At 52.7% G+C, this 121896-nt stretch overlaps 1 protein-coding gene across 2 annotated transcripts; it reads left to right on the top strand.

The window, feature by feature from the left end:
- Positions 1-5742: 5742 nt before the first annotated feature.
- Positions 5743-92473, top strand: PHF2 (PHD finger protein 2). 2 transcript variants are annotated; one of them, XM_064291050.1, is made up of 22 exons: positions 5743-5886; positions 49697-49782; positions 54214-54328; positions 60174-60334; positions 64789-64930; positions 66227-66413; positions 67334-67496; positions 68577-68664; positions 69125-69231; positions 71182-71273; positions 72399-72488; positions 72705-73070; positions 73772-73891; positions 74603-74721; positions 77481-77659; positions 77797-77867; positions 79220-79380; positions 85068-85339; positions 87990-88085; positions 88638-88747; positions 89543-89954; positions 90845-92473. In XM_064291050.1, exons 1-22 carry the CDS (start codon positions 5789-5791, stop codon positions 90931-90933), a joined length of 3324 nt encoding a protein of 1107 aa, XP_064147120.1. In that variant the 5' UTR covers positions 5743-5788; the 3' UTR covers positions 90934-92473. The 2 variants fall into 2 exon arrangements, with proteins under 2 accessions (XP_064147120.1, XP_064147119.1); XM_064291049.1 differs by having other exon boundaries at positions 5744-5886; positions 79217-79380.
- The last annotated feature ends 29423 nt before the right edge of the window (positions 92474-121896 follow it).

The raw sequence follows: 121896 nt of genomic DNA, 5'->3' as shown, positions 1-121896 counted from the left end.
ATTGACAGAGAATTTCTGAGGTCCCTCATGGCTCTTTTATGATTTCAAAAAGTAATCAGACCAAAAGCGAGATGCTGAGGAGCTGTCTTCACTATCTGTCTTCATAGGCATCATCACCTGCAGGGCAGAGGAGTGCAGGCTCAGGTGCCCCCCGCCCCTCCCCCCACACACCTTCAGGCTCTTCCTCAGAGCTGCCCTCCCTCAGGGACCTGACTGGGGCAGCTGTGTGCACTTGGCCTTCCAGGACACACCCCCCACCCCCCACCAGGAGCTTCCTCCCACTTCAAAGCAGGCCTGCCCTTGCCCTTCATGGTGCAGAGATTAGAGCGCACATTCTTTCAGTATGGAGGACACCCTTAGGAAGAGTTCTCCCTCAATTTTATTCTGCCCTCAATTCTCCTGAAGGACATCATGGTTGGTAAAGTACACATATACAGTGAAAACAAGGGAAACCCTCCATGAGATGAATTGACACAACAGCCACAGCAATGGGCTCAAACATGTCAAAGATCATGGAGATGGTATAGGACCGGGCAAGGTTTTGTTCTATTACACGTAAGGTTTCCATGAGTCAGAGCCAGCTCAGTAACTAACAACAATCCTTCTGAGTCCTGCGCTGCATGAATTTATCGCTGGTCCCCATCACACCTGGGAGGGACATTTCTTTGCTACTTAGCTCACCATTTTGTGGTGTGACTCTTGTAGAGGCCTCTCCTGCTGCGGCCTGCCCACCAGGTCCCTCAGCACTGCCCTTGGTGACCTCCTCATGTGTCCATTTGCTCCTCCACGAACACCAGGTAAAGCCACGCTCCATGCGCTATTCCCTCCCTGACAGGGCAGGCTGTAGGTGAGCCTGGGGCAGCTCCCCTTGAGGGCTCACCTTCGTGCCTTCTTCCTCACAAGTGAAGACACTATGCTGTGCAGGCATCTCTGAACTCACAGCAGGGCCACCGCCAGCAGACTCCAGAGCCCTGGGAGGGTGACTTAGCTCTGGGCTGCACACATTTCTTTTTCCTCAAAGCCCAGAACAGTGATGGAAGGGGGCTTGGCTGACCAGAATGTGGAGGATTCCTTCTGGAATGAATCACCTGGGGATAAAAGCTCTGGTCCTGCCTCTCCGTGGAGTGGACGGTGGGTTTCAGGCTGTGGAGCTTGTCTTCACTTGATATTTGACCAAGAGGCTACGGTGGACCCTACGCAAGTGTTTCCAAAACCGTGCATCTGGAAACAAGGACTCCAGATCTCCCCTGACACAGGGACTCACAGGTATCTATCTGTTGTTCACTCTGCAGAGGGTCTACCGTGGGCAGGCACTGTGCTTGGTAATGCCGAGGGCACAGTCATGAACAAAATTGAGCCCCCTGCACTGAGGAGCTTCACCCTAGGAGGGAAGGGCACACAAGTACACACGTACACAAGAAAAAATCCAGGTAAAAGCTCAACAACATTTGTATTACATTCTGTGAAGGAAAAGTGCAGAGGGAAGAGGAAACTTATACAGGCAGGGGGTGGGAGAAAGGTGTCAAGGGAAGTCTCTAAGCCCTGAAAGATGGGTTGGGGCAGCCCTGTGAGGTGTGCCCAGTGCAGTGTCTGGCACCCAGCCCTGTCAGCTCATGAAGCAAATGGCAGAGTGGCGCCCACAGCAGAGCCACCCACTCCTCACCCATGTGCCCTTCCTGGCATTTGAGCATGTCTACCCTCAGCGTGGGGGCATTGGGTCACCCTCACCCTGTTTGCCCCTGTCTGGTATGTTACTAACAGCACCCTTTTTACTCCCCAAACGGTCCCAGTCTGGACAGCAATATATCTGGTCACCAGCAATGGCACTGCCTGGGAGATGGGGGCCGTCAGAACCCTGCTCCTGTCCCCACTCCCATCTGCAGGGCCCATTCGGTTCAGCTCATAGAATTAGACTAGTTCATTGTCTTTTAACTTCATCAACTCATTCACATAATCAGGCTTCCTTTGGCTCTCCTATCTCCCTTCCCACCTGCCATTGCTTGCTTCATGCCCGCATCACCTTATTTCCTTGTAGCATTTATCATGGCTTTAAATGTTGTTATTCAGGTAGCTGTGTCCCACCTACTCTGGCATATGAGCTCCTGGGAGCTGGAGTGTCTGCCTTATTTCCCTGCACCTGGCCTTCAGCCCAGTCTGTTGAATGGATAAGCGGATGGGTGTATGTGTGAATAGCATGTGTCGGAACATGTGTTTCCCAAATCGGTATAAAGTGAAGAGACACGTCTGTGTCCTCAAGGCTTGAAGCAGTGTGTGTGGAGCTCCCATTGGGGCCCGAGGGTGGGGGAAGCTGTGAGCCCACCTGCTTTACACCTGCAGCACGTCAGGCCACCGGGGGCCTGCGGTAGGCTCCTGGTGCTTGTAGACCAGTGGGTACGGAATTTAAGCTTACCCGGAGAAATGGGAAAGCCTTGGCGGGCAGATTCGGAGGCAAAGGCAGTCCGTCAGAGAAAGTTCCTGAGCAAGAGATCAGGGCTGGGAGAGTCCAGGCACGGTGGGCCAGAGATGAGGCCATGGCCAGCCTGGTGTCTGAACCTCCCGGGCTACCGCCATGCTTTCTGGGCCTTCCCCTGTCTGAGGGCCAGGCATGAGAATGTTCACTTACTCTCCCTGCACTGCCTCAGCCCTCCAGGCTGCTCCCAGCTCCCCTTCTGGGTTCTGAACTCCCTGTCCCCCTCCTCTGTGCCAGCCTTCCCCTTATCACTGTGCCCTCCTCCTCTCCTTGGTCCACGAGAGCAGGGACTCTGCTGAGCCCTCGGTTCTAGGACACTGCTTGGCATACAGTAGGCAGGTGCTCAACAAATATTTGTTACATGAGTGAACGAGGGACCGAGCTAGAGATGACGGGGAGGAGGTGGAGAAAACTAAGACTTTTCTGTTGGGAGATAACATTAGGATGGTGTGGAGAAGTCAGCTAGAGGGAGAGCGTGGCGTCCCCAAAGAGCCCTGCTCTACTTTATCTAATTTATTTGATCTATAGGGAGCTGCTGGAGGTGTTTGAATAACATGGAAGACCCTCAACATCATGCCCAAGAGTAGCTGCAGGCAGCCATGGCTGGAGGCAGGCGGCCCATCTGAGGGCAGGGGTGGGATGAGGTGGGCAGGGTGGACAGAGGGGCACCGCAGAGGTTGGCCCGTACCTGACTTGGGTGAGAGAGTGGATGGGCTTTCCCAGGCGTGTCCATGGTGCCTGGGAGATGACCAAGGCGGGCAGCACAGGCCCAGGTGTAGGAGAAGAGTGGTTCCTCCCTCGCTCCTCCCTCTTACCAGCCAGCTGTGATTTAACTGCTTTAGCCTCAGTTTTTACTCTGTAAAATGGCACAGAAATGCTGCCCTAACAGCATCAATGTGAGTGTTGACTGTAACTATAGCTATCATGACCCGGGTAATATGCTAAGTACTTACAAACAGCTGGTTTAGTACTTGTAAATCCTTACAGAAAGCTGGTTAGCATGGGCAACTATTATCATCACTTATGAACAAGGACATGGAAGTGTTAGCAGACTGAGGATCGCCTGAGGTGACCTGGGTGTTAACAGCAGAGCCTGGACTGCCACTCAGGGTGTCTCCTGCCTCAGAGCCGCCTCTGGGACTTTCTAGTTTAGTGACTGACTGATACATCTGAGAATCAGGCCCTGCTCACTTAATTGCTTCAGTGTTGCTGTGAGGGGGGAGGTGAGGTGCCTACCTCAGCACTGGCCCTCTGCACCTCATCTCAGGCTCTGATAACCCATCGGCTCTCTCGGCAGAGCACTATTTATCTGCACTAATCCCCACGAATGTGTTAATGGTGGATGGTGGCTTAATCTGCAATTCCTTTCCCAGCACCAGGAGGGTGACAGCTGGAATGAAGGCAGGAAGTCCTTACTCCTGGATGGACAGCTCCCAGAGGAGTGAGAGGTATTGGGTAGGGATCTCATCCTCCCCTCCTCCATTTCCTGCTCCCCCCCCTCATCCTGCCACCTTCATCTTCTTCATGCAGAGCCCTCCCAGCTAAGGCCCTGAGCCTGCTGGGGGCCTGTTGAGGAGGGGTGGCAAATACAGGAGGCAGATTCAGACTCAAGATGACTGACTGTCATTGAGCTACCTGCCCCTTAGGACAGGGCCACTGCAGGCCAAAGCAGGGTGATCACCAAGGGGCTGTGGTCAAGGGTGCTGGGAGGTGTTGCTGGACCAGGTGGCCTCCAAGGTCCTCAGAGTCTGGTATGTCTGTGGTTACTGGCACCCCCCTGCATTATGCAGATGTTGCTGATGGAGGACAGGGAAAGCTGGGGTAATGAAGAGCACTGATCAGTGGTCAGAGGGGAAGGTTCCTACCGAGTCTTAGCACCTCTGGATCCCCTGCAGCTGTGGCCGTCCAGCACGGAGGCCCTAAGGATACAGCAGCTGGGGAAGGGTCCTGCAAGAGACCCTCAAAGCTGGGGGTACCCCCCCCCACTAAAAGCCCGACCACCTGCGATGAGTCGTTTCCAGGACAAAGGCTGCAGGTGCCAGCAGCATCGCAGAACCTCCTCATCGGTCGGTCCCTCCTTCTCGCTCTCCCACCCTAATTGCCACCAGCCACCAGCCGGAACGCCGTTCTCTGGGAGACAAGAATGCAGATACCGGGCCTGCTTTCCTCCCCATCTCTTAGGTCACCTGGGGGCTCTAACCAGGGCTTCTGGTCGGGTCCAGGGAGCTCTGGAGAGACTCAAATTCCAAGGACTCGCTCTCTCTTTATGGAACGAAACCGGGACAAGCGCGCTCCCCCGGGGGCCTGTCTGGGCCGAGCATCTGGGAGTCCGCCGGGAGCCCGGGCTGCCACCCCCAGGAGGTGCCCACCTTGGGCGGGGGGTCATGTGAAGAAGGGCGGGCCGTCTGGAGCCAGGAAGGAGCGCAGAGGGGGAAGTTGTATTTGAACCAGAAACTCGGTCGGGAAGGCGGGAGGGAAGGAGGCGGCGGGACGAGCGGCCAGGGAATCCCCCTGGTTCCCCCTGCCCGCCGCGGGTCGCAAGCCCAACCCCAACAAAGTTAGGGCTCAGGAGTTGCTTCTGTGCCGGGCGGCCGAACGAGAGCGTTCCGCCGCTCTTCCCGCGCCCGGACTCCCGGCCCACCTTTTCCGCGGCTCCGCAGGCTCCGGCGCCCGCCGCTACCGCTTCCCGCCTGCGCGCCCCGCCCGATCAGCGGCCGGGCCTGGGATCCCCGCGGGCCTGGGCCGGAGCGGAACCGGGGAGCTCCGGGCGGGGCGCGGAGGCGGCGCCACCCGGGCCGCTGACGTAGAGGCCGCGCGGCGGCCGGGGGTCCCTTCGGTGGGGCCGCGGTTCCCCGCCGCCGACTCGGCCGCCCCGCCGCCCCCGCGCGTCCATTTCCCTTTTGTGTCCCCGCGCGCAGCCCGATCCCCCCGCGCACACTCGCGTCCTTGCGCCCCCCGCCCGGCCTGCGCGCGGCTCCCGCCGCTGCGATCCCGAGCGACCCCGCCGGCCAGGCCGGAGCCGCGCGGGCTCGGCGCGGCGGCATTGTGTGGCCGCGGGCGCCCCGCGCCGGGCGGGAGCCTGTTTGTCGGCGGCGTCCGCCCGCCCTCCCTCCCAGCGCGGCGGCGGCGGCGGCGGCGGCACCCGCCTGAGCGGCCGCGGCGGCGGCTGAGGCGGTGCTCCCGGCCCTCGCCCCCCGCCCCGCGCCCGTCTGCCCGCCCGCCCGCCCGCCGCGGCCGACCCGAGGCCGCCGCCAGCGGGGCCGAGCGCAGCGGCGGCGGAGCGAGCCGGAGGCGGCGGCGCGGCGCGGCGCAGCTAACATGGCGACGGTGCCTGTGTACTGCATCTGCCGGCTCCCCTACGACGTTACCCGCTTCATGATCGAGTGCGACGCCTGCAAGGACTGGTTCCACGGCAGGTGAGCGCGCGGCCCGGCGTCCCCGCCCCGGCGGCCCGCCGCATTGTCCGCCGCCGGGCCCGGCTCGGCCCGCTGCGACCCGCGCGGACCAGCCCTGCGTCCCCGGGCCGTTGCGCCCGCCCCACAGGCCCTGCCCGCGGACGCGAGCGATGGCAGCGCCTGCCGGCAGCTGGTAGGCTCGGACACATTTTGGGGGGCGCCCGGGGCCGATGGGACTGTTGCCGCGGGCCACGCACCCTTTTGTGCCGAGAGCGGGGGCGCTGGGCCCAGGGGCTGGGCTTCCCACGCAGACGTTCCCGGGGCCGGGGACCCTTGCGGACCGCGCACAAAAGCCGAGGCCCGGTGGACAGGGGTGGTGGGCTGCGAGCCCGGGCGCCGCTCCGCGCCTAGAGGCCGGCCCGGGCCGCGCTGCTAGGGCCGCAGCGCGGGGACGGCGCCCGGGTCTAAGTTGGGGGCGCCGCGGGGACAAGTCGGGCCGGCCCGGGAGCCGCCGGACATATCAGGACGCCGCGGCCGGGCGCGCGGCGCCGACCCGAGGCCCAGGCCCAGCGCCCCGTCCTCCCCCCCCGCCCGTCTCCTCCCCTTGCGAAGTTGCAGGAACTTTCCCTGCGCGGGCTTCGGGCCGGCCAGGGCCGGGAGAAGCGGGCGCGCAGCCCAGCGCGGGTCCCTGGAGGGGCGCGACTGGCGGGCTCCGACACGGGCGGGCTGGGGCGCCGGAGGTCTGAGCGAGGGCGCGCCCACTCTCAGGCAGGCCCGTGAGCTCCCGGGACCTCGTCCCGGCGGGCAGGACCCTCCCCTTGTCAGTGAGGCTACTGGACTGGCCTGCCGTCACTGTTAGGGGTGTTGGTGACAGATAGTGTGTGCGTGTGTGTGTGTGTGTGTGGGCGGGGGGGGGTGATGTGGCTTTGCCGCCTCCTCCCCGGCCTTCGTTTTAATCCGTTTCTCTTCGCTGTTCCAGAGAGGGACATTCCGGTTTTGACTTGGTCCTTTGGGGAGGGGGGTGGGCAAGTAAAGCTTGGAGAGACTGAACGCCCAGCCCTCTTGGCCCTTGCCGGTGGCAATGACCTGGCCCTGTGCCTAGTTTTCAAAAGCCTAGGCCCCTTCCCACCCAGAAGTAAATGGAGGAGGAGGAAGAGGAGGTGACACTGTGAGCCCAAACTGCTCCAACAGGTTCTCTCGCATCCGACTTTGCCTGTGGGATGTTTGTGCCCAAAGAGGACCCAGCAGGGCTGGCCGGGGCTGAACGCACTCTGGGGCTGTAGTCTCAGACCCCAGGGGCAGGGTGAGGGGAAAGGGGCTGTGTAGTGCTGAGGCCCTGGTCCTACTGGGAGGACATGCTTCTGCTGGCTTTAATCCTGGGTCTCTGCGATTGGCCCCTAAAATAGGCTGCACCTTTAATCTAGTCCTCCCGGCTCACCGCTCACCGTGGGGAAACAGGTGGCTAGGGTGTGGCAGTACCTGCCTGTGTTTGTCAGCACTGCCCCAGTTCTGGTCGAGTGCTGAAACGGGGACACAGTGTGGTGGGCACTGTCAGTGGGGACACCCCTGCCACCTCCCTGGGGATGTGCAGGATGGTGGTCACCTGAACGGTGGAGACTGAGCCATGAGTACCGACCCTTCCCAGAACAGTGCCCCCGTGCACAGCCACACCTGGCCCTTTGGAAGCCGGAGCCGGACTAAGGGTGAGCCTGCCTCGAGCCTTTGAGGACACCTCAGATCCAGAGTAGTTCTGAGAGAGGAGGGGCCCCCTCTTTTCACCCCACCCAGGGCCTCGCCCACAAGCAGGCACCCCTTGCTGAGTTCCCAGAGCCCAGGCCGAGGAAGGTGGGAGGGGCTTGGGGGGCCTTTTATGTTGCTGCCCAAGGGGACCCTCTCCTCTGGGTTGGGAAGGGGAGGCCCATTCTGGGCAGAAGCACTCAAGGCTAGCCTTCAGCACCAGGGAAGGGGAGAGGGGCCATGAGCAGGCCTAGGGGTTTGATTTTAGTTGCTGTGTTGGGCCAGGCAGAGACAGGGAGGTGCGGCAAGTCCTGACACCTTAAAGATTGTGTTTTGGGAGAGGCCTTATCTCCTCGTTTTTTAAATTTATTATCCGAGGGCTTTGATTTGATCAGATGCAGGAATTTGATCTGCTGCAGACTCAGTCCCAGCTGTTTGGGGTGACCCTGGTGTCAGAGGGGGCCGTGCTTCCCTCTCTGCTGCGGGAGATGTCTTCTCACGTGTCTGACTGTCACTTTCCAAAGTGGAGCTTCCTGGAGTCCCCAGCCCCTTGGGTGGCTCAGGGCAGGGCCAGCAGTAGGGAGAAGGGTCAGGGGTTAGGACCCTCACGACCTTTGGCCAGTCCCCTGATCTCTTGGGACCTCATCTGTAAAATGAAGGCGAAGGATGTGCTCCCGTGCCTCTCAAACTGAAGAGAGTCTCGCAGGGTCCTGTGATTATCGCCAGATTAGCACGACACCTGTGCTGTTATTTACTTCATATGTTTTAATGTGTCAACTCATCTTTTTAAACTTTGAATATTTTTTAACTTTATTTTGAGATAATTTTAGACTTAACAGAAGAGTTACAGAAATAGTACAGTTTCATTATGCCCTGCACCCGGCTTCCCCTAATGCTAACGTTTTACGTAACCACGGCACCATTATCAAAACCATGAAATCAACATTGGGATACTATGGTGATCTAATCTACAGAAACTTGAGTTTAGATCAATAAAGATTTTATTCAGATTTATGTGACCAGTTTTTCCACGTAATGCCCTATCTCTGTTTCAGAATTCCACATTACATTTCATTGCCATGTCTCCTTAGTCTTGTGAATTTTCTCTTTATTAAAGGAAACTTCCTATCATTCCCTGAAATAGAAAATTAGTATGACTTGCCTTGGTGGCGTAGTGGTTAAATGCTACACTTGCTAACCAAAAGGTCTGCAGTTTGAATCCACCAGGTGCTCCTTGGAAACCTTATGGAGCAGTTCTACTCTGTCCTGTAGGGTCACTATGACTCAAAATTGAACGGGTTTTTGGTTTTTGGCCATAGACAGTGACTGTGAAAACAAGCACATAGTTGTTACAATAACGCGCCCTAGTCTGTGCCCTCCTGCAGCCCCATCACATTCCTCCTGCTGGTCGTTTTGGGGAGAGCAGCAAGGGATAGTCTCTAAGGCCACCCATTCTCACACTGGCTACACTTTGCTAGAGACGACTCCTGGCTCTTTGCCAGCTGAGAACATGGTTGGAACAGCAGCTTTCTAGGGCAGAATTTGCTTCTAGGGTTCTTGGCCTCAGCAGGAAGCCCTCAGAGCACCTCCTCCCAGCCTTCTCCCAGGCACCCCTCTGGCGTACTGGGCCGGGGACAGTCGATCATTCGTAGTAGCTTGACCCCTGAACCAGTCCGTGGGGGTGTGCAGCCCTGTGTAGGATGAGTGACTCCCGGCATGTGTGTGCCATGCCTCACTTGCCTTATCGCCAAGGCCACACAAGATTCCTCTGAAGCCCCGCCTGGCCCCGGAGTGGCCAGGCACACTGCCAGACCAGCCTGCCTTTGCAGTGTCGCTTTGGAAATGCACGCTTTGATTCAGAAGGGATGACTTTTGTGGCAGACAGAAGCCGGGGGGGATCTGTCCTCTCCCAAGGTGTCTGGCCTTTCTGTTGGGTAGGGAAGTGTGGCACCGCATAGGGGTTGGCACCTGCCATCCTTGTACGAGGCCCCTTGGGCCAAGCACTGTGGTCACATCTTGCGCCTTGCTTTTCCTCTGCAGAAGGAGCCCAGCCCCAGTGCCCTGCTCCCACCTGCAGTGCTAGGACTGCAGCAGTTGCTCTTGGTTAATGACCCAGGCTTATCACCTGTCACCAGCCTAATTTGAAGAATTTCTATCTTTGGGAAACAGGAATGATTTCATCAAAGTATCAAAACTTCTTAAACCATAGCTGCCTGGCCTTCTTGTTCTATTAGACTTCAAAGGTTTTCGTAAAATTGATTTTAAAGTGTTTGCAACCAGAGGTGATGTGCAAGTAATGTCAGGGGCAAAAGTTTCCTCTGTTCCTCAGTAAGTATTCATTTCTCATCTATTCTGTGTGAGGCCCAGTGCTGGCTGCCGGGTCCTACGGTAATAGGGTGGGCCCTTTGCCCTTTTCTGGACCTCTCCTATGGGGAGTCAGACTTGTAAATAGAGAATTTCATAGCAGTGTAATGAGATGTGAATAAGGTACTGTAATGTGAGGTAAGAAATTGCCTAAATTCCTGAGGGATGAGAACCAGGATCAGCACAAAGCTGGTTCCTACGAGGTGGAGGTCAGATATACTGCCACTCTCCAACTTCACCATCTCTGACACCAGCTGTTCCCCCCACGGCACTCTTTACCTCTCTGCTGGGTTGAATAATTCTTTGCAATGGCTACACAGAACTCACAGACCATGCTCACAATTATGTGGTTTACTAGGGTAGTATTAGGCTACAATTCAGTATCAGAATCAACTTGGAAGTAACAGGAACAGCTGGGAAATCAGGGTTAGGAAGCGCATGTGCAAGGTCTAGAAGGCTCCCCTGAAGTAGAGAGCACACCCCTCCCTTCTTCACTGCAGGACAGCTTTCAACAAGGACAGCTCTCAGCTGCTGTCTCCCGTCTCCCTCTCCACTGCTAACTGGCCCAGCTCATGGCCAGTGTAGCAGCCGGCTCAGCTCTGTTAGCTGTTTTCTGCTGTCAGGCTTTGCCGGCAGGCCTCTCTGCCTTTGGCCTCCCTGCCATTGGCCTCTCTGCTGCTAACTGGCCCACCTCATAGCCGGTGTAGCAACCTACTTAGCCGTGCAGGCCCTCTCAGCCCTCCGCCCTGCTGCCAGGCCCATTCTGGCCCTCTCACTGCCAGCTCTCTGCCACTGGGGACTTCTGGGCCTCTCAGCTGAAGGCTCTGCCATTGGGCCCCTTCTGGGCCTCTTGCTGTCTGAGGTATTACAGCTGTTTTAGAAGGTTCTCCATGCAGGAACCCTGGGGTCATACCACTCTGCTCCAGGCTCTTCTTGGTCTTGAGGTCCCCTCCTTCCCTCTCACAACCTCTGTGGAGTTGGCTGCTTATATAATTTCAGGCATGGCCCTCTCAGCAGGACCACAAACTGAGTAATCCCTTCAAGTTACTCAATCCTATTGGGTGGTTTTACACACCAGCTTTCTGACTAGTAAACCAGCCAGTCCTTGCAAGGTGAGTGAAATACACCAATCACCGGATGGACTGTGGCTCAACCAGTATTTTTGGCGGAATTACAAACCCAGGACCAGAAGGGCCATATGTAAGTAGACCCTAGTGCACTGCAGGTGCTGTGGGAGTCGGACGTGAGAGAAGGCAGGGAGGCCAGATTGGGGGCCTATTAGGTGTGATCAGTACTTCGACTTCTCTGAGAGCTGTGGGGCTACGGGGGGCTCTGAGCAGAGGGATGTGAGCTGACTTGGGTTTTGACAGACCTCTCTGGCTGCTGTGGGGACAGTTGGGGGCCAGGGCGGAGGCAGGGAGGCTAGCGAGGAGGCATGTCAGGGGAGTGGGGAAGGGGCTCAGATTCTGGCAATGATCTGAAGATAGAGCTGACAAGATATTCCTGGAATGGAGCCCTCCGATTACTGCACGTCCACCTGGGCTCGGCCTGCCCTCCATCTAGGGCCCTGTCCATGTCCACGGAGGGCAGCACCTCAGGACTGTGTTGACCTTTGTGTACTTTTGTCATGTCCCCCACCTCACCTAACCATAAGCTCCTTGGGGCAGGAGCCAATTCTTGGAGTCCTCAACCCTTAGAGATGCCTGGAAACACTGAGTGGGGCTCCAGGCCCGTGTTCAGTGTGTCTGGTCTGTCATTGATCAGCCTGAGTGTGTTTGTACTTGCATGTGTACGTTTGCGTCTGCATGTGTACACAGGTATGTGTGACAGTGTGCATGTGTGTGTGCGTATGTGTATATATGTGTGTGCATGTGTGTATCCTGGGAAAGGAAGTAGGACCTGCCAGAGGCAGAACTTTCAATTTTGAACTCTAGGTGATTAAAGCTGACAATTAAATCCTAGAACCTCTAATCCCTAAAAAGAGATGGAAAAGAGACCGATAAACATGGATATAGAGCTGTGGAGTGTTTAGGAATAACAATTAATCATTTTAAAATGAAGACTTTTCACCATGTGCCCAAGTGAGACTGAGTTTAAGAAGTTCGGGAAGAGGTGGGGGAAGTGACCCGCCACCTTCTCCTGGAGGATAAAGTAGAAGTCCCTACCTATCAGTTCTTCCAAAGGAGGTGTGTTTTGAAGTAAGGAATTTGGTGGGAGACTCATTTTAATAGCCAGGCTGTTTTTATTGAAAGTATTTGGCTAGAAACATGCTCAGTGTAAAGCCTCTGGACTGGGCTCCCATTGTTTGGGGCCATTCAGGCCTTGAATGTAGTTCCAGATGTTTCCTAGTTCACAGCCTTGCCTAAATCTGGGCAAAGGTTTGGGGTGTGGTATGCACACTGGCACCTCCGGACACCTCTTCTCTTGGCTATCCTCTTGCCTCTGTCCTCCTGGTGTCTTGCCATGTCCTTATTCCAAAAGAATGAGGAAATGTACAGTTGGGAGTGACATCAGCCAGAAAATGATGTCACATTATGGAGTGTGCTGAAAGAACCTAACTCCCAAAACTCAAGGTGTAGCTATCAGGCTAGGAAAGGAAATGGAGGGGCCTTAAATGCATATTGCTAAATGAAAGAAGCCAGGCTGAGAAGGCTCATACTGTATGAGACTAACTATGTGACAGCCTGGAAAGGGCAAAGTTACAGACTCAGTGAAAAGACCAGGGATTGCCAGGGGCTCGGGGGTTGGGGAGTGAACAGGTAGAGCACAGGACGTTTTTAGGGCAGCGAAACTGTTCTGTCTGACGCTGTAATGGTAGACACATGACATCATAATGCATTTGTCAAAGCCCATAGGAGTGGACAACACTAAGAGTGAACCCTGACGTAAACTGTGGATTTTAGTTAATAATAATGTATCCGTGTTGGTTCATCAGCTATAACAAGTGCACCACAGGAAGTCAAGATGTTAACAGGAGAAACAGTGTGTAGCGGGGAGGAGGTATATGGGAGCTCTCTGTACTTTCTGCACTATTTTTCTGTTAGCCCAGCTCCAAAAAAAATAAAGTCTATTAAAAAAAAGTCAGGGCGTAGTAGGTAAAACTAACCCCACGTTCACCATGATGAGCAGTGCTGCAGGAGCCGATGTTTGTGTGGTGCTTTAAGGTGTTAGCCTGTGCTCCCTGTCTTAGTTGGTCCTCACTTGGAGCATGGATGGTAGACAGGACGGGCCATGTGATCACCCCTATGTCACAGGCATGCACCCAGAACAGAGGGAGGAGGAACAATGGAGCATGGCATATGACACATGTCACATGTGAGAAATGTCAACCCGTTGCAGTCTCCTGATCCAACCACCCTCTAACCAGCAGCAGGTGAATACACTCCCCTCTGCAAGGGTGCAGGTGCTGATATCTTCATTTGTGTCCACTGTTGCAAAAATGCAACATGGTCTGAGAAACTTTGTTACAGCAGTGAGGCCATTGGAAGGTGGTCCCCTCATGACTGCGTGGCTCTCACCACGCAGCCTGGTGCTGCTGCCCCTGCGTCTCTCTGTGTGTGGTGGTCATCCTCTCCCTTGGAAACACTGCTGCCTCTTGCTTACAGGAGCATCTCTGTCTTGGCCCCTCTCACACTTTCTCTCCAACTTCATTCCCAGTCTCTTCCCACCTTGGTTCTTGGCCTTGCTGGCTTCCTAGTGAGTGGGGCTCCCTAGCTGTGGGCCCTCCAGAATGGGGCTTGGCATCTGTGCTGTAGAGGAAGGATCTCTTTACTTCCCTCCTGAAGACCCCAAAGAGCTGGATCACCCACAGAACATTTATACGCACATTAATCGTAGCCAGTGACAGGCCTTGATCTCAAAGCATCAGAACTGAAGGTCTTTGTGGAATTTGTTCTGGCAATGGAGAAAACAGTTTTTTATCTTTTTTTTTTTAATTGAGGTGATTTTCCTATCACATAAAATTAACCATCCTAAAGTGTACAGTTCATTGACAATTAACAATTCTAAAGTGTACAACCACCACTTCCATCTAGTTCCAGAATATTTTCATCACCCAAAAGAAAACCCCGTACCCATTAAACATTCCCCATTCCCCCTTCCCTCTACCCTTGACAAACACTAACCTGCTTTCTATCTCTATGGATTTACTTATTCTGGATATTTCATATAAATGGAGTCATATAATACGTGATCTTTTGTGTCTGGCTTCTTTCACTTAACATAATGTTTTCAAGGTTCATCCACATTGTAGCATATATCAGAACTTCATTCTTTTTTATGGCTGAATAATTAGTCACTGTATACCACATTTTGTTTATCCATTTATATGTTGATAGACATTTGGATTATTTTCACCTTGGCTGTTATGAATAGTGCTGCTATGAACATTTGTGTACCAGCATTTGTTCGCGCTCCTGTTTTCAGTTCTTTCGCGTTTATACCTAGGAATGGAGTTAGTGGGTCATTTGATAATTATATGTTTAACTTTTTGAGGAACCACCAGACTTTTCCACAGTGGCTGCACCATTTTACATTTCCACCAGCGGTGTATGAGGGTTCTCATTTCTCCACGTCCTCACCAATACTTGTTATTTTCCTTTTTTTAAAATTATAGCCATCCTAGTGGGTGTGAGGTGGTACCTCATTGTGAGTTTGGTTTGCATTTTCTTAAGTGATTAATGGTGTTGAGCATCTCTTCATGGGCTTTAATGGCCATTTGAATATATTCTTTGGAGAATTGTCTATTCAAGTCTGTTGCCATTTATTAATTGGGTTGTTTGACTTTTTGTTGTTTAATTGTAAGAGTTCTTTATATATTCTGGATATTAAACTTTTATCAGATATATGGTTCCCCAAAAATTTTTCCCGTTTTATGGATTGTCTTTTCATTTTCTATATAATGTCTTTGATGCACAAAAGTTCTTAATTATAATGAAGTCTAATTTATCTATTCTTTTGTTAATCATACTTTTGGTGTCATATCTAAGAATCCATTGCCAAATCAAAAGCATTACCCCTGTGTTTTTTCTTCTAAGAGTTTTATGATTTTAGTTCTTACATATAGGTCCTTGATCTATTCTGAGTTAGTTTCCATATATGATGTGAGGTATGAGTCCAGCTTCATTCTTCTGCGTGTGACAATCCAGTTGTCCCAGGACCACTTATTGAAGACACTGTTCTTTCTCCATTGAATGAATTTAGCATTGTTGACAAAAATCAACTAACCATAGGTATACGAGTTTATTTCTGGACTCTCAGTTCTATTATATTGGTCTGTATGTCTCTCTGTATACCAGTGGCAAGGAACCCTGGTGGCACAGTGTTTAAGCACTCGGCTGCTAACCCAGAGGTCAGCAGTTCTAACTCACCCACCACTCCTCTGGAGAAAGATATGGCAATCTGTTTCCATAAAGATTACAGCCTTGGAAACCCTATGGGGAAGTTCTTCTTTGTCTTATAGGGTCACTATGAGCTGGAATCAGCTCCATGGCACAGAACAACATACCAGTACCACACTGTTTTGATTAGTGTAGCTTTACATTATGTTTTGAGATCAGGAAGTGTGAGTCTTCCTACTTTGTTCTTCTTTTTCAAAATTGCTTTGACTGTTTGAGGCCCCTTGCAGTTCCATATAAATTTGAGGATTGGTTTTTCCGTTTCTGCAAAAACCAAACCAAAACCCAGTGCCATCGAGTCGATTCTGACTCATAGTGACCCTATAGGACAGAGTAGAACTGCCGCATAGAGTTTCCAAGGAGCGCCCGGTGGATTCGAACTGCCAGCCCTTTGGTTAGCAGCCGTAGGATTTAACCACTATGCCACCAGGGTTTCCTTCTGCAAAAAAGGCTTTTGAAATTTTGATGGAAATTGTGTTGCACCTATAGATTGCTGTGGGTAATACTGTCTTCTTAACAGTTATTAAGTTTTACAATCCATGAACGTGGAATGTCTTGCCATTTGCTTAGGTCTTCTTTAGTTCCTTTCAGCATTGCTTTGTAGTTTTCAGTGCACAGGACTTTCACTTCCTTGGTTAAATTTATCCCTAGGTATTTTATTATTTTGGGTGCTATTGTAAATGGAACTATTTTCTGAATTTCCTTTTTGGATAGCTCATTGCTGGTGCCTTTACTTCCTTACCTTCTACTTTGTGGTGACCCTGAACTTCAGATGCGCGTATACCCAGAGATCAGTCCCCATCCATCCCACACACACCCCCTGTGCTTGTTGTGCACCTGAGCGGGGGTTTACTATTTTCCTTTTTCCACCATAAGTGTTTGTGGGTCTTGCCTCTGTGTCAGAACCTGGGCTGGGCATTTCCTGTACCCGTGCGTGTGGGAACCATGCGTGTACTGTGGGGTCTCCATCTTGTACTCCCTCCTGTTGGACCCCATCCTGGCTGAACCCTTCACTGTTGAGGGAACCATGGTGGGTGAGGTGCATAGGTCAGGCTGTGTGGGCTAGGGTAAGTGAACAAATTCAGGAGCACTCAGCTATGTGGAGGGTACCCCCTTGCTGGCTTCTATGCCTCCCTGAGAGCTGAGGGAGTCATCCCATGGGATGGAGGAGGAAACCAAGGTTCGTAGAGATTAGCTTGCCCAAGTCCAGCACAAAAAAGTGAGGAGGCCAGGATGAATGGTGTTAAGAGACTGATGGGCTGGCATGGAGTGGGAGGCACTAGTCAAGCTGCCCTAGGTTGGGAGCTGGGGAGGCACTAGGCTCAGAAGAGGGCACGGGGTGTCAGGGATGGGAAGTGTGGAGCAGCGAGCTTCTGGGGGAACATATCCAGGGACCACTTTGGCCTCAGGGGCATGGGGCTCTGCAGGGGGGCTCAGGAGCCAGGGTGCCTGCAGGGAGACCTGGGGGTGCATCTCTCCTGGAGTATGGACTCTGTGCTGAGCTGTGGGCTGGGTGGTGGACCTGCATCCTCTCCGCTGCCCCACAGCCCTGCCAGGCTGGGTACCAGGTGAGGACAAGGATGATAACTGGCCCAGGGCCTGGCAGCTGGGGGGAGAGTATGAGAAAGGGAGCCTGGGCTGCCTAGTGCCAGAGTCCACACAGGGCCTGTGCTGGGGTGGCCTAGGGGGCCACAAGGCCAGCAAGTGAAGGCAAAGTGGGGAGGTGGTCCTGGGATACCGAGCTCTGCTGCTCACCTGGTCACCCAAACTGAACCATGGGTGCACGAGCCCAGCCTCCTTCCCCTTACAAGGCATCTGAGGACCAGAAGAAGGAGCTGCTGAGGATGGCTGGACAGGGTGGGCTGAGGGCTGGCTGCATTACCAGGGAGTCTGTGGTGGGCCCGTTTCGGAGGAGTGTGGGCCAGTGGTGGGCGGGGGAGTAGTACCTGGCAACATAGTCTTGTGCTTGGCCATCGTGGGTGCCAAGTGTGAGGGATCTGTTTGGCCTGGGACAAGGGGCTTAGCTGGCCCAGTGGACCCCCTCTGGGACAATCCAGACAAGCTGAAGGACTAAGTGGATACTGACACCTCGAGGTCTCCTTGTCACATTGTGACTGCACTACTCTACTGTCCCCTTAGAGAGCCCCATCGAGCAGGTTCAGGCGGGCATCTCTGGGAAAGCTGGGCCCCACGGGAAGCTGCTGTTGGCAAGTGCTTCCTGGGGATGTCCACACAGGGCTAAGGCAGCCTGCACCGGGGGCTGCAGGGACCCCTTCCCTGTCCAGGGCCCGCCTCATCGTTCTCCTGGGCTGACTGCCTCCGCGGGCCGTGACTCAGCCTGGTTGGGTTCAGGAGCCCTGGCATCTGGCAGAGATCCAGAAAGTGCAACCGGATCCAGTCTATCCTCAGATAGCCAAGGTCTGGGGAGAGGCAGGGGGGTGTTGTGACAGCTTTCTAGACCTGAGGGGTGGGGCACCAGGTAGGCCCCTGGCCTGGCCTGAAGCAGGTCAGTGGTCTCGAGCCTGATGAGAGTTAGGTCTACATTGAAGCCTCCTGCTTGCTGAATGTGTTAAACTTGAGAGTTAGTTGCCCCTGGTTCCCATGGACTTTCTCTTCCTGAGTGCCTGACAGCTATAGGCAACCTCTCCTCAGCCGCTTTGGAGAAAGGGGCCGGGCAAATTTCTATACTCTGAAACTGTGGGAGTGGGGGCGGGCCTGCGTGCTCACGGCCACCTGTGCCCCGCACTGGGTGGCGCTCTCCCACTGTGACTTCCCATCTTCTGGCAGTTGTGTGCAGGCATGAGGCGTCAGCAGCTACACGGGCCCCCAGCCTGACTGTACCCTAACCAAACGCAGGTGGGGTGGGTGTGAGCAGTCTCTGTTTGTTTTGAAGGCCTTGATGACATTTCTGGCTGTGACTGTAAACTCTGTCACAAGTGAGGCAGTCTTGGACCCACAGAATTTCAGAGTCGGGAGGGCCTGGGTGCAGTGGGGAATGGTGCCTGGAGTCAGGGCCCTGTGGTAGGGGTCTGACCGGACCGAGGCTGCCCAGCTTCTGGCTGTCAGTGAAAGAGAGGCTCCTTCAGACCGCGGCTCTTCCCGTGTGTGCCGGCCCCAGTCCCTGTAGGCTGAGAGCCAGGGAAAGGTGGACCCACTGGGGAGGGAACCACCAGGTTGGTGTTGGGTGGGAGCAGTGTGGACCGGCAGGAGGGTTGAGGCATGAGGGGAGACACTGTGGGTGGAGAGGCCGTGTGGGTGCACAGGCTGGTGGGAGCTCAGATTTTGCCCTCAGTGCAGCCTGGGTTGAGACAGGGGCACATGAGACAAGCTTTGATTTACATTTTACAAGGTTCCTTAGGGCGCCCAGGAGGAGTAGGCCGTGGGGCCAGATGGACACAGAGACCAGTGACCAGTTAGGGGGTGGGGTATGTGGGGCCCTGAGGGAGAAGGGAACCCTGGGGGGAGGGATAGGGGAACCTGGGAGAAGGGATGGGTGTCTTGAGGGTGGGGGATGGGGGTCTCTGGGGTGGGAGATGGGAGTCCCTGGGGGGAAGGACAGAGGACACTGGGGAGAGGGGTGAGTGTCCTGAGGTGGGGCATGCCAGTCCTTGAGGGGGCCACAGGGGTTCCTGGGGTGGGGGATATGGGCCCCTGGGAGGAGGGACAGGGGCCCTGGGATGGGTGATGCAGGACCCTGCAGGGGGAGGGACGGGGTCCCTGGTGTGGGGGATGTGGGTCCCTGGGGTGATGGACGGGGGTTCTGGGGTGGGGGATGCAGGTTCCTGGGGTTCCTGTTCCCTGGGAGGACCAAGCCTGCTCCTGCCCTGAGCTCCACCATGCCTGTCAGAGGGTGGCAGTTGGTCAGAGAAATGGAAGCATGGCTGCTCTTTGACCTCGAGATTCTCATGGTAATGTCACCATGGTTACCATCTTCCCTGCGTGACTATCACCTCTGGGTGTATTGCTCAGCCCCCTGCCATCCCCCAACATGCATCTGACCCGCCCACCCTCCTTCTCCCCTCTCAGCAGTCTACGCTGCCCCAGCTTCCTGCGGCCTTAGTACCTTCCCCTCGTCACCGTCCTACCTCAGCCCCTCTGCCTCTGCTCCCCGTGAGACTGCCATCCTTGCTGCCCCAGCGTAGCTGGCACTGCCCCTCTTCTGGGCAGAGCCTGTGGGCCACTCAGCTTGGAGTCCTGCATCCTGAGCAGACATCCCTCCTGGCCATATGCATGTGTGACCCCCAGTGACTGAGCCCTCAGGCCGGGTGACCCAAAGGATCTCAGAGCCCCCAAAACAGACCCCAACACCAGCTGCCACCTACATGCCTTGGGCATTGTCCTGCCTCCCTGCCAGCCTAGGGCTGGAGGCTGCCCCTGCAGGCAGAGTAGCCCATGGAGGGACGCAGGCCTGACAGACCATCTGGGCAGTGTCTGTGGGGTCTGCACTGCCAGGCTGCTTGGTTTGGGTAACACAGAAAAATGAAATTGGTTGCTAATATTTAAAACTGAAATTTTACATAAAACCTTCCTTTTCTGGTTTCTCTTTGGAAACCTTTGGGGCAACCTGGTCCCAACACCCACCTCCACCCCCGCCTCCACACCTCCACACCCCCCCATGCCGTTGGTGCTACCTACCCATCAGGCGGGCATTCAAGTTTTGGCCCCTGGCCCTCCACATGGAGATGGCCCTGGGCTGGAGCTCTGGAGGGGACATACCCTGTGGGGGTGGGCTGGGACTGGTGGGGCAGTACCATTTTGTGAGTCAGGGGACAGCCACTCCACATCATGGTCTCTCTCTCCTCTGAGCTGCAGCATCCCCAACCTGCCAGGTGTGTGGGGTTAGGGCTCAGAGGGCCTGTTTACTTCAGAAAGGGCTGGGCTGAGTCTCCCCTCAAAAGACAGGTGCCGACGCTTTCTGCCTGCCTGGTGGCTAACGGGCAGGCAGCCTCTGTGGTCTGCGGCAGCTCACTTCCCCTCCTTTGTAGACAGGCACCCTCCACTGTGCTGAGAGGGCCAGGTGCACTGCCATGGATGGGGGCACCGTTGTGAGAACACAGGTTCCTTAGGGGCGAGAGGTTTGCAAATGCTTGGGAGGCTGTGGAAATGTGGGCACCTACTATTTTTTGGTGCGGGCAATGGTGGTTCAGTGGTAGAATCCTCGCCTTCCATGTGGGAGACCGGGTTCGATTCCTGGCCAGTGACCGCGTGTAGAACCACCATCCGCCTGTCGGTGGAGGCTTGTCTGTTATGATGCTGAACAGGTTTCAGTGACACTTCTAGACTAAGCTGGACTAGGAAGATAGGTGTGGAGATATTCCAAAAATCATCCAGTGAAAACCCCATGGATCACAGTGGTCTGATTCCATGGTACATGAAATTGCCACAAGCCTTACCAACTTGACGGCAGCTGACAATAACAAGCATTTTTGGAGATGGTTTCCCAGGCCAGACAAAGCCACTCTCAAAGATAAGCAGGAGACTCACTGTCTTTGGATGTCACGGAGCAAACAGGCCGAGGACACCCTTCCCTGAGAGCCAGGGCCCCTGCCACAGCCCTGCCCTGCAGGTGCTCTGTGCCGGCTCTGCCCAGGGTGGTCCCATGGCCCTGAAGTTCACACAGCAGTACAGAAAGCAGTGCCTATCATCTCAGAGTATATGCTCATGGAGGAGGGGTACAGGAGGGGTGCTGGAGGCAGCGAGACAGTGGGGCCACTTTTTGGGGTCCACAGACCCCTGTTCTAGGGATGGTGTGCCTTCATCCTGGGACCAGGGCCACCTGCCTTCCCTAGTTCTTTGGTGCTGTGCTGTGCCTCACCTCGGTGGCCCTCCAACACCCAGTGATGGTATGTTCAGGGGACGGAGACCATAGTGGCCCTTCAACACCCGGTGAAGGTGCGAGCAGGGGACGGAGACCACGGTGGCCCTCCAGCACCTGGTGAAGGTGCGTGCAGGGGTTGGAGACCACGGTGGCCCTCTAACACCTGGTGAAGGTGCGTTCAGGGTACAGAGACCACTGCCTCATTCTGCCTCTGGGAGTGCAGCCTGGCCCGCTGACTCCCATCTCCAAACACCCACACTAACTGCACAGTCTGGAGTGAACTAAGTGCCAAATTAAAACGTGGGGGAAGGAAAGTCTTTAAGCAGGCAGATTTGGGTTCAGTTTAAGAAAAAAACTTTCTAATAATTGAAACTGGCCCCAAACCAGAGATGGTCTAGGGAGGCAGTCTTTAGATTAGAGCAGGGCTCCCCAGCCCCGGCACCACTGACATTTGGGCTAGATTATTCTGTGTTGAGGGTGCTGTTCTGTACTCTGTAGGATGTTGAGCAGCATTTTACCCACTAGATGCCAGTAGCACCCCGTTCCCCAGTTGCGACAGCCAAAAATGTCTCGAGACGTTGCCAAACGTCCCCTGGGTGCAAAATCTCTCCCAGTTGAGGGCAATTTTAGATGCTCGTTTTAAGTGACAGTCTTCCTGCCCGATGTGTTGCACCTGTGGTCAGGTTAGATTGAGCTAGCTACCCTTTCTTTTCTTATACTACTTTGATAAGGAATAACTGTTTGTTCATAGAAAACTTTAATTGAATTATTTGGCAAACAGAACACAGCACATGGTAAAAACAAAAAAAGTATGAAAGAAGTCGTAGAGAAATCATGTCTCATATCCTAGTTTCAGTGTCCCTCTCCCTGGGGGAACTCGCTTTGAGTTCCTTAGGAAAACATCCTGAGGGGTATTTCATGTTTAGATGACGTTGATATGTCTATAACCACCCCCTCTTTTCATTTTCTGAACAAACAGCAGCATACACCACGCTTTCTGCACACGGTGGTCTGGGTTCTTTCTTGTCACGTCTGTGCCCGTGCAGGCTCGGTCACATAGACAATCCGGGACACACTCTTCCAGTCTCCTCCTGCTTGGCTTTTAGCAGTGTCTGATCCTGAGCTGCAATAGCGGCAGGGCTGAAGATACTGCAGTCATGTTGCACAGTGGCTGTCCTGGTCTCTGCGCTTTTGTGCCTGTATGCAAGCATGTCTGCTGGGTAAATCTCAAGAAATAAAGTTGCTGGGTTAAGGATACGGTGTTTCAGATTTTCAAATTACCGGATAGGTTGTGCGTCTTTCTGGGCACGCTAGACAACAAAGTTTTAGAACTTTTTGATCGTTGTCCATCTGGAAGGTGAAAAATGGTATCTCACTATGGTTTTTGTTTGCTTTTATCTAATTATTGAGATTGCTCACGTTTAAATTGCTCTTCCCGCACTATTGTAGGATTTTGTAAATGGCCCAGATGCTTCTGCTGAAGGTTGGGCTGACACTAGGAGTGGTCGAAGGCAGTATGCTTGCAGGGTTGGGGTGGGCTGTCCCCATCTCCCCTTGTGCTCTCTCGGCAGGTGCTCTGAACCTCGCAAACTCCCAGGCTGGCCCCCTGAGTTCATGCCCCTACACCTGTACAGTACTCCGATTCTGTGGAAGTCGAAACTTCATCTGTTTGCTAGACATCCCACGCTCCCCACGGAGGCTTCTCCCTGCCCAGCACCCCTCCCCCACCTGGTCCCTGCATCCCACCTGGAGGCTTCTTCGTGCCCATCCCCCTCCCCCAGACCACACTGCATGCTGCATCACAGCCCTGCAGTCTCCTTCGGCTGCTTGTCGCTTTCCCAGACTCCATCGTTCCTGGTGACCCTGGAAGTCCTGAGGAGTCTGGTGGGATGCGGAATATTTCTTCTGAATGTGCTTTTCCCTGTGCATTTCTCCTGGCTTAGGTGTCCCATTCGATGACTCTGACACACTGTCTGGATGGTTCCCCTCTTGGGACCATGTGGGGCTGGCAGTGGGACAGGTGTCCATTGGCCTGCGTCTCAGGTGCTGGCACGGTGAGCTTGGCGGAGTAGCCTTTTGGATCTCGTGTCCCATAAAAGCCGACCTCTAGGTTAGCACAGGCTTTGGTGTGGTGTCATTTCAGCTGACCCCAGCCTTCTGTCCTTGTCGTTTGACTGAGGTGTGGGGCTGGGAGGCGTCTCAGAGAGTGATCCAAGCCCTTTTCTCTGCAAGTGGGGAAACAACCTACATGGTGAGTTGGTGGGGGGCGTGGGGGCCGGAGCCCCTGTCTCCCCTCAGCCTAGCGCTTTTTTCTCTGCACACTTCTTTCTCTGCACACTTCTTTCTCTGACGGGCATCGTTTTTGCAAAATTTGGCCTCAGGAGGTGGCTTGATAGTATCCTGAGAAGAATCCAGACCTGGTGCCGGGGCCCATATCATCCAAACCCTCCCCTGCACACAGCCTGGAAATCCTTCTCCGGTCCTGTCTCTGGGGTGGCGACTTAATGTCTGAGTCCTGAGCAAGACTTGTGGGTATGTAGGAAAAGTCTGTCTGCTCTCTGGAGCCTCCGGGAGTCAGGCTTCCCACGAGACAGCACTACTAGCTGGATGTGGGCCAGTTATCCCCAGGAGCTAGAGCGACAGGCCCTGGGGCTGTAACCCCCCAGGGCGTCAGCGAAGGTCGGGCGGTATCACTGCCCTGGGCACAGCAGCTGTGTGGATCTTCAGGGCCCTCCAGGTCCCAGCCCCAGAGCCTTTGTCCCTCACCCTGACCCTGGTGACAAGGTTGCTTGCTGGTGGCCTTGGCGGGCCACCTACCCATTCGAGTCTGGTTCCTTGTCTGGACATGAGGCCCCTGGTCAGGCTTGAGGCTCAAGTGGCACGATAGAGCAGCCTGATAGATGACCACATGCCTGGCCTGGGGTCTCAGGATCCCCCCGCACACCTGCTCACATCCCTGCACTAGATTCTCCACCCAGTCTGCACCTGGCTCTTTGCAGTGTCTCTCTGCTTCATGAGAAACATCATTTCTTCTTTGCCTTTTTATTGTTTTACCTTAAAGGACAAGAAAAACAAAGACTGAGATATAGAAACCTGGGCTATAGGGGCACCCCTCCTCTGCTTTATCAGAGGAATGGGGAGCAGAGTCCCCATTTCTCATGTTTCATGACCTGTTGCCTCTGGTGAAGTTCTGGATCAGGGCTAAGCCTAGCACATCCAGCCTTTCCCTGGTGCTGGTCTTTGGAGGCCTATGAGGGTACAGAAGGTCTGCGGAAGCCTGGAGCTCCCCAGCCTCTGTGGGCTGTGAGTCCCACCGTTAGTGAGGTGCTCCAACTAGGCTTTCTCCCGAGCCATGCCCCTGGGCTAATGCTCGAGCATTCTGGGCATCTGGGATTTTTCTTCTTACGCTCACAAGTGACCGTTACAAAGACAGTGGCCTCTACAGTGGAGCAAGAATGATGCTTGGATAACAGCAGCCCTGGTAGCACCTAGTTTTGTACTTTCCTCCTGTTGTTGATCATGGACCTGTGTAACATAGCGTGTATATGCTGCCTAACTAGTTAAGGACTGGATTCTTGGTGAAGTTACCCCAGCAGCACTTGTTGCTGTTAGGTGCCATTGAGTCCGGTCTGACTCACAACGACCCTATGTACAACACAATGAAACACTGCTGGTTCTCACCATTCCATGATCGTTGCTCTGCTTGAGCTCATTTTTTGCAGCCACTGTGTCAATCCATCTCGCTGAAGGTCTTCCTCATTTTTGCTGACCCTCTACTTTACCAAGCATGATGTCCTTCTCCAGGGACTGATCCCTCCAGATAACATGTCCAAAGTGTGTGATATGAAGTCTTGCCATCCTTGCTTCTAAGGAACATTCTGGCTATACTTCTTCCAAGACAGATCTATTCGTTCTTCTGGCAGTCCATGGTATATTCAATATTTTTTGCCAACACCACAACTCAAAGGTGTCAATTCTTCTTTGGTTTTCCTTGTTCATTGTCTAGCTTCCACATGCATATGAGGTGACTGAAAACACCATAGCTTGGGTCAGGTGCACTTTAGTCCTCAAAGTGACATCTTTGCTTTTTAACGTTTTAAAGAGGTCTTTTGCAGCAGATTTGCCCAATGCAATGCATCGTTTGATTTCTTGACTGCTGCCTCCATGGGTGTTGATTGTAGATCCAAGTAAAATGAAATCCTTGACAACTTCAGTCTTTTCTCCGTTTATCATGATGTTGCTTATTGGTCCAGTTGTGAGGATTTTTGTTTTCTTTATGTTGACGTATAGTTCATACTGAAGGCTGTGGTCTGTGATCTTCATCAGTGAGTGCTTCAAGACCTCTTCACTATCAGCAATCAAGGTTGTGTCATCTGTATAATGCAGGTTGTTAATGAGTCTTCCCCCAATCCTGATGCTTCTCGGATTATTTGCTCAGCATACAGATTGAATAAGCACTTAGCAACTTGATTTTACCGATTTCTTGGTAAGAGAGCTCTCCGAGCTGGTTCCTGAGCTACCATACAGCCTTCAGCAGAGCAGGACATCATTAAAAAAAAAAAAAAAAAATCAAACCCACTGCCGTTGAGTCGATTGCGACTCATAGCGACCTTATAGGACAGAGTAGAACTGCCCCATAGAGTTTCCAAGGAGCACCTGGTGGATTCAAACTGTCGACCTCTTGGTTAGGAGCTGTAGCACTTAACCACTATGCCACCAGGGTTTCCAGGACATCATTAAAAAACATTAAGGAGATGCAATTCAATGGTTCAGTGAGCCTGGCATCCAAAGTGCCTTTCTGGGAGAAGTTAACCTCCTTCAGTTCTCATGTGTTATCACTAGGGGGACAAGGCTGCAGTTTGTGCGTGTTACCACTAGGGGTACGAGGCTGCAGTTTGTGTGTGTTACCACTAGGGGAAGGAGGCTGCCAGTGCCCCAAGACTGTCAGTGGTATTCGTTGTCTGAGGCAGAGGGCAGGGAGCGGCCTGATTTGAATGTTAGCATGTCGCACACAGCATGTTGTATCTTGCACCCTCATGGGGACCTTATGAGGTAGGCATGTTTCCATTTTAGAGGGACCCCAAGGTGGCCAGAGGTGACCAAGCAGGTGCCCTTACACCAACCCCCATCCCTCCAGGCCATCCTTGTAGTGCTGGAAGTGTCTCTAGAGAGGCCATGGCGCACCACATTCCAGCTCATAGCACACCCCTGGACATGAGTGAACTTTTGGTAACTCTTCTCCGACCCCACAGAGGCTGTTCCAGAGAGCTGTGCCTGCTCCAGCAGTGCAGCTTGCCCTTTGGAGAGTCTGGGCAAGAGCCCACATGGCTCTCAGAGTGGATTCCCCATTTCCTTATCTTGTCCTTTATGTAAGAAACAAAAAGGCAAAGAACAAATCTTAGAATGATCTGGGGAATGGAAGCTGCAGCTCACCAGTAACTCGCCCCTCAGTTGTGGGGGCCCACCCTGAGCTGACTGCCACCTTTCATCCCAGGGCCTGCCCCTCTCCTGCTGCAGCCACTCTGGAAAGAGTCTCTTCTCCTGGCCACTTGACCCTCAGGGCCAGTTCCCCAACACCCTGCTAGTAAGGGCCTGCTAGGTGTGTGCCTCTCCGGAACTGACGCCTTCTAAGGGCCAGGGTGGGGGCTGGGAAGCCCTCACCTCCCGTGTGTGACTCCCCGCTTCTGTAACGTGCTCCTAGTCCTCACCTCCCCTGTGTGACTCCCCGCTTCTGTAACGTGCTCCTAGTCCTCACCTCCCCTGTGTGACTCCCCGCTTCTGTAACGTGCTCCTAGTCCAGTGTGTCTTCACAGCCCTCAGGCGAGTCTCCAAGGGTTCCATCCAGACCGAAGGTGTAATTCCCAGACGGCCCCCTGCTCTGGGAGGTATTTGCTCCTGTTTGCTCTACATCTGCATACAGTTGGTTTCCTTAGAGATGGCTGAGTAAAAAAAAAAAAAAAGCCACTCCTAAACCTGCTTCTGATTTTTAAAGGGACCCTGCTCTTTACGTGGAATCTGTTCAAAATCTACCACAATGGGTTTGAAAAAGTAGATGTAAAGAGACATTTTGAATATTCATTTAATTTATCAAGAAGCCCAGACTCTCAGATGACTGAGGGTGTGTTAAGTAAATTATAATGTATTCACACCATAGAAAATTATGCAGTCATCAACAATGAGGTTTACAGCAAGGTTTTAATGATACGGGAAATGTTTATGTTCTAATGTTAAATGAAAAAAAGCAAGATCCAACGTTGTGGATAAACTCATTGCCTTTGAGTCGATTCTGACTCATAGTGACCCTATAGGACAGAATGGGACTGCCCCATAAGGTTTCCAAGGCTGTAAATCTTTATGGAAGCAGACTCCCAATCTTTATCTGGAGGAACGGCTAGTGGATTCAAACTGCTGACCTTTTGGTTAGTAGACCTTTCATTTAGCAGCCAAATGCTTAACCACCACACCACCAGGACTCCATATCATAGAATAAACCAAACCAAACCCATTGCTGTCGGGTCGATTCCAACTCACAGCGACCCTGTAGGACAGAGTAGAACTGTACCATAGGGTTTCCTAGGAGCAGTTGGTGGATTCAAACTGCCAACCTTTTTTTGGTTAGCAGCTGAGCTCTTAACCACTATGCCACCAGGACTCCTTCTCATAGAATACCAAACCAAACCTGTTGCCGTCGAGTGGATTCCGACTAATAAAAAAAAAAAATAGTTGGTGTTAATTAGTTGAGGTAGAAAATATGCTGGAAGGAAATATGCCATATGTTAATAAGGTTATGATTATTTTTTTCCTACCACTTTTATATTTTTCTACACTTTCCAACTTGTCTTCTAGCAGCGTAATATTACTTCTGTCATCAGAAAGAAAACAAGCAGGAAAATGAGAATGTCAGAGTTTAGAGAGTGTGCTGCCTGGGCTTCCCATTTGCTGGTGTCGTAGGCACCGGGGTCTGCCCTGCTGTCCCCAAACTACCTGCTGCCTAGTGGGGAGCTGGGCCCTGCCTCCCACTCTAAAGGCCTGGGTGAGCTGGGGAGTCTCTGCCCTCTGTCCTGTCCCATGGACCGCATCAATTTGCACAGCACACACTCCCTTCTGATGTAACCTGCTCCCCCATTAATATACACTAGCCTCGCTACACCTGTCTTTCTGGAGCTAATGGGTAGTCCCCATGGTGAGAACTGCCAGAGGGACCAGAGGGTGGGGTCTTCACCTGTGAGAATTCAGGGGGCATTTTAAAGCCCAGCAGGGCTCTGCCCCTCCTTTAGGGCCAATGCAGGGGTGGGGACCTAGAGCAGCACCACTCCCCAGCGCCACAGGGGTCAGCAGCATGAGTACCCACCTCCATGTGGAGCCCCACTCTTGTGCCCAGCATACGAGGACAGCTGCCTTGTGTGTGCCAAGTGCAGCCTGCCCTGTCCAGAGCGCAGCTCTGTTCCTGATCACCGCCGGCTGACCAGGTCCTGGTGACGTCAGTCCCATGTGTGGGGAGTGAGGCCTGTGACACACATGGGTGCCTTGTCAGGTGGGTATGGCTGTGGCCCATTGGGGCTGTTGAGGAAAACCCAGCAGACACTGGACTCCCCAAACAGGCTGAGTGGCACAGCCACAGCTTAAGTGAGTTCCAGTTTGGAGCTGTTAAATACTGTTCCTTCAAGTGGTGATTTCTCCTGCACTAGGAGCGGGTTAAATGATTACTTATAGTTACTGTACTTGGAGACTTAATGACACTTAGTAATTACTTATAGTCAATATTAAGTAACTACTTATACTTACAGATACTAAATGGTTACTTACAGAGATTAGGATACTTATAGATACTCAGATACTTACTGGTATTAAATGATTACTTACAGATACTTGGCCTGGAAGTAGAGAGTAGGGTAACTTAAGGCCAAAATATGAGGAACTGCTTTCAACGGGCTTTACTTTAGGAACGACAGTAAAGAAATGTGAAAATACAATGTCAGCCTTGAGAAGTTCAGGATGCGGAGTCACAGAGAATATTTCCCGACCACGTTCATTGTGTGGACATTGACCGACAGAAGCCCAGCTTTGGAATGCCCTGTGTGCTGATGCCCTTGCTGATGAGGGCAGGCACACTTCACGCGTCCTTCGTGAACAGGGCAGCGCGCAGCTATAAGGTACCCACCGTGGACATACCCTTTGCAGATATTCATGCCCTGCATCAGGTTGTGTCTCCAAAGATGCCTTGATCTTGGTGGGACTGGCAGAGATGAGTAGTCCCGAAGAAGCTAGACCTGGATTTCCTAAGATGGGTTTCATTAAACAAAAAGTCAGCATTCTGGTATCAATCCAGTTTCTGTATTTCACCTAATGGGCTAATTTGCAAGAATGGTGTTAGTTTTACTCTGGCCTCACAGGTGCTGGGTAGTACTGTAATATTTCAGTGTGACAACTCATTCTTATTTGAATTGTTCTCTCCTTGGCTGCCGGCAGGACTGAGTTTTCCCAGTTGCCCATTTACCAGCTGTCTCTCCTCTTGGGGGACTGTCTACCTTGCTGTAGCGGGAAGCTGACTTGAGTCCAGGGGCAGGACTTCTGGATGCCTGCAGAGTGAGAGGGTTTGTCCCTGGGGGCTGCGGTGTTCCTATCAGGGTCTCCTGTGCCCAGGAGGGAGGGAAGCTGCACAAACCCTGCCAGCAGTCAGAGAAGGTATGGAGCTGATGACGCTGGACGTCGGTGCACTGATCAGCTCTTGGTGGGCCCCTATGGTCTCCAGCTGGCTTGGACCTAGCGCTGGGCTGGCACAGGGTGAGGCCTGATGACCGCTTGTTGGTGAGTGAAGGAGGGGTGAATACCTGCAGTGTCTGTGGAGGGTCAGACTGGAGATGTCGAGTGTTTTTCTAGAATTAAAAATCTGTGCTTCTTAAACGTGGCTTTTTCCCCATGGCGTGGACCATGTTTTATCCTGGAGGGGGAGTGGGCTCCTGGGGCCGTGTCATGCTGGCCCCAGAGCTTCCTGAGGGGCTGGATGGAGCAGGGTGAATGGGTGGGGGCTCCCTCACCCCTCCTTCTCCTGGCAGAAGTGGGAGGCTAGGTTGTGAAGGTGCTGGAGGGCCTGTCTTCTCCCTTGTGTTCTGACTTCTCTGGGCTTCTGAGCACCCCAAGGAGCTTCCTTCCTGGGAGGATACTGGTGCAGATGGTGGAGGGTGTTTCCCTGGGCACTCTGCCCAGAATTAGGTAAATTGTACTTAGATAAACAGCTGCCATTGAGTGGACTCCAACTCATAGCGACCTTATGTGTATCTGAATGAAATGTTCTGAAATGAAATGCTTGGTCTTGCATCATCCTTATAATTGCCAGCATGTTCTAGTCCATCGCTGTGACCACGGTACCAATCCATCTCACTGAGGTTCTTCCTCATCCTTGCTGACCCTCTACTTCACCAAACATGATGTGCTCCTCCAGGGATCTATCCCTCCTGATGACGTGCCCAAAGCAAGCGATTCAGACAATGACTCCATAAGGTTGTGATCCATAAGGTTTAATTGGCTGATCTAATTGGCAAATTTTCAGAACTCAATTGCCCAGCCTTTCTTCCTACTCTTAGTCTAGAAGCTCTGTGGAAATCTGTTCTCCATGGATGACCCTGCTGGTGGCATAGCTACCACAGTTGTACAAACTGCCAGACAGGTAGTGATGGAATTGTACCTTAGGGCCTCAGTATTTCTGCCAAGTCTTGAAAACAAACAAAGAAGAGTACCTTGTTATGGGGGTGTGGAAAGGTGGCAGGTACTCTGGGACTTGTCTTGTGCCTCCCTTGCTTCCGGTGACCCGGTGAGCCCTTGAGCCGTCTGGTGGCAGAGCTTGGAGGGAGCCAAGGAGGGCGGCACTGTGGAGGAGACCCTGCGCTCCTACCCCCACCTTTCCATCCAGATCCCTCAGCCAGCCAGGCAGGGAAGTGAATCAGGAGGATACGAGGGATGCTGAGCCGGAGGTGGGCTACCCAGTACTGGAGACAGGCAGTCCAGGCCTCCTCTGGCCTCTGGCTGGCCCGGCGAGCTGGGTGGCCTTGGCAGCCCCTGCCCCATCTGAGCCTCCTTCCCTCGCCTGCAGAGCAGTCTGCCTTTGCCGCGGATGCCCAGTGCTGGGTCCATGGAGGGCTGTAGCAAGCTGCTGCTGTGACTGTGTGTGTGTTTTGAGGCGTAGAGGCAGTAATTGGGTGTTTAGGATCTCCCAGAAGGGAACCTCCATGACATCCTCACTGGCTAGAACCTGCCCCCCACCCCACTAGAATCCCACTCCTCCCACTGGCTAGAATCCTTCTCCCCCTACTGGCTAGAACTGCCCCCCCACTGGTTAGAATCTCCCTCCCCCACTGGCTAGAATTCCCCCACCCCCACTGCCTAGACCCCGCCCTTCCCACTGGCTGGAAGATGCCCTCTGGGTTCTGTGGGCACCTCCGTCATCTTGCTGCTGAAGCCCTTTCCATCTGTTCCTCCTGTTGGCTCTTTCAGCCTCCCTTTCTGGAACTGTGTGGGGACTATCCACACCACCAAGATCAGGGGATTTTTAAAACAGTGTCCCTCTTTTCCTGCCTCTCCGCGTCTTTCTAAGTTTCAAATCCCTCCCCTCCCCAAGGGCCCACTGGGCCTGCTTCCCCCCACTCCTCTGTGGGCCCAGAAGGGGGGACCTCCTGAGGTGGGCAGGAGTCCCTGGGGCACCCCTCCTGTTTCACACTCCAGGGAGGCTGCATCCTGTCCCCCTCACAAGTGCCTCCCCCTCCTCCAAACTCAGCAGGTAACCCAGGTGGGCTGGAGTCCCTCTGTCCAGAATTGGCTGTGGGCTCTGCCCTGGTCCAGGCACTGCCCCTGCCTTGGGGTTCCATGTTGGCACCGGGTCTGGTAAACTAAGATCTGCCTGTGCCACGGGTGACTGTGCGTCAGGACAGCCTGGAGGTGTGGGCGAGGCGGAGAGTTACTCCACAACCCCAAATGCGGCAGTCACACCCTGGGCTTCTCTGCGGGGGCTGTGCAGCCCGTGGGGTTGGTAAGGACAGAAGTACTGTGGTGCTGGTGCACACAGGTGCTTGGCCAGGTGAACGCCCCCCTCCTGAGCCTCTGCAGGGCTGGGATGAGGTCAGAGGGGCCCCTTGAACTAGCCATCCAAACCTACTCCCAGCTGCTGGCAGAGGGCGGGTGAGGCTTCTTTTTAAAATTCAATTTTTAATCTCCAAGTAACGCAGGAGCACACCTCCCAAAAAAAGGCTGCACACAGCTAAATCGCCCATTTTTTACCTTCTGCCTGTGCCCCGTCCCTGGGCTCACTGGGAAGTGAGGAGGGGCTGGCAGGAAGAGGGGCTGTGGGCACCCACCCCCCTTCCTCCTCTGCCCTGTTTGCAGAATAGGTGATGGCTGGCTCACACAGGGAAGGAGTGCGTGATGGGGCTCCTGGGTCGGTCGTGGTTCTTAGGCGGCCATCGCCTTCTTTCTGTGTTTGAAGCAAGTTCTGATTGGCACAGGATTCATGTCCTCTCTGGTCTGTCAGCGCCCAGCTCATTGCCCAGTGGTAGGTGTACCATGCTCACCTGTCTCGAGGGGCTCCCACACGTCGTGGTTCCCGGAATTCTGAGCTTGTGGGCGTTGCAGATGCTGTGCGTGAATGGGGCCGCAAGGACCAGAGGTGGACATGCATATTGTGGGCTCTTGTGCCTGCTCCATCGTCCTGTCAGGATTTGTGTACAAAATACAGGTTCAAGTGTAGAATTATCAAGTGCTTGGGATTTCAAGATGGAGACAGCAGAGCATTAGGTCTAGTGTAGCCCTGAGTGGGGGCAGTCAGCAACTGTGAACATTACAGCCCTCAGCTGCCTGCCTGGCTTTGGGTCTCAAGTGGTGGGCGACCCAGACTTGGAGGAGCTGAGCAGTGTGGGCTAGAAGTGCACCAGACTAGGTGAAGGGGAGGTACCCTGAGGTTTAGGTTTGCCTTGTGCAAACCCTCAGGCCAAGGACACCCTGAGCTTCCTCCTGCAGGAAAGAAAATGCATGAAGGTTGTCATGGATTGAATTGTGTCCCCCCAAAATATCTGTCACCTTGGCCAGCCTGGGATTCCCAGTATTGAGTGAATGTCCACCATTTTGTCATCTGATGTGATTTTCCCATGTGTTGTAAATCCTACCTCTATGATGTTAATGAGGCAGGATTAGAGGCAATTATGTTAATGAGGCAGGAGTCAATCTACAAGATTAGATTGTGTTTTAAGTCAATCTCTTTTGAGATACAAAAGAGAGAAGCAAGCAGAGAGACATGGGGACTTCATACCACAAAGAAAGTAGTGCCAGGAGCAGTCCTTTGGACCAGGGATCCCTGTGCTGAGAAGCTCCTAGACCAGGGGAAAACTGATGACAAGGATCTTCGCCCAGAGCCAACAGAGAAAAAGCCTTTCCCTGGAGCTGGTGCCCTAAAGTCAGACTTCTAGCCTCCTAGACTGTGAGAGAATAAACTCCTGTTTGTTAAAGCCATCCACTTGTGCTATTTCTGTTACAGTAGCTCTAGATGACTAAGACAGAGGGTAAGAGACAAGTTTCCAGAGTTCAACCTCTGTAACTCCTTTGGTCTGAAATCTGCCTCCCTTGTCGGAACCAAAGTTACCCTGGGTAAGCTGATCCTGCCAGGTACGGTGCCTCGGGCCTTTCCTGCAGCATTGGGTGTGAGCCCCTCACCTCTGCACCTGTCTCTCACCTGTGAAAGGAAGTAACACCACTTGGCAGGTTGTCACATGAGGCGCCTGGCAGGTGGAGGGGCAGGGGAACCTTGGTCTGTGTCCTGGTGTTGGTCCCATCTGATGGGCCACTTCTGATGCCTCGCAAAGTCTTTTCAGATCACGCAAGGGAGGGGAGTTTTTGAGGGTGTTTTGAATTTATCCTTGGCTCATTTCTGGCTGCATCCGGACTTGGGGAATGGGGGAATGAGCTGTAAGGTGGAGAGGGTGAAGAGTAGTGGGCTGCCGCAGCCTGGCGGCCTCCTTTGCTCATTCTGCAAACATTCCCAGTGCCCTGGGTGTGCTGCATTCTTGAGCTCAAGCACAGGGCTCTTCCTGCTTAAAGAGGAAGAAGCTGAGGGAGACTGAGGTGCTATTTCTGTGGGGACTCCTGGATCACTGTCCCCGCCCTGTATGTGACTGGTACTTGTCTGTACTGTTGCCAGGAGTGTCTCCATGGTCACAGGATGGGAGTCAGTGCCAGGGAGAGCCATAGTACCTACTCAGCATGCCAGAAAGGGGCACAGAGGCATATGCTGAAAGCGCGTGGGTGTGGCAGACTGACCTCTATACCCGGAATAATGAAGGGATTACTCATTCCCCAGAACGCTCCAGGTCTGAAGCAGCCGGCAGCCCTGGGGGAAGTGAATGACATTGCCGATTTTGGTGAGGAGAGATGAAGGGATGAGAGGAGTATCCTGGAACATGGGGAGGAGGGCCCCAGTTGGTACATGGATTTCCTCATTGGGAGGATTGCGCTGGGGCCCGGGAGATGGGGGGATGTGCTTCTCCAGCTGTTTGTCATCCATCCTGCCTCGGATTGTGCTTTCTGGGGCTGCGTGGGCAAGTCTTCCATCAAGCGTCTCTTGGCTTTTCTCCCATTCTCTCTCCTCACCTTCTGAAACTCTTTTTACTTGGGCTGAACCTTCTCATTCTCTTTTATGGCTCTGAAGTTCTCTTTCACGTTTTTCTGTCTCTTTAGCTCCCTGTGTTACATTTTGGGTGATTTCTTCAGCCCTCTCTTCCACCTCACCAATTCTCTGAACTTGATGGAGCTATTAAGCAAATGTATCTAATTTATTGTTTTAACTGTTCACCGAGTTTTAAATTTTAATGCTATTTTTAATTTCTAGAAGCTATGATTTCTTTTTCAAATTTTTCTGATCATTTTTTTCTAGTGTGTGTGAGTGTTTCACATTTTGAATCTTTTTTCCTTCAATCATTTTAAAACAACAACAAATCAGTTGCCTTCGAGTTCATTCTGACTGATGACAACCCCATGTGCTGCAGAATAGAACCATGTACGTTCTGTAGGATTTTCAAGGCTGTGACCTTTCAGAGCACATCACCATGCCTGTCTTCCAGGGCACCTCTGGGTGGGTTTAAACAACCATTTTTTTTGGTTAGTAGTTGAGCGCTTAACCATTTGTGCCACCTAGGACTACTTTAGTCATTTAAAACAGATTTTATATCCTGCATTAAAATGGATGTTAGAAGAGACTCTGAAACTTGTTCTTGAACAGTGAGTAGCTTAAGTGAAAGAAATGATGAAGTAAAAGAACTGAACAGAAGATTTGAAAGAGCAACTTGAGAAGACAAAGTAAAGTATCAGTGAAATGTGCCAAGACCTGGAGTTAGAAAACCAAAAGGGAAGAGCATGCTTGGCGTTTCTGAAGGTGAAAGAACTGAAGAAAAAATTCAAGCCTCGAGTTGAAGGATTCTATGGGCAAAATCCTTCAATCCTTTGGGCAAAATGGAAACCCTGGTGGCGCAGTGGTTAAGTGCTACGGCTGCTGACCAAAGGGTCAGCAGTTCGAATCTGCCAGGCACTTCTTGGAAACTCTATGGGGCAGTTCTACTCTGCCCTGTAGGGTCACTATGAGTTGGAATCGACTCGACGGCACTGGGTTTTTATGGGCAAAATACTGAACAAAGAAGGAAGCATCAAAAGAAGATGGAAGGAATACAAAGAGTCGCTGTACCAAAAAGAATTGGCAAATGTTCAGCTATTTCAGGAGGTAGCATATGATCAAGAACCGATGATCCTGAAGAAAGAAGTCCAAGCTGCACTGCAGACGCTGGTAGAAAACAAGGCTTCAGGAATTGATGGAATACTAATTGAGATGCCTCAACAAACGATGCAGCAGTGGAAGTGACCACTGGTCTATGCCAGGAAATTTGGGAGACAGCTACCTGGCCAACTGCCTGGAAGAGATCCATATTTATGCCTTTTCAAAGAAAGATGATCCAGCTGAATGTGGAAATGATCAAACAATATCATTAATATTGAATATACCATGGACCACCAAAAGAATGAATAAATCTGTCTTGAAAGAAGTACAGCCAGAATGATCTTTAGAAGCAAGGATGGTGAGACTTTTTCTCACATACCTTGAACATGTTGTCCGGAAGGATCAGTCCCTGGAGAGGATATCATGCTTAGTAGAGTGTCAGCGAAAAAGAAGACTCTCAACAAGATGGATTGACACAGTGGCTGCAACAGTGGGCTCAAGGATAACAATGATCGTGACGATGACGCAGGACTTGGCAGTGTTTCATTCTGTTGTACATAGGGCCACTATGAGTCAGAACAGACTCAGTGGCACCTAACAACAACAACAACAACAACAACAACATCATTAATATCACACACAAGTAAAATTTTGCTAAAGATCATTCAAAAACTGTTGCAGCAGTACATTCATAGAGAACTGCTGGAAATTCAAGATGGATTCAGAAGAGGATGTGGAACCAGGGATATCATTGCTGATGTCAGATGGATTCTGGCTGAAAGCAGAGAATACCAGATAGATGTTCACCTGTGTTTTATTGACTATGCAAAGGCATTCGGCTGTGTGGATTATAAAAAATTACGGATAACACTGTGAAGAATGGGAATTCCAGAACACTTAATGGTACTCTTAAGGAACCTGTACACAGATGAAGAGGCAGTTCGAACCAAACAAGGGGATACTGTGTGGTTTAAAGACAGGAAAGGTGTGCATCAGAATTGTATCCTTTCACCATACTTACTCAATCTGTATGTTGAGCATATAATCCAAGAAGCTGGACTATGTGAAGAACGTGGCATCAGGATTAGAGAAAGACTCATTAACAACCGCCGATATGTAGATGACACAGACTTGCTTGCTGAAAGTGAAGAGGACTTGAAGCACTTAGACTGATAATGATCAAAGACCACAGCTTTCAGTAACTCAACAATAAAGGAAACAAAAATCCTTACAAATGGACCAATAAGTAACATCATGATAAATGGAGAAAATATTGAAGTTGTCAAGGACTTCATTTTACTTTGATCCATAGTCAACGCCAGTGGAAGCAGCAGTCAAGAAATCAAAGGATGCATTTCATTGAGCAAATCTGCTGGAAAAGACCTCTTTATTTTAAAGTGTTGAAAAGCAAAGATGTCACCTTGAAGACTAAGGTGCACCAGACCTAAACCATGGTGTTGTCATTTGCCTCATATGCAAGTGAAAGCTGGACAATGAATAAGGAAGACTGAAGAATTGACACCTTTGAATTATGCTGGGAGGGGGGAGAATATTGAATATACTATGGACTGCCAAAAGAACGAACAAATCTGCCTTGGCAGAAGTAAAACCAGAAAGCTCCATAGAAGCAAGGATGGTGAGACTTCGTCTCATGTACTTTGGACGGGTTATCAGTATGGATCAGTCCCTGGAGACAGACTTCACACTTAGTAGAGGGTCAGCAAAAAAGGGGAAGAAGAGATGGATTGACATGGTGGCCGAAACAATGGGCTCAAGTATAACAATGATGGTGAGGACGGCACAGGACCGGGCAGTGTTTTGCTCTGTTGTGTGTGGGGTAGCTATGAGTCAGAACTGACTGGATGGCACCTAACAACAGCAACAACAACAATTAGATGATTAAGGAGCCTGGCGGTGCAATGGGTGCTAACAGAAAGGTTGGTGATTCAAACCCACTCGCTGGCTCCATAGGAGAAAGACCTGGCAATCTGCTTCCATAAAGATTACAGACTAGAAAACCCTATGGGGCAGTTCTACTCTGTCCCGATGAGTTGGAATTGTCCCCATGGTACCCAGTGACAAAAACTGGATGATTCTTCTACATTATGTTCTTGGCAGTTTAAACCTACTAGTTGTAGTGTCTGCTGACTTTTACTTATGGTAGATCATGTCCTTGTGTTTGGATATTTGGGGCTGTCGGCTCATTTTGTGGGAGGCTTCATCTGTGGGAACTGGGAGCTGCTTCTATGGAGAACAGGACTCTCCAGGGACGGAGTGTGTGTGTCTGGCAAGGCTCTTGCCAGCTGGGGACTCCTTAATTTATGGGTTCCTGGGCCTAGTGATGGAAACCCTGGTGGCATAGTGGTTAAGTGCTACGGCTGCTAACCAAAAGGTCAGCAGTTCAAATCTGCCAGTTGTTCCTTGGAAACTGTCGGGCTGTTCTACTCTGCCCTACGGGGTTGCTATGAGTCGGAATCGACTCGATGGCAGTGGGTTTTTGGTTCGGGGCCTAGTGAATGCTAATTTGTCACCTTCGCCCTTGAAGGGAGGGTGGGGTTATGGATTGGTGAGGGAGACTCCTGTTTCCTTACTCAGAGCCCAGGCTTGTCAGGTGAGCTTCTCCGTCATCTCCTGGTTGGAATTTCACTGAGTGCACAGTCCTTTGAAGGCCTGGCTTCATGTGTATGTGGGTTGGGGGTGCACGTTATCACTCTCTCTTTTTCTGACCCTAGGGCTCTGAGGCTAGCCACAGCCTCATCTGCCCTGCCTGTTGCTCCTGTTTTCAGCACCATCTTTGTTTTCTATCTCAGGGGCTCCCCTTTCCTTCTGAGCTCTCAGCTGTATATGTAACTGAATGTCTTGAGTCTCTGTAGTGGGTGTGTGTGCCCGGCTGGAGGGAGCAGGCCCTGGTTAGACCTGGGTAGTGGGTTGCCTCCTCCCTCCGTGCTCCAAGCTTTGTGTTGTAGCCCGCCCTCCTCGACTGGGCTTGATCAGGCCCACACAGCCTTTGGGCGGCAGAGTCCAACCCAGAGCTGTCTGAGCACAGCTCCACCTGCTCTAGCACTGTCACGAGGCCTTGGTGCCTGAGAAGCCTGCCTGGGATGGGCCCTCTCCCTGCTCTGCAGACCCCAGGAGCCCTCCCCATGCCAGCTGAGGGGCCAGGCTTCTAGTGAGCCACCTAGCCCTTCAGCCAGGGCTCATCCCTTAGTTCATTTGTTCCTTGACAAGGTCTTTTAGGTATTTAACACTGAGGACCAAGCAATGGCAGGATTTTAAAAAGTTTGGTTAAGGTTGTGTGTTAACTTGGCTGGGCTATGATTCTCAGTGGTTTGACATTTATGTAATAATGTAGTTTGGCAGTTATGTAATGGTGTAATTTAGCAGTTATGTAATGATATAGTCATCTGCCATGATGTAATCTGATGTGATCAGCCAATCAGTTTTAGGGGGAGGTTCCTCAGGAGTGTGGCCTGCATCTAATGTGTATATATGGATGCTCTGGCAAAGCTCTCTGGCTTGCTTGCTGTGGATCCTGCATCCACCTCATCATCATCTGACCTCTGGTTCTTGAGGCTTGAGCCAGCAGGCCTGCCATTTTGTCTGCTGGTCTTGGGATTCGTCAGCCTCCGCAGCCTGTGAGCCAGTAGCCTGCCATTTATCTGCTGATCTTGGGTTCATCCGCTCCTGCAGCTACATGAGTCAGGAGAAGTCTCTAGCCAGATGCCTGACCAGCAGACTTGGAATTTGCCAGCCTCTACAACTGCATGAGCCAAATCCTTGAGATAAATCTCTCTTTCTATGTATATACACACACACGCTTCACTGGATTTGTTTCTCTAGAGAAGCCAGCCTAAGACAGGCACTGATGACTAAACCAGCTTTGCAGCATTGTCCTAGTAAGTTAATCCTCAGCAGCATCTCCACCCACATCCTACCATCCTAACCCCGCTCCTTTTAGCTCCTCCAGCCCCTTTCGGCCTGAACGGAGAGGATGTGCTATTTTTACATGAAGCTATACGTAACGTGCTGTACGCGTGTCCTCATAATTTCACCTGCCTCAGATTTCTCGGGGTCATGGCCCTCCTTGCTGTGGGGCACCAAGAGCATTGGGAATAACATTTCCCGAAACATGGCTGCGCAGAAAAAAACTTCTTTTTATCTTCTTTTGAATCTCGTCTTTGGGACCGACTCCCAGGTGTGAGATTCTTTGGTCAAAAGATAAAAAGTATAGGTGTATGGCTCATTTGTTGTGATATTACCCCCAAAGGCCCCCTGAGGCATGGCTCTGGCACTGTCACAGGCTGGTGGGGCTGGTGAGGGATAGGAACTTTCTAGTTCACCTAGTGCCTAAGGCTGGAGCCCTGCGAGAGCCTCAGGACCCTGTCGGGGTCGTGGGGCGGGGGCGGGGGAGTGATGAGGGGGTGAATGCCTGCTGTTGGGTGCCGAGGGCCAACAGAATTCCCTGGGCTGGCGAGGGTGCAATTGCGGGCAGCAGAGAAGGGAATGGACACCCAGGCCTGGTGGATAACCACGCAGGGGCCTTGTGTCCCTGAGATTCTGTGTCAGTGTGCCACATAGGACAGGAGGGGCAAGACCCAGCCCTAGCTGCCTCCTCTCAGTGCTCCTGGTCCAGGAAACCCCCCACCCCGACCCTGAGGGCCCTGGCCAGTGAGTGTCCATGGAGGGAAGACATGGTTGGCCCTAAGAAGAGCTGGCATTTCTAACAGCAGACATAGTCATGCCATGGGCCCCCTAGAAGTACTTCTTGTGCTGGACCCTCACTGCCCACACAGCGGGGGGCCAGGAGACCCTCATTGGGCAGCCCCTCCTCTGGGGGGGTTCTGGCCCAAGGAAGCAGATGCTGGAGCCCAGGGAGGCATGGTGGAGAGGGACCTTAAAGTTCAGAAGGTCTCTCTAAGGTCAGGTACACAGATGGTGTGGGGGGGTGCACCAGTTAGTGGTAGTGAGGACAGGGGGCCTGGATCCCCAGGATCACATATGAGGCTGGTGCTTCATACCTGGGCCCATGGTGCTGGAGAGGGAAAGAGGCCTTCCTTTTACATTTGGAGAGATAGCAATTCCTTATATTTTTATAGGATTTTAAAATTAAAGAGTGTGCTTCATAGTCCCATGGCCCAGTTTGTTCCTGATTCTAGTCCTTGCCCATTTGCCTGCTCGCTGTTCACTTGTTTTAAGTAGCACCCGAGATGGAATCATGTGTGCTAAGTTTTCAGTTAGCGCTCCTGTCCTGGGACTTTCCCACTTTGGTGGGTTTGTTCCCTTGCGTCCCAGCGTTTCCTCCAGGTGGCCAGTGCCAGCGCCACACGCTTCTCCAGGATCTTTCCATGAGGAAGCACACGGACACTGCACAGGGCTTTTTCTTTGTGATTTGTTGTTTTCAAAATTTGGGGTCGAAAACATCTCTCTGTTGTTTGCTTTTCCTGTTTACGACTGTGTCGTGATCATCCCTCTAGGCGTGTGGGTACAGCTCTGGTACCTGTGCCCCACAACATTTTGTTGTGAAAATGGTGACACACACAGCAAACCTGAAAGAATTCTGCAGCCAACGCCTGTGCCACCACCTAGGTTCTGCCACACACGTTTCACTCCGCTTGCCTCATTTTTGATACATTTCAAAGTAAGTTGCAGACTTAAGTCTGTTTCTCCCTAAATCATTTAATGGAATGCATTCTTATATCTCATACTACGATGTTGAACAATTTATTCAGTCACCTACTACTGCTAGTATTTAGACTGTTTCCGGTTTTGCTGCTACAAAGAAAGCTCAATTCAGCATCCGGGTACATGACTCTACATGCTGCAGCTTTTCTTCCTATTAGATTCCTGGAATGGATTTCTGGGCTCAAAGATAAATATGTATTTTAAATTTTAATGATATTTCCAGGCTTATACATTCCCATGAACCAGCTACGATGTTTGTTACTTTTTTCCCTGATTGTAAAAGTAGTTCATACACATTTTAGACATTTGGGAAGTGCAGAAAATAATTTTAAGAACAATAAAACTATCCCCTTGTGCACCATCCAGAGGTGACACGACGTTGGAGTGTGTTGGCATTCTTCCTGCCAGTCCTTTCCCTGTGGATGCTGACATGTGCTGTGGGTGCTGTTTTCCGCACCATAACATGAACACATCCTGTGTCAGCGTGTGCTTGGGTGTGAAACACTCCACTGGGCGGCGTCTAGTTCCCTAGCGCTGCTGCAACACATAGACCTCGACAGCATGGCGTTAAACCTGCTGCCATGGAGCAGGTTCCGGCTCATAGCGACCCTGTAGGACAGAGTAGAACTGCCCCATAGGGTTTCCAAAGCAGTAAATCTTTACGCAAGCAAACTGCCACGTCTTTCTCCCCGGAGCAGCTGGTGGGTTCGCACTGCTGAATGCTTTAACCGCTACACCACCAGGGCTCCTTGGATGGCTTCAAAGAACAGAAATTAATTTTTTCAGGTTTCTAGAGGCGAAAAGTCCAAATCAGGGTCTCAGCCACATATATTCCTTCTTTGTTGGTTGTCGTTTGGTGCCATTGAGTCGGAATGAAATGTTGCCGGTTCCTGTGCCATCTTCATGATTGTTGCTGTGTTTGAGTCCATTGTTGTGACTTTTGTGTCCATTCATGTCATTGAAGGTTTCCCTTGTTTTTGCTGACCCTTTACCGAGCATGAGTCCTTTCCTAGAGATTGGTCTTTCCTAATGACTTCTCTGAAGTAAGTGAGCGGAAGTCCTGCCATGCTGGCTTCTAAGGAGCGTTCTGGTTGTGTTTCTTCTGCTCCTGGGCATTCCTTAGTTCCTTGGAGATCTTCACGTGTATCCATCTGCCCCGTGTGTGTGTGTGTGTGTGTATTTTGGGGTCTATTCTGGTCTTTTAATAATTCAGAAGTGATTAGGTTTAGGACCCATCCCACATTGGTATGACCTCAACTTACTGATTTTACATTATATTATGTAAGTTAAGCTGCTGTGCCCAAGGCCAATTGATTTAATCTTGTGATTAAATAATAAAACAGCATATAGCCAAGATTTCAATACATATTTTGAGGGTACACAATTTGGTCCATTTCAGGTGGCTACTTTACTGAACAACTCCATGTTTTTGGGGTACTTTGGTTTGGGTTTCTTAGTGTTTGCAGTCTCTTCTGGCCCTGAGAGGCGACCGTGCAGGTTTTCCTGTTGTAGTTTGAACACTAGGAGGCAGAGGGAGGCACAGGGGGCAGCAGCAGGCTGGCCTCCTCCTTCCTTGCCGTTTGGATGCTATGGGCCTGGACTGGACCTGGACCCTCTTGCAGAGGCTCTGGAGTCTTCTAGGACTGGTGTGGTCCCCAAGTGCTAAGTGCCTTTCTGTCAGGATGTCCAGACCCCAGGCCCATGGGAAGGCCAGAGGGGAGGTGGGAGGGGCTGCTTCTCCAGACATTACCTCCACAATCAGGTCATACAGGAATGCTGAAGGACTCAAGAGGAGGAGCTCAGCCCCCATGGGCTGTAATGTGGAGGGGCTCAAGTGGCTGGTGGGGGCTGCCTCCTCTGGGGAGGGCACCTCCAGGGCAGTGGGCATGCAGGCCAGGTGACTTGGGGCACAGAGGTATACACTGTCTGCTGGCCAGCCCCATCAGGCTCTTGGGCCTGTTTGTTGGACCCAGTGTGTTCGTTCACATAGGGTTTTTAAATACAGTTTGCAATTAGTTGCAATATATAGAAATCAGCAGATTTCACATAAAATGTGCATTCCCAGCTTTTCTTGAAAGTCCCGAAGATCTGACAATAACAAGTACACACCTCATAAAGTGTGTTCCTCGGGTGCTGTTCTGGCCCAGTTGCTGCCCCCTTGTCCTGTCTCTCACAGCCCTGGCCCACCTCCACCCTGCCAAGAGTGAGCGCATGATTGCTGGGCAGGGGGGCCACACCTCTGGTTTCTTACTCTGCCCACACCCTGCCCTGCAGGCTGCATGTTGGTGATGCCTGTGCATAGGCCGTCTATACTATTTTGTAAGATCCTGGAAGACCCTTCAGATCCCATGTGGTGTGGAGAGGTGATGAGTCTTTGGGTGACTTTGGGGTCCTTGTAGTTTAGGCTCGAAGTCTCCTTAGGTAGTTTCAGAAGATGAGTCATCTGGGTGCCAAGGCTGACCTTTCCTGCACCGTTGAGACCTGCATGCTTAGTGCAATGCTCAGTAATCGTGTGTCATGTTATTCACTGCATGGGTGTCATGAGCAGTCATGCTCCGTAAGGTTTTCTTGGCTCTAATCTTAATGGAAGAAGATTGCAAGGCCTTTCTTCCACGGTACTGCTGGGTGGGTTCGAGCCACAAACCTTTAGGTTAGCAGTTGAGTTCGAACTGTTTGTGCTACCCAGGGACCTTAGCAATGTGTACACGTAGGAAAAAATTCAACAGCCAAACATTTGACTCCAGTACAAATCTATTCCCCTCCCACTGGCCCACAGTCACCAGTCCTTTTCAGAGGTGGCCACTGGGAGCAGGGTCCTATGTGTCCTTCGAGAGCTGTCTGATCACATAGGAACATAGTTGTGGGTGTACACCCTACACTGTTCTGCCACCTGTGGTCTTTTGTGGACAATAGTACTTCTTGGCACTCCAAAGTACTTCACTAGTCTCCTGCTGATGGACACTTACCAAAAACCCAAATCCGTTGCCGCTGAGTCAATTCCAACTCGTGGCAACCCTATAGGACTGGGTAGAACTGCCCCATAGGGTTTCCAAGGCTGTAATCTTTACAGGAGCAGACTGCCATGTCTTCCTCCTGTGGTGGACACTTTGCTGCTGCATTCAGCACCCTGTGCACACATGTGCTAATATCCCTGTCAGCAGGGCTCAGAAGAGAACACTACACAAAGGTGTGTGCATTTAAATGTCAGTAGCTGCCACCCAAAGGGTTGTACCCATGTATGTCTCCACCAGGACTGTATGAGGAAGCTGGTTTGTGCGCAGCGTCTCCAACACTAATGCTCTTCACACTCTGGCCCTCGCCAGTCTGATAGGTGGGCAGTCTTACTGCAGGTTTACTTTACATTTCTCTCGTCATAAGTGGTGTTGAACCTCTTTTTGTATGTTTAAGGGTCATTTGCATATCCTTTTCTGTAAACAGTTTACTTAAACTCATGGTTTAAATTACTTGTCAAACAGACCTTTTTTTCCCCCCTACAAAAAAAAGCCTTATTGTTTAATATGCTCTTAGTGTACACTCAGGAAGAGAGTGAGGTTTCCCTCAGGCGTATGCGACTCGTCTGAAAGAAGTAGTTTATTTTGGTATTGATGCTTTTTGGATTCATGGTACAACTATTCCATTATTCTGAATCATTTTGAATTTTGTGTTCACGAGGTAGGCTGTGGTGAGCCCACCACAAGCCGCGGGGAAGTGGAGCTTCCCCTAAGGAGGGCGACAGCCTGCACCCTGCTTACCCCCCTGCACAACAGCAGGAGTGCTGTTGTTCTTAGAAGTAAGATTTTAACAAGATAATCTTTGGAAATGTATTATCCCAACCAAGTCCACATGAGAAGCTTCAGACACGGGGCCCAGTGGTCACCGGGTCTCGCCCTTCCGTTTCTGCTTGGCTCCCCTTCGCCCACGTCATGTCTTCATCGAGGTTATCATGTGGGCCAGCGGTGGTGGCAGGGAATCAAGGGCTTTCCCTGCCCTGGAATGGCAACGGCTGGGGGAGTGGCTGGTGCTAGGACCTGTAGGTGCCCTGGCCATAGAGTTTTAGGGCTGCCGGGGACTTTGGGGATGTGCTGGTCAGAGCACTTGGTTTTTGAGCTGATGAACATGAGTCTTGTAAAAGATAAGTGATGCCCCCCCACTGTCTAGTGATTTCCTGCTCGTTGTGTCGCGGTTTCCTTTAAGACTACTTCAAGCAAATATATTCCAGACATGCGATTAGAAGTGAATTCCTGAGTAAGTGTGTCGGAGTCAGCACCCTAAGGGCGGACCCTGTGGTCAGGTGCAGAGCATGTCGACAGGAACGCAAGTTGGGGGCTTTTGCCACACATTTACTCCGGTTTTCTAGAACGGATTCTGTCATCCCCTAGTTGAAGTTACAGCCCCTGCTTGGTATGGAAACCCTGGGGAGAGTGAGGGGGGCTTTCAGCTCCTCCTGACTCCCCGGGGCTTCAGCAGGCACTTACCTATAGTTCCTGCTTTACCTGAAACATGCCCTGCTATGGCATGTCCCTAACGTGGCTTGTCTTCAGACACAGGTGGAGCCCTGAAGGTTCAGAGACAGAAGTCTGGTGGCAAGGTGAAATCATCATTTCCAAGGCCTTTCCAGAAGTCTCTAGGGACTGATCTGGAGTGATTGCCAGAATGTATTGTGAAGTGAGAAACCTAATGTTCGAACTGATCGTGGCAGGACAGTCCCCGGATGCAAGGCTGTGGGTCAGGGACAACGGGAGCAGTGACCCCTTTTGGAGTCACTTCTTAGTACCCAGTGGCAGAGTGCTCTGGTGGGCATATCTTACCCCAGAGACCAGAGTCAGCACAGCCGACCAAGGGCTCCAACACCTGTGCCACCTGACAGGTGGACAGACGCATGGGAGGACATGCATTACCCTTGATATATACACACAGGAAGACATTCAACAGCACCTGAATCTGCCTGAGGGAGCCCAGACAGACTGGCATTGGCCCAGTACAAGTCCCTCGCTGGAGCCTCCATGCCAGTGCACGAGAGACAGAGGAGCCAGAGACCTGGCCACTGAGCTGCGTGCGATCCTGGATCAAATATGAAAACAGCTGTAGACGCCATCATTGGGACAACCAGGGACACCTGAATATGTGTATTTGTATACTCGTTGGAGAATACATTTCATGAGTGCCCATGCCGTTGGGTGTTGGTATTGTGGTTACAATGGAGAATGCCCTTGTTCTCAGGAGATGCAGGCTGCTGTGTTAGGGGAAGGGTCTCAATGTCTGTAACTCATTTACACGTTTCAGAAAAACAGAGAGAGAGGTAAAACAAATAAGGCAAAAGATTAACAACTGTAGAATCTGCATGAAATGAATAGAGGTGGTCATTTTACTAGTCTTTCAACATTTGTGTAGGTTTTTAAATTTTCAAAATAAAAAGCTGATGGGGAGTGCCCTCCCAGGTGATGGTGGCAGTGAGCAGCTTTGGTTGTCCAGCATAATGTTTTCAAGGTTCATCCATGTTGTAACATGTATCAGAACTTCTTTTCTCTTTGTAGATGGATAATATCCTGTTCTATGCATACGCCACCTTTTGTTTATCCATATGTCTGTTGATGGACACTTGGGTTGTGTCTACCTTTTGGCTCTTGTGAATAATGTGAACCTTGGTGTACGAGTATCTGTTGGATTCCCTGCTTTCAAGTCTCTTGGGTGTATACCTAGAAGTGGAGTTGCTGGGTCATAGGGTAATTCTGTGTTTAACTTTCTGAGGTACCATCAAACTGGTTTCCATAGAGACTGCACCATTTTTCAGTCCCACCAGCAGTGGATAAAGATTCCAAGTTCTCCACATCATCACTGTAACTTGTTATTTTCTGTTTTCCTGGTGATAACTATCCCAGTGCGCATGGAGTGATGTCTCATTGTGGTTTTGATTTGCATTTTTTTTTTTTTGTGAGCCGGAGCTGACTTGACCCCTAATGAGTTTGGTTTTGGAAACCATGCTGGCATAGTGGTTAAGTGCTACGGCTGCTGACCAAAAGGCCAGCAGTTCAAATCCACCAGGCACTCCTTGGAAACTCTACAGGGTAGTTCTACTCTGTCCCGTAGGGTCGCTATGAGTCGGAATCAACTTGATGGCAACGGGTTTGGTTTTGGGTTATAATGACCAGTGGTCCCTATTTGGCACAAATGATTAAGCGCTTGGATACTAACCAAAAGGTTGACAGATCAAATCTACACAGAGGCACCTTGGAAAGAAGGCCTGGGGCTCACCTTCCGAAAGGTCACTACCATTGACGAGTCAGTTCTACTCTGAAACACGTGGGGTTGCCATGAGTTGGAATTGACTTAGTGGTAGCTGTGTTTTTTTTTTTTTTTAATGACTGATGATGTCAAGTATCTTTTCATGTGCTTATTGGCCATTTGTATCTTTTTGTGAAAAATATCTGTTCAAGTCCTTTGCCCATTTTTTTATTGCATTGCCTGTCTTTTTATTGCTGAGTTGTAGGAATTCTTTATATATTCTTGACCTTAGACATTATCAGATACGTGGTTCCCAAATATTTTCTCCCAATCTGTAGATCATCTTTTCACTTTGTTGATAAGGTCCTTTGATGCACAAAGGTGTTTAATTTTGACGAGGCCCCATTTATCTATCTTGTCTTCTGTTGCTTGTGCTTTGGTGTCATATCCATGAATCCACTGTTGAAAACTAGGTCTTGAAGCCTACTAATTTTTAATTGGTATGAAATCCATGTCAGCTCCCTTGAGCCCCCAAATAAGAAATAAAACAAAGGAAGGAAACTCTTACACTAAATGGACTAAAAGCGTTTGTGGAGAAGTTGATTTTTTAGTGCCCTGAGTGAAAGCACTTTGTATGCTACACATCTGAAGCTTCCAACAGCTTGCCGCCCTGGGCGCCCCAACATCAGAATTCTGGGGCTGCCCCTTGGGAAATGCCCATTGGTATTTATTGTCATTTTGCCTGCATTTGTGTGTTCATTAGGAGGCTAGACATTTCCCAGTTTGCTCACTGCATTTTCTGTTCCCGTTTCTGCCCTTTATCAGTTGTATTCTTGCCTCTTGTATAGGCCCTTTCATATGTTATAGATAGCGATTCTTCTTTCACTTTTAACAAAGAGTCAGCACACCACGCTGGACCATGATACTTTCAATGGACCGCGCTGGTTCTACAGAAGTTTCTTTAGCGCTGTGTGTCGTGTCCCTCAGGGCTTGCCCTGTCATTTCTTGCATTGATCTGGGCCTGAGAGCAACCAGTTTCTGCGTGAGGGGAGCTCTGGTCCTGTGCTCGAGTGTCTGTGCAATTTGCACAGGGCTCTGGGAACCCTGGCGTCCTCAGGGTCCTGAGTGTGTCCCCAGGGGGGCTTTGGGCCTCAGCCATGAACTTCTGAAGATGAGCCAGATGGAGCTTCGCTCCTGCAGGGCTGGCAGGTGCTCAGGCCTCCCCACTCACAGAGCAAGGGAGGGGGCTTCAGCAGAGCACATGGCTGGGAGCCGTCGGGGTGTGTGGAGGGGGCCGCACAACATGCTGGGGGTGGCAGAGGAAATCAGATGTGGCAGTTGGGAGACCCAGCTCTTCCACCCATTCGCTTTAAGGCCTTGGGCACCATCCCCTCGCTGGGCCTCACTTTCCAATCTGCAGAGGAAGGTGTAGATGGGGTGGGCTCCAAGGTTCTTTCAGTTCTGGGTTTTGTGATTTCTTCCTGTACACTCCCCTCTCCACCCCAGTTTGTGTGGTGAAAAGGTAGTGAAGACCCTCACCGAGGCGGTCCTCATGACGGCGTGTCCAGAGCCCCTGGCACCAGTCCAGCCTTGTCTCTACTGCTTCTTCTGTGGTAGCCCTGGAGCCCCAACACCTGCTCCCCACATGCTTTGCTGGGCACTCCCGGGCCCCTCTCTTCCCTGCCCGATCCTGATCTTGGGAAATCTTCTCCGTGTGGGCTCCTGGCAGCCCTTCCTGGCCCCTGCCCTCCTGTCTGTGCCTCCAGCACACGCCTTCCAGACTGAGCAGGCCCCCAGCCATGCAGATGGGAAGACTCTGAGGGTTGTGATGTGCGAGTGACGGGTCTCTGTTTCATCCCATTTCAGCTGTGTTGGGGTAGAAGAGGAGGAGGCACCAGATATCGACATATACCATTGCCCGAACTGCGAGAAAACCCACGGGAAGTCGACCTGTAAGTAAGGAGCCCCCACCACTGCCTCCTTCTCGCCCAGGCCGCCAGCAGCTCTGTGGGTGGAAGTGCCAGGTAGCAGGAGCACATCAAGGGCATTCTGCCTGGGATTCTGCCACTGGCCAGGAGGCCTGGGAGCCCCACTGACCTGGCTTGCAGTCCCTTGCGGCCCCACCAGGCGCCCTGCGTCTTCTCGTATTTGCTCTGTGATGGAGGAATTGAGGAGCTAACCAGCTTAGTTGTTAACTTCTTGATTTTCTCACCCTTAGCCAGGGCTGCAGAGCTGGAGGAGGTTGTGTGTCCAGCCAGGCCTGCATGGTGGCCTCCAGGTGCTGAACAAGGGGTCTGGTGCCCACACCTCTCAGGGCCCCTCAGGGCTGCCTGGACTCCAACGGGGCATGGGCGCGGTCCTGTCTGCCTTCCCTAGACTGCTGGGTTGAAGCTGTGGCTGGTGGGGGTAGGAGGGATGGTAGGGAGCCTCAGACTTGGGAGCTCGAGGACTCCTCCCAGCCCTGTGTGGAGCAGCTGCCCTGGCTCTGGGCAGCCAGGCCTTGTTGAGCACAGTTTGCTCTAGCTTCATCATCGAGTGGTGCTAGCCCACTCAGCCACCTGTTGGGTCGGGTCAGGGCTGGGGCTTCCTGACAGGCCTGCCAAGGAGTGAGTTCTTCAGGTGATTAATCAGAAGTGTGTCTCCTTTCTTCCTTGTGTGCCCACACCTTCCCCACATGTCTGCTAGTAGTCTGCCCCCCTGCGTGCCTCAGTTTCCCCACTATGCAACCCTGGCCTTCCAGGATAAGTCGCTTCACGCCTGGGGCATCCTTGCCCTCTGCTTGTCTCTAGCTGTGTGGCCTGGGGATGGTGCCACACCTCTGGCCTCAGTCTCTTCGCCTGTGCTTGGGAGAAGATGAAGGGATGCTGGGATGCCCTGGAAGGCAGGCCTGGTCTGGGGTGAGCACTCCTGGGTGAGGGTGGGCTGAGGGGAGAAGCCATCTGCTGGGCCCCACATCATGAGGCTGGGGCTGGGCCCTCGAAGGCTCCCAACCCCCTGCCCTTGCCCTCCACTGTGCTGTGACCGCCTGTCTCTTACAGCCTCTGCCCTACACAGTGTGTTCCTGCAGGCAGGTGCTGCCCCTGCAGTTTCAGCCACGCCCCCTGTGAGCCTCTGAGCACCTCCGCTGCACCTCTTGCGGGGGGTGAGCCCATTGCTGTGAGGGCAATAGCTCAGGGGGGACAGCTCGGCCTTTGCTTCCATGTCCTCCCTTGTGAAATGCACAGAGCACCCCTGAGCCCCAGGCCACAAGGTTGGGAGGAGTTTTGTAAACTCGGAACCTCTGTGCACACGCTCAGTCCACCAGTTCATCTGTGCGGCCTCAGTCAGCAGGAGAGGGGCAGATATTCTTGGAGACATTGGAGGGGTGCCCTCCCCATCCTCTGTCCCCTAGGCCTGCGGGGTAAGCCTCAGTGCACCAGGGACGGTCCAGCAGGCTTGCGGCCCTGGGTCTGAGCTCCTCCAGCAGGCCCCTGGGTCTGAGCTGCTCCAGCAGGCCCCGGCTGGCTGTTGCTCTGGAGCCATTCCCATTCCCCCGCCTTGCAGGCTCAGCTCAGGTGGGCCTGGCAGCCTGTGGGCCAGGAGGATGGGGTGGGTCCAGTGCCTTTGGCCCTCTGGCCTCGCCTGGCTCATGCTGGCACTGAGGGGTGGCAGTGTGATGACCTGAGCATCCCCCGCCTGGTGGTGATGGGGCTGGGTGTGCTGGTGTCCACACAGGGTGTTCTGCAACATGGTGGCCGTGACTAGGCTGAGGCTGCTCTGTGCAGGGGCAGGGTGCAGGCATGAGCCAAGGCCTTGGACATACCCCCACCCTGTGAGTGCAGGGGCAGGGTGCAGGCATGAGCCGAGGCCCTGGACATACCCCCCACCCTGTGAGTGCAGGGACAGGATGCAGGCGTGAGCCGAGGCTCTGGACATACCCTGCACCCTGTGAGTGCAGGGGCAGGGTGCAGGCGTGAGCCGAGGCTCTGGACATACCCTGCACGCTGTGAGTGCAGGGGCAGGGTGCAAGCATGAGCCGAGGCTCGGGACACAGCCTCCACCCTGTGAGCAGATGCCTCCACACTGGGTGGCCTTGCCTTCAGAAAGGGACTTAGGAGAATAGTGCTCCACAGAGCCCTGGGGCACAGCTAAATCTCACAGTGTCTTTGCATGAAACACAAGGAAACTGAGGCACGGAGATGTCAAGTGACTTGCTCAAGGCCACCTGGCTAGAAAATGGTAGAGCCAGGGTCAGACCTTAGAGGCTGGTTAGGAAGGTCTGGACACGTGCCCCTTTCAGACCCACCTGGGCCTGGTGCTGCCTGAGTCATCCCAGCTCTGAGCCTTAACTCTGTGAATTTCACTAAGTTTCCATGATACCCACTCACGTCTTGGTCACAGGGATCAGATGTGCTGTGGAGGTTCGTACAAACTAAAATACCGTGCTGTTGCTGGATGTAGTAATGGGAATTACTTACGAGTCCCTGTGAGTCTGTAACTTCATGGTGGAGCCAGAAAGGGTCTCTTCTTCCTGGAAGGAGAGGTGGTTTTGGAATGATGACCCCTCCTCAGGGGACGGTGAGCCCACCCCCCCAGGCTGCTCAGGGGACACTGTCACAGCATCAGTTCTTCCTACTGCACAGCCTTGGAGGCTTGGAGGACTGAGAGAGACGGGCTTCCCAGCCCCCAGCCATCCTACCTGGGACCTGCCCTCCCTGCAGTGCCCTGCTGGCCCCCGCCTGGGAGGAAGGCATCAGTCTAGGCCCTGCCTGGCTCATCAGCTCCTGGAGGGGCCCCTTCTAGCTCTGGTCTTGGGTCTGGTCTCAGTGTTTTATAGCCTGTTTCCAGATCCTATAGGGCAGCCCCAAGGGGGCATATCTGCCCATGGCTGCACCCTGTGCTCACCAGTGACTGTGTCTACCCAGGACTGGGCAACAGGCTGGGCATCAGGGACGGAGATGGCACAAAAAGAAATCATTCCCTCCCCTCACAGGGCACACAACTCTGTAGGAGTGTGTGCATGCATGTGCCCATCTGTGCACATGTATGCATGCGTGCATGTGTATGGTACGTGTGGTGCACGTGCATGTGTGTGGTACAAGTGTGTGCATGTGCGTGTGGTGTGAGTGTGCATGTGTGTACAAGTGTGTAGTGCATGCATGCTCTTGTGTGCATGCATGTGTGTATATGAATGTGAGTGTGCATGTGTGTACATGTATATGTGCATGTGTGTGGTGTGTGCGTGCATGTGTATACGTGTATCTGTAGTGTGTGTGCACTTGTGCATGTGTGTAGTATGAGTGTGTGCATGTGTGTACATTATACATGCACATGCATGTGTAGTGCAAGTGTGTGTGCACGTGTGTACATGTGTAGTGCGTGCATGCACTTGTGTGCATGCATGTGTGTAGTATGAGTGTGTATGCATGTATAGGTGCACATACATGTGTGGTGTGTGTACATGTGTGTACATGTATGCGTAGTGTGTGCACATGTGTGAGTGATGTGTGTGGCATGCGTGTGTGCGGTGCGAGTGTGTGTGTGCATGATGGTACTTGTATGTGTAGTGTGTGTGTGTTTATCTGTGCACACATGTATGTGGTGTGTGTGAATGTGCATGTGTGCACATGTGTATGTGTGTTAATAGTGTGCACACATGTATATGAGCATATGTGCATGTGTGTATTGGGGGCCCGTGGTGTGTGTACCAGGTGCTCTGAGAGGAGGACGTAACCAGCAGGACAGTCTGAAGGAGCAGTGTTGGAGGTGCTGGAGCTGGGCCCAGAGGATACTTAGAAATGTGCCTGGGGGAGGAGTGGAAGCCAGGGTGTGGACAGGAGAGGATGTGTTTGTAGGCAGGAAGGAGAGGAACAAATCGGGTAGTTTTACCTCTGTGTGCTCTGACTCTGGGGGTGATGGCGTTCAGACAGGGGAGTGACAAGACTTATCACCCTTAAGGATAAAGCTGAGGGTGAGGAGATGGCAGCAGTGAGCCCAGTTAGGAGAGTGGTGACACCAGGTTAGGAGCGGTGAGGCCGGAACCTTGGCTGGGGACCTTATCAAGAGGTAACTCTGCAGAGGCTTCAGCAGTTTAGGTACCTGAATGGGGAGGGTTCCCTGAAGACCCCTAGCTTCTAGGTCAGTAGCATTGGACAGTGGTGCCACAGGCTGAGATCAGGAAGGTGGGAGGTGTGAGTGGTGGGAGAATATCCTGAGACTGTGGAGGTGGTGGGAAGGTGATGGAGCTAAGGACGGTGTGGGTCTCATCCCAGAGGGCCTGTGAGGAGGTTTTGAGTCTTGTTGCATTTGCAGGTACTGGCCTTCGCCCTTTAGGGTTTACGCCCTGCCTGCCTGGTCTCCCACATGGAGGGCGCAGTGACTGACCCCTGTCCCTCTTCCCCCAGTGAAGAAGAAGCGGAGCTGGCACAAGCACGAGCTGGGGCCAACACCTGACGTCAAGCCTGTGCAGAACGGCAGCCAGCTCTTCATCAAGGAGCTGCGGAGCCGGACCTTCCCCAGGTGGGCGGCCTGCCGCGGGGAGGGTCCCAGAGGCCACTGCTTGACCCACCCTGGGTACATGTCTGAAGGGGGATCAAGGGGCCCAGGAGAACCTGCCTGAGGTGGGAGGAGGGCGTGGGAGAGGAGGGAGCCTGTGTCTACCGGAGGCAGCATCATGTGACCGACCACTAGTGATACTGCTACTCCTGGGTAGGTGCCCAACTTCTCCTCGCTTCTCATAGGAGAGAGGGAGCCTCCTTTCCAGCACATCCTCTGGGGGGTATTGTTGGAGAAGGCTTTTCCTTGGACGCAGGGTGGGAGAGAAGGACCCCATCTGCTGGTGCACTGCCTGGGTGATTCTGAAGGAGGCAGGTACTGTCTAAGAGCAGCCCTCAGCACAGCCTGTTGGACCTGAAACCAGAAGTCCAATTCCGCAGTATTTTAACCCGCTCCCATTAATTGGATTATTTGTCTTTTTATGACAAATAAGAGTTCTTTGCATATTCTGGATGCTAGTCACTTATCAGATATTTTCTCCCATGCTGTGGGCTATCTTTTCACTTTTCTCCATGACGTCCTTTGAAACACAAACGTTTTTAGTTTTGATGAAGTCCAATTTATCTGTTTTCCTTTGATTGCTTGTGCTTTTGGTGTCATATCTAAGAATCCATTGCCAAATCCAAGATCATGAAGATTTATCCATATCTTCTAATAATTTTATAGTTTTAGCTTCTATATTTGTGTCCTTGATCCATTTTGAGTTAATTTTTATATATGATGTGAGGTAGGGGTCCAACTTCATTCTTTTGCATGTGGAGATCCACTTGTTCCATCACCGTTTGAAGAGACTGTACTTTCCCCCATTGAATTATCTTGGTACCCTTGTTGAAAATAATTTGAGACCACAAATGTAAAAGTTCATTTCTGTAAGCTCAATTCTGTTCCATTGTTCAGTGTTTTTCCTTGTACCAATATCACACAGTCTTGATTGCTATAGCTTTAGAGTGAGTTTTGAAATAGGGAAGTGTGGTTCCTCCTACTTTGTTCTTCTTTTTCAAAATTGTTTTGGCCATTCTAGGTTTCCTTGTATTTACATACAAATATTAAGATCAGTTTGCAAAGAAGTTGGCTGGGATTTTGATAGGTATTGTGTTGAATCTGTTGATTGATTTTCCGTTGTTTCTTGCATCACACTACTTCCTTCTAGGTTTGATTTCCTTCTTGTTGCAAAATATCCTTTATTGTCTTTTGACATCTATTGTTGCTGATGAAATGTCTGTTGTCAGCTTAATGGCTGTTTTTTTTTTTTTTGGAGAGCGAGGAGTAAATAATCTGGTTTTTTCTTTGAAAATATTTAAGATTGTCTTGTCATTGCTTGACTTGCTTGTCATCTTTGAAGTACCACAGTTATAGTAAGATGTACATTTGTCTTTATTTATCCTACTCAGGACTGAGTTAGTGCTTTTAATCTGAGGAGTCATACTTGGTTCTGAAAAAATGTTCTGTTTTCTCTTTTAATAGCACATCCCCATTTTATCATCTTTCAAACCTCTCATCAAATTCAGTAATTTTTTCAGCTAGCTATTATTTCATAATCCACTGAGCTTTTTATTTCAATCATTATATTTTTCACTTACAGAATTTCTGTTAAATTCCTTTTCAATGCTGCCTGTTCTTTTTTCACGCTGCCCTGTTCTTTGTCTAAATCCTGCCATTATCTCTCTGAATGTGTTTAATATATTCATCTTAAAAGCTCTGTTTATGTTGTCCTATCATCCTCAATTCTTAGGACTGACTTTTTTTGTTGGTTGCATCTGCTGACTCTCCCTCCCAGTGGTTCACTTCCTTATGTGAGGAGTGATTCTTCAGAGGGATTATTTTCCGTGGGAGCTGGTATGCCCTGGGCTATTGAGGTGTTCCTACAAGGTAGTTTTCTGTTTGCCTTTTGCTGGGGCCTCATGTGTTTCACAGCTCCAGGTCCAATTTCAGGTTCCCAATTCATGGGTATAGTATAAATTTGGAATTCCCACCAGTGAGGTGACGGCTTGAGATTCTGATTTATTAAAGGTGACTTTCTACCTATGTCCCTGGTAAATGGCAAGCATCTCTGTGGCTTACCTAGCTTACTTTGCCCTATCTTGACTGATACTCTTTGAGCTTTTCAGAAAAGAGTTGCCTACGCATATTCTTCCTTCTTTCCTTTCATTCACTCCTGGCTTATTTTTATTACCATGTGGTCAAATACAGTGAACATTCTTCAGTCCTCATCTTTTATTTATTTATTTTGGTGTAAGTATACACAACAAAACACACCACTTCAGTAATTTCTATATGGACAATTCAGTGACATTGGTTACATTCTTTAAGTTGTGCCACTTTTCTCAACATGTTTTCCAAACTGTTTCACCATCAGTAACATAAACTCACTGCCCTCCCAAGCTTCTCATCTATTTTTTTGCGTTGCTGATAGGGTCACTATGAGTCGGAATCGACTCAACGGCGCTGGGTTTTTTGGGTTGTCAATTTGATCACATATAGGTAATTCTTTAAAAGAATGCAGACATTCTTTTCTAATTAGGCTAAACTATTATTTGGTTCAAAGATGACTTCTGGGGGTAGTTTTGGTTCCAGGTTTAAAGATTTCCTCAGGATAATAGCTTCACGGGGTCATCCAGCTTTAATGGCTCTAGAAAGTCTGGATTCCATGCGAATTTGAAATCCTGTTCTGCATTTTCCCACTTTTGGTCAGGATCCTTCTGTAGAATCCTTTATCTAAATGTTCAGTATTGGTAGCCAGGCACCATTCAGTTCTTCTGGCAAAGGAGGCAGTTGTTTTATGGAGATGATTGGACACATATTCAATTCTTATCTTAATTGTCCTCTTGACAGAATTTGACACTGCAGCCTATCCATCCTTGGAGTCCTCTTTTCTTGGAGGTGATGACACCACACTTTTTTGGTTTTCCTCCTGTCTCTCTGGCTTCGTCTCCTGACTTCTCTCCCTGAGCGCTTGTTGAGGACTCTGCCCCTGCCCCCACCCTCAGATTTTACATCCATTCCCCTGGTCTCTCATAACATCCATTGGCCAGCTGCTCTTCAGCTTCTCTACAAGCCTATAGTTCTTCTGCACTCCTGACTGGTATATCCCACTGGAATGTCCACTGGAGAACCCAGCATGCATCTCTGACCAAATGTGTCACAAACACAGCTCCTGCTTGCCCCCGCCCCTACTTCTGCCTCTTCCCCTGGCCTCCAGAAATGGCCCTGCCCCCTCAGTCCCTCACAGGAGATGCTTGGCAGTCAACTTTGCCCTCTCCTGTTCTCTCTGTTGTCCCTGCCTGATCTATTGCCAAGATGGCATGAATCACCTTCCCCCTGTCCATGGCCACCTAGTCCAGGCACCTGTGTGGCTGAGTCACCTGTTCTACTCTGGTCCTGCTATAATCCCTTCTCTGCACAGCATCAGACAGAACCTCTTAACATGCGTGGCAGGTTGCTAGCTGCCTGCTTAACCTGCCCTGCAGCTTCCCAGTGCTCTTGTCCTAAACAGCTGACAAGCCCTCCCAGGCTTGACCCGCCCCTCCTTGACCTCAGTGCTTGCTCCACCTCTCTGCCCTGCAATACCCTGGCTTCCACTAACTCCTCAAACTTGCTCACAGCTCTCCTACCTCGAAGGCCTTTGCAGGCACTCTTCCTGCTGCCAGGAACACTTTTCTTCTAGCTCCTCCTCTCCCTCCTCAAGGCTTAGCTTAAACTGTGCCTACTTACATGGTGCTCTGCTCATTGTATCCTCCCGTTTTCCCCATGGCACTGGTCACAGCTGTAGTTTTGTGTCCTTGTGTACTCAGCTAATTAAAGCTGGTCCCCAGCCCCACCAGGCAGGGGTGCCCAGTGCACCCAGGGCAGTACCTGGCACCTCACAGGTATGGAGGAGGGAGGGAAGAAAGGGAGAGGTGCTGGAGGAAGGAGAGGCAGCCAGGCAGTGACCAGGGCCAAGGGGACGATCAGCTGTGTGGCCTGCACACCCACAGCCCCTCTGGGCACCCTACCCAAAATGAGTCTGAGAAGGGCTGATGCAGTGTGACACCCTTTCCCTATGGGTCCCTCTCACCTGCCTCTGCCCCTGGGGTGGCAAGAAATGCCAGGTGGAGGGCAGTCCAGGACCCATCTGGAGGGCCTTTGCCAGACACTCAGCCTGGGGGCTGGCCATGATGGTAGGGCCTGCCAGCCTGCAGGATGGCCGCCCGATGCCACCTTCATGGGGGACAGACAGGAATGGGCAGGACCATCCAGCTGTGCATCTGCAGGAGAAAAAGCTGTATCCACAGGGCTCCATACTGGTCTCTCTCCCAGTTTGGCACCCCTGAACCCCTGCTACAAGGGGCTGTGCACTCAGCGGTCTTGTGGCTTTCCCTGTCGGGGCACTCTCTACAGCAGTTCTCATGCGGCTGCCAGCTGTGACCTTGTAGCCTTTGCTCTCCAGCTGGAGGGTATCTGTGCTGCCTGGACCTTAGTGAGTCCCAGCGGGGTATACAAAGGGCTTGCCCAGGCATGGAGGTCACTGTGGCTGAGCTGGAGCAGATCCTGGGATTCAGTGAGGAACCCAGGCCCAGGACATGGAACCAGAGGAGATCCCTTACTTAGCCCTGCTGATGACACCCCCAGGGCCCTGGTTTCTTCCTCTGTAGGATGGACACAGTAATTCGTGATAGAGCTGTATTCAGGATGCAATGACCGTGTGTGGAATCTCTCCACACATGTGCAGTGCGGGCTCCCGGGACAGGCGCTCCACAGCCCAGATGCCCATCCCCTTTTAATAACTCTGGAGCTCTGAGTCTGTTGGGTACCAGCTAGTTGGTGGATTCTTTCTGGTGCTCATTTCCTGGATGCAGGGTGGGTCTCAGCTCCATTGTTAAATTGGGGCTGGCGGGGGCAAGCAGAGTGGAGAGAGATCTCTCTCTGCCTCCTCTGTCTTTCTCTGTCTCCCCCGTCTCTCTGTTTCCCATGTCTCTCTCTGTCTCCCCTATCTCTCTCTGTCTCCTTGTCTCTATGTCTCACCTGTCTCTCTCTGTCTTCCCCATTTTTCTGTCTCCCCATCTCCCTGTCTCCTCCGTTTCTCTGTCTCCCCATCTCTGTCTCCCTCATCTCACTCACCTCTCTCTGTCTCTCCTGTCTCTCTCTCTGCCTCCCCTGTCTCTGCTTCCCGTCTCTTTCTCTGTCTTCCTTGTCTCTCTCTGCTTCCCCGTCTCTCTCTATCTCCTGTGTCACTCTCTGTGTCCCCCATCTCTGTCTCCCCTGTCTATTTCTGTCCCCTTGTCTCTCTCTGTCTTCCTCTGACTCCCCCATCTCTCTTTCTCCCCATCTCCCTCTGTGTCTCTCCTCTGTCTGTGTCTCCCCTGTCTCTCCCTGTCTCCCGTGTCTGTCTCTGTCTCCCCTGTCTCTGCCTCCTTGTCTCACTCTCTTTCTGCCACCCCGTCTTTGTGTCCCCCTGTCTCTGTGCTGTGCAGAGAACTGTGGCTAAGTCTTGCTCCATTCCTGACTCACTTTGCCCTCATCCAGGACCTCCCTAGACCTTGAATGTGTGGGGCCAGGTGTCTGTATTCCCCACCTCCTTTCCCAACTGTGGAGCCTTGGGAGTCAGGGCCAAATCTGCCCTGTGGCACTTGTGTCCCAGCCTGCTGAGCCCTGGTCCTCTGCAGCCCTCAGGTGACCCCAGGGACAGGTGTGGCCTGGAGTGTAGACTGGTGTCTGTCATCTAGCCTGGCCCTGTGTCCATCTCCCTGCCTGTGACAGTGACTAACAGGTGTGCGGGGCTGTGGTAAGTGAGCCAGCCCTGACCATGTTCCGCCTGTGCTTCCCCCTGCAGCGCGGAGGACGTGGTGGTCCGCGTGCCAGGCAGCCAGCTCACACTGGGCTACATGGAGGAACACGGCTTCACCGAGCCCATCCTCGTCCCCAGGAAGGATGGTCTAGGCCTGGCTGTGCCAGCCCCCACCTTCTATGTCAGCGATGTCGAGAACTATGTGGGTAAGTGTCCTTCCTGGCCCAGTGGCCAGACATTTTGGCCCTGTACCCACGCTCCCCAGGGACCTTGGAGTCTCTGTGACCTTGTGCTGCCGAGCAGAAATTCTCACAGTTCAGGGACTGGAAGTCCAATCCAGGGCACAGCTCTAGGGGAAGGTGCTTCCTTGTCCATCTCAGTTTCTAGTACAGGCAGTCCCTGACTTACCACGGGTTCTGTTCATACAACCCTGATGTAAGTTGGTTCTGATACGTTGAATACCTTTTTTTTTTTTTTAATAGTTTTCATTAGTATTGCCTTTTATTGTCAGTGTCTTTATAAACCCGATCTTTGAACGTCTGTGAGTGAATATCTGAGAATGATAACATCATTTAATTACGTGCTACAACACTGTATGTAGAATATATTACTAATGATAAAATTTAAGTTGAATACATCCTAAGTCGGGAGCTACCTGTAGCTGCCAGCAATCCTCATAGATGCATCTGTCCCCATCGTTTGTTTCCTTTTTCCCTGTGCATGTCTCTGGGTCCATTCTGCTCCTTTATAGCTCGGAAGTGATTAAGTTTAGTATCTACCCTACACTGGCATGACCTCATTAACATAATGAAGCAAACCCTGTTTCCAAACAGGATCATGTGTGGCTCACAGATACGAGTGGCGGCACCAGGCTTGGCCTGTCCTCCACCCCTGCCTATAGCTGTCCCTGCTGGAAAGGGGAAATCACTTTCTCCATACAGGAAGAGATGGCTCTAGGCTTTTATTATTTTAACTTATTTTTTTATTAAGAATCAGTTATGGTCAACCATTTCAAGAGGTAGCAAGTCCAAGGAAGAAGTCCAAGCTGCTCTGAAGGCATTGGTGAAAAACAAGGCTCCAGGAATTGCCTGGTGGCATAGTGGTTAAGTACTACAGCTGTTAACCAAGAGATTGGCAGTTCAAGTCTGCCAGGTGCTCCTTGGAAATTCTATGGGGCAGTTCTACTCTGTCCTACAGGGTCACTATGAGTCAGAATTGACTCGACGGCACTGGGTTTGGTTTTTAGGAACTGACGGATTATCAATTGAGATGTTTCAACAAACAGATGCAATGCTGGAAGTGCTCACTTGTCTATGCCAAGAAATTTGGAAGACAGCTACTTGGCCAACTGACTGGAAGAGATACATATTTATGCCTATTCCCAAGAAAGGTGATCCATCCGAATGTGGAAATTATAGGACAATATCATTAATATCACACACAAGCCGAATTTTGCTGAAGATCATTCAAAAACGGCTGCAGCTGTATATTGACAGGCAACTGCCAGAAATTCAGGCCGGTTTCAGAAGAGGACGTGGAACTGGGGATATCATTGCTGATGTCAGATGGATCCTGGCTGAAAGCAGAGCATACCAGAAGGGTGTTTACTTGTGTTTTATTGACAATGCAAAGGCATTCGACTGTGTGGATCATAACAAATTATGGATAACATTGTGAAGAATGGGAATTCCAGAACACTTAATTGTGCTCATGAGGAAACTTTACATAGATCAAGAGGCAGTTGTTCGGACAGAACAAGGTTATACCAATTGATTTAAAGTCAGGAAACGTGTGAGTCAGGGTTATATTCTTTCACCATACCTATTCGATATGTATGCTGAGCAAATAATACGAGAAGCTGGACTATATGAAGAAGATCGGGGCGTCAGGATTGGAGGAAGACTCATTAATGACCTGTGTTATGCAGATGACGCAGCCTTACTTGCTGAAAATGAAGAGGACTTGAAGCATTTACTGGGTGAAGAGCCAAGACCATAGCCTTCAGAATGGATTGCATCTCAACATAAAGAAAACAAAAGTCCTCACAACTGGACCAGTGAACTTCATCATGATAAACAGAGAAAAGATTAAAGTTGTCAAGGATTTCATTTTACTTGGATCTACAAACAACAGCCATGGAAGCAGCAGTCAAGAAATCAAAAGATGCATTGCATTGGGTAAATCTGCTGCAAAGGACCTCTTCAAAGTGTTCAAAAGCAAAGATGTCACCTTGAAGAGTAAGGTGCGCCTGACCCAAGCCGTGGTATTTTCAGTCGCATCTTATGCATATGAAAGGTGGACAGTGAATAAGGAAGACTAAAGAAGAATTGATGCCTTTGAATTGTGGTGTTGGCAAAGAATATTGAATATACCATGGACTGCCAAAAGAATGAACAAATGTGTCTTGGAAGAAGTACAACCAGAATGCTCCTTAGAAACAAGGATGGTGACACTGTGTCTTACATACTTTGGACATATTGTCAGGAAGGATCAGTCCCTGGAGAAGGACATCATACTTGGCAGAGTACAGGGTCAGCGGAGAAAGGCAAGACTCTCAACGAGGTGGATTGACACAGTGGCTGCAACAATGAGCTCAAGCATAACAAGATTGTAAGGATGGTGCAGGACCGGGCAGTGTTTTGTTCTGTTGTGCATAGAGTCACTATGAGTGAGAACCGACTTGATGGGACCTAACATTTTTTATTCCTTTCATAGACTTTGTTATTTAAGAGCAGTTTTAGGTTTACTGAAAAATGATGCAGAAAGTCCAGAGAACTCCCCATATACCCCCCCACGCCATACAGTCCTATATGTTTTGATGAATATATAATGTCAGGTGTCCACCATGACAGTATCATGCAGAATAGTTTCACTGCCCTAAAAATGCCCTGTGGGGCTTAAAAAAAGAAAAACTTTATTTTTTTCTCTTTTTTTTTTCCCCAAATTGTGGAAACTTTCACACACACACCCCAAAGGAGAGATATGAACCCACGTGCCCTACCCTGGCTGCAACAGCCCCTGGCTCCCTGCTGTTTCCTGCCTCCCCGGTATCTCTCTTTTTCTGCTGGAGTATTTTAGGATAAATCTTTACCCACACATCAGCGCACCTATCCAATCGCCAGTTCAAATATCCAGTACGCATCTCCAGCAGATGGTTAAAAAACATGCTCACAACTCCATCATCATACTCGACATTAGTGATAGCTCCTTAATGTCATCCAAGATCCAGCTTAGTTCTCCTGAGGGGCCGCAAAAATGTCTTTTTCCTTTTGGCTGTTTGAATCAGGACCCAAACAAGATGCACACATTGCCTTTGGTTTCATGCCTCTTCAGTCTGTTTTATTCCATAAATCTCCCGGCCCCACTCTTCCGCTGTGTGGATTGGTTGGAGAGGCAGGGCTGTTGGGCCTGTAGAATTCCCACATCATGGATTTGGTGACAGCTTACCTATCATTTAACACATCCCTCTGTCCCCAGTCATTCCTGCAAGCCATGGTTGGAGGCTCGGTTCCATTCACAGTGCACTTTGAGGCAGGCCTACCTGACAGGTGGTGGGTGTGCTGGTTTCCCTCAGGGTTCTGCACCACCTGGCCTCCCACCGATAGAATGGTCAGGGGGCCCCGCTGGTCCAGCCTCATTTGTCACAGCCTTACCTGTGATGGTCTGACCAGCCAATGGGGATTGCTGCCAAGTGAATTTTCTATTTCTATCGCTCTTCCTCCTTTTATTAATATGATTCTTCTATAAAGAACTTTCCTAAGTAATTATTCAATTATCCTGAGATCTGTGGATATAAAAGTTATTCATTATTTATCTGAAATTCACATCTAGCTGGGAGCTGTGTATTTTCATGTGTGAATCTGGCCACCTTCCCTGAGGGCCCCTGACTCAGCCCCTTGCTGAGCTGTGCCTTGGGTGCTCAGGACCACCCGAGGAACAGGATGTGGGCACCTTGCTAAAGCACGGAAGAGAGTCAGAAAGTAGAACCAGAGCCTCAGAGTCCAGGCCTTCCCCTCGCAGTGCTGTCACAGTGTGAAGGCGACTGAGTGTGAGTGTGTGCATGTGCTTGTGTGAGTGGCTGTGAGGTGTGAGGGTGTGAGTGGGTGAGGGTGTGAGTGGGTGAGGGTGTGAGTGGGTGAGGGTGTGAATGGGTGAGGATGTGAGTGGGTAAGAGTGTGAGTGTGTGGGTGTGTGAGGATGTGAGTGTGTGAGTGCACAGGTGGGTGAGAGTATGTGAGTGGGTGAGGGTGTGAGTGGGTGTGAGTGCACAGGTGGGTGAGAGTGTGAGTGGGTGAGGGTGTGAGTGGGTGAGGGTGTGAGTGGGTGAGTGAGTGCACAGGTGGGTGAGAGTGGGTGAGTGTGTGAGGGTGTGAGTGTATGAGGGTGTGAGTGGGTGAGTGTGAGGGTGTGAGTGGGTGAGGGTGTGAGTGTGAGTAGGTGACGGTATGTGTGTGTGAGGGTGTGAGTGTATGAGTGGGTGAGTGTGAGTGCATGAGTGTGAGTTGTGAGGGTGTGAGGGCATGGGTGTGTGCGTGTGTGAGTTCTTGAGTGTGTGTGAGTGTGCATGCACACATTTTACCCTCAGGTGGCAGGGTCATGGCCTAGTGGGGATTTGGGGCTCCTCCCTGGGCGAGGCTTACCTGCTGCCCGGCCTCCGCAGGCCCAGAGCGGAGCGTGGATGTGACGGACGTCACCAAGCAAAAGGACTGCAAGATGAAGCTGAAGGAGTTTGTGGACTACTATTACAGCACCAACCGGAAGCGAGTCCTCAACGTCACTAACCTCGAGTTCTCCGACACCAGGTAAGTGGCCAGGGGGCAGGGGGAGCAGGGATAGAGCCTGGCCCTGCGCCCTACCTCCCTGCCCTGTGTGTGGCTTACCCCTGAGCTCCTGGGCCTGGCAAGTAGCCTGGGCTGTTGCAGAGGGAGTCTTGCTGGGACCAGCATGGCTCCCAAACTGTGCAGGCACCCAGCTGTACGGCGAGCAAATGTGCCTTGCGTCTGCTGCTGGCTCAGCTTGTCCCAAACCCCCGTCTTCATGCACTCTGCCCTTGTTCTTAGCCCCAGAGGCCTGGGGGCCTGCCCTCTGCTTAGATGGGTGGGTTCCCGTGAGTTATGACCAAGTGAGGGGATAGGGTTTGTATAGAGTTCAGGTGGGAGCCCTGCTCTGGGCATGGGCCTTACCAGGGGTCTCAGAGGCATTCACCATAGGAAAACAGGTTGGCTTTGGCTCCTGGGGGCTGTATTTTTGGGTGGAGTTGGGTGGCATGGCCCCAGGCTGGCCTGGACAGAGGATGGTGCTCCTCTGTGGGCAGTGGTCAGGAGGAAGGGCACGGGGAGGGAGATGATGGCTCCTGCGGGGAGGAGAGGGTCTGTGAGTGAGGGACTAGAGCCAGGGGGTGGCCAGGACCTGGCTCTGGACTGGGCCCAGCCTTGTCCGAGTAGCCATGGTAGCAGGTTCCTTTGGGACAGCTGATGTACCAGTTGATCTGCCTGTTTTGGAGCTGTGGAGTGGTCACCATGGGGGTCGCTGGGCTTGGAGTTTAGATGCAGTGTTTTCCATGTTATTCTGGACAGTACATTTTAATCAGATCAAAGGCTGCCTGCACCCTTTCACGCTCCCCGGATTTGGTGGGAGGTGGTAGGGCGTAGTGAGCACCTCACCGTGACTCTGGAGAGCAGGGTGGCACCAGGAGGCCTGCGTGGTGCAGGAGAGATGGTATCTGCTGAGTGCCTGTCACTTTACATCCTACGTCAGTGCAGCCAGCTGGGACCATCTAGGTATCCAAGGAAGACTGCCTCGCTGTGAGAGGGGCCGGGGGCTGGTGCCCTGGCCTTCTCCTTGCCCCTCCTCCGTGCACGGAGACCACCGTTTGATGCCTGCCACTGCCACCAACCCGAGGTGTGGCTGGCGCCTTCCGGTACTCCTTGAATGTCAGCTTGCCCATCTGTAAGCCGGGAGCAGTGCTGCCCCCCTCCCAGCTCTGAAGTGTAGTGTGGAGGACCTCGCGGAGTGCCTCCCACCTTCCTGCTCACATGGTTCTCACACAGTAGTGGCGGCACGGACCATGCTGACCCTGTTCCTCTCCCCACCACCAGAATGTCCAGCTTTGTGGAGCCGCCTGACATTGTGAAAAAACTGTCTTGGGTAGAGAACTACTGGCCCGATGATGCTTTGCTGGCTAAACCCAAAGTGACCAAGTACTGCCTCATCTGTGTGAAGGACAGCTACACTGACTTCCACATCGACTCGGGGGGCGCGTCCGCCTGGTACCACGTGCTCAAGGTGAGTGAGGCTGCGATCCCCCCTGCACTGCTGGCCTGCACTGCTGGCCACAAGCCATGGCCGGGTACAGGCTGCCTGGAGCCTCTACAGCCCCAGCTGTGCCAATGCTGCACTGCAGGAGTGGGATTCTGGCCTGCGGGTGGGCAGTGAGTCTCATGAAGTAACCTGCTAGAAGCCCACATGAGTCATGATCAGTGCTGCTCGTGTGGCTGGTGCTCAGATGGGGAGAGAGGTGTTGGGAGACTTCCTGAAGGAGAGGCCTAGGGTCTCCACACCAGCCCAGCAGGGTTAGGAAATGGGCCATGAGTCCAGCCCAGCCCAAGGCCCGAGCAGTCTGAAGAGCCTGTTGTGCCTGTGGCCTAGTTTGGTCCCGTCTCATGTGCCTGTCTACAGTGTGTGATGGTGGGTGTGCCCAGACCCTGTGACCGTCACGTCCACTTAGAACCTTCCTAACATCCAGATGTCTGAATTGCAAAGCACATGTGGCCCCGTGGTTTTTTGTAAGGAAAGATGGTCCTAGGCCAGGACTAGTTTACGAGGTGGGATCCATCCCCAGGTACCTCCACTGTCTCTGGGGCATAGCAGGCTCTGTACCCCCAGGATCCCTGGGGTGTGGCAGGTGCTGTAACCCCAGGATCCCTGGGGCATGGCAGATGTTGTACCCCCAGGATCCCTAGGATGTGGTAGGCTCTGTATTCCCAGCACCCCCTGGGGTATGACTGGCTTTATACCCCCATTTCCCCAGGGCATGGTAGGCTCTGTACCCCCAGCGTTCCCTGGGGTGTGACTGGCTGCACCCCATTTCCCCAGGGCATGGTGGGCTCTGCACCCCAGCACCCCCTGGGGTGTGACTGGCTGCACCCCCATTTCCCCGGGGCATGGTGGCCCCGCACCTCCCACACCGGCCTCTCTCGTCACAGGGGGAGAAGATTTTCTATCTCATCAAGCCGGCCTTGGCCAACCTCTCCCTCTACGAACGCTGGCAGTCAGCCTCCAACCACAGCGAGATGTTCTTTGCGGACCAGGTGGACAAATGCTACAAGTGCACCCTCAAACAGGGCCAGACACTCTTCATCCCATCAGGTGGGATGCTGGGCCCTCCCCGCCGCTCCTCACAGGCCTTCCTCGGGCCTGTGCTGGGGCTCTTGTGTCCCTGCCCCGCACACAGGCTTCCTCCTCCCCTGCCCTGGGCCTGCTTGCTCCCTGGCTTGCCTGGGCCCCCACTGGGACTCCCTGCTGAGCCCACTACCACCAGACCTGGCCGAGGGAGCCAGTTAAGGGGGCCTGGTTCACAGGAGCCTGGGCTGCCCTGCTCTGCCATAACACGGGCACACCTCTGTCCTCCACCCGCCATTCCCCACAGGTGGTGAGGCTTTTGGTTCATGAGCATGCAGGGGAGCCCTATAGAGGCAAGGGAGGAGAGGGGGCTCGCTTGTGGACATTCATCAGGGACTTTCAGAGATACTCGGGGAGGGGAGGGGCGGAGAAAGCATGCAGCCTCCCGCTTTCCCACCCCCCACTGCCCCCACGCGGTGTTGGCGGTTCATCTGGAGACTTCACTGTCTACCTCCGAAAGGCTTCTTATTCTGGGTAACAGAGTTACTGCCTTGTCCTCCTTCTTTCCCCCGGATATCCTCCCCGCTTTGTATGTGGTTTTTCCATTTTAAATCAGGGTCCAAACGAGGCCTTCTGAATCCTTCATAGTTTCTGGGTCCTGCCCTCCTTCCCTTCCTCCCTCCTTGTTTTCTCACAATCACAACTTACTCCTTGAAGAACTGAAGGGTCCCGGGGGCTGGACCCTGAGGTCCTCCTCCTAGGATAACCCAGGGTGGAGTCGCAGCCCCCCACCCCCAGGAGACGCAGCTGCCCTGCCTTGTCCTTCTCCTCAGCCTGTGAGCAGAGGTCAGGGATGTCAAGGCATCTGGGGACTGGACAGGGCTCATTTTGTCACTCTGAGCCACCCCACCTCCCTGCCTTGGTTTCCCTGGCTGCCCTGGAGGGGCTGGATTGAACAGTTTAGCCTGCTCCTAATGGCCTCTTCTGCCTGGAAGGCCCACCCCACTTTCTTTGTATGGAGGGTAGGGTGGGGTCAGGAGCTCCTGGGCAGCTGGTCAGGGGTCATCGAGGCACAGCAGGGCCTAGCAGTGTCTCTTTGTCTCCTAGGCTGGATCTACGCCACACTTACGCCTGTGGACTGCCTGGCCTTTGCGGGACACTTCCTCCACAGCCTAAGTGTGGAGACGCAGATGAGGTAATGCTGCCAGTGCTATGCCTGCGTCCTGGGCTCTGCTGGGCAGGTCTCCCCCACTGGGTCAGTGTGATGGGCACCTATACCGGAGCCCTACGCCGGCCCACGTGGGGGCCTTGGGTGTGGCCCACTTGTTCGAGGCCTCTGTGTGCTTGTGGGGGAAGCAGGAGGTGGGCTCCCTTGACTGTGAGAGGCTCACTGGCCACCTGCAGGGCTCTGGCTTTGGGATGGTTCAGGCCACCCTCTGGGGATTTGGGGAAAATCAAGAGGCTGGCACTTCCCCTATTTTCCGGTCCCAGACCTTGTTCTCTAGTAAAGGCAACCCCACAGCCCCTGCCTGGGTGGCCTTCACCAGAGGACTTCGGGGCCCAGCAGGGGAGGCCTGCAGCCTGGGGCCTGGGAGGGTCCCTGCCTTGCCGGGCAGTCCTTGTTGTACTGAAGTGTCCTTTGCTGTGGCTTGCAGAGCATATGAAGTGGAAAGAAGGTTGAAACTTGGCAGCCTGACACAGTTTCCGAACTTCGAAACTGCCTGCTGGTACATGGGGAAGCATCTGCTGGAGGCGTTCAAAGGTAGTGGTTAGGCTGTGTGCGGAGCATGCAAGCGTGGCGGGCGGCGGGTGGGAGGGCCATGGCTCTGCTGCTGTGGCAGGGCTCTGGGAGCTGGGGCGGGGCCTCCTCCTTGTGCTCTGAATGCTGCCTTTGTGTGGTCTTGAGCAGGTCTCCTCCCCTCCCTGGGCCTCGGTTTCCCTGTTTGCGCACCACAGGTGCTGGATTACAGTTTGTGCCAGCTCCTCGTGGCCTCTCCTGCCTGGAGGGGCCATCTGGGATTTTAGAAAGGGGCTGGGCTGAGTGGTAGGAGGCCTAGGCGTTCATTCAGCCTTGTGCCTGTGGCCTTGATGCAATTAGCACTAATTTCCCCTTTGCTCTCAAAAATGTCTCAGGAGGGTAAACTCCACACAGTCACTGTCATTTATGAGAGCCGGGATCTGCCCTGGCTTTGTAACAGCCAACTTAAGCACCTTCTTGATAGCCCCTCTGTGAAGTGGGAGTGTGTGTGTGCGTGCATGTGTGTGTGAATGTGTGTGGTGTGTGCATGTGATGAGCATGTGTGGCCTGTGCATGCAAGTGTACATGTGTGATGTGTACATATGAGCACATGGGTACATGTGCACACACGTACATGTAAGCATGCACATATGCGTGTGTATCTGTGTAGTATGTGTGCGTGTGCACGTGTGCCTGTCAGGCATGTACAGTGTGTGTGCATCCGTGTATGTGCACGCATGTGTGGGTGTATCAGGGGTGCCCTCCATGAGGCTCACAGGGGAGGAGGTGGGTGAAGTGTGGAGTGGGACCTCATCACCCTGCCCACCCTCTCTGGCCGTCCTCTGGCCAGCCTGTGGGCAGTCAGAAGCCCTTGGCCCCAGCTGCCTGGTGCCCTTCTGCTCAGGTCTTCACACTTAACACGGCAGCGCGAGGGAAACTGGCTAGATGGAGGATTTTTGCTTTCATTTGTAGTTTCTTTTTAAGTGGTGACATCCCTGGGAAGTTGCATTTATTTTCCTGATAAAAGTCAGAAAGCAAGACTTTTTTATTAGGAGCCCTTTGCACTTTGACTCTAGTTTAAGACGAGAAAGCTGAAAGTGCTCCTTAATCTCTCCCGGCCAGGTTTCTATGAATTCATCAACCACTCCCCAAAACTGGAAGCCCTGAGCTGGACCCTGACAGAAGGGGCCTGTAGGAGGGGAGCTGGCCCACCAAGGAGAGCCCACAGGAGGAGAGCGGAGGGTGGAGGAGAGCTGGGGGTGGACCCATTCCTGGAGAGGCTGAGCCACCTCTCTGGGCTCAAGCCCGCTGGGGCTGCTGACCAGCTGGGTGGCTCTAGGCAGGTTGCCCGGCCTCTCTGCTCCTCAGGTCCCCTCTGCAGCAGGGTGACAGCATTAGCTGCTCATGAGACTGAGAAGATTGTTCCTGAAGATAGGGTCGTGGTGGGTAAGGTTAGTGTAGAGCTGGGACGTTGGAGGCCTGTATCGGAGCCCCCCACAGGTGCCGGCTCTGAGCTTCCGTCTTGGAGAAGCCTGGCTTCCTCAGCTTGGGAAGGGCTCTCAGACCTGCCACTAGAGCTGTTCTGAGGGTGGAACAAGATGTGCCTGATGAGTGTGGGCCTCAAACCAGGGCCTGTGACTGACTGGGAGATGGTGTCCTCGTGGGGGGACTCAGGCTAAGGCAGCAGGGCACTGCGGGAGAGGGCTGGCTCCTGCGCCGGGGCCTGGTAGCCACGCTGTTGATGGGACAGGAGGACGGGTGCCGTCCCAGCTGTCCATTTCAGCACCCTCCCAGGTTCCAAGAGGAACCGTTGGCAGTTGGGCTGGTCCTGTGGGTGGAGGCTCTGGCTGCTGCTGCTGCCGCCACTAGGGGCTGTGATGGCTGCTGGGCTGGGCGTGATGTAGGCTCAGGCTTTGGGGTGAGGCAGCGAGGTGGGCACAGTCCCCTAAGCTACTCCTTTCCCTCCTCCCCCAGGTTCTCACAAATCTGGGAAGCAGCTACCGCCTCATTTAGTCCAAGGAGCTAAAATTCTCAATGGTGCTTTCAGATCATGGACTAAGAAACAGGTAGGCACCTGGCCGCAGGGCAGAGAAGTGGAAGGAAGGTGCTCAGGAATGGGGCAGCCATTCTGGTGGATGGGGAATGTTGTGTGGTATGCAGGCAGTGCTGCCAGGTGGGGCTGGCAGAGGGCCCCGTTGCCCAGGTGAGACACCTGTACTGGGCGCCCACCCACTCCCATACTGGGCCTGGGCTTCCTTCCTGGTCAGGGGAGGGTTGGAGACTAGGGCAGTGCAGGATTCCTGCTTGGCTTTCAGACTGGGCAACACCATGCAGGGAAACACCCTGGTACTTTTCTAGGAGGCAGGGAGGGGGCTTTGCACCTGCAGCCACCATTTCCCTCCGGGCCCCAAGGCTTGGAGTAGCCCAGGGTGCCATCCCATGTGAGGTATCAGCCACAAAGTCCGCTGGAGCAATTTTGTGCCTAAGAAGAAGGGATGGGGCTGGCTGCTGCTCACAGCCTTCTGGGGGAGCTGTGCAGGCCTCATGTCCCTGGGACTCAGGTTCTCCACCTGTGCAGCGGAGGTCATGGCAGTGCCTTCTCCTTGGGGACAATGTCTGGTGGAGCGGGCCATTTCCTGGGCGACAGTGCCTGACCCAGCTTCCCATGAGGGCTCAGAGGGCAGCCTGGCCCCTGTTCACCGTCTGGAAAAGGATGTTTTTCACAGAGGGGATGGGAGGGTCTTGATGGCCTGGGCCAGAGTCATTATGGCCAAGATCTCCATCTTGCCGTGAGAAACAGGGCCTAGCCTGGGCTGAGCTTGACTGGGCCCCTTGGCCATCTGTAACCCAGTGAGGCCTGAGTCCCTGCTGAGGGGCCAAAAGCACAGGCCCTGGGCTAGGTCATGAGGCTGGAATGTTGCTGCATCTCCCCAGCTGTGCGACCTTGGCACGGTCACTGAACCTCTCTGGGCTCCATTTTCTCACCTGGGCAGTGTGATAGGAATGCCTTCTCCAGGGCTGTTGGAGGACAAGCAGGCTCTGTGAGAGCTCGGCCAGGGCTGCTCTGGTTATTCCGGAGCTGGCGCTCAGCAGGCACGTGGGCCAGGCATGTGGACCCCCACAGGAGGGTGTGGCCTGGTGGGTGTGGGCACCCTCCCAGCTCGCGGGGCTCACTGCTGGCTGTGTTCCAGGCTTTGGCGGAGCATGAGGATGAGCTCCCAGAGCACTTCAAGCCTTCTCAGCTCATCAAAGACCTTGCCAAAGAGATCAGGCTCAGTGAGGTAAGGCCCTTCCTGGGTGGCGGCCCCAGGATGGGGGGAGGCCTGGCTCCTTGTCCCAGTGCCCCAGCTCAGGGAGCCCCTAGTGCCCAGGACAGCCCCTCCCCCCATGCCCTTCAGCACGGTCTCCCGGCTGTGGTGCACAGAACAGATGGTCTGCACTTAACACCAGGTGGGGCAGGTGGCAAGGGAGGGGCTGACCTCTTCCACCGCCCCCAGAATGCCTCCAAAGCTGCCCGACCAGAAGTGAATGCTGTGGTGTCCTCGGACGAGGTCTGTGACACAGACAGAGGGAAGGAAGAGCCCCTGTCTCCCGTTGAGATCACCCCATCTCAGTCCCTCCTGGAGAAAGTGTCTAAAAAAAAGACTCCCAAAACTGTGATGCCCAAGCCATCCAAAATCCCCAAGCCCTCAAAGCTCCCCAAGCCCCCAAAACCTCCCAAGACGCTGAGGATCAAGGATAGTGGCAAGAAGAAAGGGAAGAAGTGCAAGGAGACAGGCTCCCCAACCATCCCGAACCTGGACCTGCTCGAGGCCCACACCAAGGAGGCTCTGACCAAGATCGAGACGCCCAAGAAGGGCAAGGTGGGCGCAGGGCTGGGCTTCCAGGTGCTAAACAGGGTGGGAGGCTGGGTGTGGCCCTCTGGAGTGCAAGTGGTGGGGCGAGGGCCCTTGGGGAGGTGTGGGGCACAGAAGAGCTTTGGGTGGGGGGCGGTCTGCCCTGCAAAGGCACTGTCCTGCCAACACAGCTGTGTTGAGGCCCAGCCCAGAGCAGCTCATTTCTGGCCACACTGAGCTGCAGAGCAGTGAGCGCTGAGGAGAAACAGGTGACCTGGCCAGAAAGGCCTGCAGTAGGAGGAGTAGGGTGGATGGATGGTGGTCTCTACAGAGGGGTTACCTAGCCGAGTCTTCATAACTGAGTAGAAAGTAGCCAGGGACAAAGAGAAGGTGTCTGTGGAAGAGGCCTTGGACTGAGACAACAGGAGTGGCTGAGATGGCTCAAGGTAGAAGGGCCATCTCCTCCGGGAGGAGGCTGTTATCCCCTCACCAGGGACCGATGGCTCCCCCAGGACACACTCCACAGAGCTGCAGTGGGCACATTGCTTTCTCTTTTTCAAGCCAAGGGGGATGAATGACAGGTGCACACGTGAATGAGTGAGTGGACTGCCAGGCCTTGGGCAAGCGGCGTGGTCAAGGACTCTGGTGCAGGGGTCATGGGGTCAGGATGCTGGCCAGCTTTTTTGCTCTAGCGTCCGCCTCTGTGTCATGGCTGCTCTGTTCTCTAGGCTACAAAGAGTGTCCTGAGTGTGCCCAACAAGGATGTGGCTAATAAGCAAAACGACGTGGACAGGTTGGAAATCCGAGAACAAACCAAGAGCAAGTCGGAGGCCAAGTGGAAGTACAAGGTGACAAGCGTGTGCATGCATGTGTGCTTGTGCATGTGTGAGTACACACATGTGGATGAATCCACACTTATGTGAAGGGGTGCATTTGTGAGGGAAGGCAGGTGTGTGAGGGGGTGGGAGGGTAGGTGTGTGATGGGGTGGGAGGGTGGGTGTGTGGTGGTGTGTGTGAATGTGTGGGCTATGGGAGTGTGAGAGATGTGTGCCTGTGAGGTTGTGCATGTGTGTGTGGAAGCTCGGGAGTGTGCAGGTGTGTGTATGAATGGGTCGGTGAGAGTGTGTGTGGTGTAGGGGAGTCATGTGGACCTCTACAGGCCTCCTGTCTTCTGGTTCTGACTTACTGTGGGTTCCGCATGAGCTCATCACGGTGTGTAGACGCTGAGCATGCCACCTCCACTAAGTTGATGGCAACTTTCCTTAAATCTCCATCTCCCCGGCCGAGCTTACATTGCGCTGGGGGGACAGGCCCCGTGGGCTGTGGCGGGTGCCGGGTAGGGGGAGGTGTCTGCACACAGGCCCCTCATGTGCTGCCTAGCAGGTGTCAGGAACCTTCCTGAGGTGTGTTCTGGCTGCAGCAGCACCGTATGGGGTGGCGTGGCCCGGTGCCTTTGCCCCTGGGCTGTGTCTCTCACGGCTCTTCCTGAGCCCCAGACTCTACATCACCCAGCCCACTGCTGTGTGGGGCTCAGTGATGCTCCTGGTTTTACTTTCCAGAACAGCAAACCAGACTCCTTGCTGAAAATGGAGGAAGAGCAGAAACTGGAGAAGCCTCTTCTGTCAGGAAATAAGGACAACAAATTTTCATTTTCCTTCTCTAACAAGAAGCTCCTGGGGTATGTAAATGCACGGACTAGGAAAGGTGGGTCACGTAAACACCACATGCACACCCTACAGACACGTACCACACACACATCTTGTACACACATCACTCCCACACATACCACACACACCATACACCCCATACATATACACTGTGCACGTATCACACTTACACACCGTACACATACCACATATACCACACAAACACCATGTACGTGTCACACGTGCACTATACACATGCCACACAAACGTACACACCACGCATAGAAACACCATGCACCTGTCACATACACCATACCACACACATACCCCACACCTACACACTGTGCATGTATCACGTATATCTACACACCACACGTGTACACACCATGCACATATCACATGTACCACAGACACCACAAACCTACATACCATGCATGTACACACGTCCCCCACATACACATCATGGACCTATCACACTCACATGCACACTGTGTACACATCACACACACAGACACCGCTCACGTGCACACTGTGTACACATCACACACGTGCACACCACTCACGTGCACACCGTACACAACACACACGTGCACACCACTCACGTGCACACCGTACACAACACACACGTGCACAGCACTCACGTGCACACCGTACACAACACACACGTGCACAGCACTCACGTGCACACCGTACACAGCACACACGTGCACAGCACTCACGTGCACACCGTACACAGCACACAGGTGCACACCACTCACGTGCACACCGTACACAGCACACACGTGCACACCACTCACGTGCACACCGTACACAGCACACACGTGCACACCACTCACGTGCACACCGTACACAGCACACACGTGCACACCACTCACGTGCACACCGTACACAACACACACGTGCACACCACTCACATGCACACTGTGTACACATCACACCCCCCTGCACACACAGCATGCACACACACGTGTGGAGACTCTGGCTGACACACCCTCACAGAGAAGTTCCTGGATGAGGCCCCTCACTCCTGTCCCAGCTGGCAGTCACTGCATGCTCCACTGTGCTGGGCGCACACTTCATCCTGGGCCCTGCCCTCAGGAAGAGTATGGTCTGGAGAGCGTGGGAGTCTGGACAGACAGCGAGGTGGAAGTCTGGAGGGTACAGCAGGATGTAGCTGGGGTGGGGCACCTCAGGATGTAGCTGAGGCCAGCGGAGAGGAGCCAGCAAGGGTGGGGCGTTCATTGACTCTGGGGCTATGAACTGAGTGGGGGAGGGAGCCCTGTGGCTAGTGGGAAGAGCTGGTGTTGACCCACTGCTCTCATAAACCCACGTAGAGGGATGACGGTGATGGGCACCCTGAGACTGTGTGCCCAGGGCCTGGCGCATCTGTGAGTCACAAAGGGCTTCTGGAGGAGGTGGTGAAGCACTGAGAGGTTAAGGGCCGGGGGGGTCAGCTGGCAGAGGGCAGTGCACGGGGGACCTGGGCTAGGAGGGGCCAGCCTGGGAGCCTGCGCGTGCATGAGGGGCCTGGAAGGCATGGCAGAGCTGGAGAGGCCAGAGACCTTATCCGGGGAGAGGTGAGAGAGGCTGGTGAGGGCTCGTGAGTGGGCCGAGCCTCGCAGAGGACGGGAAGCTGCAGAATGGGTCTGCATCTGTTAACAAGTGCAGTGCAGCCCCTAGAGAGGGGTGTGAGGGCCCTGGCTGGCCTGTGGCCCATGGAGCTGACCTCGGGTGTCGGGCTGGCCAGTGCCCGCACGTGCCCCACAGGCACGGGGGCAGGTGTGGCAGGCACCCCTTTTTGTAGTGGACGTGAGTGGGTGTGGCAGGGCCTGAGTGGTGGCGGAAAGCAGGCATCACCATCTGAGCTGATGGCAGAGTGGGGTATGTGGTCTGCATGGTCTAACATCCTGTTGCCGCTAACTTCAGAGCCTTGAGCCTGTTGCTGGATTTCTCCAGCGTCTAAGTCCTGGCGAGCCTTTAAACTGTATCAGCCACGTACTGTGCTGTAGAGAGTCTAGAAAAGAGAGGAGAGGACAGTCCATACAGCAGTCCAGCAGTTTGTACGTGCATGTACACACATCTCTCAGGACTGCAGTGCCACAACGCATGCTTCCGGGCCCTTCTCTTTGAAAGCGCTGGAGGCAGGCCAGCCGGGCACCCTCTTCTGACTGTGTTCCGCTTTTCTGATTGCTCAAAACTGGAGCCATACCCATTTGAAATCCCAGACATTTCTGCAGAGCCTGCCACCCCAGTGAAAAGCCTTTCCCTCTGCTCCATGGAGAAGGAAGCTGCCTTCCTGAGATGTGGGATGCGCAGGTGGGGCTGCTCGTGGCTGGAGCAAGCACAGGAGGGGGTGTGTGCCCCCCGGTCTGCAGTGGCCCCCCACCTCCCCAGGAAGGAGTGTCTGCACTGTGGCCCTGGATTTGTTTTCCAAAATAGCTGGGTAGAAAGCTCATGCATGTTGGCGCTGGTTCTGTTTCACCTGATGTCAGCAGAGGCCAGGCCTCGCTAAGCCTCGTGGGGCCCCAGGACAGCTGGGAGGACCCTCACTTAGGTGCTTAGATGGCCTAAGCAGGCTCTGCTAGCAGTGTGTCTTGTCCTCGCCTGGGGCCACAGCACCGGGGAGGGGCTGCAGGGTATGTAGGTCCCAGCCCTGTCCTGGCTCTCTGTGGTCCTCTGGCCATGAGCTCGCCCTCCCTGTGGGTTGCATTCCCTGACCTCTTGAGCCAGGGTTGGACAGGATGACCCCCTGGGACGCCCAGCTGACCCCTGCCGACCTTTGCTGCCGTAGCTCCAAAGGCCTCAAGCCGCAGACGAGCCCCAGCGTGTTTGGGGCCCTGCAGAACTTGAAGGAGGACAAGCCCAAGCCCGTGCGTGACGAGTACGAGTACGTGTCGGATGACGGCGAGCTCAAGATCGACGAGTTCCCCATCAGGAGGAGGAGGAACACTACCAAGAGGGACTTGTCTTGTGAGTTGTGCCTGCTCTGCCATGTGCCAGCCTTGTGGGGACTAACTAGTGTTGGGTCAGGTGTGGCAGCCTCAGCTCTGGAACAGCCTGCCCTCTCCCGAGCCGTGCCGCTAGGTTCCTGTCTGCTCTTGTTGCAGTTCTATTGGATAAGAAAGAGATGCTCCACACATCAGTTAAGAAGCCAAAGCTCGACTCAGTGTTTTATAAGGTGGGTTGTTGATCACAGGTGCGTGCGGCCCTGCTGGGAGCAGGCCCTCTGGGTGCATGCCCTACAGCTCTGTCAGGCTTGTGGGCCTCACCTGCCTGATGGTCTCCAATTAGGTGTTCTGTATAAAGGACATGCCATGTGGGGAGGGAGGGTGTCCTCATCCTTGCCCTACACTTCTCCGTGGGGGAGGGCTGTGGCACCCGCTCTGGATTTGGGGTGGACAGCCCCTGTCGCCCTGTGTGTCCCCTTGGATTTCGGCCATCATGATCCTGAGTAGGCCCGTAACAGGGGTGAGCTGCCTCGGACAGTGTGGCAGGCCTGCAGACCGCCCCGCAGCTGCTGAGAGGCCAGTCCGTAGGTACTACATAAAGGTCTGCAATGCAGGTGACAAACGCAGCAAGAAACCCTGCCCATAGGTCGGGGCTAGAAGGAAAGCAGAAGCCAGGCATGTTGGGGGATTTGTGTTACAGATGTGCATGACAACCTCTAAGCACTTCCAACCCGAGATTCGGTGACTGTCGCTAAGATGGCCAGGGCAAAGACTGCTGTCCTTTGGTCAGGGTCACGCTCCCTCGGGAGCCCTGGAGGAGGGATGTTCCAGCAGGGCCACCTGGAGGGTTCTGGAAGGGCTGTCAAGCTCTGGGAGGGGGGTTATCTAGATGGGGGCTTGTCAAACGAGGGTCCTTGGAGCTTGGGGCTCCTCAAGGGCCTTCAGGAACACTTCCCTCTCCCCAGTCACCATGCCAGCTTTCCTTGGCCTGTTTTAAATATTGGGGCTCTGCACCTCATGGAGGCTTGCATGTTGCTGTGATGCTGAACAGGTTTCAGTGGAGCTTCCAGACTAGCAAGAAAGGCCTGGTGATCCACTTCCAAAAACCAGCTGGTGAAAACCTGTGAATCACAACAGCCTGATCCACAGCTGACTGTGGGGATGGTGCAGCACTAGGCAGCATTTTATCCTGTTGTGCACGGGGTCACTATGTGTCGGGGGCTGGCTCAACAGCAGCTAACAACAACACACAGTGTGAGGGTGTCTTCGAGCCCAGGGTTCCTCTGCTATGAGCAATATAGGTGTGATGACAGTGGCGTTCTCTCTGGCCTTGCCCTCCACCATCCCTGAACACCTCTGGCCGGTGGCCTTGTCCCAGTGTGTGTTGGCCATCCACCCTGCCAGGTCAGCTTGGTCAGCATTGGCTCCAGGCCTTGTCAGAACCCAGCGGTGCTTCTTTAAAAACTTTACAAATATCTTTTTCTCCCTGAAGGGAATAAACAACCCCCTTGTCCCAAGCCCCTTCTCTGGGTTGGTTCCATCTCTGACCCGGTGTTTGTCCCTTTGTTGGTGTTCACAGCAGAGTGACGACTCCTCTGATGAGGACTCTCTGCACATCGACACGGACGCCAAGCCCAGTCGCAACGCAAAAGCCAAGAAGGAGAGCGGGAGCTCGGCGGCAGGCATCCTGGACCTGCTGCAGGCCAGCGAGGAGGTCGGCGCGCTCGAATACAACCCTAACAGGTAGACCCCACGTGGCCACTGGCTTTGAGGTCGGGTCGGCCACCCACTTGGCCACTGCTCTTCACACAGTGCCTGCCTTGGGCTTTTCTTTCCCTTGACTGGGCTGCACAGTGTGGTGTGGGGGGTGTGAGGCCATGCTGGGAGCCTGAGCAGGGGTGATTCCTGGATGCAGGTGGGCGTGGGTGTGGGAGGAGGGCAGGCCGCTGGGTGCCTATGGAGCTGGAGTCTTCCTGCCAGCTATGGGCACAGGTGTGGGGGCTCCAGCTGGTAGAGCTTGGGGCTGGGCCTGGAGCATGGACATGTCCACTGGGCACAGTGTCAGGGTTTGGGAAGAGTGGCCCTGCTCTTTCATCAAGAGGATGGAGCCAGACCAGGGAGAAGGGTTGTCCTCCTCCCTTTTTCCCCTCATCAAGGGAACGTGAGCCTGGCAGGAGCTGGCTGTTCATCTCTGGTCTGTGGGTAGAGACACACGGGGATGTGGGGTCAGGGGCAAGCAGTGCTTCCGTAGAGGTGGGCCCTGGAGCCCTGCCTGGCTGGGGCTGGGCTGTTTTGGGCATGTGGAGAGACCCCTGGTGGCGGGCGAGCAGAGGCCCTGTGTCACAGAGACCAGGCAGGCTGCCCAGGGAGGCCAGCAGCCAAGCTGAGCCCGGCAGGGGTGGTGCCAGGTGAACCAGGTTGTGTACCGGCACTGATCGTGGGGGTCTGGAGCCGGCTGAGGTGGGCCCTTTGGAGCATTTGGGCACAGAGCAGGAGAACACGCCCCTCCCTGATGTGGTCCCAGCCATATGGGGGTGGGGGTGGGGGCAAAGGGTGCAGGATTAAGGGGTAACTCCTCGTGGGGCCATGGATGGGTGGAGTCTGAGGGGCGACCACACCTGGAGCAGGGCACAGCAAGAGGCAGGGCCAGGCAGAGGCTCCTGCAGGCCTGTAGGCCCCCAGGCCTGGAGGGTCAGCCACTCTGCTGTCATTTCCCAGGTGCCTTGAGACTAATGTGAGGAGCCTGCTAGTGTGTGCTCTCCTTTGAGACTAACGTGAGGACCCTGCCATTGTGTGCTCTGCTTCTGGGCTGAGGGTATCTGGTGCAGTGGAATGTTTGGCTCAGATGGGCCCACAGGGCTTGGGGCCTCTAGGACCCTGGAGGCTGGCTTCTCTGCAGAGACCCCACCCCACAGCCCACAGGATGGACCTTGTGAAGGTCCCTGATCACCGCCCCTATTTGGGGCATTTGGGACCAAGCCAGCCTGTACCTTGAAATGCCCACTATGGCCCTCAAAGCGTCCTTTCATTTTGGCTTCAATCACAAGGACTTGACAGCCACAACCAGCAATTATGGCAAGACATGGCGCAAAACCCAAGCTCGGAGTTAGAGGGCAGGAGATGGGACTGGCAGGGTGAGAGAGGGCTCAGAGTGCCCCTGGCTGGGACCCACTGGCCCACCCCATGGTTTTGTCATAGGTTGCATTAATAGAGGCAACGTGCCCAGTGCTGGGAGGTGATGGTCCCCCCCCACCCCACGCCCTGTGTGTCCATCTGACCACACATGAACTGTGGTGTCCAGTTCTGACCTGGCCTTGGAGAGGGGCACTGACACTGTGCAGGGAGCCTGGAGGATGGTGACCTGTGAGATCCGAGACCCTCAGCCACTGGGCTGGTCAGAAAGCACTCTGGGCTGTGGCTGCTGCTCTTGCCTGGCGGCTCTGTCTGTTCCAAGTGTGAACGGGGCCTGAAGGAGGTGTGGGTGGGTGCCCAGGACCTGGGCCTGCTCAGCCATAGGCCTGCCCAGCCTCAGTCATCTGATTAGAGAGAAATGGATTAATCCCATTTGGGCTTTGCTCATTTCTCTCACGATGGTCCCTCAGTTAAATTTTCTCTAAATCGCAGGCTTTTGATATGGTTTTCAGCAGGGGGACTATTTTTTCTTCAAGTGGAAACCTTATGAGGATTTCCATGTGTGCATAAGAGCGATAGCAGAGGGGAAGGGCCTGCAGCCCCCAGCCCCACACCAGCACATGTGGGGAGTGACGGTCCCTCAGGACCTCCCTAGCCACAGTCCCCTCTAGTGCTTGTGACAGCAGCAGATCCCCACTGCTTAGATGGGAAGACTGAGGCCTGGGGAGCTTGGGCGTCTTGCTCAGCACAGTGTGCCATAAAGTGGCAGAGCCAGGGCCAGCATTCCCCTCTGTCTGATTCTGGAAGCTGAGCTCAGCTGTGCTCACCTGTCCCCTCCCATGATTTTGAGAGAGGCATTCCCTGCCCACATGGGGGTGCAGGCCCCAGAAACTGGGCGGTGAGGAGGGAGCAGCCACCCCATGGGCATGAGAGTCCCTAAGTGAAGTCATGGGGGTCGGGCCCTAGGGGTGGAGGACCAGGAGGGAGGGCTTCCAGAAGGAGGAGCAGCCTGAGATGGGATGGATGGTGGGAGTAGAGGGCAGTGCAGTGTGCTGGATGGTCCGGCTGCCTCTAGCCTGCAGCTCTCTGAGGCCTCTGTGTGGCCAGAGACGTTTTCATCCTGGACGCATTCTGACCCACTGGCCGAGAAAGGCGGTGTGGCCTTGCTGGCCCAGGCCTATGCCTCCCAGATCTGCCCTCCTCCTGTTCCCTCCTACCAAGCCTCTGTGTTTTCTAAAATTAAAGTCCAGTGGCCGCACTGTCTGTGGCCCAGCATGAAGCCCAGCTTTGGACGGTGTGAGTGGGGGGAAGGAGATGGCCGTGCTTGTGGGTGGTGCGGGCTGGCAAGCAGGCTGCTTTCGAACGAACAGACAGGGCTTTGGTGAGGCGGATTAAGAGCTTGATTGAAAAGAGCCTTTGCGAATCCAATTACTGTATTTCCTTTCATAGATGACTATTGTGTACACAGCATTCCATTCACAGACAGCCATAGTACGCCTTCTTTCACGGAGTGAAACGTGACTTGAGGTGTTTGCGGTGCTTTGGGGTTCAACTGTGGGGGCAGGGCATCTCCTGTTGGCTCTCCTCAAGGTCCTTGTGTGTCTTAGACTGGAGCCCCTCAGGACAGAAGTGCACCTCAGACCTGCGTGGGGCCTGTGCCTAGCAGGGCTGGCTGGGAGGGGGCTGGACCTTGTTGCCCTCTTCCTCAGCCCTGTCTGCCTTGGCATTTGCCGAGGGGACTGTTGCCTGTGCTGGGGCTCCTTCTCATAGCCGAGGATGGGGTGGGGAGTGCCACTATTGTGGAAAGAACTGTGTGACAGCTGATACCATATTTGACTGGTCGTGAGCCCCCTGTGCAGCTCAGTCCCTGGAGAAGTTCTCCAGATACCCCTGGGTCCCCATGAGGTCCATGGAAAGGTTGGAGGGGCCAGGGACAGGTGGGCCTAGGGCCCTGGGATGATGGGAAACAGGTTGGGGAGCCAGCCAGGTGACCCCTGGAAGCCAAGGAGGATGAGGGGGCCCTGTGCTGGGGTCCAAGAGGAGGTGCTCTGGCTTTGTGTCCTGCAAGTGGTTTCTTGTTTTGGGTCCTGCTCTCAATGGGGGTGGGGCATCTGGGAGGCCCGATAATGAGAAACACGGAGCCACCAGCGCCCACCTCTCAGAGCGGCGCTGCAGACACGGAGCTGGCCCTCCATGCTCACTGCCCGCCGCCCCCGGCAGTTCCTCCCCGCCTGCTGTGGGGAGGCCAGTCAGCTTTTGATGGTCCATTTGCGCTGTTGCAAGGATGCACTGGTTGGAAAAAGGGCTGAGAAGTACAGAGGGAAACATGTTAATTTCTCGGAGATGGTTTGCTTAGGGTTTACTGCTAGGGGGAAGGCGCAGATTTGGAATGCTAATTGGAGGATTACAGTCTTCCTATCCCTGCTGACTGGTTAACCTGTGAACACTGGCCTCGCTTAGAGCTCCCGCCTTTTGTGCTACACGGATGGAGCCACGTCCCCCGGGCAGCCACGCAGTCTGGGTGGAAGCTCACTCACTCTGGGTCCAGGGCCCCCACAGGCTCTGGGCTGCTGAGGGGCCCACCAGTGGCTCCAGGAGTCTGTCTTGACTGGGGCTGCAGGCACCCGGCATGCCCACCTCCACATGCCCCCGAGGCTGCGTGAGGTGACAGCCACCTTGGAGAGACCCTTCTGTGCCCAGTGTGGGGGGTGGGGTGCCTGGGCCACCTGGGAATGCTTTTTCCAGAGGGGGGAGGTGCTTTGCTCTTATTGGCCCCCATTCTGGGCTTGGGAAGGTCTGTCCTTGCTCAAAGAACATACATGATGATGGCAGCGCCAGTGACAATACTAATGGCTGTCAAAATGCCCATGGCAGGTGAGGAACTGCTGGCCTGTGCAGGGACCGGAGTGGGCTGCGGGCCCTCCAGAGATGCCTGTGGGCAGTGAGGTGGCACCTGCCTAAGGGATTTTCCAGGGAGACTTTGATTTTCACATGGTTCCCTGGCTTTGAGACCTCAGTGCTCGCTCGTGCTGGAGCACAGCAGGAGGAGCAGTGATGGGGAGCACCGGGACAGAGGTGGGGGTGGCATCCTTCCAAAGTGAGCTGGGCCCCCAGAGAGCAGGGGCTTCTCCACGGCCCAGATGACTTTTGTCCCTCCTTGCCTTGGTGGGTCCCAGGACCACACAGGGAACTCCTCCTCTGGGTTTCCCCTCATAGCACCCCTGGCCTACCTGGCCTCAGACTAGAATCCGTTCCCTTCCAAGCAGGTGGCTTGTGTGGCCTCATGGTCCCCCATTGTGTCCCTGGTTGGGGTTGCTGCTTGTGGCACCTGTGGAGTGCTCAGCAGAGGCCCAGCAGGGGCTGGTGAGAGTGGGAAGGGCAGCTTTGCTGGCAGGAACTCCCTGGCCTGCTTCTTCCTCTGGGCATAAGGAGCGTGTTGTGTCTTGCTGCGTGGAGCAGGGTAGAGATGATGAACTCTCACAAATACCTGGTGACAGGTGGACACGCACAGGCTGAGTGTTGATGAAGAGGAGGGTGGCGGAGGCCACTCTGTGACCCCACACTCACCTCCTGGCCCTGCCTCCAGTGGCTGGGGAGGGGAGGAAGGGGCAGACAGGGGACAGCGGTGCCCTCGGCCTGGACCCAGGAGTACCTGGAAGCATGGACCGACTGGTGTAGCCAGGCTGTGCTGCCCTCGGGTTGGGTGGGGCTTCAGGCCTCAGGGCTGCAGGTAGGGGTGGGACTAGAATAGGACTGCGGGTGCCTACCTGGCCAGCCGTCTCTGAGCTCTTGGCTGGTGTGTCTGCGCCTTGTGGGGAGCTGTGTTGACCAGGGCAGGGCTTGCCCTCCTGCTGCACCCGGGCATCCAGCCCAGACTGCAGGGCAGAAGCCAGGGGCTTCATGGAGGCCGCCACTGGGAGGTGGGAGAGGCCAGGAGAGGGCAGCATGGGGGTGGACATCTGGGTGAGGGAGCCCCCAGGTTGAGTTCATTTGTTGGTTTTAAGACAGGAGAGACTTAGGCATGATTATGTGCTGAAAGGGAGGAGCAGAGGCTGCAGGGCGTGCACAGCCACAGCGTCTACCACCCTCCCCCTCCCTCTGGGCTCCCCTTCCCTCCTCTTCCTCCTCCTCCCTCTGAGTGTCTCCTCTCCTGGCCCTCCGTGTGTCAGGCCCCCAGCCCGCTCTGCCTGAGGCTTCTGGCCCCTTCTCTGCCACAAGCCCAGTGGGGAGGGGAGGTGGCCTGGCCGTCCCATGGGTGTGGCCGCAGGGCTGATGCCTGTCTCTGTCTGTGACCCCAGCCAGCCCCCAGCCTCGCCTAGCACGCAGGAAGCCATCCAGGGAATGCTGTCCATGGCCAACCTGCAGGCCTCCGACTCCTGCCTGCAGACGGCCTGGGGCGCCGGACAGGCCAAGGGCAACTCCCTGGCGGCCCACGGCGCCCGGAAGAATGGGGCTGGCGGCAAAAGTGCAGGGAAGCGGCTGCTGAAGAGGACCGCCAAGAACAGCGTGGATCTGGACGAGTACGAGGAGCAGGACCACCTAGATGCCTGCTTCAAGGACTCGGACTATGGTGAGTGCTGCCCGCACCTACCTGCCGGCCCACCTGTCCACCCGCCCGCCTGCCCACCCCCTCCTCGGCATAGGAGCTCACACTGGGTCCTCTCCAAGAACAAATATCATTGGGGATCCTGGGCATCATTTTTTTAAAATGGAATTCATGCAATTCACCCTTTAAGTGTACAGTTGAGTGGTTTTTAGTGTAGTCATGAAGTTGTACAACCAGCACCCCTGTGCAGCACTTGAACGTTTTCTGCTCCCCAAAAGGAGGGCCCCCTACTCATTAGCAGTCACTCCGCATTGCCTTTCCCCAGCCCCCAAAACCCACCATCCTGTTTTCTGTCTTGATGCATTTGCCTATTCTGGACGTTTCATGTGGGTGGGATTATACGGTATTTATCTTTTTGTGACTGATCTGTTTCGCTCAGCCTGATGTTTTCAAGGTTCATCGTTTCATGGCCTGTATTAGCACTTCATTCCTCTTTATGACAATAATGTTCCTTTGTAAGGATGGACCATGTCGTGATTATCTAGTCTTCTGTCGATGGGCATCTGGGTTTTCCAATTTTAAAGTATCATAAATAATGCTGTGAGCATTTCTGTGCAAGTCTGGCGTGGTTGTATGTTTTCAGTTCTCTTGGGTATACACCTAGAAGTGGAATTGCTGGGTCACATGTATGAACTCTTGGAGCGACTGCACACTGTTTTCCACAGTGCTTACAGGCACTTCTGAGATCCTCACATCCACCCTGTCTGCCTCTGTGTAGATGGAGAAACTGAGGCCCAGAGTGGCTCTGTGGCCAGTCCCTGAGGTCACGCAGTGAGTTAGTGACTGCTCAGCCTCCAGGATCCCACTGTGGGCCTCTCCTGGCCGAGCAGTACTGGGCTCAGGCCAGAGCTCTGAAGGGCCTGCTCGATGAGCTGCGCTGAGAAGCTGTAAGCATGGTGCCGCTTGCCAGTCCCTGGAGCAGGGCTGTGTCTGCTCCACACCTGGGCTGCTGCCCAGGGATGATCTGGTACCCTGGGGCCAGGCGGTGTGCTGGCCAGGCACGCTGTCCCTTCCCTTGTGGTGCCTGTGTACACTTGGGCAGGGCCTTCCTCCACACTAGCTTTGTGTAATGAAGGGCCAGGCGGTTGTGTGGGGCCTGGTGGGTGGTGACTGAGAGCACTGTGTTTGTGCTACTGTTCCTGGAGCCCTTCCGTGCGAGCAGGCCAGCTGCCCACATCTGGAGGGCAGATTTGGGCTGAGCCTGGGGCCTCAGTTGACAAGCATATTGACAGTGCAGGAGGACCCCTCTTCCTGGGCTTCCTTGGGTGGGGTGCCGGTCCCTGCTACCTCCCCTAGAATCGTGGGTCCTGCGATTTTGGCCTTAGCAGCCGTGCAGGTTCAACATCCACGCCCTGTAGCACTGGTGGGGATTCCAGGCCTATAAGAGCTCCTGTGATTCAGGCAGAGTGGGGCTGTGGAATGGGGATGCATTTGGGGCAGGTCCTCACAGTGGCCAGTCTGCAGCGTGGGGCACTGTCTGCGGGGACCCTGCGAGGCAGATATCCAGGGGCTGGGAGCGCTCACCCTGCTGGGAGCCCAGCCACCTGGCTGGATGGGGCTGCCTGTCCTGGTCTCCCCATTCGCTGCTGCACCTACACTGTGGGGCCTGCAGTCTCCTGGGCTCTGCTGAGCAGCTGTGGGCAAGGATGCAGAGTGCAGAAAGGCTGGTCCAGTAGCCTCGCCTGTGTCCAGGCAGAGAGCAGGAGCCCAGAGAGGTGCCAAGGCCAGGCTGGGGCCTGGGGCCCTGCCCAGGGCTTCTGGTGGGGCAGGGAGCCTCAGATGCAGGCAGGGATGTGGTTTGGGAGAAGGCCGTTGTGTGCCGTTGTGTCCCGTTGTGCGTGCCACCAGGCAGCAGCACTGCTCTGGGACTCCACCTCACTCCCTGGACTTGGGCAGCGCATCCGGGGGCACTGGGGCAGGCCACACTCTCCACTCTGTGGCTGTGGGGCGAGGCTCTGAGAAGGGATGCGAGGCCCCAGGCCTGGTAGGGGTCCTCAGCTTTCCTTCCTTAGCACCCCCCAACTCTGTTGCCTGGGTCTGACCAGGTGGCCTCAGCTCCTTGTCCCATGGAATGGCCAGAGCCCTTGGTGACCCTGCTGGCCCACAGTGTCCCTGTCCTCACTCGGTGCAGCCTGATCTGACAGGAGGAGGAAGGGTGGTCTGTAAAGGATGGGGCCTTGAGTGGGCAGTGTGGCCGGGACTAAGTGGGACCATCACTGGCCAAGTGGGTCTAGGGGCCATGGGAGTTGGGTGCGGCTGGTGCCCATGGGACTGAACAAGGCCTGAGGGGACCTCAGACCAGAGAGCCAGGGCTTCATTGTCCTGAGGCCGAAAGTCTGACCCAGAGATCTGGGCCATGGAGGTGAGGCCTCTTGTCTGGCAGGCACCTGTCCCCCTCTGGGCCCCACTTAACCCCTCATCAAAGGGTCTTGGACTCCATGACTCAGGCGACCACCTTGCACCCGCCTCACTGCAGGCAGCCATGCTGGGAGGTGGCAGCCCTCTGCCCACTCCCTTGCTGATGGGGATGCTCCAAGTGCCCTGTCCCCTGGTGCACTGTCACGGGCGCACTGTTGGTGCTTAGCGGGCCTCTCCTTCCCTTTGCTCCTCACAGTGTATCCCTCTCTGGAGTCAGACGAAGACAACCCTGTCTTCAAGTCCCGGTCAAAGAAAAGGAAAGGCTCAGACGACGCTCCCTACAGCCCCACAGGTAGTCCTGCCTTCTGTAAAGCAGGCCAGTGGCAGCCTGGAAGGATGGGGAGGAATGTGAGCTAGGGACTGCACTTCTTGCCCTCTGAGGAGGTGTGCCCAGGCCGTGCAGCCAACTGTCCCTGCAGGTGGTGCCCACCCTGGCCCCCAGTGCAGGGAGGGTGCTGCTCTTTTCTACCAGCCCTCATGGAGAGCCTCCCCACCCCCACAGTCCCCTTCCCTGTGGTGGGGCACTACCCCCTCCCTGGTTTCTCACTCTCTGTTCTTTGGTGGCTGTGGGTCGCTTGCCCAGGGCAGGTGGGCAGGTGACAGGTAGGGGCCTCAGCCCACACAGCCCCCGCTCAGCTGCACCTGACCCCTGATGTTGTTACGGGCTCTGGGGTTTCAGTTTCCTGTCCAGGTCTGCCGTGTGACCCCCTGTTTTGAGGTGGCTTGAACTCCTGGAAACCTGGTACCCCAGGCTCACTCAGCAGGGGCAGGAGGGGCTCCACCCAACAGAGGGAGGATGGGCCACAGTGCATGGCCAAGGTGGCTGACCCTTCTCTCCCTGCAGCGAGGGTTGGCCCATCAGTGCCACGGCAGGACAGGCCTGTGCGTGAGGGGACCAGAGTGGCCTCCATTGAGACTGGACTGGCGGCTGCTGCGGCCAAGCTCTCCCAGCAGGTGAGGACAGGGCTCTGTCAGTCCTGTGAACAGACCCCCTGGGCCCCTAGACGTCAGGGGCTTGGGGACCCATGGGAAGAGGAGAGGGGCCGCTCTGCCCCAGCCACTGGGATGGCACTTTTCTCCTTGAAAACTGCTGTGAGGTGGCAGGGAAGCCAGGACCCACGACTGGGCATGGAGGTGTCTTTGTGCAGAGACCCTTCTGCTCCTGGGGGCGCTGTCCCCTCAGAGCAGGGAGGAGTGGCCATCTCGTGCCCGCCCCACTCCTCCAGCCCAGCCCCTCACTGACTCCCTGGTACCTGAGTGGTGTGTCTGGTTTAGGGCCAAGGGAACTGATAGAATCAAGGTGAGTGTTCTCACGCTGAGTCATCAGGGTCATCCCTTGGAGTTACAGGGGCCCAGAATAGGTGACTAGGTGGAGTGCCTGTCCTACCTGCCCACCCCTCAGGTGAAGCCCCATTGTGAAGCCCCTCCAGCCACCTCCCAGTGATGACAGTGCATCCTGGTGCCTTCTGTGTCTGACCTCAATCCCTGCGGTGAGGTGCGCCACGCACAGGGAAAGAGGCGGACAGCGGGGCATCAGTCCTTCAGACACTCTGCAGCCTCTGTGTGGCCCTGGGGAGCCCTGGGCTGGTGTGCAGGCACAGCTGGCCTCTCCTGGTCCTCAGGGCCCCTTGCTTAGGCTCCCCAGCTGGGGCTCCTGGCGCTGCTGGCATCTGGGCCGAGGCTTGTTAGGGCTGCATCATCCTTTGAGGACTGAGAATGCACTGGGTCACGGGCGTATTTTGTTCAAAGGAGGAGCAGAAAAGCAGGAAGAAAAAGAACACCAAAAAGAAGCTGACTCCAACTACCACCTCCCCCTCCACCTCCTCCACCACTCCCGCCAGCACTGCCTCCTCAGCCTCCGCCTCCCTGGCCTCCACCGCCTCAGCCTCCACCTCCTCAGCCTCCACCTCTGCCTCCTTGGTCTCCACCACACCAGCCAGCACCAGCACGGCCAGCAGCCAGGCATCCCAGGAGAGCAGCTCGCCCGAGCCCCTGCCGGAGGTGCCCAGCAGCAGCCTGGCGGACCACGAGTACACGGCGGGGGCAGGCACCTTTGCAGGGGCCCTGGCTGGCCGTGCCTCCCAGCCCATGGCCCCGGGGGTCTTCCTCACGCAGAGGCGGCCCTCTGCCTCATCCCCCAACAACAATACCGCTGCCAAAGGTACGTGCCTACTGGGGGATGGCCCTGGCCGGGCTTCTGTCTGTGTAGGTCACAGCGTCAGGGGCAAGCGGAGTGCGCTGGCCAGCATCGCAGAGCACTGAGACCTGGTGCTGATCCCCCTCATTCGAAGTGCTGCCCCCAGGGCATCCAGGCATGCAGGGGAACACACGGAGGATGTAGCCAGCCAGTGTGTGGAAGACGTGATCTCTAGAGATGCAGAGACACAGGCCCTCACTGGGCTTGGAGCCAGGAAAGGGGCTTTTTGGGTGCCTAGGAGTTCGGTCCAGCTCCTCAGAACCCCGTCCTCACTGTGGGGTGGGCTGGAGGCGGTATGGGATGGGGGTCTGTCAGGGACAGGGAATGGCACTCGGGCGAGGCTGGTATGGGAAAGCAAAGTCCCAGGGTAGGTGGCGGCTCTGTGTGGAGTGGGAGGTCAGGTAGCTGGCCAGGTCGTCCGTGTATGACTGTGTAGAATGCTGGCTTGCAGTGGCTTGAGATGGCCACTGTGTTGCCAACAGGTGGGGCAGTAGCCCCACATCACAAGGATGGTGCTGTCCTGGAGCCAGACCCTTGACCCCCACCATGGCCTGGGGTGAAAGCCTCTGGGGATATCTGGGCTTTTGCATATCACCAGCCTGCTGGCCCCACTGCCATTGCCCCTCTCTGGCCCAGCCTGTGAGCTGGGTGCTTTGTCAGTAGTGTGTGATTTCTGAGGCAGACGGGGACCCCAGAGCAAGGGCCTCACAGCCCGTTTTATGGGGGAAGGGCTCCAGAAGGGATCGTGAGTGCCCAGGGCTGCCCTGTTTGTTGGCCTTGGCAGGGCTAGATACTGCTTCTCTGGCCATTTTACTCATCTTTCTTTTTGTGTCCTCCTCCCCCCATCCCTTTAGGTAAACGTACAAAAAAAGGCATGGCCACCGCCAAGCAAAGGCTGGGGAAAATTTTGAAAATCCATCGGAATGGAAAACTGCTCCTTTAAAGTTTGGAAAGCCGGGATTCTTCTGCTCCGCTCAGGACCCCCTGGAGCCCCGCTAAAGCATCTGCCCCCCTAGGACTGTGGCTGCACCACCTCACCCAGGGAGGGCTCGCTTTTTCCTGGCCACCATCCCCCACACACGAGTGTTCCTACCTGGAGCAGGAGGACCGTGCCGAGCACAGTTGTCCCTCGTTTTGAATAGAGACGTCCTATCTCCAGTTGCTTAGAGTGACCAGCTCCCCAAAAGCTGCCCTGTTAGTTTGAGGACCATTCAAGGTTCCGGAGAGTCTCTAGGCACCCCTTGAATGTGGGTGTGATTGCAGGGCTTCTGCAGCCCTGTGGGGAGCATGAGTCCTTCGAGGAAGGATGTGTGAGCCAAAGCTCACCAGGCCCAAAGTCTGAGCTGGTCACAGTCTGGTAGCCTCCAGAGGCTTAAAAAAAGGCAAAGGACACCAGAGAGAGAGAGAGAAAGAGAGAAAGAGGCATGTGAATGTGCCCCCTTCTCTTCCGGAGTGGTTCTCAGACAAGTCCAGAGAGCATCCTCCCAGTGGGTGGGTGGCAGGAGGGATGGGGGGCCGTGCCCTGAATGCACAGGAGCAGTTCTCGGGGAAAGCACAAGGGCACCAGGACGGGCAGCAAGGTCGGGGTGTTAGCGGACAGGAGCCGCTGTGGGGGCCCTGGGAAGGCACGGGCTCAGCCACGTCTCGGGGTCCGGGGCCCCAGGCTAAGCCACATGGGTGGGCCTGGCCCAGCCCGGTGGCCCACACTCCTGGAGAAGCACTCTCAGCCATGGCACCCCCACCCTGGGACTGGCTTGGCCAGGATGGTGGACGGGGTGGGCCGAGGACGAATGGATTAGACACTGCTCTGTCTCTGTGTGCTAGCGTCTGGTGTCGAGTGCGTGGATCCTACCTGAAAGGTGTGTCCACCCATCGGCACAGAGAGGCTGGATTTGTTTCTCAGGCAATCCTGGATTTTAATTTTAGATGTATTTCCTGAAACATATTTTTCATAGAATGTAGCGTGTAAATAGCTTTTTAAATAACTTCTTTTTTATAAGAGTCAAAGTATCTTTAGAGATTTCTTTCTATAGAGTCCTTCATTAACATTTATACGAGTTTTTTGCCGAGTATTATAAAACATTTGGGTTCCAATGCTTTTCTTTTCCTTCTTTCTTTTTATTAGCTTTACTTTTTCCTTTTAGGAACTAAGGTATTGCCTGAAAAACAAGTGATGTTTGTGCAGCCTTATCCTCTGTCTCCACAGAAGCGAATCCTACACACAAGATGTATTGCAGACACGTTTTAAAGACGAGTCTTCAACTTTAATACCAGCTCTTTGTTTTCCTTGTATGATGAGGGGGTTGGGATACAGTTATTTTACTAGCACCTTGTGAAGTGTTTCTGTGTTTTGTGATGATGTAATTTATTAATGTTTGTAGCTTTTTATATTTGTACATTTCTTAAGAGCTTTGTTTATATACCCATTATCCGGATGTTACATCCACAAGAAACAGCTTCGCGGAGGCCTTATTAACGCCCATGTGTCCTGTTAGGAGGGACGTGGTCCCAAGAACCATGAGGCTGGGGGAGGAGGAGCCTCATGGGGTCCCAGACTTACTCAGAACTGGTGTTTTTAAAGTTTCTTTGCCCCTGTCCTTGTTGGGCATTTATATAACTTAACCTGGACATCCAGCTGTTCTCTTTTTTAATTTTATTATTATTATTATTTTGGCAACATGTACATTTCTAACAAAGTTTATCGTGGCTGTTAAAGTGTTTTATTTCCCAATTCATATTACTCTTGTATCAAGTCCATGAGGTCTAAGACAACTTAGATCAAAGTTTTAAAAAAGTAAAAATATTTCAGGTTTTGTACAGAACCATGTTTGTGGCCTTTGTGTCATTCATCTTGACGGTGAGTGTGGTGGGGTTTCTTCCAGGAGAGGGCAGATGGCCTGGTGGGCAGGTGGCTGGGTATCATGGGGCTGGCTGTGAGTAGTGGGCAGTCTGGCCTTGCCTGTTGGGCACTCTAGGGCTGGAGCCACCCTCAGCTAGGCTGCTGGAGGGGGCAGAGGCTCTTGGTGGGCCCGGGGGAGGGTAGTCTTTGAGCCCCTAGGCCTCCTCAGAACTTCACAGGCACAGGTATGGTCTGAGTTCAGTGGGCACACCTGTGTGCACCCCAGGGTGGGACCTGGCACAGAGAAGGCACTCAGCAAGTGCGCTCAGGGCTTCAGTCTACACCTACTTAAAACCAGCAAACAAATAAAAACTTGGAGCCCCTTACAGAGGCATTGGGGCAACACGAGGACAATGAGGGGCACTCAGTGCACCCATGGCGGGTGGTGGCAGGGCCACAGTAGGGGGACAGACACAACATCAGAGACAACTGGTTAACTACCTACAGGCAGCCACTCTGAGCGCCGAGAGTGCAGTGAGACCGGGAATTAGGTTAATACCACAGAGACTGGCTGCGGGCCTCCCGCACCAGGTGCAGGTCCTGATGCAGATCCTGGCCCTGGAGGTGGGTGGGGTCTGAGCATGTAACAGGGAGGTAGGTGGGCATTGGGAAGGGTCCTCAAGTCATCTCATGAGCTGAAAGTGCCCCCCCCCCAGTTACTACAGTAAGCGGCTGGAGACCAAAGGGCCAGACAAGGGCACCCAGTTTGTAGGTAGAGGTGGGTGGAGCCCGCCGTGGGCACCCTGACGGAGCCTGGAGCTGCCCCCCCATGGGTAGAGGTAGGTGGAGCCCCCATGGACATCCTGACCGAGCCTGGAGCCCCCTGTGGGTAGAAGTCGGGGGAACCTGCCATGGACAACCTGACTGAACCTGGAGCCCCCTGTGGGTAGAGGTGGGTGGAGGCTGCCACGGACACTCTGGCCGAGCCTGGATCCCCTGTGGATAGAAGTGGGTGGAACCTGCCATGGACACCCTGACTGGGTCTGGAGCCCCCTGTGGGTAGAGGTGGGTAGAGCCCCGCCATGGGCACCTTGACTGGGGCTGGAGCCCCCTGTGGGTAGAGGTGGGTGGTGGCTGCCATGGACACTCTGGCGGAGCCTGGAGCCCCCTGTGGGTAGAAGTGGGTGGAACCTGCCATGGACACCGTGACTGAGCCTGGAGCCCCATGTGGGCAGAGGTGGGTGGAGGCTGCCCTATGGACACCCTGACTGAGCCTGGAGCCCCCTGTGGGAGCCCAGCGGAGATGCTGAGCAGAGCTCTGTGTGGCCTTGGACAGGCCCCTTCTCTCTGAGCCCTGGTTTCATTGCCACTCTGTAGGATGCTCAGGGGTAGACGCTCCTGCACTGAGGCTGAGCCCCAGGAGGAGGCCCTCCAGGACTGAAGACTGAGGTTAGTGGGGTGGGGTGGGTCTGGGCTCCATGCCCAGAAGGCAGCTGCCACCAGGGGGCGTCCTAGGCCCAAGTTGGCCTGCCAGGTGGCCGAGTGTCTCTGGCATTGTTGGGTCTCAGCAAGAGGTGGGTAGCTTCCCAGGATGGGGGCTCACGCCTTTCTGGGCAGCAGTGCTGGCCTGCCCAGATCCAGCTAGGTTCTGCCCTGTGACTCTCCAGGGGTCGCCTCACCCTCAGCTCCACAGATGTACTGGGGTGGTAGCCCTAGAACAATCTCTGCAGACTGGGGCCCTAAATCCCCCACCATGCGCCGCTTGGTCAAGCCCCCTGGGCCTAGTGTCCTTGAGGCTGTGCTGTCAGAACTGGGACCTCCTCAAGGGTCGTGGAGAGGTGAGGACCTGAGGACTTCTAGGCAGGGAGGGCCGCCCTCACTGAGCTGGCTGTGCTGCCCTTTAGTGCCTCCTGTGGAAGTGGTGGCCTGGGCGGGCGTCTTGCTCTCCCTGGCTGGGTCCTCTGTGCGTGTGTCTGTGCACGGGCCTGTGGGCATGCCCTTTAGGGTGATATCTGTAATGCCTCTGCTGCTGGGTGTGCTGCACAGCTGGTAGACACGTTGGGCAGGGGAGTCTGCTGCTCTTCTTCCCTGCTCAGTGCTGTCAGGCAGCCCAGGACAGGAGTCCTCAGGCCCCTCTCTCCTCCACTCTGGGACCTTGTCTGTGGCCTGGGAGAGAGGACCGTGGGGCTCAGAAACAGGCCCACGGACCTGGCCCTCACCTAGCAGGTGAACAGACGGGGCACTGTCCCTCCCCAGGGTAGGCCAGGAGGGTCAGCTCTGGGGTCCACAGGGATTCTGTGACCTGGCTTGTCTCCCCCCACCAGCAGTATGGTCCATTTTTACAGACTATCCAGTGTGGCCTCAGCCAGGGTGCTTTTTGTCTGGGCTTTTCTCTCCCTGATTACCTGAATGGCCGTGGGGCACCCTCCCCTCACCTTTGCCCTGTCCTCAGCCCACATCAGGCATTGAGGACTCACAGCATGGGCAGCCAGGATGGCTATTCTTGGGCCTGGGCCCAGACTCCGAGCCATGGCCTCCAACACTGCAACTCTATGAAGTGCAGATGGCATAACGTGGGCAAGAGGCCTAGAGGACTCAGAGAAGACCCTCCCAGGCCCTGCCTAACCCAGCCTCAGCTTGCACGCTAATGACACAGTGCCAGGGGAGCTCTCTGCAGGTGACCTGACCACTCATTATCACTGCTCAGCCCTTCTGACCTATGAGCTGTGAGGGGCTGGGACATTCACAAACTTGTGCACCACCACCACTACCCAGCTCTCCCTTCGCCTGTGTGGCAGCCCTGAAGCCCTTGAGATCAGCACCCTTGACCCTTGAGTAAGAAGGCTGCCTCAGAGAGCTGTCTGACCAGCAACAGAATTTGCAAAAGCAAACCAGGAACTCCTGTGGTAAGCCTCTGGGCTTCTGGGGCTTTTTGTACCTGCAGCGTACCCTGGCTTAGACTGAGAAAAAAAAAAAAAGCCTGAGACACCGTTAAATGGTACCGGGTGGCTCGGCAGGTGCAGCCAGGGGCCTGCCCAGTAAACACAGCATAAATAAACACACTGCCCTATCCCCACTTCTCCAAAGCACAGCGGGACTCCACAGTCACGCCCTGTGTTGCTGGGCGCTGTGCTGTGTCCCTGGAGCCTCCCCCTGCCCCAAGGCCGACTACAACCCAGAAGGAGGTGTTGTCTTAGCCCACATACTGAGGAGGACACCAAGACTCAGAGGAGGGGGCTGACTGCCCTGGAGCTCTACGGCTGGGCACAGCTGGGCCAGGGCTCAAGCCAGCTCGGGGCCCACTCTATCACCAGCTCCCTTACACCATAGGTGGGCAGTGGCAGGGATCAAAACCATCCTTCACACCTCCAGGCGGAAAGCGCACGTCTGGGAGGTTCCTGGGTTCTAGCCATGGGGGATGGAGACACTTTCAACCAAAAGAGCAAAGGCCTGGGACAGGCCAGCAGCCTGACCTGGGAGTGACCAGGATGGGGCCCCACAGGCAAAGCCAGAGGTGGGGCTGGGGCCGGCTCAGGGAAGGGCCTGGGGCCACTCCAGGCGGGAGAGCACAGCCTTTCCCTGAACCCTATGCCCCATCAGGCACGTGTTCCCATCATCTCACAGTGGTGGGGAGCTCAGCACCTCTAAACACCGGCTACTTGGCACAGTTCCTCCTGTCTAGGTGTCCAGACCTTTCTGCCCGAACCTGCAGTTGCAGATAAAGGGTCCAATGTAGACTCCACGAGTCACAATCCACTGGAACACAACTGGTTATAATGCCCATGCAACCACCAGGGGGCAGACGAGGGCCAGGAACGCCAGGCGCCTGTGGACCAGGGCCTGTTCCTGGCTTGTTCAACGCCCAGTGCCTATGGGCTGGAGCCAGTGGGGGGCACCACACAAGGATATGGGCTGGCGTGGCATCCGAGGGGCGAGGGGCACATACCCACAGGTAGGAACAAGTAATGCATGTGTTGTTGGTGCTGAGAGAGAGGGAGCAGTCGTGATCAGCTGAGTGCTGAAACCATGTGCCAAGGACTGCTTTAAACCCCCGTGTCTCACGACAGCCTCACAGTCACCCTGAGGCAGGTCCTGTGACTGTCTCTGCTTTACAGATGAGGAAATGGAGATGCAGAGTCACGGCTGGTGGAGGGAGAGAGTGGGGAGGTCCCGCGGGCCTGCAGGACAAGAAGCTGCACTAAGGCGGTAGGGGTGGGGGCTGCCAGGAGGGGGGCAGAGGGACCTCAGGTGATGCCTTGGAGAGGGCTGGAGCTGGGTGGGGCCCAGCCAGGAGAAGGGGAGGAGAGGGGGTTGGGTAAGGGTAGCAGGCCAGGCTGCGAGGCGGGCTTAAAGTTTATCTAAAGAGCCCTGGTGCGGGCCCACCCCCAGGCCAAGAGTCTTTCTGAAGGAGCCCTCCACCTCTGCTCCTGGCCCGCCACGCAGCTCTGAGCAAGGAGTCTGCTTCACGGGTGGGGACACTAAGACTAGCCAGGGGGCAAACCTTGTCCATGACACATGGCTACAGAGGGTCTCTGGACTCTGTGCCCATGACCTCTAGATGCTGCAGGTGCTGTGAGAGGGAGAGGTGGGAGAGAGAGTCGAAAGGTACCCAGGGCCAACAAAAACGATGATGCAGATTGACAAACATAACCTGTGCCCCGGCGCTCACAAAGCCCTGTCCCCTTAATGCTAATTCCCAATGGTGATGACGAGACAAAACATGCAGTCAGACACACCATGCACCAGTGTGACATACCAGGTTTTAACACGTCCACATCTCCTGAGCACCTGCTATGTGCTTTCACATGCAAGTCACTGTCAAGTCCCCAAACCTCTGCCAATGGGTGACAAAGGGGCGATGCTATGGACTTGGGGCTGTGGGCCACTGGCCAGTCCGGGCTGGGAGGCCTCTGAGATGACCTTTGAACACAGCCCTGAACAGTCTGGTACGAAAAGGCCGGAGGGAAGGGTGTTCCAGGCAGAGGGAATAACCAGTGCAAAGGCCCTGAGGCAGAAGTCAGTGTTGAATGCCTGGGGAGAGCTGGGAAGCAGCGTGGGAAGGGGCATGACGGAGAGGGCCAGGGTTAGGGTGAGGCCCTGTCCCTCAGAGCCCTGACCCAGGCTATCTCCTGACTCCGAGGCTTGATCGCTGGTCAAAGGGCCTTGGGTGGGTCCTAGCCTACCCTGCCTGTGTGATCTCAGAGAGCGACGGCCAGACTCCACGCAGGTCCCTTCTCCTCTCCTTCCCATGGGCCCTCGTTCCCACACTCTGCTGGGTGAGCAACATGGAGCCAGGATGGCCTCTCACCTCCCCTCACCCTCCCCGAGGGCCTGGTTTGATGTGTGAGTGTGTCATGTCCCCCTCTGGTCATTTCCAGTTGGCTTCCTGATGGCACTGGGGCAGGAGATGTGTTCCTACCCCAGGGCCCTGCCCTGTGTCCTCTCGAACATACTGAGGGGCCACACCATGGCAGCCTGCAGAGAACAGCTTACATATAAGGGCAGATGTCCCAGGACACTGTCCAGCCCAGGGAGGTCAGGCTTGTCCTAGAGCTTCTGCAGGAACACACCCCCCAGGCCGCCCCCAGTGCAGTGGGCTGAGGTGGAGCTGCAGGTGGAGGCCAGACCCTGGGCAAGTTGCCATGTGTGCCCACCAGTCAGGGCTTGAGCCAGGCGTCTGTCCCAGTATACACTCAACTGTACCAAAGCCAAAGAAGCTTCCAGTGTGTGTCTCCTTTTGTTTTTCAGAGTGGATCCTTTTTTGTGACTTGCATGTTTGCAGGCTGGGCTCAGCCCATGACATGTTCCCAGAGCCTGAGGACAGGAAGGACAGAGGGCTGGGCTGTGGCGTTTGGACCCTGGGCGGGCAGTGGCCAGCAGGCAAGAGGACGGTGGAGGTGAGCCCAGGCCAGGCTGTCAGAAAGCCTGACAAATGGCCTCCATAAAGCCTTGGCCTCGTCAGCCGCCTGCTGCGAGGCCTTTCCCAGGCTGAGTCCTGCTGGCCGCCTCATCCAAACAACGCCAGGGGTGCCACCTCGGCAGAAAAATGATGCTTTTCCATTAACATCTGACACGGATTTGCAGGCCCCAAACAGACTAGTGTGCGTGTAAACACTCGGCCACGGCTGGGCCCTCGCCCAGCCCCAAAGCAGCCTTCTTGTCATTAATTGTCCGCTGCCGGCCCAGCCGGCCCACGGCCCCACAGCCCAGCCAGTGTTATTTCAAAGTTGGAATCCCTCCTCGCCCCCCGCAAACTGTGTTTACCAAACAGCGGATCTGTCCTGGGCTTTTAGGAACAGAAGAGGGGGGTATGCCCCGTTTCCGCATGTGGGGCACCCGGAACTGGATAAGGAGCCTCCAGGGCTGATGGTGAGGTGGTAACTGTGTGATGTTGGGCCTCGACTTCCTGCTGCAACGTGGTAGGGTCACTGTGACCCCCTGAGGCGGCCATGAGAGTGAGGTGAAGCCCAACAGGGGGTGCCTGAAGCGCTGGGGCCTGGCACACGCGGGGACAATGCACACTCAGCCGGCCAGTGTCTTTGCCCTGATTAAAATTCTCTTGGACAACTTCCTTGGGGTGCAGGTGGTGAAAGGAAACAGCCCTGCCGGGAGGCGTGTGGTGCTCACACAGCAGCCCGATAGCACTGCCCGCTCCACACTTTAGTGTTTTCACTTATTTTGGTGGATTTAGTAAGCGTGTGAGGCCACCTCTAAATTGTTACAGCGTGTGTCCTTTTACCACGAAGAGGGAGAATTTTGCTTGTGTGTTGTCTCGGATCAGTAGTAGCTCATGTGGACGCAGTTAATCCCTGTGTCTTTTCGTCAAGAGAAGCTCTGTGACCGGGCAGCAGGTCTCCCACATTTTGCAGAGTAAGCTTCCAGCTGCTACTTCCCACATTTGGATTTCCTGCGTCTTTCTTTCCTTCCTTTCTTGGTCCATTCCTTTTCCGGTTTAGGAAAACTGCCTGACTGTGCTCTCGCTCTTGATTCCTCCTCTGTAACAGGGGCCTCCTCTTACCTCCCCGGTGCTGACAGGATTAAAGAGATGAAGGGACACCTGGCTCATCGAGGTACCTGCACAATATTCACTGGTATCATTAATTGTCCTCAAAAAGGTAATTTATTTCACCTTAAAAAAAAAACAACAAGCAGCAGCTGTCAAGTCAGCATCTACTCCTGGCGGCCCCATGTGTGTCAGAGCAGAACTGTGCTCCACAGGGTTTCAAAGGCCGAGTTTTCAGAAGCAGGTTGCCAGGACTTTCTTCCGCGGTGCTTCTGGATGAACTCAAACCTCCAACCATTTGGTTAGCAGCAAGTGTGCTAACCATTTGCACCACTCAGGGACTCCATCTAGGGAAAAACCCACTGGTAGTTCCTCATTATTTACTTTGACTTCTTATTCCTTATTGTTTATTTCTTAGGCCATTTGACTCAGTCCACTGTAAGTCATGCTTGAGGGCTGGGATCCCCATAAGCTGGGCCCCATCAGTATCCAGGTGTCTGTGGTGTGTATCAAGTGGAAATTTGTTCTCCCTGTTGGTGGGTTAAAGGAGCCCTAGAAGTGCAGTGGTTAAACGCTCTGCTGCTAACTGAAAGTTCAGTGGTTCGAACCTACTACCAGCTCCGCAAGAGAAAGATGTGGCAGTCTGCTTCTGTAAAGATTCACAGCCTTGGAATTCTATGGGGCAGTTCTACTCTGTCCTGTAGGTTCCCTACGAGTTGGAATCGCCTCAACAGCAATGGGTTTGGCTTATTGGCGGGTTAAGAAGCCCTAGTGACACAATGGTTAAGTGCTTGGCTGCTAACTGAACGGTTGGTGGTCTGAATCTACCTGCTGCTCCGTAGGAGGAAAGTCTGGAGATATGCTCCCAACAACAACATGGGTGGGTTACTCCTGCTGATCTTGTGTTAACCACTTGTAAGAGTTTCAATCAGTTTCTCAGCACTTGGCTCCTGAGGGGTTTCTAGGAGCAATGGCGGTGAGGAGGGGGCACTGGCACTCAGCAGGTGCAGATGAGAAGGCTCTTAGCAGGAAGGAGATCCTGCTTTGCAAATCCAGCACCATACAGCCTTAAGACAGTCGCCTCATGATGTTTCCTATTCAGGCTCCCCCCACAGTCACTTCCCACTGGGAGGGCCTTGGTCTCCTGTCTGCCCACACCTTGCCCTCCCATCATCAGGACTCTAGGACTTTCCAGAGGATCAGGCCTGGTGTGAGGTGATCACAGTGTGGTGACAGTTTTTGGTTGGCACCAGGTCCAGGTTGCACAGAACAATTGCAGTGCACTGAGTGTGTTTGTGTGACTTCAGCACATGGAGAAAGGAAAAACTTGGGTATTGAAGATGCAGGGAGAGGGAGCCAAAAGGAGAGGGAAACAAGGCAGGTGGCATCAGAAGGGCTGACTTATAAGGAGACATAGCAGTCAGAGGCGAGAGGGTGCTCCAGGAGGGAAGAGCACTGCAGAGGAATGGAGCTGGAGCACACGGGATATGGTGGGAGGGGGTGGTGGGTAGAGCAGGAACCTCAGCTGCCCAGTTCTTGGGGCCTTGCAGGCCAAGCCTGGGATCCTGGCGCTGCAGACATAGGCTGCCTGAGATTTGGGGCCTGTAGGGTATAGGGGCAGAAAGGAGACTCCAAGAGGGTCCTGGTGAGGTCTCGGGAGGACCCAGGGGAAGGAGCACTTCCTAGGGGCTCTCAGAGACAGTCTTGGCAACTGGTTTAGTTCAATTTGGAGTGTCCAGACATCCTGGTTGAGGCTGGCTGTCTCGGTTTTAGCATTGAATATCCTGCATCCCGGAATTGCCTCTGTACTGGACAAACCAGAATAGCTTGTCACTAGATCCCTTTCTTCAGTGGAGAGTGACCAGGCCTGGGGTAGAGTGAGGGATCCAGGGTTACCTGGGTTGGAATCCTTTCCCAGGCCCAACCCTCTCTCAGTGAAGCAAGAGCTATTGGGAGCAGGGGTGTACTTGGGTGCCCCCAAGGCCTTTGAGCTCATCCTGCCCTCAAACCTACCCGTACTTTGAAACACCATTTCCTCTGGTCACTCTCAGCTCAACCACTTTCTCTGGCTCCCCATTGCCTACCAGATCCCAACGTTCCCTGCGCTTTATCCTCTTGTGCCTCAACTCCCAGGACATGTCACCACCGAGGCCACTCTCTGTCCTCGGTCTTACACTGGGCAGTGCTGGGCCCCTGGGCCAATCAGCCCTGGCCTCATGGCTCATGGGTTGGGCAAATGGACTGAATGGCTAGGGACCCTGGAGGAAGAAGGGGTTGACATCCTTTGGAAGGCCAAGTAGGGGAAGCAGGGGCTTTTAAACAAAGAGATGCTTGAATGGAGTCTTGTGGGAAGGGAGCATGGCCCCCAGAGAGCTGGGGAAGGGTAGGGAGAAAGGAGCTCCAGGTGGAGGGACTAGCACAGGAGTGGGGATATGAAGGAAATAACGGCTGTTAGGTCTCAGGCTGGGGCTCCTTGGTACCTGAGGCATCTCTGGGGCCAGGGGTCTGTACTCCTGGGGCCATGCAAGTGTCCTGGGTGAGAGAGGAGCCTACACTGAGCCTTGGCAGGGGTGGGTTAGGCCCAGCTGACAGACAAGCTAGCTGGGATGGCCCCTTCTGGGGTCTTGAGTTATCAGGTTTCCTTTGACTCAGTCAGCCTGAGGGCAGATATGCTGAGGCCCTGAGGCCAATGGTTGGCTTGGGGCTGATTTATGGCCTGAGGGTGGTGGGTGGATAGGGGCATGGCCAGGCCAGGCAAAGAGGGTGGGGGTCAGACCATCCACCTGGGAGAGACTGGGCAGAACCATGGCTGTCTGCCCAGGTCCTGGTACAACAGGGCCTACCCAGAGCAGAAGTGAAAGTGGCATAGCCAGATGGGAAGGGCTAAGGCTCCCAGTCCCCAAACACAGAGCCTCAAATGTCATCCTTTCAACCCCACTCCAGGCAAGCAGCAGTTTAGCCCTCCATCCCACACTCTTCCCGGACATTCTGTCTCATCCCCAAATGCAGCTGGACTTAGAGAGCTGGAGCCTGTTTTCCTGGATTGACTCCTGGGGCGGCCTGGAGAGAAGGTTCCCCAAGGGCATTAACTCTGGGGCTGTGGCCTTTGCCCCCAGCTGTCTGCCAAGAGACACTGTGCAAGAAATGTAGGTGTTCTCAGGGTCCCACCTAAAAACTGGGGTTGCTCCCAGCAACCGTGTGCAGACTTGTAGGGAGGGTTGATCATCCCCCCAGATTAGGGAAGCCCCAGGAGTATGGGGAGATGTTGAGCAAGGTGTTGCAGATTACTGGGTTGGAAAACTCCCTCTAGAAGCAGGGATGGGGAACAGACAGGAAAGACTGGAAGGGGGAGAAGGACCACGAAAAAGGGAGGTGGCAATAGTCCCAAGCTGGGGCCAAGGCCAGGGTTGTGGAGAGGATAGGATGGATTCAAGAGACCTCCCACTCCCCAGAGCACGGTCATCTAATGCAACTGTTTGCAATATTCAGATAGTGCTATTGAGCACTTGGAATACACCTAGTACAACTGAGTCCTGAATTTTTAATTCGATTTAATTTTAACTTTATTTTTAAACAGCCACATATTGGACAGCTCTGTGCTAGAGAATCCTTGAATCCCTCCTGCCCCCTAGTGAATCTAGAAATTGAGGCCTTGCTTGTATACCCTCAAGAAGGGAGCTCGCTCCTTACATTTTCCATCTCTTGAAGGCTCTAAGTGTGGGAAACCTCTTCCCCACACAGAGCTGGGATCTGCCTCCCTATGGTCCCCAGCATGGAGTTCACCTCTGCTCTGGTTCTCCAAACCCTGCTTGTTCCTCTCAACCTGAGGTCTTTGGGAGGATGCCTGGGTCACTGAGGCTGCTTTTGTTGAGGCTGAGAAGTCCCGGCCTTCCAGGATGGGGTCTTCACTCCTTCCCACTTGGGTCAGCTCCTCTGGGAGTTTTAGTAGGAGTAAAATTATAGGAAAGTAGAAATAAAAGGATACTGTTTGAGCTTTTATACCCGAAGTTATATAATATTATTTGAAGGTGGACTATGGTAATACTGTGTTACAGATGCATATTGTAAACCCTAGAGCAAACTCTGAAAAAGTAAAACCATGAGGTAGAGCTGTGAATAAAAATGAATCAATCATAAAATACGTAAATCAAAAGAAGGCAAGATAAGAGGGAAAAAAAAGTACAAGTGGGACAAATAGAAAACAAACAGCAAAATAGTAATCTTAAATCCAACCATACAGATAATCACATTAAATGTAAATAGTCTAAAAATTCCCATAAGAAGGCAGATATTGTCAGACTGGATAAAAAGGCAAGTGCCAACTATCTACTGTAACTTATAGACAGATATACTGTCTATAAGAAGTATATTTTATATAAAAAAAAATAAAGACACAGATAAGTCAGGATAATGAAAAAAGATTCATCATGCAAACACCGATCAAGAAATCTAGAATGGCCATATTAATAGACTTCAGGTCAAGGAATATTACCAGAAATAAAGTAGGACATTTCATAATATTAAGAGGATCAGTTTACCAAGAAGACATGACAATCCTCAGTAAGTAAGTCCCCAATAAATGTTCCAAAATATCTGAATCAAAAATGGACAGAACTGAAAAGAGAAATAGACAAATCTAGCTCCTCTCCAGTTAAAAATTTCTACACTCTTCCCTCAGTAATTGATAGAACAAGTAGGCAGGAAATCACTGAGGATATAAAAAACATAAACAACACTATTAATCAACATAAATTAATTGGCATTTATAGATCACTATACCAACAACACACAGGAGAAAGAAGTGACAGTCTGCTTGCATAAAGATTTACAGCCTTAGAAACCCTGTGGGACTTGACAGCAGTGGGAATACCAACGACAACAGAATAAACATTCTTTTTAAGTATACATAGGATGTACCCAAGATAAACCATATGCTGGCCATAAACAAGTTTTAGTGAATTTTTAAAAATTGAAATGAGACAGAGTATGATCTCTGACTGCAATAAAATTAAATTAGAAATCACTAACATAAAGATATCAGAAAAATTCCCAAACATTTTAAATTAAACAACAGACTTCTAAATAATCCATGAGGCAAAAAAAAAGTCACAAGGAAAATTAGAAAAATATTTCAAACTGAATGGTAATGGAAACACAATGTAACAAAATACGTAAGACAAAGCTCCTGTGTAGGAGTAGACAGAGGAAAAAACAGCTACAAAGATTTATAATACGAAAGAAGAGAGGTCAAAAATCAATGGCCGAAGTCTCACCTGAAGAAGCTAGAAAAAAGGAAAAGAATAATAAGAGCAAATATCGATGAAATAAAAAAAGAAAAATAATAGAGAAAATCAATGAAACAAAAAATTTGAAAAGATAAATAACATTGATAAACCTCTAGCTAGACAAAGAAAAAAAATGGAGAAGATACAAATCACCAATATCATAAACGGAGGAGTGGTCATTACTACAGATCCTGCAGACGTTAAAAGAATAATAAGGGCATATTATGATCAACTGTAAGCAAATAAGTTTGACAGCTTACATGAAATGAACAAATTCCTTGACACAAATAACCAAAACTGATGCAAGAAGAAATGTAAAATCTTACTAGTCCTCTATTTATTAAAGAAACTTAATTCAAAATTAAAAAGACTTACCACAAAGAAAATCCCAGGCTAGATGGCTTCACTAGTGAATTCAAGCAAACAGTTTATAAAGAAATAACAAGTAAACTGTCTTAGTCATCTGGTGCTGCTATAATGGAAATACCACAAGTGGATGGCTTTAACAAAGAAAAGTTCATTCTCTCACAGTCGAGTAGGCTACAAGTCCAAATTCAGGGTGTCGCCTCCAGGGGAAGGCTTTCTGTCTCTGTCGGCTCTGGAGGAAGGTCCTTGTCATCAGTCTTCTCTTGGTATGGGACCATCTCAGTGCAGGAACCTCAGTTCCAAAGGACACGCTCTGCTCCCTGTGCTGCTTCCTTGGTGGTATGAAGTCCCCAACTCTCTGCTTGCTTCCCTCTCCTTTTATCTCTTGAGAGATAAAAGGTGGTGCAGGCCACACCCCAGGGAAACTCCCTTTACATTGGATTAGAGAGGTGACCTGAGCAACCGTGGTGTTACAATCCAACCCTAATCCTCTTAAACATAAAATTACAATCACAAAATGCAGGACAACCACACAATACTGGGAATCATGGCCTAACCAAGCTGATACACATTTTCAGGGGAGCATTTTTTTTGTTTTTTTTTATAATTCAATCCATGATGTAAGCTCTTTCAGAAAATACAGGGAAAAGTAACACTTGTAATTTTATGAGGTCAGCATTACAAGATGTTACAAAACTAGATATCAAAACTAGAGACATTACGAAGAAAGCTTATATCCCTTTTGAATACAGACACAAAGATTCTCCTAAAAAATTAGCAAATAAAATCCAGCAATATGTAAAAAAGGATAATACATCATGTTTAAGTGGGGGTTCATCCCAGGAAGAAAAGGTTGGTTTAACATTCTAAAACGAATCAACGTAACTCATCATATTTAGAGAATAAAGAACAAAACTGTATGATCATTTCAATAGACTTAAAGAAAAAAAAAACCACTTGATAAAATTCTGCATCTATTCAAGAGAAAAACTTTCAGAAAACTGGAAATAAAATAGAGGACATCTATGCATACCTAACTGTGAGAAGACTGAATGTTTTTCCCTGAGAATAAAATTGAAGTAAGGATATCCTCTCTTAGCACTTCCATTCAATGTTATATTGGAGGTCTTAGCCAATGCAATAAGGCAAGAAAATAAAAGTTAAATAGATTAGACAACGTTCAAAAATGGCATTACAGGTAGTCCCTGACTTTGGACATATTAGAGTTACAAAAAAACTGCACTTTTGACTGTCTATTTTTTGTACATATTTTTGTTAGTAATACACACTACATACAATGTTGCAGTGCGTAACTTGCTGATGTTATTCTCAGATGTTCACTATCAGATGTTCGATTTTATGACTTACTGTTCAAAACACTTCCATAAAGCAGGCTAGGCATGGTCTAGAATGAATTCAGTGTTGGTGTGGGTGCTGGGAGTCATAAGAGAAAGTCGGGCAATGTTCAATTCTAACGACCTTTGGCAGTTGAACTGCATGTGTGCCTGACAGCCATTAATATTCTGCCTTCATTGTTACAACACTGATGCTGACTTCATTGTAGACCAGGCCTATAATAAAAAAGACTTCATTGTAGACCAGGACTATAGCATGATCTTATTCGGCATACTGTACTGTAAGAAGCATCCGTTGTTAATTCGAAGCTGAGTTGTTCAAGTTTCTCTAACTGTAACACCTTCACTGCTTATACCCCCAACGATACGTCCAGCAAAAGAAGTCATGCCGCTGAAAGTTCTAATCCAAAAAATAAGGTGAGGAAGACTCTAGACATGGATGTAAAGATGAAGATCATTAAGGGCTATGATAATGGAAAGAAAGTCAGTGAAATCCCTTGGGGGGAAGGACAATCTCATTCGACTATTTCAACAATCATTAAGGATAAGGATAGGATTTCAAAGGCAGTTAAAGGAGCAATTGGCATAAGATCAGAAATTTTAACAAAGAAAAGACAAGGGCCAATCCACAAGACGGAGAACCTGTCGACAATTTGGATAGAAGACCAAATCCAGAAAAGGATTCCTATGAGTTTACTGACAACTCAAACGAAAGCACACAGCCTCTTTGAAAACCTAAAGGAACAGCAAGGAGGAGACTACTGTGAGTACTTTAATGCTAGGAAGGGCTAGTTTCATAACTTGAAACATAGATTTGGCTTGCATAATGTGTGCATATTTTGTATATTTTTTATGTATGTACATATGTATGTATTAAAATATATCTATGTTTATATGTAATGTTTTTAACCCCCAAAGCCAAATAAAGATCAGATTTAAAAGATACTGATAATAAAAGGCAAGACAGACAGTCTCTGACTCATGATGGGGTACCTTTCCAATGACAATGCAGAAGATATAGAAAAATGAGACTGGTAGAATGTTCGGAAATTAACCCATTTGCATATGGTAAACTGATTTAAAAAAAGTACCAAGGCAATTCAATATGGAAAGGAAAATATTTCAACAAATAGTACTGGAAGAACTAGCTATCTCCTTAAAAGAAAAATAAACCTTGATCCTTACCTCACCCCACACATAAAAATTAAGTCCAAGGAGATCATACACCTAAACGTAGTAGCTCAAACTACACAAATCCTACAAGAAAACATAGGATAAAATCTTCATGAACTTGTGTAGCAGATTTCTTAGACACAAAAAGAATGTAATATAAAATAAATAATTGACAAATTAGATTTCATCAAAATAAAAATATTTTGCTCTTTGAAAGTTCCTAATAAGAAAATTAAAAGACATAAACTTACAGAGTCAAGAAGCTGAATGAACTCCAAATAGATTAAACCCCAAAATATCCACATTAAAACACATCGTAATTAGTCCAGAACAACTAGATGGTACCTAGCTACCACCACCAACAGCTCTGACAGGGATCACAACAGAGGGTCCTGGACAGGGCTGGAGAAAAACATAGAACAAAATTCTAACTCACAAAAACAAAAAACGAACAAACAAAAAAACAGACTTACTGGTCTGACAGAGAATGGAGAAAACCTGAGAGTATGGCTGCTGGACACCCTTTTAGCTCAGTAATGAAGTCACTCCTGAGGTTCACCCTTCAGCCAAAGATTAAAACAAAAAACCATAGTGACCCTATAGGACAGAATAGAACTGCCCCATAAAGTTTCCAAGGAGCGCCTGGTAGATTCAAACTGCTGACCTTTTCGTTAGCAGCTGTAGTACTTAACCACTATGCCACCAGGGCTTATAGGCCCATAAAACAAAACAAAACTAAATGGGCACACCAGCCCAGGGGCAAGGGTGAGAGGCCAGGAGGGGATAAGAAAGCTGGTAATAGGAAACCCACAGCTGAGAAGAGTGTTGACATATCATGGGGTTGGCAACCAATGTCACAAAACAATACGTGTACTAATTGTTTAATAAGAAGCTAGTTTGTTTTGCAAACCTTCATCTAAAGTACAATAAAAAAAGAAAAAAGTTTTTAAAAAGACATCATAATTAAACTTCTAAAAGCTAAAGAGAAAAAAAAAAGCCAGAGAGAAATATTACCTACCAAAGTGCACCAATTCAAATGACAGCAGAGTCTTTATCTGAGACCATGGAGGTCAGAAGAAAGTGGCACAACATTTCTCCAAGTGATGAGAAAAAAAAGCTGTCATCTCTAAATCCTATATTTGGCAAAAATATTCTTCATTAATGAAGGGGAAATAAAGACATCCTCAGACAATGGAATACGAAGAGAATTTGTTGCTAGCAAACCTACCCTTTAAAAATAGCTAAAGGAAGCTCTCCAACAGAAAGAAAATGATAACTGAAAAGCACTGGGGCCTTCAAAGGCTTTTTGAACAACAAAATAGGTGAAAATAGAAGTAAACATAATAAACTATCTTTTACTTCAAAAGTTTCTTTATGTTTTGTGGTTGAAGCAAAAGTAATATCCTAGGATTTGGTGCTCAGTGCACGTAGAGGAAATACTTAGGAAAATTATATTTTAAAAGTTGGGAGGCTAACCATAAAAAAATCAACAACCCAATCAAAAAACAGGCAAAGGACTTGAACAGACATTTCACCAAAGAGGGTATCCAATTGGCACATGAGAAGGTGCTCAATGACACTAGCCATTAAAAAAATTAGGAAGATGAAAATCAAAACCACAAAGATATACTGCCTTAATCCCATTCCAAACACAACAAAGCAAAACCCATTGCCATTGAACTGATTCTGACTCATAGTGACCCTATAGGACAGAGTAGAACTGCCCCATAGAGTTTCCAAGGAGTGTCTGATGGATTCAAACTGCTGACCTTTTGGTTAGCAGCTGTAGCTCATAACCACATGCCACCAGGGTTTCCTCACTTCCATTAAAAAAAAAAAAAACAAAACCATTGCCATCAAGTTGATTCTGACTCGTAGCAACCCTATAGGACAGAGTAGAATTGTCATTGTGTTTAGAATGGAAGTAGCAAAAAAAAGGAAAACAATAGGTGTTGGCAAGGTTGTGGAGAAACTGGAACCCTCATCCATTTTTGCTGGGAATATAAAATGGTACAGCCGCTATAGAAAATCGTTTGGCAGTTCCTCAAAGAGTTGAACATAGAATCACCATAAAAAACCCAGACCCAGTGCTGTCGAGTCGGTTCCGACTCATATGACCCCCCAATTCCAATCCTAGGTATATACTCAGAAGAAGTGAAATCTGAAATGCAATCAGAAATCTGTACGCCAGTGTTCATTGCAGCACCTTTCACAGTAGCCAAAAGGTGAAAACAACTGAAGTGTCCATCACCAGACCAATGGATAAACAAAATGTGGTATACACACACAATGGAATACTACTCAGCCATGAAGAGAAGTGAAGTCCTGATGCATACCACAGCGTGGATGAACCTTGAAAACACCATGCTGAGGGAAATACTTCAGTCTCAAAAGGATAAATACTGCGTGATCTCACTTATATGAAATACGCAAATACATAGAAACCAAAGACTGTTAACGGTTACCAGGGGTGGGAGGGAGGTGGAAAGGGGAAGTTTTTGTTTAGGAAGCATTGAGCTTATGTTAATAGTGGTAGAATGATTTGGAAAATGATAGAATGGGCGTACAACTTGAAGAATGTCATCAGTGTCACTGAATTGTAGATGTAGAAATTATTGATATGGCATATATTTTGTCAGGTATATTTTCACCACAATACAAAAAAAAAAGGAAAGAAAAAAGCCGAGAGGGTAGAGAAAGTCTAAATGGATGTAGGGTTTCCACACGTCACTCAATTTAGTAAAACATCTACACAAGTAGTCTGTGGTAAGTAATGTATGCTAATACCTAGATCAGCCACTAAGAAAACTGTACAAAGTTATATACTCGAAGTTATTATAAACGAATCAAAATGAAACTTTCAAAATGTTCAAATAACCCACAGGAAGGTGAGAAAAAAGAAACAGGAATGTGAAACAAAAAGAACTAATAGAATACAATAATAAAATGACTGACTTAAGCCCTAACATATCAATAATTGCTTTAAATGTACCTAGCACATAGTGTAAATACCCCAATTTAAAGAGATTGGTAGAGTGAATAAAAATTGTTTCAAGTATCTGGTGTCGTCTACAACTCATTTCAAACATATCAAATATAAAAATTTGCGGGATGCTGCCAAAAGCTAGGCTGACAGGGAAATTTATAGCACTAGATACTCACATTAAAAGTGAGAAAACATCTCAAAACAATAATTTACATTTATAACTCAAGAAACTAGAAAAAGAGCAAAAATAAATCAAAAGCTAGAAGAAGGAAGGAAATAATAAAGATAAGTTCAGATATTGATGAAATTGAAAGCAGGAAAACAATACAGAAAATTAATGAGAAAAAGGTGGTTATTTGAAAAAAAAATCGTTACAATTGATAATCCTCTAGTGAGGCCTGCTTGTATAACTGATGACATCTGATTAAGTTCTATGCACTGTGCCGGTGTCAGTTTCCTGGTTAGACCTTGTACTGCTGCTATGCAAGATGTTAACCTTGGTGGAGGCTTAGTGAAAGGTATAGAGGACTTCTCCATACATCCTTTGGCAGCTTGCTTCAAATCCACAATTATTCTAGAATAAAAGTTAAAAAGAAAGGCAAGCCATAGTTCAGGGAAAAAAAAAATATCTAAATAGCACTTTTATATCCCAAATTACATAAATACACAAAATATACCTAAATAACACTTTCATACCCAAAATACATAACTCAATAATAAGAAGGCAAACAACACAATAAATATGGCTAAAAGATTTGCAAGACTCTTCTCAGAAGAAGATATTCGAATGGCCAATAAGTACATAAAAAGATGTGTAGTATTATTCTCAAAGAAAATGCAAATTAAACCATAACGAGATACCACTCACTACATAGAGGGTCAGCGAAAAAGAGGAAGACCCTCAATGAGATGGACTGACCAAGTGGCTACAACAATGGGCTCAAGGATTGTGAGGATGGCGCGGGACCGGGCAGCTTTTTGTTCTGTTTTACATAGGGTCGCTATGAGTCCGAAACGACTCAGTGGCACCTAACAACAGCAACAACAACACGTATTCATAGATTGGCTAAGATGAAAATGATTAACAATACCTTGTGCTGAGGCAAACGCCGAGTAACTGGAACTCTCAGACATTGCAGATAGCAGTACAAAATGGGCGCAACTTTGTAAAACGTGTTCCTAGTTTCTCGTTAAGTTAAACACACGCTTCCAAGTCATTCTTAGGTATTTTCCCCAGAGAAATGATAACCTGTGTCCAAACAAAGACCTGTACTTGAACGTCCATAGCAGCTTGATTTATAGTGCACTTGAACTGGAAACATTCCAAGGATCAGCAACAAAGAAATGGATAAACAAACCCTGGAACATCCATACCATGGAATATGAAAACAAACATGTTCTGTTGAGTCTAGAACGGGGCTCCAGAGGGTTTCGGAGGCAGATCACCAGGCCTTGCTACCAAAGTGTAACCAGGTGGGTTCGAACCATCAATTTTTTGGTTAGTAGCCAGGGGCTTAACGGTAGTTTTCACATCCATGAATACTATTGAGAAATCAAAAGGAATGAACTACTGATACACACAGCGACAGGGATGAATCTTGAAATCATTATGCTGAGTGAAAGAAGCCCAACGTAAAACAGTAGGCGTGATAATGATTCCATTTATGTCAAATTCTCGAACAGGCAAAACTAACCTAGTTGTGACAAAATGGGTCATCACCTGGTGAGGGGTGGCGTGAGGGTTTACTAAAAAGGGGCCTGAAGGGAACTTTTCAGGGTGATAGAAATGACCCATGTCTTTGCTCTGGCGGCGGTCAAATCAAACCCAACTGTGCACTTAAAATGAATGATTTCATGGTGTGTAAATCACGCCTCAATAAGGTTGACTTATAAACCCCTTCTTGGGTCTCCCCGTTGCCTAAGGCTAAAGTCCAGTCCTGTTAATAACCTTAACAGCCCTGCAGTTGCATGGCGCGGCCCAGGCAGCCTCTTCCAGGATGGAATCTTTTCCCTGTGGAAGCTCCGTTCCCTCCTCGCCCCGTTCTTTGGACGATATGCCCCAAACTTACAGAACCTCTGTCACCGCTGCCCCACCTTTGCTCAAGCTCTCCACCCAGGGACCCTGACCTCTGCTCTTTGTCCCACTCCCAGTTTTCTCTTCCAGGCTCTTTTTGCGGCATTTTCACCTCCAGAAAGCTTTTCCTGACCCCCCAGGCTAAGCAGGGCCTCCTGTGGGCCTGGTGTCCCAGGACTGGTCTGCTGTTCCGTCTTTCTGGAAAGCACATCTCCCTCTCCTCTGGGGTTTCCTCTGGGGCAGGGGGCTCCATCCCCTCATCTTTCCAGGCCTGGTCCTGGAAGGCACCTTGGACTTTGCTCTGTGCAGGAGAAAGAAGCCTGCATCCAATCTCGGGAGCCATGGTACCTGTGTTTGGAAACCCAAGCCTGACAGGTGGGGTGGGCCTTGTATGCAGGGGTTCGAGACTGATTCGTTAAAAGGTTTTTATGAAAGCATGCTAAATAGACCGTGCAATTGCAAGAGTAAGTTCTTCTCTGGTGGAAATTACTCAGCCATTTGGTTTTTATTTTTGCAAAAGCGGTTCGGCCCTTTTGAACACTCACTTGATACGCCTTCGCTGCCAAAGCAACAGGAAGATATGCTTTGAATTCTCTGTAAAACCCCCATGTAAACACCAGGCTTACGGATAATTGCAACAAAACACCATTTCCACTCCAAGGCTTTCACATGCAATTTCCTCCTCGACTACTGCGGGTAAACATGGGCATGGCCCTGGGCGTCTCGCCCGTCCCCGAGGCACCCACCACCCAAAGCTTCGAGGGTCTCAAAGCTGCCAACTAGGCTTCTACCCCATGCAGACAGGCCAGGTTTATGGAAGGGACTTTCTCTCTGAGAGAAGAGAGCTAGCTGACAGCTTCCTCCCACCTAAGGCCTTTGTACGTCCTGTCCCCTAAGGCCTTTGTATGTTCTGTTCCCTAAGGCCTTTGTAGGCCCTGTCCCAACCCTTCTGTTAATTCTTGTTCATCCTCTATTTGATCTTCAAAGTCTTCCTTGGGGACCTTTCCCTGGCTCAGTTCAGGCCCGAAAACTTCTAATGGCTAGCTCCTGCGGACTCTCCCAGAGCCCACCCTAGTATTGCCTGCAGTCCTGAGGCCCAACTGCTCAGGTCACGTTCCTGCTTCAGACCCTCCCTCGGGCCCCACCAGCCAGAACTCCTTCCCCTGCCACATTCGGGCTGCTGGCCTCACCTCCAAGGACAGCTCGGCCCTCTGCCCCAAACCTGCAGCAGCCCTTCTGTGACACTACCAGCCCGGGCTTTCTCACATGGTTCCTTCCAGTGAGAACCAGGTGATCTTGGAGGGAAGGGGAGTATTTGCCTGTGTGGCAGGGCGTTTAAATGCAAGTTCCCACCTAAGCTCCCAAATACCCGAGATGGGAAATTTCTAAGCCAGGTCCAGAATTGACACAAAACATGTGAGGCGTGTCCCCTGCACTGACCTCTCAGCCCAGCCATGTCAGTGGAAAGGGGCCAGGGAGGGTTTTGTGAGGAGGCTTCCTTGGAGAAAGCTGGGGAGTTGCTACCTCCTTGCTTCGAACTCGTTGAGGGGCCCACCATGGGACGCCCTGAGGGACCCGCAAGGCCCTTCCTCTGTAGCTGGGAGGCCAACCTCCTGGAGGGGCTGAAGGAGGGCAGAGAGGGGCCCTGGAGCAGTACTAGAGGCTGGCACAGGGAACCCACTTCGCCCTGCAGACCATGGCCACCCTCTGACACCCTGCTCTGGGCTGGTAGCCTGGGGTCTGCAAGGGACATTTCCCAAGCCCCAGACAGCAAGGCCAGCATCTGCGAAATAGGACACTGTGGTGTCAGAGGCTACACCTTCTCTAGGTGGGACACCATGGGGGTCAGAGCTCATGCCCCCTCTAGAGGGGACACTGAGGGTTGGAGTTCATGCCCCCTCTAGATGAGACCTGTGTTGCCCCTCACCTTGAGCCACTGGAGGCATCAGGAGGTGAGCAGAGGGCCGAAAATGCACCCTTCCCCCTCCCTGCCCTAGAGGCAGCAGCCACCACTCACTGATCACAGGATGGTAGCTGGTTCTTCAGCAGAAACTGAGAGTCAGTGTAGGTTGGCTCACTTCTTCGGGGACATAGAAAAGCCATGGGACCTGTCAGGTCTCCATCTGGGGTAGAGGAGGGTAGCCCCCACTGACCGCATTTCACAAGGATGGCAGAGACCAGAACGAGTGTGCTCATGTAGCCTCCTGGGATCATGTGCGCCCACCGGTCACACACTGGGAGGATTGGGATGCCCAGACCCAGAGAACGTGCATGTGTACCCAACCAAGTAGCAGCTCATACTTCCGTCTCTTCATGCCTCACCCAGCAACTGCTGTGAGCCAGGCCCCAAGCAGGGTGACGTGCTTACCAGCCACAAATTCTGGGGCCTGGCCTGGTGGGGGAGGCAGACCAGGAAATACAGCAGCCACTCAGAACCCAGGGCTGCCAGGCTTAGAGGTACCCCTGGCCAAGCCCAGGAGGCCCCACAGCCACGGATGCCCACAGGTGTGGGGCTGCACATGGCTGGGAAGGAGCCCTCTGAGTCTCCCCCGCTCCGTGGGGCACGTAGCCAGGACACTCACTAGAAGCATGGGCCACCTTGTCGACTCCCTTGGACTCCATTGTCCTCCCACCTACCCTGCCCAGACACCCAGGGACAGAACCTGCTCCTTCCTGGGCACTTTATGCTTCTTGCACACAAAGGGGTCTGGACTGGGCAGGCTGAGGGAAGGCACAAAGACAGCTCCTCTGGGGCCAGAAAATGAACTGTTGGCATTGGGGAAGGATACCCGACTTCCTGGCTCTGCAGGCAAAATGTGGTGTGGCCATCCCTATGCTCACCTGGGTCAGCAGAGGCCCACCAGCATGTCGTTTGAGCAGCACAGTGACCCCAGAGGTGGCAGGGTGGCCTGCTGGTCCCCTAGTCACCAATGAAGAGTTGGAGGCTGGGCCCCCTGGAAGCATAGCCTGAGGCAGTTGTTGAATTGGGAGTGAGAAGCGAGTGAGAAGGGAAGGCACCGAGCAAAGGGGGTGTTAGGAAGCTAGTTACCACTGTGGGAACCCTGGCAGCCTATGTAGAATGTGAACCTCAGTTGTCCCAGGGACCAAGGGAGCTGGGGGAGGGTCTGCCATTCCTGCTGGTCACTGGAGGGGGCTGCTCCCAAGGCGTGCATATCTGGGTGCTTCTGACCTACACTGCATGGACTTGGGCTCTGGCGGCTGGATGAAGTCCCCACACAGAGAATCCCAGGTGCTGGAGTTGAATCCAGTGCTGGCAGAAGCAGTGGGTGCTGAGGGATATGACTGAGGGGTGAGTACCCACAATGCCTGGTAAAGGACACAGGGTGAGTGAGTCATCTCCTTAAGGGCAGACTCTTGCTCCTTGTCACATCTACCAGGCCCAGCACTAGCTGGACCCAGAGAGAGTATCTGGGCTGGGATGACTCCAAGGCTAGGCCCAGCTGGCACTGTCAATATGTCCTCTCCAAGTAGCTTGTGCTACCTCACAGCATGGTGGCCTCAGGGTGGTGGGCTTCTACATGGGGGCCCAGAACTCAGCCACAAGTGTTCCAGTGAATAAAGTAGGAGCTGCATGACCTTTTATGACCCAGCGCAGAAGTCACACTGTGTCCCCTTCCCCTGCTCTCCTGATCAAAGCAGTCATAGCCCCTCCATGTTCAAGGGGAAGCAACATAGACTCCAAGTCTCAATGGAAGGAATGTCGAAGAATATGCAGCGGTGTTTAAAATCACCACAGGTAATGGTACTAATGGCCATTTACTGAGGATGTGCTCTGCTGGCACAGGCTGGGCCTCTACTCTCCCCTCCCAGCCCCAGAACGGCGCTGTTTGTCAGATAGTGCTGTCCCAGGGCTCCACAGGAGGAGGCAGGTGTGCTCCAGGTCACACCAGGTGGGTGATGCAGACAAGACTTGACCCTAGGTCTCTCTGTTCCCAAGCCCTTCCCCTCTTTTAAACGACTGCATTCTAACATTGAACGAAAAAAATTTTTTTGAGAACTCCATGGCAAGCAGACTGGACATGGTCCCTGCATACTGGAGTTCACAGATGCAGTGCAATGGACAGGAAACCAACGGGAAGCACCAGGTCTCAGGCGGGGTGAGGGGACAGGGTGCAGGTGGTGATGAGGTCTAGCCAGGAGGAGCCAGGGAAGGCATCTCTGAGGAAGTGATTTTCCTCCTGGCACCACAATAGAGAGGAGGTCTGAGCTGTGTGCACACTCAGGGAAGAGCACTCCAGCCAGCGGCAACAGCATATGCAAGGGCCCTGAGGTGGGATTCAGCTTGGAGTGTCTGAGAGACTCAGGAGCAGAGGTCTGTGATCAGAGAGGTCACCAGGGGACTGTTATTAGGGCCTTGCAGGTTGCATCGAGGAATTGGGATGGATGAGTCAGTGAATGACTCAGTTCTGGTGGGGTTTCCAGGTGGGCAGTCCCACCCCCAGGCCTCATGCTGAGGCCTGCATGGCCTGACCCCACTGAGAACAGCGTCTGTCAGTGCCAAGGTCAGGCCCGTGGCGGCCGGCCCTGCCTACACTCCTCCTCCTTCTCCCTGTCCCCACCTCTCTTTCTCAGGGGTGAGACTGTATTGCCCGGGACCTTGACGGCTTCGGCCTGATCAAAAGGCCCCTGAGGGCTCGGCCTTGCCCATCAGGGAAACGTCACGGTGCTCTGGAATGAGGTGATTTCAAGCAGCCGATGCGAGGAAATAGGTATTTATGTAACGGTGGACATGGTTTTTATTTTCCCTAATTTTCAGATTACTTTCGATTAGGCCTCTTCGGAGTAGAAAAGGCTTGAAGTGAAATCGATCCTGCCTAAATCATTACGGCCCGCCAGGCCATGGGCCACCTCTGCAGACAATTACCCCAGACCCCGGGGTTAGGGGGCAGACTCCAGGCCACGGCTGCTTCCTCGGGGCCTGAACGCCGGGCGGCCAGAGCTCAACTGGACAGGGCCTTTGTGCTCAGGAGGACACACAGCGGCCATTGATTCCTGAGTTTCTAGGGCCAGAGGGGCCTGGGGGAGGAAAGGGACATCTGGACTCTATCTCTCCTCCCCACCCTCCAAGTCAGGACAAGGGAGGGGGTGGGGAGAGGGAAAAAGGAAAAAAATGCCCAGGCCAAATTCAAATGCTTTCAAAATCTTGCACCAGAAATGTTTTGACGTGAATATTTTTGTCAGTCTCTCTAGAGTTTGCCAAATGAAACTCAACCCCACACAACAGCTTGAGTATGTTCTCTAGTTGACTCTGGAGCCGCTGGGGGCCGAGGAGATTGGGGCTCCCTGAGCACCTGCACTGGCAGCTGGATCTGGTGCCTGGCCTGGGGTGGGTGGTGGGGAGGGGCAGAGGGCAGGAGAAGCTGGGGTCGGGGTAGCTGGGACGAGGCCCTTTGGACTTGTGGCCGTGTCAGATGGCTTGTCCTCTGGTCAGGGTGTTTGTGCGGGTCCTTTGACCCCCGATCCTTCTGGGAAAATGTCACAGGGTGCTCTGCTAGATGTCCACCAGTGGGGCTGGCCCCATCTCTGAGGACTCCAGCAAGAAAGACATGGCCTAGGAGTGTGAAAGGGTGGAGGGACAGTGTTAACACCACAGCGAGGTGCCACACTTGTTAACAGCTGGCTTTTCCTGCAAAGTTGGAATAATAGTCATTTTTTCTTCTTTTGTCTTGACTATATTTTTTCCACTTCTCTACAATGAATATGGATTGCTAAAAAAATAACTTTAAAAATCTAATAGATCTGTGTTCCCCTCCCCCACCAAATGAACTGTCTTCTCTGGGGGCTGGGTCTTCTGGGAGGATGAACAAGCAGCTCCCTGGGCCACAGTTCAGCAGCCAGCAGACCTGGTGTGAATGTGGCTTCCACACATGTCAACTCTGTGGTCATGTTTCCTAATCTGTAAAATGGGACAGTGCCTTTTCCCAGCAGGATGCACAGGAAAAGGTGAAGCGTGCCCAGTGCAGCTGGTGTTCAGGATGCAGTGACTGTTATGGAAATCTACTGGGCAGGCAGGATGCTGACGGGCTTCTCAGGGCAGGTCTGGGCTTCCTGGTGCAGTTCTCTTTGGGGAGCCCCCAGGTTATCAGAAACTTTCAAGGGAGGGCAGAAGGACACTGGACCCCAAATGAGACTCTTGACCATGAGAAGGAGGAGGCCTGGCCCTCTGGGAAGGGTGTAGCCCCCAGAGGTGGAAGCACCCACTGTGGAGAGATGTCACCTCAGCCAAGCCCTCTCTCTCCACTGCCCAGTGTCTGCACCTGGAAACAGGCAGAGGACCAGTGCTCCTCCAGGTGGTTACAGGTCCAGGGTGGTGCCCTTGGGCAAATTCCTCACTTCTCTGTGCCTCAGTTCCCCTATCTGTTGTACAGATGGAGGGACAGCAGTTTCTGGAGCACAAGAAGCGCCATGCAAAAGGGCCGTGTTTCATCAGGTGAGGTGCCTGCCCAGCACTTGACAAGTGCTAAACGATCAGTAAATGCTGGCAATGATTACTGTTAGCTGTAAACTGGGGCCAGATGCCCTCATTCATTTGTTTCTTCCAAAATAATTTACTGAGGGCCAGGCGATGAGGACAGGCAGGCCTCATGGCACAGGAGGAGACAGATGTAATGGAGTTACCACAGGCAGGGAGGTCAAACTCCACCAGCCAGAGGGACAGAGGACAGAAGGAGGCCCCTAAGAACATGTTGAGGGGACACTGGCCAATCAGGAGCCAGGAAAACTTTTATGAAGAGGGCAGCCTCGAGGATGAGGTGAAGCTGGCAGGCAGAAGGGAGGGCATGGTGAAGGCCAGGTGATGTGAACTGCCAAGTTATCAAGGAAAAGTCCAGCCCAGGGGTCGCCTCTGGACCGCCTCAGCCTGTGGCGGAGTCCCTGACTGGGTCCCCTGTCCAGCGACTGTCTGTGCTGCTGGCATGTGGCAGGGAGCTCCGGGCTAGTGCGCCTGGTGCTGGGGATGGTGAGGCATGGGCACAGGGCTGAGGCAGAGCGTGGTCGCAGGCGCGCAGAGCTCCACATTTCATGGTGGCGGACAATGGGGGCGTTGAGAGTGAAAAGGCCACATGGGACGGAACCCAGGCTCCCTCTTCTCCTGGGCTCGCCTGGCTCCCCATGTGCCCCTGCTCCGTTGTCTTGAAGGGTTGTTGCAGACACTGCAGGTGAGAGGGCTGATGATGACAGCCGTGCCCAGCCGGTGCTTGCAGCTCCTCAGGGGCTTTCCGTGCCGACAGACACCTGGCACAGATGTGCAAGTTGAACACTATTCACCTCTGGGGCACCAGTCACATAGGCTTCCTGAAGTCAGGCAATGTGGAAGAGGTGAAGGGTGGCTGGGAAAGGCCAGGGGTCCGTGTCGGGCTGGACCTGGCCTTGAGTGTGTGTCTGCCTAGCTTTTTTTCTTGTATATCTGGTTGGTTCTGGCTCCCTAAGCACTAGTTACCCAGGTTACATCCCAGGTCCTCCTGGACCACATCCTTCCTGCAGCCGTGTTCTGCTTAGTCTACCCCGGTGCTGTCGAGTCTACAGGCTGATTAAAAATATTTTTGTATCAATTGCCAACATTTTTAGAAATCAGGAGATGGGGTCGCTATATAGTGTGATTAGCTGAGAATTCCTCCCTTCGCAGGCCGTGGTAAGATTGCACTTCCTGCCCCCATGGCCTTCTGGGGCTGTGAGTAGCCTTACCAATGAGTTGCGAGCAGACAGACATGTCCTTTCTGGGATGGAGCATTGAATTGCACTTGCGAGGCCCTCTGGAGTACTCTCTCCCTTTTGGCACAAGGACATCTGAGATGGGGGCTGCTCCTTCTGCTAGTATCTCTCCCCAAAGGAGTTACATGGGACCTTCATCACAGTGAGTGACTCTGATGGTCAGAGTCCCCTGCAGACCATGTGGGACACAGTGTACCAGCAAGAAAAAATCTTGGTTGTTTTAAGCCACTGAGATTTGGAGGTTGTTTGTTACTGTAGCATAACCTAGAGGAGCCTGACTGATGCAGGTGATTTCACATAAATATCTGGACCTCTGGATTTTCTTAAACAACCAAGAGGTCTAGCCACACCAATCCCATGTTCCCACGTGGTAACAAGTGGTTGACCTGGGTGGCAGCTTTATAGGGGATGGGGCCTCTCCCCTTTGCCTCAGTCCCATGTGGACATTGGCATTTGCTGCCCCTGAACTGTCTCTGGAACCCGAGGATCCCTCAGGGCCTCTGTCACTCTCTGAGTTTCCCCATCACTCTTAAACCGTGCTCCCAGGAAAGGATCTGAAACCCTGGATGGACAAGAGGCCCTCAGTGCCTGAAGACTGTTGTTCTCCTGGGGATGTTTATATCCAATGCTTGGCCTTGAGCTTTCTGTGCAGTGGGTGTTCGAAATATATTTGTTGACTAACAATTCCTTAGACTAAAGGAATAAAACTTTAATAGTGGAATTCCCAGCCATATTTAGTGGGTGGGAGCTTTAACCACATAGAAGTCTGAGTACATACATAACCATCGACTCTGCTTCTGTTTGCTAGGCCAGGAAGATTTTATTCTAAGGGCTCAGAAGGTGGTAGGCACCAGGAGTAAGAGGACAGAGAGGTTCAGAGAATAGAGTGATCAGATGGAGAGCACATAGCTCGTGAGGGGAGAGAGGCGGGCCCAATGCTAATGCTTATATTGCTTATACAATCTCCTTCATGCTGATCCCTGCTCTCCTGCCTCTCCTGTTCCTCTCCTCAAAGGCCATTAAGCTTCCTAAGGTCCTCAGAGGATACTTAGTCTGAGCCCTTTTTAGAACCGAAATTGCCTCTGCATGCTGTC

This window comes from Loxodonta africana, chromosome 9 (assembly GCF_030014295.1).
Source record: "Loxodonta africana isolate mLoxAfr1 chromosome 9, mLoxAfr1.hap2, whole genome shotgun sequence".
In the NCBI taxonomy this organism is placed as follows: domain Eukaryota; kingdom Metazoa; phylum Chordata; class Mammalia; order Proboscidea; family Elephantidae; genus Loxodonta; species Loxodonta africana.
This window is presented reverse-complemented; position numbering and strand designations above follow the sequence as displayed.

Coding starts and splice junctions, on each gene's coding strand:
- PHF2 (XM_064291049.1), top strand. CDS start 5,789: ATGGCGACGGTGCCTGTGTACTGCATCTGCCGGCTCCCCTACGACGTT. Junction 66,414..67,333: donor CCTGGTACCACGTGCTCAAG/GTGAGTGAGGCT, acceptor CTCTCGTCACAG/GGGGAGAAGATTTTCTATCT. Junction 67,497..68,576: donor GACACTCTTCATCCCATCAG/GTGGGATGCTGG, acceptor TTTGTCTCCTAG/GCTGGATCTACGCCACACTT.